The following is a 137,832-nucleotide window of genomic DNA, read 5'->3' on the forward strand; positions in this document are numbered from 1 at the left end:
GGGTAGTTTAGGCTGGGTAAGGAGTCAAATACGACCACAATGGGTCCGGAGTCTTGAGACTAGGAAGGTGAGGATGTGAGAGACAGATGGCTGTGGTCCAAAACGGCAGCAGTGAATCATGGAAGCTGACCCATTTTCAGCAATAAAAGCTACAAATATGCTCCCATGGGTGCTGCAGGAGACCAGGGAATGGTGGAGTCGAAGGACACAGTAATTGAGGAGGCTGGGGAATTGTGAGTGAGGTTAAATGCAACTAACACGTGTTAACATTAAAAGAAGCCTTAGCGGAGTGAAACAAACTATCAAGCTATGCCGCTTTGGGGGAAGTCACTGCCCATTTCTAGAGCTGAATGAGACTTCTCTGGACTCTAAACGGTACGGATTTTTAGGTTCATAGCAAGAGACTGGCAGAGAAGCAAGATACCTTCCGTTGGGCGGCCCTTCTCGGGAAAGGCCTCCGGAACCTTTCTGCTGTGCTTTTTGCCCGGACGTGCAGAAGCGGAGGCCGGAAGTCCTCTGCCCGGAGGTTCCGGGTTTCCTGGGCTACTACGATGGCGATGAGTTTCGAGTGGCCGTGGCAGTATCGCTTCCCGCCCTTCTTTACGTGAGGCTCAGACCCCGAGAAGCCCCGCTGTGCCTCCCTCCCCTGCCCCGGACCCCGGGCTCAGCCCTGATGCTTCAAATGGGGAGGGGGAGAAAGGACCCGGTCGCCACCACCCTTAGTCCCTCACTTTGTCCCCCAGACGCGCCTGCGTCTGTGCTGCCTCTCGCCCTCTCACGCCCTCTAATTCTGCGCCCCACCCCCTTCACCCGGCAGGTTGCAGCCGAATGTGGACACTCGGCAGAAGCAGCTGGCCGCCTGGTGCTCGCTGGTCCTGTCCTTCTGCCGCCTGCACAAACAGTCCAGCATGACGGTGATGGAAGCTCAGGAGAGCCCGCTCTTCAACAACGTGAAGCTACAGCGTATCCTCCCTCAGGCTCTTCCACAGCCCACACACACGCACTTCTGCACTTGCACACATGCCCAGACTTCACACCCCCTTCACCCCAGTAGGCAGGTTCCCACCCCGACTGGACTTGGGAAGGAGCCATATGTGTAGCTGACTTCCATTTTAGCCCCAACCCCCAATGCAAATGCAGCATCAGACCCTCCAGTCCTAGGTAGTGATGAATACCCAGGTGTCATTCCGGGCTTAGAATCTCTGACCCAAAGCCAAGTCCCCGGTTTTCCAACCTGAGCCCTTTTGACTCTGAATCTCCTGTCCTCTTCTGAGTGAAGCTCAAACTCTGGTACTACCTTAAGTAATTTTCTCCACCCACTCTCCTTCTCCCAGGAAGTAAGGGTCATTTGTTTTTGCTTCCTGATTCATAGCTAAAATATCTGTGGAGAAAGTCTGAAGGAAGAAGAGGAGACAGATGGTGACAAAAGGGAGTGCCTTTCATTTCTAAAGCTCTTCCTTTTTTTTTTTTTTAATGTTTATTTATTTTTGAGAGTGAGAGGGCACAAGTGGGATAGGGACAGAGAGAGAAAGAGAGACAGAATCCGAAGCAGGCTCCAGGCTCTGAGCTGTCAGCACAGAACCTAACTCGGGGCTTGAACTCAGGAACTGTGAGATCATGACCTGAGTTGAAGTCCCACCCTTAACCGACTGAGCCACCCAGGTGCCCCCATAAAGCTCTTCCTTTTAATTGAACTAGTATCTCTTTACCTTCCTCCCCCCTTCATCCAGGAAGTGCCAATTTATAGCCTTTTGGGGAATTGCACATATATGTGTGTGGGAGGGAGAGGAAGGGGACAGGTGGTTCTTCGCATGAGACTGGCCTCAAGAGTTTTTATCCCACCTAATTCATTCCATCAATGCTGTTCCCTTAACTTTAAACCAGGGAAGCTTCCTGTGGAATCAATCCAGGTTGTATTAGAGGAACTGAGGAAGAAAGGTGGGTTCAGGTCCTCAGATTTCCTTATTTTTCCTCCTAGTTGGGTTTTCCTGAGGGCAGCTTGGCACAAGTCTTTGCTTTTTTTTTTTTTAATTATTTTATTTCTTTTAACTTTTATTTATTAAGTAATCTCTGTACCCAACATGGGGCTCGAACTCACAACCCCTGAGATCAAGAGTCCCAAGCTCTACCAACTGAGCCAGCCACGTTTCTCTGAGATTTTAGTTTTAAGTAATCTCTCTCACCCAGCATGGGGCTCGAACCCACAACCTCAAGATCAAGAGTCACCCACTCCACTGACTGAGCCAGCCAGGTGCCCCATGAGTCTTTGCTTTTAACAACTTTCTTTTTCTCTCCCCTGGCTTGGAGCCCATAGTGTTCTATATAGAAGATAGTCCAATTCCCTGGGTCCTTTTCCCTATTGGTATTCATTACTGAAATCTCTCCATCTGTGTTCTGAGACCTGGAGAAAGGTGGAAGGAGAATTGGTGCCTTGCAGATAATAATAGTAAAACAATTCTTGGATTTCACTTCCTGAAAGCTGAATCTCTTCCACTCTTTATACATTGGTTTTGCCTTTTGTCCCTTCTTAGCGTAAGATACTTTCATAAGTATCTTTTTTGTAGGAAACCTGGAGTGGTTGGATAAGAACAAATCTAGCTTCCTGATCATGTGGCGAAGGCCAGAAGAATGGGGGAAACTCATCTATCAGTGGGTGAGACTGTTCTGCCACAGTGACCCATGGCAAAGGAGAATTATATCTGTGTTCAGCAGATACCTGGTGTTCCTAGGTCTGGACTGAGCAAAGTGGGAAGGGGAAGAAAGAGGAAGTATAGGTCTTCCAGGCAAACCTCTTTCAATGACTCAATTTCCTAGGCTGCATAGAACTTCCCTACCTTTGTAGGAGGCCAGAGGCTACGTGAGGCCATGTTTGGAGAATGCAGTGCTGGGAACCATGAGTACTATTGTTGGCTGGCGTCTCTGGCCACAGAAGATAAATGGGGAAAGGAAGGGCAAAAAAAAAAAAAACAAAAAAAAACAACCCTGGGGCCCCTCCCCCACTAGGCGCTTTGGGGCTGTCCACAATATGAATGAGACATTCTGAACCAGTATGGGTGTGGGGACAAACTGTCTTCCCCAAATTCCTAGCCACCACCAGCCCTAAACTTTCCCAAGGGAGAGAAGAGGGGAAGAAGCATCAACAACCTAAATATAACAAACACATGCCACCTATTCCTGAACAGGAAAACAAAATGAGCGGTCACTCCTCAGACATGTGAAGGCCTGTGGTTTAGTGGTTCCGTATATGTGTGTACACATATAAATATAGCACCTGTAGGGGTTGTGGTTTTTAGGCCACTCCTGCCGAGGTGACAGTGAGCCCTGGTTTGGGAACAGGTATCATTCGTGGGTCAGATAGGTGGAGTCAGTGAGCTCACCTTCCAGGAGATCCCTGGTCCTTATTCAGTCACTGTTTTCTGTGTCTATAGGTTTCCAGGAGTGGCCAGAACAACTCCGTGTTCACTCTCTATGAGCTGACCAATGGGGAAGACACAGAGGATGAGGGTAATGCTTCTCCCTTTCCCTCCAGTTTTGTCATCTGAATCCTCCAGTCCTTGTTCAGCTGACATTCAGACTTCCCATCCCTGCCTTTGAATTCCAAATACTACATGATAGAAGGGCTCTTAACCCATGTCCAAGGTTTCCCTAAGCCACCTGAATTTACATGCAAAATACCCCCAAATTTTGTCAGTGGGATGTGTGCATTTTTCTAGGGATAGAGTCCATATTAAAAGATTGTCAAGGGCATCTGTGATCCATGAAAAGTTAAGAATTCCTGGTGTAGATAATGAATGAGGAACCGGCGCAGAAGATTAAGCCTGAAATCTCATTCTTTGCTGACGCTGGCTTTCTTTCACCCTTTATACTTACAGAGGGCTCAAGATTTGTGGGTGTCAGCTGAAGGGATTGGGCCAACACCACCATCCCCACCCCTAGGCCTTTTAAATACTTTAGTTTCTAGCCAGGTCAGGATTTATATACTGTTTGATTTTTACATAGTGTAAATATACTCTTAGCTTTTTTATCTCTGACTTCATATTCTGATCCCAGGATCACCAAAAGTTCCAATCTCAGCTGGGGAGGAAAGGGCAGCTCCCCTTTCTGCCAGGCCCTGGCTGCCGTAACAGAGTTTACAGCTCTTGGCTGTTCCCCCCTGCCCTACAGGCCTCTGCTTGCTACTCCCACCATTGCCCCATGACTTCAGTGCCACAACCATGCCCAGCCCACCACTCATGCTGGGCAAAACTGGAGGCTTCCTCAGAAAGCAAGCTCCCTGACTCAAGCCGTAGGCCTCCGCAGGGAGTGAGGTGTGCGAGCCTGTTAGGGCTTGCCACCTGCTTCTCACATCTCCCTGCAATATCTTGCCATATCTCCAGATATTCAGCTGGCCCTTGGCTCCCAGCCTCATTCCTTTTAACTAGGAAAGGGCAGATATCTGTGCTGGCCCTTAACAGTCTCCTGGTCAGAGGTATGGCTATACTTTGTGTTAGGACAGGTGCTCCTAATGGGTACAGGTGTGCAAACTAGGGTCAGTGTCCAGTGTCAAGGACCTTGACGTTCCTAGGTTTAATTGTCCCCCACTTTGTGGCCCAAAAGTAGATGGTGTCACTCTCATACATCAGATACTAATGGCACATGGGTGGGGGATACACATGAGGGTTGAGTCCAACAGAAGAACCCAGAAGGGGAAAATAAGTGTGAACTCACATTTTGTGCAGACTCTGGCTTTCTCTCACCCCTTACTCTTAAGGCGTACCCAGGAAGGATTGGTGGCAGCGGCAGCAGTATAGGTGGTACATGTCTACCCTGGCCTCAAGGGGTCCCAGCTTCCAGCTAGACTTCTCCTCAGGGGCCTTGAGCCCCCAGAAGCCAAGTGTCCCTGACTACCCATCTCTCCCTTCCAGAGTTCCATGGGCTGGATGAAGCAACCCTACTCCGGGCTCTGCAGGCCCTACAGCAGGAGCACAAGGCTGAGATCATCACTGTCAGCGATGGCCGAGGCGTCAAGTTCTTCTAGCAGAGACCTGTCTCCTTTTACTTCTTACCTCCCACCCTTCCAGGGCTTTCAAAAGGAGACAGACCCAGTGACCCCACAGACTGGATCTGTGACTCCACCAGACTCAAAAGGGCTCCAGTCCAGGGATGGGTTTCCCACTTACCCCACGTTTCTGTCCCTGGGGAAGGGCAAGGCTGAGGCGCCTGGGAGAAAAGATGTGCTTCTCCTTGCCCTACCTCCTCTCCCATCCTAGACTGTCCCTGAGCCAGGGTCTGTAAACCTATAACTCCACATGTGTTCACACACGTAAGTACATACACACGCCTGCACAAGCTTCTGTCTCTTCCCCTTCCCACCCCCTTAGCTGCTATTGCCTCCCCTCTCAGGCTGGTGCTGGATCCTTCTTAGGGGATGGGAGAAGCCCTGGCTGCAGGCAGCCTTCCAGGCAACATGAAGATAGGAGGCCCAGGAAGGGGCCTGGCAGTGAGAGGCCAGGCCCGACACTGATTTTATGATATTAAAAAGCTCATCCCCACTGCCTCCTGTTGGAAGTTACTACTGGAATGGGCATAGGGAGGGCTGTGAAGTGTTGCCCCCTGAGTGAATCCCAGCCTAGGAGAGAGTAGAGGAGGCCTATGGCCTTTGTAAATGAAAAGGTGCCCCCGTGCTGGCAGGCTCCAGGGGGCCTGTGGTTTTACATCTGCTGGGTGGGCTGTGTGGGGGAGTGCTGATGGAACACAGCTCAGGGACAGACTGCTTTCTGAATTGGAGTAACTTCATGGCTTCCCCTTCTCCCCCATGAAAGTCCTGAACTGCTCTGAAGCCCCTCCCTCCATCCCACTGGTCCGGGGTGGGGTAGTTGAGGCCAAGGGGAGCTGAAGGGGTGTAAACCGGATATGGACTTTGGTTTATTGGGAACTTGGGCAAACAGAAGGAGGAGGAAGGAGAGCCCACAGAGCAAAAACAGCTACTGTGGCCAGGGCTAGGCTGCGGCCAAGGTAGGAAGGCGGAGGGGATGGGTGACCGGGTCCTTGGCTTGGGGGAGGGACTTGTCCTGGGGTGCACACACCCATCCCTGTGCAGCCCAGAGGGTCAGCGGCTTGGGAGAAAACCAGACCTTTCCATTGACCTCTGTATTGTCGGCCTGGGGCTACTCCGGACGAACAGGAGGGGGTGGCGCTACCTTATCTGGGGCTTGCAGGCGGGTGGTAACCTTCCCTTAACCACCCCTCTCTCCCCCCACGATTCTAGGGCCGGAGGGCCGCCGTCACGTTTCCTCTTCCAACCCCAGCATCGTGCCTCCCCCAGCTACCCCCGCCCCCCGACAGGTTTGCTCACTCTTAGTGCGGGAGGACACACGGCCGCCTCGCACCCGGTCGACTTCGGAATGAGCCTCCGGGCGGTGCACCGGGAGGCGAGGGAGAGGAGGGCCTGCGGCCGGGGGCGGGGCGGCCGAGGTGAGGGGCTGCGCACCCGATTCCGCGCGGCTGGCCGCTCCGAGGGGGCCGCCCTGGGGGGATGAGGGCGGGGCCGGGGGCGGGGCTGCAGGACGGTCGAGCCGGGACTGGGGCCCCTGTAGCTCAGCCCGAGCGCTGCGCACCCAGCCAGTCCGCCTGTCAGACCGCCTCCTCTCCAGCCGCCCGGCTTGCTGCCCTGCGGCGCCGGCCCTTCCTCATGCTGGCACCCCCGGCCTCCGAGACTGCGGTCCCCATGTCCCAGGCGGAGGCCGACCTGGCCCTGCGGCCCCCGCCGCCTCTCGCTGCCGCGGGGCCGCCCCGCCTCGGGCCCCCTCCTCGCCGGGCGCGCCGCTTCTCCGGGAAGGCTGAGACCCGGCCGCGCTCTTCCCGTCTCAGCCGCCGCAGCTCAGTCGACTTGGGGCTGCTGAGCTCTTGGTCCCAGCCAGCCTCACCCGCTCCGGAGCCCCCTGAGCCTCCGGACTCCGCTGAACCCGACCCCGCGAAAAGCCCACCGCCTAGCTGCCCAGAACCCCCCGAGGGCACGTGGACCGGGGGAGCACCCGCGAAGGCTGCAGACTCAGCGCGTCCAGAGCTAGCAGTCTCGGCAGGAGGCCCGGGGTCCCGGGAACCGCCGAGGGTCCCCGAAGCCGCGGCTCGGGAGCGGCAGAGGGAGCAGGAGGAAAAGGAAGACACGGAGACCCAGGCAGTGGCAACGTCCCCGGACGGCCGATACCTCAAGTTTGACATCGAGATCGGACGTGGCTCGTTCAAGACGGTGTATCGAGGGCTGGACACCGACACCACGGTGGAGGTGGCCTGGTGTGAGCTGCAGGTGCGGCTGGGCACCCCCTCTGTGGCACCTGGGATGGGACCCTTTGGAGGTCTGGGGATGAGAAACCTAAGGGACAGCAGCAAGGGAGAGATCTATTTTTCCAGTCAAATGTCTGGACACTCCTGCCCCACCTTGCTCTGATGATTAATGGATCTGACTGATTCTGGGCTGCAGAAGGAAAAACTGAGGCAGGGGGTACATGGAAGCTCCCCTATGGGTTGTGGACATTTTAATTTTGAAGTCTCTGTACTCAACCCTGAGAGGTGGAAGATAGGATGCTAAATCGGGGAGGGAGCCAGTTTGGATCTGAGGGGGACCAATTTCCCTCAGTAGTAACAATCTCTTCCTTTCCCGTTCCACTTAGTACTGAGACACTCAGTGTGACCCTGGTCCTCCTCCTTCACCCTGGATCTTTGCAGATTAGGAGGCTGGGATGATGGAAGCTAGAAGCTGGGGCAGGGTCCTCTCCATTTCCAAAAGATTTAGAGTGGTGGTAGCAGGATGGGCCCCCCCCCCCAGGCCCCTTCTGGAACAGTCAGACTTCTAGACTTCTCCACAACTGGGGGAGGGGGAGACAGAGAGCTCCAGCCCTGGCCTGAATCCAGTCCTTCTCCTCATCCCACTGTCTACCTGGGCTCTCCCTTCCCAGACCCAAAGGCACTGAACCCAATGGGCTTTAGGGGGATGTTGGTGTGAAGGATTTCTTCTCATGGAGGGAAGAACCCAGTTAAATCTGGGCCAGCAGCAGCTTTGGGCAGAGCCTGGGTAAGGGTCCTCCCCTCCAGCCCTGGCACTGGGCTCGCCCCTTGCGCCTGCCAGTGGCGCGCCCTAGGCTGTAGGCCAGGCAAGGAGAGGCAGCCAAACCAATGGGGTGGGGGGGCGGGTGGCGAGGGATATGAGAGGGGGGCGGGACGGCCAGGGGCAGGGGGCGGTCTCCTGGTCCTGGATCTTTCTCTCTCTCTCTGTAACTCCCTCTGCAGCCCTCCGGCCTCCTGTCTGGATCTAGCAGTTCCCAGTTTCTGGGGCCAACCCCGTTGAGGGCCCCAATTCTCTGCCCGCTTGTCAGCCTGCTGCCCGCCTGCTGCCTGCCCGCTGCCAGCCCCTGGGGCGTCCCCTCCCGCCCCACGGCTGGCCAGGGAGGCCACAAAGGCGCTATTGAGCTCAGGGCTCCTGGACGGGGCTGCATAAAGGCCCTTGTGTCCAGCGGGGGGTCCAGGGGCGGCCCCAGGCCCAGGATGGGCGTGTCCTTGCAGCAGCCGGAGGGGGCGGACCGAGAATTCGGGGTATACAGCTCCTTGGGCGAGCGATGACCTAGCCCCCTTCCTCGTTTCTGGGGGGGTCCTGGGCCTGATGTGATCTTGACTCCCACCCATCCCCTACCCCCACAGACTCGGAAACTCTCTCGAACGGAGCGGCAGCGATTCTCTGAGGAAGTGGAGATGCTCAAGGGGCTGCAACATCCCAACATCGTCCGCTTCTACGATTCGTGGAAGTCGGTGCTGAAGGGCCAGGTTTGCATCGTACTGGTCACCGAACTCATGACCTCCGGCACGCTCAAGACGTGAGCTCTGCGCCTGGTGATAGTGTTGGTTGGTGGGTGAACTGGTGGTGGGAGGTCCCCACTCCTTCTGGAACTTCTCCCAGGCTCCCCAAACTCCAGACTTAGGTCCAAAATCAGGCTCTCACCCACCCCTACTGCATCCCTGCCTTGGTGAGTGGCAGTGTCTACCCAGCACTCCAGCTGAAACTTGGGCATCTCCCCAGATGCCTCCTTTGTCTCCGCTCTGTACATCCACCTTCTCCACCAGTCTGTCTCCAAGGCCCTTCTTAAAATGCCCCACTCTGCTTTCCCTGTTCCATGCGCTGCCACCTCAGTGGTCTGGAGCCCTGCAGCAGCCCCCTAAAGGGCTGTCCCCCACTCTGCCCTCACCTTTCGGAGTAGTCCTGTCTTCCCGCAGTCTGGTCAGCCTCTCTCCATTCCTTAAAACCCCTTAAAGGTTTCCCACCACCCTCAGGAAAAAGTCCACACTCCCTAACCTACTCACAAAGTCCTTAGGATTTAGCCTTCTCTTGAGCCTAAATTCTACAAAAACTGAATTCCCAGCACCTCCTCCCACCCTGCCCTATCACCGCCTGCGTGCCTTGGAGCACAGTGTCCTCTCGGCCTGGAAAGTCTCCATCCCTTCCCCTTTTCACCCTTGAACCCCTACTCATCCTTCAAGATGCAACATAAAAGTTATTTCCTTTCCGAAGCCCTCCCCCACGCCCAAGGCAGTTAGTCATCCCTTCCGGCACCCCCACAGCCCCTTGGCGCAGCCTTATCTGTGAATTTATGCCTGACCCATTTTGTAATCTCGGGTCTACTACCACACCCCCGACTCAGTTTCTCTGTGGGGCGCACCGCGGACTGAGCTAGAATAATGCTGGGAGAAAATGTGTACCTGGCGGTGCCGGTGGAACTAGGGTAACTTCGCAGTGGGGGTCTCCTCCCCCCCCTCCCCCCGCCGTGTCTCCGCCCCGACCCTGGCTCTGCGCCCCTCCCCCAGATACCTGAGGCGGTTCCGTGAGATGAAGCCGAGAGTTCTTCAGCGCTGGAGCCGCCAGATCCTTCGGGGGCTTCATTTCCTACACACCCGGGTACCCCCCATTCTGCACCGGGATCTCAAGTGCGACAACGTCTTTATCACTGGCCCTTCAGGGTCGGTCAAGATCGGGGACCTGGGCCTGGCCACGCTCAAGCGCGCCTCCTTTGCCAAGAGCGTGATAGGTGCGTTCCTCCAGGAGGTCCTCGCTATTCCTACCTCCCCCGCGTTAGAAGAGACCCTGGGGGCCCACTCTCCCCAGCAGTGTCCTTGGAGTTGCACGGAGTTACAAGAGCATGGGGAAAGTGGGGAGACTTATGGCATCCTCTCTGCCCCGCACCCCTCCCACACACACGGTGGGGGTGGGGAAGGGTCCGTTACTAGCACTCCAGAACTGGTGAGGTTGCTTTCCCTCCCCGTCCTCCCCACTCCCTCCCACCTAGCCTGTGGTACGCCCAAGAGGAAAGAGGAAGCCAGAGGGAGGCTCTGCAGCCTAATGCCTGCTGTGGATCCTACAGGGACCCCGGAGTTCATGGCCCCGGAGATGTACGAGGAAAAGTACGATGAGGCGGTGGACGTGTACGCGTTTGGCATGTGCATGCTGGAGATGGCTACCTCAGAGTACCCTTACTCCGAGTGCCAGAATGCCGCACAAATCTACCGCAAAGTCACTTCGGTGAGAGGAGACGGGGAGGGGAGACAATTCCAGATCTCCTCCCATTTTCCGACCCTTACCAGCCAGCGTCAATGCCCTTTCCCTTAAAGAAAGCAGGCTAGACGCAAAGATGCTCTGGTAAACACTGAAGGATATTGGATGCACACACGCCCTATCCCCTTACTAGCTGTTTAGAATAATGATGTGTGTAGCACTCTCTAGAGTTTGCAAACGATTTCACATCTGATCTTTCACCCGCAGCGTGAGCAGGGCATCTCGTCCTGCCCTGCGCTTTACAAATGGGAAAACTGGCACACTGGGAGACTTGTTCAAGGTCATACTGTCAATACTTGGGCTGGGATTTGAAATCAAACCGTCCAGTAGCTGTCGCGGTGCCTTTGCGATTGCATGCTCTGCTGCCCCAGACGGGGTGAGGGGCAAGCAGAGAGCTGGGGCGCATGAGGCCTCCAGGCCTCATGCGCCCCCTTTTCTCTAGGGCACAAAGCCGAACAGCTTCTATAAGGTGAAGATGCCTGAGGTGAAGGAGATCATTGAAGGCTGCATCCGCACAGATAAGAACGAGAGGTGGGGTGGAGGGGGCAGGGTGGGGGTGGGTTCAGGGGCCGGGGCAGGGGTGGGGGGACGGCGGCAAGGCTCGGCTGGCTCACCGCAGCACTCCCCCCAGGTTCACCATCCAGGACCTCCTGGCTCACGCCTTCTTCCGCGAGGAGCGCGGCGTGCACGTGGAGCTGGCGGAGGAGGACGACGGCGAGAAGCCCGGACTCAAGCTCTGGCTGCGCATGGAGGACGCGCGGCGCGGGGGGCGCCCGCGGGACAACCAGGCCATAGAGTTCCTGTTCCAACTGGGCCGGGACGCGGCAGAGGAGGTGGCGCAGGAGATGGTGAGCAGAGGACAGACTGCCCTGCGGCTGGGCTTGTGCGCGGCCGGTCAGTGCCATGCGGGTGGGGCGCCAGGGTGGTGGGTGGGGCACCCAACCTGCCCCTCTCAGAGCGTCTGGTAAGTGTCCCCCTGGCCCGCGCGCCTAAACACACGCACGCCCCAAGTGCGGCTCACTGCACATTTCCTTTTCCAGAGCAAGCCCTGGGTCCTCCAGCCTGCCTTGCTCTGCTTCCTGCTGCTCTGATTTCCCTGGAATGCTCTTCTCTCCAATTTATTTATTTTTCTCTTTTCCACCCCCCGCCTTGGTCTTTTTTTTTCCTCCCCTCTTTCTTCCTCCGTGCTCAGAACCAGGAATTTCAGGAAACCTGTCCCCTCTAGGGTCAAAATTAAATGCTTCGTTCCAATTCAACAGGTCCTCCATTACAGGACCCACCACCATTGGTCCTGTTTTATACCAGGATACACTCCTGTCTCTCTCCTCCACTGGACTATAAATTCCTTGAGGGCAGAGACTGTGTTCTATTGATTTTTCTATCTCTGACAGTGCTCGGCACATGGTTGGAGCTCATTAATAATCCCACATTTGTACATGGCTTAGAGCACTTTCACATGCATTCGATTGTTGTTACCAACCCTGCCGGGAGTGATTTTATCCTGATGTATTGATGAGGAAATGGAAGGTTCAGAGAGGTTGAATATCTTGTCCAAGGTCCTGAGCAAGTAAGTGGCAGAGCTGGATTTAAACTCAGGCTGTTCAGATCTTAAGTCAGATCACCCTGCCCCACCTCCCTTACAAGTGCTGCAAAGTTTGAGATGAATAAGGAGTTGATGAACAGAAGCTGCCAGCGCAGGAGAGGCATGCATGGGAGAGAGAAGATGCAGGACTGTTTAGGAAGGCCTGAGAAGGGGAGAGAGTATGAGGTTCTTGATAGAAGAATGGCAGTTGAAAGTGTGGGGATCCTCTGTGGTAGGTCTGGATAGGGAACCTGAGAATGTGTTTTTAAATGTAGCAGAACAGGTGTCCTTAGCACAGCTCAAACCTGACCTAGGATCAAATCTTGATCCATTATGTACAGGGATTCTTTTCTTTTCTTTTTTTTTTTAATGTTTATTTATGTATTTATTTTTGAGAGAGAGAGGGAGAGAGAATGCATGTATGTTGGCACACAAGCTGGGGAGGGGCAGAGAGCGAGGGAGAGAGAGAATCCCAAGCAGGTTCCACACTGTCAGCGCAGAGCCTGACAAGGGGGCTTGAACTCATGAATCATGAGATCATTACCTGAGCTGAAATCAAGAGTCAGATGCTTAACTGACTGAGCCACCTAGGTGCCCCCCACTTTTTATTTGAGAGAGAGAGAGGGAACAGAAGGAAAGGGGCAAAGAGAGAGGAGGAGAGAGAGAATCTTCAGCACGTTAGGCTTGATCCCATGACCCTGAGATCATGACCTGAACTGAAATCAAGAGTCAGCTGCTCAACCAGCTGAGCCCACCCAGGTGCCCCAAACGGGGGATTCTTGATGATGACACACTATTGATACCTTTAGTTGGGAGACTGTCCTGCGTATTGTAGGATGTTGAGAAGAATTCCTGGCTTCCACTCACTAGATGCCAGTAACACTGAGGTGTGACAACTACAGGTGTCTCCAAATATTGCCAAACGTTCCCCCTTACCCCTGAGAGCAGTTGATCTACTAGATAACCATGAACTAGTCACGGCTTTACTTATTTCTTTTTTTTTTTTTTTAATTTTTTTTTCAACGTTTATTTATTTTTGGGACAGAGAGAGACATAGCATGAACGGGGGAGGGGCAGAGAGAGGGAGACACAGAATCGGAAACAGGCTCCAGGCTCTGAGCCATCAGCCCAGAGCCCGACGCGGGGCTTGAACTCACGGACCGCGAGATCGTGACCTGGCTGAAGTCGGACGCTTAACCGACTGCGCCACCCAGGCACCCCAGGCTTTACTTATTTCTAAAACAGGGCTAGGCCCACTTCAGAAGGTTGTTGGGAGGATTTAACGATGATAATGTAAAGAGTTGCCAGTTAATGGACACAGTGCATGATCAATAAATATTAGTGTCCTTTCTCCAGGAGAAATATCCCGAGGCCTCAAGAAGGTGTCCTGATGGGTCTTTGAGTGGAGTCCTCACCTCAAACCGTGCTCCTCGCCCTCTTAACTCCAGGTGGCCCTGGGTCTAGTCTGTGAAGCTGACTACCAGCCAGTGGCCCGCGCAGTACGTGAACGAGTTGCTGCCATCCAGCGGAAGCGTGAGAAGCTGCGCAAAGCTAGGGAGTTGGAAGCCCTCCCCCCTGCACCAGGACCCCCACCAGCAGCTGTCCCCAAGACTCCTGGTCCCCCCAGTGTCTTCCCCCCTGAGCCTGAGGAGCCAGAGGCAGACCAGCACCAGTCTTTCCTCTTCCGCCATGCCAGCTACTCATCTACCACCTGTAAGCCACCCCTGACCTTGGGATATGGGATGTGACCTAGGTCCCAGAACCCTTGGCCTCTGCCCCCGCCCCACCCAGAAGTCCAATCCAGCAGCACTGTCACTTACCCTGCCTTCCACAACTAGCCACGAAGCTCCTTCTGGGAAAGAACTCCCACAGCTCCAGGCCCCTTCTTGCTCAGGCAGCCCCCCCCCCCGCCACCCTTTATTTCCCCTTTTTTGATCCCCTCCCTCCCCCACCAGCGGATTGCGAGACTGATGGCTACCTCAGCTCCTCCGGCTTCCTGGATGCCTCAGACCCTGCCTTTCAGCCCCCTGGGGGGGTGCCATCCAGCCCCGCTGAGTCCCATCTCTGCCTGCCCTCGGTGAGAGGGGGTCACGTGGGGGGCTCCCAGACATTCCAAGCCTGTGACCTATCTTTCTCCTTGTAAAACCCAACCCCATGACCTAGCCCCATGTCCCTGGAAATCCACCACTCTGTCCTCATCTTCCTTAATTCCCTCTGCCTAGTACCCCCAGCATCCTTGACACCATCTCCCTGAACCCCTACAATTGTCTTCCTCTGACCTTGTGAACCTATTTCCCATTTCAGGCTTTTGCCCTGTCCATTCCACGTTCTGGCCCTGGCAGTGACTTTTCCCCAGGAGACAGGTAGGTTCTGGTAGGGGTTGGGGGGCAAGGGTGAGACATATGGCGGGTCCCAGTGTCCATTCTGACACTCCTACCTCCTTTTTCTTTTCTAGCTATGCCTCAGATGCAGCATCAGGTCTTAGTGATGTGGGTGAAGGGATGGGACGCATGAGGAGACCGCCAGGGAGAAATCTCCGGCGTAGACCCCGATCCCGGCTTCGGGTCACTAGTGTAAGGAAGGGGCATAGGAGATGGGGAGTAACCTACGGGACCGGGAGGGAACTGTCAGGGGCGGGTGAGGGAGGTCAGCCAAAAAAGGGGAGAACAGTGTGTGACCGGTACCATAGAGGCAGCCAGTCTGGTTTCTAATCTCAGACTTTGGGGGCAGAGTCTGCTTCTGTCCAGTTCCAATCTGGCCACTGTCACTTGGTTGGAGTGGGGTGGGGGCACGTGATGAGGACAGAGGGCTTGACCTCCTCTCCTCTGCTGACTTTGAATCTGAAGGTCTCAGACCAGAATGACAGAGTGGTTGAGTGCCAGCTACAGACGCACAACAGCAAGATGGTGACCTTCCGATTTGATCTGGATGGCGACAGCCCGGAAGAGATTGCGGCTGCCATGGTGAGGGGGGAGGGAGAGGAGGACAGAGTCTTTAGGTCTAGGATAAGAGTCTCCCTCCGGATGTCCCCTGGTACTGAACTATCCCTTCCTCCCACCCAACAGCAAGGGTTTTTAAAGCATGATGACACTGAAGACATCTGCTCTTGTTTTGAGGGCAATTTTTATTTATTCAGTGAGGTTTGGATCCTCAGCTAGAGCAATTTCAGACTAACATAGGGTACACACAGATGCTGTGGTGAGGTACACGCTAGACACATGATACTGTGGCCATGAGTAAAGGGTGGTCTGGGGGCAACAGGGAGAAGAAGTAGAACTTATTCAAAGTCGTGACAGATGGTTAAGAACAGCAGTGAAGACTGAAAAGGGCAGGTCTAGAGGAAGTACAGCATCAGGACAGGCATGGAAGCAGGGAGTGATTTGGAATATGGGGTGGGGGAGGGGCGCTTCATGAGGAGACCACTGTCACTAGAACTAAGAGTTCCTCTAGGAGACTTGTGGAAGCGAGGTTGGGCATGTGGAGTAGGCTCAGATTATAGACAGTCTTAAGAGTTAGATGGAGGGGCGCCTGGGTGGCGCAGTCGGTTAAGCGTCCGACTTCAGCCAGGTCACGATCTCGCGGTCCGTGAGTTCGAGCCCCGCGTCAGGCTCTGGGCTGATGGCTCGGAGCCTGGAGCCTGTTTCCGATTCTGTGTTTCCTTCTCTCTCTGCCCCTCCCCCGTTCATGCTCTGTCTCTCTCTGTCCCAAAAATAAATAAACGTTGAAAAAAAAAATTAAAAAAAAAAAAAAAAAAAGAGTTAGATGGAGTGTAACATGGTGAGAATAGGCTTTAAGAAGACCATTCTGCCATGGGAAGTGGGAGAGGGTCGGGGGTAGGGAATCCAGTTGGCAGATGGATACACGAAGCCACAAATGGTCCAAGGAGAAGATGGATTATGGGGGAAGAAAAGAAGAAAAGGGGAGCATCTGAGGGTTGTTTCAGGAAAATAAGTTACTCTGTAATCCAGTTTTTTATTCTATTTTTTTAAGTTTATTTATTTATTTTGAGAGAGAGAACGAGCATGAGTAGGGGAAGGGCAGCGAGAGAAGGAGAGAGAATCCCTTGAGGGCTCTGCACTGTCAGCACAGAACCCAATGCGGGGCTCGATCCCACGAACGTGAGATCATGACCTGAGCTGAGATCAAGAGTTGGACGCTTAACTGACTGAGCCACCCTGGCACCCTTCCAGACATTTATTGATGTAATACAATACAAATAATAGATGCTCAGGAAACATTTGCTGAGTTGAAATGATAGGGAGTTAGGGAGAGAGGATATCATGGGCAACTTGGAGCGTGGAGAAGCTAGTGGGAGTAGACCGTTAAAGGAGAGAGGAAGTTGGAAAATGAAAGTAGATGTTCTTAGGGGTCACGATGAGCTTGAATGACAGAGAGGCAGGCAAGATCCTCCCTGGGAGCACAACATGGTCAGGCAGGCCTGGAGGCAGAAGTGGATCGAGGAGTTGTCAGCATGGAAGGGAGAGTGAAGGGAGACGAGCTTGAGAAGCCAGAGGCAGAGAGGGTCTGAGAGTGGGTCTCGGTGGATACCCTGATTTCTGGGATGGGTGAAATAGGTCATCAAAGGACACAGAGATGGAGCCTGAGAGGTAGGAGGAGCCCCAGAAAATGTTAGGGAAAACTGAGGGAAAAGAGAGTTTCAAGGAGGTGATGTGGGGTAAAGCCTGAGGCGAGCCCACACTGACTTTTGTCAGGAGAAGGTCTTTGTGCGAAACCAGCTTCCCTGGAGTGGGGGAAATGGATGCCAGCCTCTGTGGTGAAGGAGTGAGGGGAATGCGAGAAGCATCGGGCTTCGGGAACTCTCTTTAAAGCTTCCCCTCCATCATGTCACTCACCTTGTATCCAGGACAAAGACAAAATATCACTCGGCACACCGGCTTATCATCTTCCATCAAGCCACTTGACCCTTCAAGAATCTTTCCTCCGGCCACACTGGTGTCTGAATGGTCCCCTGACGAGGCTGGCTGCCTTTCCGCTTCTGCCTCCATCTCCTCAGGGGTCTCTTGCCTTGAAAGGCTTCTCCACTAGGCTTTCAAGCACACTCAGATCCCACGCAGCCAAAGGGACCCCTCCCCCTGACCACAGGGGTCACCCTCCACGAGTCTACAGCAGACTTGGGTCTGCTCTTCCTGCTGTTTGTCCCTACATTTTTTTTTAAGCTTATTTATTTTGAGCAAGAGAGAGAGAGAGAGAGAGAGAGAAAATCCCAAGCAGGCTCCATGCTGCCAGCACAGAATCCAATGCAGGGCTTGAACTCATGAAACCCTGAGTTCATGACCTGAGTCAAAACCAAGAGTTGGATGCTTAACTGACTGAGCCACCCAGGTGCCCCCTTGCCCCTACATTGTTAATGGCTGCCTGTGGCTACAGAGTAAGGTCCCAATTCTGGAGCATGCCCTTTTTTTTTTTTTTTTTTAAGTTCTTTTCTTTTAATGTTTATTCTTGAGAGAGAGACAGAGACAGAGCATGAGTGGGGGAGGGGCAGAGCCAGAGAGGGACACAGAATCTGAAGCAGGCTCCAGGCTCTGATGTGTCAGCACAGAGCCTGACACAGGGCTTGAACTCACGAACTGGGAGATGATGACCTGAGCCGAAGTCGGATGCTTAACCGACTGAGCCACCCAGGCACCCCTGGAGCATGGCCTTTAAAACTCCCAGCACTCCCAGCTCTGCTCTGGTCTTGACTGTTTTGTGAATGTGCTATGTCCTCTCATACCTCACAGCTGTTAATTCATGCCATTCTCTCTGCCCTTCTCTTCCCGACGAACAGCATGGAACAGAGGAAAGGGTGGGCTTTCACTTAAGACCCGAGTTCAAATTTCAGCTCTGTGATTTACTGATTTGGTGAATTGGGGCAAATTTCTCAAGCTCTCTGAACCTCAGTTGCTCATCAGTAAAATGACAGTACTCATTTGGCAAAGGTGTTCTGATATGATATGTAATTTATGAGAAGTGAGATCACATATGAGATACGAAAGTATACGAGAAGTGTCCGTACATGGTAGGTCCTCGATGAAGGGTTGCTTCGAGGCTCAGCTCTGTGTGGCCATCCCAGCTTCCCTTATTCCCCCTGAGTGGCATGACCTGCTCTCTCTTTGGAATGGCATTTAAAAAAAATTGTGGCAGAAAACACATACCATAAAATTTACCATGTTAACCATTTTTAAGTATACAGTTCAGTGGGGTCAAGTATATTCACTTTGTCGTGAAACAGATCTCCAGAACTTCTTCATCTTGCAAATCTGAAACTGTACCCATTAGACACCTCTCCCTTTCTGCTGGTATTGCATTTGATCTGTACCTTGACCACAGTGCCTTTCCTACCACGGACTGACTTGCAGTAAATCGAGTTGTGTAGATATGTGTCTCTTCTACTAGATCTTGGACTTCTTCGGGACTAGGACTTTGTTACATGCTTTTCTGCATTCCTCACCTAGAACAATGTACCCGTACCCACAACAATGCCTGGCACATATATGTGCTCCAGTGTTTGTGAAATTGAATGTTAAATTTACCGTTTATTGCCTTATTTTCACTTAGTGTGTGTGTGTGTGTGTGTGTGTGTGTGTGTGTGAGTAAGCCTGCGTGGTTTATGAGCCCTATGAGAGCAGGAGTTATGTCCAAAAGCATATGATGCAACCATGGGAAGAACTCGGGCTCTGGCTTTAGACAAGTCTAGGGGCAAATCCTGTGATGTTAGGCAGACTGAACTTAACCTTTTTGAGCATTGGTTATCTTAACTCTAAAATGGGGTTGTTGGGGCACCTGGCTGGCTCAGTCAGTAGAGCATGTAACTCTTGATCTTGGGGTTGTGAGTTCGAGCCCCATGTTGGGTGTAGAGGTTACTTAAAATTAAATCTTTTTTAAAAAATCAATAAAATAAAATGGGGTTGTTAACACAGACCCGAGAGAGCTGTTGTTGGTGTTAGATGAGCTCAGACATGTAAAGCATCTGGGCCATGATGCATCCTAGGGATGTTAGCTCCTGTCCTCTAAGGTGTATTTCTCCTCGCACCACATGGTGCCTGGCATACAATAGATACTGAATACTTATTTTAGGTGGGTGGTTGGCAGAGCAGTGGGGTAAAGGGTTGGTTTTTAAAAACTTTTTTTTAATGTTTATTTATTTTTGAGACAGAGAAATACAGAGCCTGAACAGGGGAGGGTCAGAGAGAGGGAGACACAGAATCTGAAGCAGGCTCCAAGCTGTGAGCACAGAGCCAGATGCAGGGCTCGAACTCACAGACTGTGAGATCATGACCTGAGCTGAAGTCTGATGCTTAACTGACTGAGCCACCCAGGCGCCCCGAAGGGTTGGTTTTTAAAGATCAGTGCAGGGGAGAGAGATGAGTGAGATAACAGCCCTCTGTCCCCTTCCTGCTGACCCTTGCCAGGTGTATAATGAGTTCATTCTGCCCTCGGAGCGAGCCGGATTCCTAAGCCGCATTCGGGAGATCATCCAGCGAGTGGAGACCCTGTTGAAGAGAGATACTGGCCCTGTGGAGGCTGCTGAGGACCCCCTGGGCCCCCAGGTCAGACCTCTTAGATCATCTTTGGGGGGGGGGGACAGACTCTCTGCTCCAGACTTCATTACTCTCTGCCAACACCAGCCCCCGTGACTCTAACTCCTTCATCTGTGTGACCCTAACACAATGGTTCTTACCCCATTTGAGTATCTGATGAAAGCCATGGGCCCCTGTTCTAGAAAAATGTGTTCAATGCATACTTTTCTTTTTAACTCATTATTCTGGTAGAATTTCAGACTTACAGAGAGAAGTTGCAAGAATTGTACAAAGAACTCCTACTCTTTGCCCAGATTCGCCAACTATGACTGTTTTGTCATGTTAGCTTTATCATTCTCTTCTTCTCTCCCGTCTCTGTATGTATGTGCACATATTATTTTTTTCTGAACCATTTGGGAGTGAATTGCAGACATCATACCCCTCTACCTGTAAATATTTTAGCACATGCACTTTTGAGTCCCTTGAAACTCCTCTTTAGGCTCCTAGAAGTTCATGGGCCCTAGATTAAGCCCTGGCTGAACGGCCATCTAAGACTCAGCTCTTCCCCACTGTGACCATGGGCCCCTTCCTCTCCCTCAGGTGGAGCCAGCACCATTGCCTGCCCTCTCTGACCCCCTCCCAGACCCATCCCGTGGTATGTACTGCGTTCTGTCCCTACTCATCACAACCTTTGCAGCTGCTCCTGGGAAGGGCTTAGGGATTGGGGGACAGGGAACTCAGCACACCTTTCTCGCCAGCAGAGCTCCAGAGCAGCACCTCCCTGGAGCAGAGTTGCTGGGCAGCCTTCTCCACCTCGCCGTCTTCTCCTGGAACCCCCTTGTCTCCTGGAAACCTGTTTTCCCCCGGAACTCCTGTCTCCCCAAGTCCCATTTTCCCCATCACTTCTCCCCCATGTTGCCCCAGTCCTGTCCCATTCTCCCAAGTCTCTTCAAATCTCTCTCCACAGACCCTCAGCTCCCCACTGGCATTCTCCCCCAGTGCTGCCCAGCTCCCTGGCCCTCCCTCTCAGTCTCCGCCGAGTTGCCTTCTCCCTTCTCCACCTGCCTTCTCTCCCAGTTGTTCTCAGGTCACCATTACTCCTCCTTCCTTTCCCCACTGCCCCTCTGCTTCCTCCCTTCCCTCCACCACAGCAGCCCCTCTCCTCTCTCTGGCTAGTGCCTTCTCACTGGCTGTGATGACCGTGGCCCAGTCCCTGCTGTCTCCCTCACCTGGGCTCCTGTCCCAGTCTCCTCCAGCCCCTCCTGCTCCCCTCCCTAGCTTGCCCCTGCCCCCTCCGCCTGCTCCTTGTGGCCAGGATAGGCCTTCACCCCCAACAGCTGAGACCGAGAGTGAGGTGAGTAGGAAACCAAGAGGGATGGTTAGGGGAGCTCCACTCTGGATCATTTATTTCCCTTCTCATGGACCCACACTTTGCAGGTCCCACCGAATCCTGCTCGGCCACTCCTGGGCGAAGCCAGACTAGCGCCCATCTCTGAAGGTGAGGCCTCTGACCACTGACCTTCCCCTGCCACCTTCCACTTCATACCCTGCCAATTTCTCTCCCTTCTTTCATGACTCTTTCCTTCTCTCTCGACAGAGGGAAAGCCACAGCTTGTGGGGCGTTTCCAAGTGACTTCATCCAAGGAACCAGCTGAGCCTCTACCCCTGCAACCAACATTCCCAACTGTCTCCAGTTCCCTGAAGCCTCCAACCCCTCAGCTGACCTCGGAGAGCTCAGACACAGAGGATAGTGCTGGAGGCGGGCCAGAGGCCAGGGAGGCTCTAGCCGAAAGTGACCGTGCAGCTGAAGGCCTAGTGGCTGGAGCTGAGGAGGAAGGGGACGATGGGAAGGAAACCCGAGGTGGGGGCAGCCCCCCACCCCAGAGCCATCCCAGCCCAGTGTGGATGAACTACTCCTACAGCAGCCTGTGTCTGAGCAGTGAGGAGTCAGAGAGCAGCGGGGAGGATGAGGAATTCTGGGCTCAGCTTCAGAGTCTTCGGCAGAAGTGAGTCTGGGGAGAAAGGATAAGAGGTGGACTTGGGAGAGCAAAGCATGTGGCTAGCCCTCATGGTCCGGGTGCTTCCTCAGGCACTTGTCGGAGGTGGAGGCACTACAGACACTACAGAAAAAGGAAATTGAGGACTTGTACAGCCGGCTTGGGAAGCAGCCCCCGCCGGGTATCGTGGCCCCAGCTGCTATGCTGTCCAGCCGCCAGCGCCGCCTCTCCAAGGGCAGTTTCCCCACCTCCCGCCGCAACAGCCTGCAGCGCTCTGAGCCCCCGGGCCCTGGTGAGACCGCAGTAGCCAGGCTCCCTTCTTTCCCAGGTCCCCTTCCCTACTGATCTGGCTTTCTTCCAGGCCCTGGGGGTCTGCCCCTTGGTTTGGGGGCATTAGCCCCCCTCTCCCCGTGGCCCCTTCCTTCACTCAGTGCTCTCCCTCCCCATCCTGCACCCAGGCATCATGCGAAGGAACTCCCTGAGTGGCAGCAGCACCGGCTCCCAGGAGCAGCGGGCAAGCAAGGGGGTGACATTCGCCGGGGATGTTGGCAGGATGGTGAGGGCAGGCCCAAGGGAGGGCGAGCCCAGGGAATGGTAACTGGCTGCAGCTTCACCCTTCTCCCATCCTGAAGGTTTCGTCAGTGTTTTTTCTTTTCCCTCCAGTGAATTCAGAACAGAAGCCATGTGTCTCTCCCATACCAGGGCCCATGATGGAGTTCGTGCTCTCAGAATCTGCTGACCAACACAGCTCCGCAAGAAGACCCCAGTACTGAGGAAGTAGAAGGCCAAAGGGGCATGGAGAGTGCTGCTCCATTAGAGGGAAGAGCCAAACACAGGGAATGATTTACTGTGTAGAAGGTGTCAATTCTGCAGCCTACCATCCTCATTCCTCCACCTCCCCAGCCAAAGGTCAACCACTAAGCAATTCCACTCAAGCCCTAATGCTTCTAGAGAGCACACTCCCAGCTGAACAAGTGTAGGGCGTGTACTCACATAGAATTGGCAACAATTAAAATGGCGAAAACTAGGAATCTGTGATTCTGACTCTGTTGTGTCTTAAGAACTGGGAGTAAAGGCTTGTGGGGTAAGGCAGGGGAAAATTTAGAAGGGACTCTCCTCACAATGGGAGCAAGGCTAGAAGCTGCCCCGCTTTCTGGCTTCCTGCCAGCAGTTCATGAGGAAACTGCAAGATCAACCAATGATGCACTTGACCAAGCTAAGATCTCATCTAGACCCCACCTTAGGCCTACAAAGCAAGGTCCAAGTGGAAATTAAAAGAATTTTAATTCCCTCATCTTTCATCTACACCTCTCAGAATGGGTAAAGGCAGGAAAGTTGGGAGTAGGGGTGTATTGTTTTTAAGGGTAGAGGACAAAAGAGTGACCTTCCCTCCCTGGAGACATAGTTTGGTCTCACACAGCCCAGTGACCTACCATGATCTCTCCCTTAAATCAGATGGAAACATCTCATGGAAAAAAGTAATTCTAGTTAAACATTTACAGCTCCCTGGGGCAATGCCACTGCTGCAGCTACTGCTTGTGGAGCTTTCCAGCATGGTCATGCCATCCCTCAGCCTCAACACACTCATCTTGGCTCCAAGAGAGGTGACTCAGTTTATTATTCTCAACCTAACCCCATCTTTTCCACTTTAGGTTCCAACACCACACAGAGCTGCCACCCCACCCCTATAACAGCTAAGCCCCTGGGAGGTGGAGAAGGTAAACCACAAAGTTAGAAAGACCGAGAAAAGCCAAGGTCAAGGTTGTACAACTCTCAAATAAGGAAACATACTATAAGAAGGGCTCAGCGACTGGACACAGTGAGCATGAAGTAGCCAATATTCCCTTGACCAGGCCATACGCAATAAATCCCTGGCTTCTTGGGCTCATTCATCGTCCAAGGTTGAGGCCAGCAATGCTGTGTGCAGGCTTTGATTTCCACAGGGTCATGGGGCATCATCCACCATGTGAAGGGGCTCCAGCAGGTTGGAGATGCATAGTGCCCATCTGGTTCAGGGTCCCGATGCCCTCTCCATGGCTCGGGCTCGGGCAGCTTTGGCCTCGTCCTCCAGCTCATCTAGGAAACGCTCCTGGGACACGGAGTAGAAGGTGTAACCATCTGGGGAAGTGGGTTCAGGAAACCACTTGGAGTATGCACATTGCCTTTTCCTAGCCTTGTTCCACCACCCTTGTTATTCTCTCACCCTCCCAAATCAGTGTTTGGATCTTCTGCCCTCTGCTTTTCTGAGCCTTGATTATTCCGTTATTATTGACAAAGCATATTAAAAGAGCATCTTACAGTGACAAAGTAAGGTACATTAAACGCTTGGCTCAGCATCAGGAATGGCCAAGACTTTCACGGCTCTGGCTCTTTTTACCACCCCCACACTACCTAGTACTCGCCACTGTTCCCCTGTCTCTGCCCCCATATGCCGTCTCCTGAGCCTACAGTTTGAACGGATACAAATAGCTAACACCAGGGCCCCGATGCCCAGGCCGGTCACGATGTTCCGGGTCCGCCGCTGTGGTAGAGTCTTCTGCCACTGGGCGAGCTGCACCTGCCGCATGAACTGCAGCTGCGCGGGAGTCAGCTTCTCTCGAGTTGGGTCGATGCGCTGAGCCACGGGGGCCTTTCCACTCTTAGCATCGAGAGAATCACCAGCTCCTGGCGCCGCCATGTTGCCGCTCCGCCCTTCGTAGGCCCCAAGGCGCGGGGCTTGCTGGGAATAGCCGTCCTTGGCCGCAGCAGCGGACTCTGGGAATTGTAGTCCGCGTTTTCTTTCGCGAGGGGAGGGCGGCTCTTGGCCTTAGGGGAAGGGGGTGGGGGGGGGTGGCAAACCAGCCGAGCTTTCTGATTGGCTGAGGGGTCCGTGGCCGTTAGGGCGAGAAAGGGCTGTAGAAGGCTCGAGGCAGTGGGGGAAACTGGGTTTTCCTCAGACTTGAGGTGAAGACAAGCACACAGAAGGGGGCGAGGAGTCCCAGACAGAGTGTGGCGGAAGACTGGGGTGAAGCTAAGGGGGTCGGTTTATGGATCCCGTGAGCCGTCCGGGTGCCCACAAAGGCTTCTGAAAATGCAGGAACCTGTGAGGTCAAGATTGGCCTCCCTCAGTGACTTCCAATTTGGAGCTGTTGCCACAGAGACGATCGAAGACGCTCTGCTTCACCTGGCGCAGCAGAACGAGCGAGCCGTGCAGGGGGCTGCCGGCCGGATGGGCAGCTTCAGGGAGACCCGGATCGTGGGTGTGGACCCAGGGCCCGGGAGATGGTTTTGTGGGAGACTGGGGCACCTGTCTGGGAGGCACCCCAGCCTGGAGGTTCTGTTTGCCTTCTTCATTCAAATAAGTGTCGTTAGTAACCACTATATGCGAGGTACAGGGGATACAGTGATGAACAAGATAACACCAGCACCCTACCCTTGATTTCAACCCATGTAGAGTGCTTCTCCACACCGCTTGGCACAGAAGGACAAGATAGAGATTCAGCCCCTGCTTTCAAACCATGCCTAATCTTTAGAGGATATTAGAACAAATCTGTAAATGACCAGGTACAGGTACTGTTAGTTAAGTGACATAGCAGATAAAAGAAGCTTTCTGGGGATGGAAAGGAGCGATAGTGTGAGGTGAGGTTAGGAAGATTTAAGAGTGTTCTCCAGGCATGGTAGACCTCAAAGCAGGATGAGGTTTTGGTTGATGAAGGTGGAGGAGGGGGGCAGCATTTCTACCAAAAGGGGCTAACCTGAGTAAAGCCATGGAAACAGGGAAGCTTAGGGTGAGTGGGGGTACAGTGGTTAAGTCCAGGTTGTCCAGAGCAGATGGAAGAGGAGTTGAAATTAAGACCAGAAAAGTAGTTTGGAGACATTCCATATGGGACTTTGAATGCCAAGGGCCGGGGTGGGGGACTGTTTATACTTGGCTTAGTAGGAAAACAAGAAGGCATTGAAGGTTTTCAAATAGGGGAGTGATATGACTGTAACCTTCCCCCTAGAAAAAATTATTTTGGCTGCGATATATAGAATGGAGTGGAGTAGGGAGGGATAGGGGAGAGGTAGACCAGTAGGAATCTTCTGTCACTAGTTTAGGCAATAGGGCGGAGGGAATGACAGGGGAGGATGGATTAAAAACATTTCAGAGACAAAATCTTGGGTTCTGCCGTGGGTGAATTTAAGAGGTGGAGAAGGCAAAGAAGACCATGCCAAAGGGTTGAGTCTAAGAGAATGGGAATATAGTGGCGCCATTAAGAGAAATACATACATCTAGTAAAAAATAATAAAACAGGGCATGACTTTTGTTTGTGAAAGAGAACAGCTTTGGTTTCAGATCCACTGAGTTTCAGGTGCTTGTAGAACCTCTAAAGGAAGGTTTCTAGTAAGATATTTAAAAAAAAAGTCAGAAGAGAGGTCAGAACTAAAGATAACGGTTTTGGAGTTATCTCCATAGTGATACTGTTGAAACTGGTAGAGAATGAGTCTGAGAGGGAGAAAAGAGAAGCAGGTCAAAGACATTTCCTCCCTTGGGAAACATTTTGTGTTCAGGCAACTGGAGTAGGGAGAAGAGTCATGAAGGAAATTCTTAAAAATAGGGAGATAGGAACAGAACCAAGACACCTCTGGAAGCCAAGAGGAGAGTTTCAAGAAGGATGATGGTCAGCAATTTCAGCTGCCTCAGGGATATGAACGACGGGATTGAAAGTTGCAAAAAGGTGATGATGTTTAACAGTTTGGACCTGTTTTCTGGCCTTTGAGACCATCATTTCGGCAAGTTGATAAAAGTAGAAGCCAAACCACAGAATGTCCGGGAATTCACGAGGAAGTGGAAGCAGCAGGTTTGAGCAAAGGCTCTCAAGAAAGTTAACAGTGATGCAAAACTAGCTTAAGAGGATAGAAGGGGAGGGTCTTTCAGGTAAATGATGTATGTTTTTAAGTGCTGGAGGGAGAGCCAGCAGGAAGGGAAAGCGTAACCATCACCTATTGCATCTAACCCTAGCTCAGTTTGCTTGGCAAATTAAACTAGAAAATAGAAACAACTGCCCAGATAATTCAGTCCCAAACCAAACCCAAACAACTACACACACACACACACACACACACACACACCCCGAAGAAGTAAGGCCTAACCTCCAGCAAACAAAAGGACTAATAACACACAGTTACGTGTGCAAGGGTATTTTGCTTAATTGCTTAAACTAATTATCTTCTGCATTGAGCACTGCTAGCAGGGCTTTAGTTTCTATAACACCCAGGTTTTGTACATATGTGTAACATGTGTTGGGCAGACTGTTCAACTGTCTTGCGCCAGCTTAACTTTTATGTGCCTAAGAAAGGCAAATTTTCTCTGAAGACACATGGTCATTTGACTATGCATAATTCTTTGCTAACCAGCGCTAAAAGTCCCAAGTTCTGTGGGAGTTTTCTTTGTTGAGAACTAACATTTACCCTTGTTTCCACCCTCTAATGATAATGCAAACTAAATAGAATTCTATCTGGGGCTGTTCTTTCAAAGAGAAACAGAGGTGGCCTAAGATTTTGCCAAGGTATCTTGCCCTTCCCATCTTCCCAATGCCCTCGCCCCCCTCACAAAGTGGGCTGTGGTCCCTGACGTAGGGGATATTTCTTCAAAACAAGCCACTCCCCAGTAACAAACTTGCTCCTGCGGACAGGCTCAGCCACTGCAGATTTACCCAACAAACGGGTGGTGGAGAGATGGTGTCCAGCTGTAAGGTGAATCCTGTTTGTAAAGCAATGGGAGTTCTCCAGAGGGTGGTTACTAAACAAACACTGTTACGAAGAGTATTGAAGCTCCAGGAGGGACTTTTCTGTTCCTGTCAACATTCCACTGAAAACAGAATATAGGGGTTAGGGTTTTTATCCATCCAAGACTCTCTCTTGAAGCTGGAGGTTCCCAGCATGGTGTAGAGGCCAACTGGACCAGCTGGTATGTTTGTGTGTAGCTGGCCAAGCCTTTTATCAGCTGAGACCCACAGGAAGGCTCAAGGGTCACCAAGGGGGCTCTGTCCGCTTGGATCTGCCTGTTGGCAGGAAAGGGAACTAAGCTCAGCTTGTGTTGTTCCAGTCTCCCCCTTCTCAGCCCCTGACCCTCTTCCCTCGGCCCCCTCGTGGCTTTTACACACTACCAGGAGTTCACGGAGTGGTTTTGGTTGCACCTTGTGAATTAGGCTCTTCTTTTCTGTTTTGGCAGAGTTTGTTTTTCTCCTGTCTGAACAATGGTGTCTGGAGAAATCCGTGAGCTACCAGGCTGTAGAAATCCTAGAAAGGTAAAGCCCTGAGCATAGGTCTTTGTGAGTGGTACCTCTCAGAATAGCTAATGTCTCCAAGTCTTAAAAAAGTACAGTTGTCCCTTACCATGAGGCCTGGTTTTACACCCTCTGTTACTTACAAATGCACATGTCTCACCAAGGGACTGATATCGGAGAGGAGGAGATATAGCATAGTTCGATAGCACAAACTCCCTTTAGTTTGAGTGAGTGAGGATGGTTTACTCTCCCCTGCCCTTCCTTACAGGTTTATGGTTAAGCAGGCAGAGAATATCTGTAGGCAAGCCACGACCCAGCTGAGAGAGAAGACGGAGACTCAGAATTGGAAAGCTCTGAAAGAACAGCTTTTCAACAAGTTCATCCTGCGTCTTGTGTCATGTGTTCAACTGGCGAGCAAACTTTCCTTCCACTACAAAGTAAGGAACTGGGGTCTCTCATGGACACCTGAATGTTAGGAGAAACCAGCTCGTCCAAAGGTGACTGTGAGAAACCTGCTCCTAAGCTAGGTGTTACTACTCCTGTGGAAATTCCAGAGTGTGATTATGCTTCCTAGGCATACCTCCTACACATGCGCACACACACACACACACACACACACACACACAGTCACACAGAGGCAGTTATTAAATAGCCTGAAGTTCTGTTCCCAAAGTATAATTGCTGGACAGATGCCACCATTCATACAGGTCACCTTTCCTCCCCTTGGACTCAAGGACAGTTTACATAAGGTGCCTGAAATACCAACAGACCTATCAGTATTAAAGACAAATGGTCACATTTATAGGGGATAAAATGTTTCCATACCCCTACCCAATGCCTGTATAGTAAAATACCATTCACTCAACAAATGTTCACTGTCTTCTATGGTCAGATGCTGCACTAGGTGCCATGGGTACAACATTAAACATATTGCCTGTGATCTCAAAGAATTTATTATCCAATGAGAGAAGACATGCAGGCAAATAATGTGGGAGAGTGCTCTGATTAGTGTAAATACAGATGGCTATGAATGTACACCCACAGCCTTGGAGAGTCAAGGAAGTATATTTAGAGACCATGACTTTTTGAAGGGGGTATGGGCAGGAGATGGGAAGGTCCTTAAAAAAGATGGAGAGGAGTTAAGGAAAGTGGGGAGAGAGGAGGGGGGGGAAAGGGAGATCCAGACATAGGAAACAGCACGCATACAGGCCTGGAGAGCTGGACGGGCTCAGAAACTGCAAGTAATCCTATATGACGGCGTGGGGGCGTAAGGCGCAATTACTAAGAGAGAAGACGCGATGAAGGCATGGGCTGGATTGTGAAAAGCTTTGTATACTGTGCCAAGATGTATGACCTTTATTCTGACACCCTTCTCTCCCTCTCACTGTTTTGTTTTTGTTTGCTCAGATTATCAGCAACGTTACCGTCCTGAATTTCCTCCAGTCTCTGGGGTATGTGCACACTAAGGAGGAACTGCTGGAGTCAGAGCTTGATGTTTTGAAGTCCCTGAACTTCCAAATCAATCTGCCTACTCCCCTGGCATATGTAGAGATGCTTCTGGAGGTTTTAGGTACTTTATTACGTGTGTCAGAGAATATGGGTTGGAGTCGTCCATAGAAGGCAACAAGAATGTGCCCAGAGGTCTGGAAGCCGTGGAAAGAACCTGCCAATGAGAAACAGCAGGAAGTCGGGGGTGGGGGGGAGCAGGAAGACTGGGGACACAGTCAAGTGTCCCCTCTGGTACTTGTCAGGGAAGGAAACTCAGGTCTCAGCACCTGGCTTCTATTTGGACTCACTAGGCACTCTTGCTGTAGGATCAAAGAGGTGATTTTCTAGAGAGGTATGAGATAAGATGGGAACAAACAAATATACTCTTATCTGTATATATACTGTAGATGGAGATTTCTCTACCTCTCCCTTTATCCTTTTTTTCTTTAACGTTTATTTTTGAGAGAGAGAAAGAGAGAGAGTGGGGGGGGAGGGGCAAAGAGAGAGGGAGACACAGAATCTGAAGCAGGCTCCAGGCTCTGAGCTGTCAGCATAGAGCCTGACATGGGGCTCAAATGCGTGAACCGCAAGATCATGACCTGAACCAAAGTTGGATGCTTGATGGACTGAGTCACCAGGCACCCCTCCCTTTATCCTTTAAAATTGACCTCCTGGGGCACCTTGGTTTAGGCTCAGGTTATGATCTCATGGTTTGTGAGATCAAGCCCCATGTCAGGCTCTACACTGGCAGCACGGTGCCTTCTTGGGATTCTCTCTCTCTCTGCCCCTCCCCTGCTCGAACGCACACACTCTCTCTCAAAATAAACATTTTAAAATTGACCTCCAAAAAAATAAAAATAAAATAAAATTGACCTCCCAACTAAAGAGATTTCCTACAGAACTCATTATCATTAGCTCAAGAGCTTTATGTCACATGACAACGGTGATTACGGTCAGAGAAGATGCACTTAATGTTCTTTACCATGCCCACACTCCATCTAGGATACAATGGCTGTTTGGTCCCAGCCACACAGCTGCATGCAACCTGCCTGACCCTGCTCGACCTTGTCTATCTCCTGCACGAACCCGTATATGAGAGCCTGCTCAGGGCTTCAATTGAAAACTCCATACCCAGTCAGCTGCAAGGGTAAGGGAACTCCTTTAGGGTAGGCCTCTTCCAGAAATAGCGAGTTAGGAACATACCTCGAGAACATACCATGGGAATGGAATTTCCCCAGTAAGGCATCCAGGCCACAGATAACCTGCACAGGTTACCTGTTTTTAATTAACTTCCAGTATTGCTTGGATGCAGATGACTAAGCCCAATCAGCAAAACTCTGAAGTATTTCGTTTTAAATTTAAATGACTTCAGGTAATTAACATACTTTCTTTCTTAGTTCTTCCTTTATGGCTGCTTAAATTTGAGATTACTGGACGGCCCTTATAGTCACAGGGCTGCAACTTGGACAAAAGTGTTTGATTACTGTAAAGTCAGACTGGTAAAAAGACTCACAGTTACATTTGTTAGGAAGACCGATGGGACAACAAAAGGCCCATAAATGAGTCAGAAGGCTCAGGTTTTAATCCCAGTTGGGCTGGGGAGGGGGTCAATTAGCTATTATTTGGCCATTTCCTTCCATATCTCAAAAAGTCCAAGATGATCAACATAAACAACTCTTAGTTGAAGTTCCATGACCCTCGGGTTTGGAAGATCAAATTTCATTCTAGCTCCAAAATTAATATGGTTTTAATCACTCAGGGAAAAGTTTGCTTCAGTGAAGGAAGACTTCATGCTGTTGGGAGTAGGAATCATTGCGGCAAGTGCTTTCATCCAAAACCATGAGTGCTGGAGCCAGGTACGCACCACTGAGCAGGACCAGCACGGTCAGAATTCACTTAATAGAAAGCATTCTCCCATCAGTTAAAGGAAAAGAAAAGACAACTTCTAAATGATAAGTCAAGACCCAGGATTAGGATGAATAAGCAGGATTTGGGAGAGGAAATGCTAGAGTAGGTCTGAAAAGCGCTCTCCAGTTTTTCCCTTATGGAGCTGGAAATGGAGGTCCGTGTTCAGCTCGTTCATTTCCCTTTCTGACAATATCCACTATCATGTTCAAGTCCAATAAGTATATCGTCCCAAATAGAAGACAATGTCAAGGCCCAAGTGTCCCATTTATATTTCACAGACCTTATCTCCAGCACAATGAGATGTCTAGCAGAAACTTTCCAGGCTAACACTATCAGGGTAAAGGTATCCATCCTAATGTAATTTGGCCATTGGCAAACACTGGGATCTGGATTTAATCATCTCGGTAAACTCAGAGAAATGAAAAAATTTACATCTGGCTTGAGAGAACAGCATGAGCGATGTGTCTGTGCACTAAAACACGTGGAGATTATTTAGTAATAAAAAAAATCCGTCTATTTCTGAAGGTTGTGGAGCATTTGCAGAGCATCACTGGCATTGCCCTGGAAAGCATCGCTGAGTTCTCTTACGCAATCCTGACTCACAGCGTGGGCGCCAACACTCCAGGGCGACAGCCCGTCCCCCCCCACCTGGAGGCCAGAGCTCTGCGGGCCGCCACTTCCTCCAACACGTGAGGCGGGCTCCACCTGCCAAGTATTCAACAGCCTTCACCACTGCGCTTATCCCTCCTTTTGTTTACTCTTCAACTCAGGGTACAAAAGTTCCAAGTATCTTTTGGACTATGTTTTGTGTTCCAACTTCATGTGCACTTTTCTGCATCGGACAAAGAGTTAAAGTTGACAAGCATGTCCTTTTTGTTGTATCAGACTGAAAATGTCAAGGAGCTGGGAGGAGATAGAACATTAGTGAAGTTGGTTCGTTTTTGTTTAACAAGGTATTTATAGCTTTTCCTTAACTGTTCATTTCACTGAAAGAGAACATAGGATGTGGAAATTAGTGTTAACCAGGGGCTTGAAAACCGAGACTGTTTGGGTGACCTTGACTGAGCATCAAGGAGGCAGCCTTTATTTCCCCTTAAAGTTGTTTAACATCTCTGTTCTGTCATTGACATGTACACAAACAGGGCTTCCTCCACAGCTGTCTATTGCCATTAGTCTTTTTTAAAACTAACACCAATCCATCTCTAAACATGTTTCAACAGAGCTTTCACATACCTGCACTTGAACTCAATACTCCCAGGATACAAAGTGTCCTATTTTAGTCAACAAAAAAACCAGCAGTGCACTTCTGGGCAGTTATCAGACTGCAGTAAATCTTTTATTACAAATAATTAAATCTCTCCATAATGTCTCAAACAATATCAAACACCATTTCATATCTCTAACAGAGAGCAGAATAGGCATTCAGCACTGGAAGCAAGTGAGGACAAGTGTTAAATTTCAAGCTTCTGATCACATCATCTGGTGACCAAAGCTTATGTGTCGTTTTCTCACGTTATCCAGCTGTACGTCTCACACATCTCGTCGTCTCAGTGGAGACAAAAGTTTCTATTTCATATTGTAAGTGCAGGAAGTTGAGAGAGATAAAACCCAGTGAAAACACATTGATCTCAATTCAACTCAGTTAACAAAACAAAAACAAAAACAAAAACAATTTTAAATTAGTTGTTTTGAGGGGAGAGAGGGAAAGGAAGGTTTGGGGTTAAGAGTCAAACCTATGACAAAGGCTGATAGCTGTACATGACACATTGTAGCCCTGGAAACTATCTGTCACATGATATCCTGAAATAAAGTGGCTTTTGTAGATTTTTTCTGTTTTGGTATTGTAAACATGTGCTGTTAATAGTACCCGAATTTAATTTAAAACATTTTTTTTTTTTTTTGCAAACAAAACAAAATTTAAAGCCTTTAAGGCAAACATCTCCCTAAGAAAAAAAGTCATTTGTTATAAAACTGTGAGGATACCCAAGCAAGACCCCACTTAAGATTCGTCAGCATGAACTTGAGAGCTTTTGTCCACTGTTCCTCGGAGTTAAACTGGGTTTTGATGGAATAGGAGCCGCCACTGCCTCCTGTGTCTTCAATCTTGCCTTTCTCCACATCCATCCTGCAGATGCACACAGCAGAGCTCATTAGTAACTGAGATCCGAGTTAAGTCAGTTCAGGCAAACGGGCAGGGACTTGATCATGGGACCATTCACGTCATTTTATCTATTAAAGAACTCTTGGCGAGGAATGGTAGTGTATTTTGGATTTGCTTAAAAGCCAAACATCAAGAAGGCTGTCACAAGAGCCTCATTGTCATTGCAGAGTACAGGGACAGGACACACACCCAAACAAATGAGAAGCCTGGAGCAGAGGGTAAGTGAGGGTTACAGTACCCCTGACTGTTTTCCTAGGCATCCCTGAACTCATGGGGAGAGAAGGGAGGCAGGAGAAAAGAAATGCTTTGTTTTGGGGTGACAGAAGCAGCTCAGCCTTGTTCTCTTGAACTAAGGTCTGCATCTATCACCGGGCTCCTACAACATTTGACCAAAGGAAGCATTCCTATGTATTTCCAAGGGCTTAAGAGGAAAGCTTCCTGAAATTAGAGAGCCAGCTTGAGCTCTGTGCTAAGAAAATCCCCCAGAGCACCGAAGAGAATATGTGACCAGATGGTCATATTCTGTCCTGCTTATATATAGTGTTGAATCACTCTTTGCCCATCAGTGTCATGATTTTGCTTTCCTACCATTTAGACTATGTTTTGCCTCCATTCTTACTGTCCCTTTGGTTATGCTCTATTTGGTCCTACTCTAGGTTCATGGAGCATTAGGGAATACTGACCTGTAAGGAAGACAAAAACGTGTCTCGCCTTTCTCAACCTCTTCTTTGAACTGCTGCACACAGTCCAGGAAAGCCACCATGGCATGGTCAAACTTGTTGTCCCAGAAAAACCGCAACCCCCCGGAACAATATAATGGCAGCTCCTGCCCAAGAAGAGAGAACTGGCTGAGGGTGTGGCACCAAGACAGGCTACCAGAGAGTGTTCCCAAGACTCTCCATTTCTCAAGTCCTGTTTGTCTGTATTTCACTGGAAGCAGTAATCCTGGGCAAACGCAATGCCCAGGAACTGTTTTATCACCAGAGATGTATTAAATACCTCACAGTGACTCCCTTCCTAGCCTACCATACACATCCCCCTCTGATCTGCCCTTAGCCCTTTTCGACAGACTGTAAAAACCTACTTTTTGTCTGTAGGCCCCAAAGAGCTAATCCTGAACTAGACAAGGCATTGAACAAGACATAGGATCATGAGACACCTCCACCTAAGGAACAAACTAAGAAATGCTATTATCAAAAGCAAAGCATTTTGTCAGGAGGTACCAGGATTCTGAATCCCACTGAAGATGGGGCTTCCCAGAGTACCTTAGATTTGTCTGTCAGAGACTCCAGATATGAATGGTTTCCGTAGGGAACAAGTCGATACCTAAAATGGAGACGCATACAGAGGTGGATACAGGGCTCCTCCTGAAGTGATTATTGAAATGTTATGACCCAGTGATTTTCATGCTTCATCCTATCCAAGGACTACTTTTACTATTTCCACCTCTGTCTCTCATCTCCCCATAGACTCCCATGTTTAAAAGATTCTGTTTACTGAACTACATTTATTACATAATTGTCTGGGGGTCTTTCACAGGTAAATGTAGGTTTTGGTTTAGGCTGAAAAAAAAAAAACAAAAGCTAGAAACAGCCTGAGGAACCCCCAAGGTTCTGGAGACGATGGGTTGGGGACCACAGCTACGGTCATGCAGCTCAAGGACTGCTTGATGAGTGGAAAGCGACTTTTCTGGGAGTCTCTACCAGAAGCCGACCAGAAGCCGACGGGAGTCTCCACAGGCAGAAAACTCTCGGTGTGTTGTGAACAAGGGTTCTTGCCGCAGCAGAGGAGAGTACCAGGCTGGAAATACAAATTACATCAAAGACATGCCACACCCGGGGGGTGTCTGGGTGGCTCAGTCGGTTGGGCGTCCGACTTCGGCTCAGGTCATGATCTCGCGGACCATGAGTTCGAGCCCCATGTCAGGCTCTGTGCTGACAGCTCAGAGCCTGGAGCCTGCTTCAGATTCTGTGTCTCCCTCTCTCTCTCTGTCCCTCCCCCACTCATGCTCTATTTCTGTGTCTCAAAAATAAAAATAAACGTTTAAAAAAAAAAAACCAAAGACATGCCACACCCCAAGAAAGGGGTGTACTTCTTACCTCTGGAATTTCAGACCCATCTTATTGGCCAGGGCATGGAGTAGCAGCACTGTTTGGCCCCACGCAGCATTGATCTCATTCCATTCCACAGGAACACTGGGCAGGCGACCCAGTCGGAAGTTATTGATTGTGCCAAACTGTCCACTGTGCCTAAGGCAGGAGGGCAGGAGAAAATACAGGGAGAACTCAACACTCGGCAACTTTGAGACTTCCTGTTTGCACCTAAATGCTGGTATAGATCTCCCTCATCTCCAGATTCATGGTAAGCTTTATTTGGCACTTTATTTTTTCTTAGGTAAGCTCTACACCCAACGTGGGACTTGAACTCACAACCGTGAGATCAGGAGTCATATGCTCTACTGACTGAACCAGCCAGGCGCCCCTCTACTAGGCACTTTATTTATTTTAATTTTTTTTTTAACATTAATTTATTTTTGAGAGACAGAGAGAGACAGAGCATGAGCAGGGGAGGGGCAGAGAGAGGGAGACACAGAATCTGAAGCAGGCTCCAAGCTGTCAGCACAGAGCCTGATATGCGGGGCTCGAACTCACAAACCGCAAGTTCATGACCTGAGCCGGTCGGACACTTAACCGACTGCGCCACCCAGGCGCCCCTCTACTTGGCACTTTAAATACACATCTGGGGCGCATGAGTTGGCTCAGTCGGTTAAGCATCCAACTCTTCATTTTGGCTCAGGTCATGATCTCCCAGTTTGTGAGTTCAAGCCCTGCACTGTCAGTGCAGAGCCTGTGTGGGATTCTCTTTCTCTCTCTCTGCCCCTCCCCTACTCGCACTCTCTCTCCCAAAATAAATGAACTCAACATGTTAAACAAATACAAACATAGATAGGTAGGTAAGTAAATAAATAAATATATATCCAAATGTGAGCTGTCATCTTTACCCCTGGTGCTCAGATGCCAAAGTAGAAACAGGGGCATCACCCTTGAATGCTCTCTCCCTGCTCCCTCCCCTCAAAAACCACCAAGCTCTCGGGGTGCCTGGGTGGCTCAGTGGGTTGGGCGTCCAACTTCGGCTCAGGTCATGATCTCGCGGTCCGTAAGTTTGAGCCCTGTGTCGGGCTCTGTGCTGACAGCTCCGAGCCTGGAGCCTGTTTCAGATTCTGTGTCTCCCTCTCTCTCTGACCTTCCCCCATTCATGCTCTGTCTCTGTCTCAAAAATGAATAAACGTTAAAAAAAAATTAAAAAAAAAAAAACAACCCACCAAGCTCTCTTGATTGGACTTCCTAAATCTCTTCCATTTGTCCATTTTTTCCCAAACTCCAGGCCACTGCTCCATCTTTTCCTGCATAGAGTCCTACTGACAAGTCTCCTTACCAAAGGCACTGTCCTCTCCCCGCCCCGCCCCCATCATCTCCCACATTGCAGGTGAAACTATCATTTACAAATGCAAAAGTAATTATGTCACTTCCCTGCCTAAAATGCTTCAGTGGTTTCCAGTGCCTTTTGGATGAAGTCCAAATCCCTTAATGAGGCCTACAAGGTCCTTGGGGGAACTGGTCACTCTCCAGTTTCATATCCTGTCACTCTCCCCTTCACACTCCATCTCCAGTCACAATAAGCTCCTTTCAGTTCTTCGGATGCCCCACTCCCACGTTCCTCCGTGTCTTTGCACATGATGTTCCTCTGCCAGAAACAAGCCCCCTCCCTCTGCAAACTTCCACTTCGTGCCTCAGCTTAAGCATCAACCTCCCCTGGGGAAAACTCTGCATGCGGCCTTCCCAAATTGGGCAAAGTGTCTTTAGGTGGCCCCAGAGCACCCGAGGGTTACAGCTATCATACCGCATAACAACAGTCTGTCACGTATCCGTCTCTTCCACGAGGCTGTAGGCAACCAGAAGGCAGAACGCATGTTGTTTGCTGTTGCCCTTCTGGCACTTAGCATAGTGCCTACCACGTGGAGATACTCAACAGATACTAGTTAAATGGATGAAATGTCGAATAAATACATCAATGACCCTAGGGGTTAAGAAATCAGCACCAGGCAGATGACAAAGTTTTCACGGGGCTGGAGGGCTCAGATCTTTCCCTTTCCTTGGGAGACTGAATGTCACCAAGCTCTAGAATTCCAACCCCCTGAGATGTCTATCCCATCACAAGGAATGAAAGCAACCTGGATGGGGAGACGACGCACAGCCCTATTTCATGGAGGCGGGCACCCCGGCTTGGCGGTCACCAGCTAAGGCGCAGGCGTGCAGTGCTTTCCGGGCACTCCTCACCCTCCAACCCGCATTACCAGATATGGAAGGTTGCATTAAAGACGTTGGTTTTCTTCAGCTTGTCCAGCTGCATCTGGGCGTAACGCATCTGGTTTTCCACACTCTTCAGCTCATCGTCCAGCTCCAGCTGCTGTCGCTTAAATTCACTGTATTCCCTCTGATACCTGTGAGCAGCAAGGTGGCCATTGAAGGCTGTAGGTTCAGGGCTAGAATTTCTCTCTCACCACCCCCCAGAACGATGTATTCTAGTGGTTATGGTTAGACCTAGTTACAGCATCCTTTCCATTTGGCACAGATCCCATTCAAAGGAACATACAGATCCTAGCTGTTTTGCCTGCGAGGGACAGAAATGTCTCAAATTCCAGCTGCCCACGTGCAAAAGATAGAGGCAAACAGGACTCTTCCTAAACCAGGACCAAATGCCTCTTGTATTTCTAATTTTTTTCCAGAAGTGGGGTCAGGGCGTTAAGAGTGGCTTCTTCCAGGAACTGACCACAGGTGAACTTCCAAAACTTCACTTCTGTGCACTTACTGTCCTTCTGTATAATTGGCATACACCATTTCCGATGTAACTTGTTCACTCCTTTGAAAACATTAACTTTTTTCTCTGTCCATCACTCCCCCAACTTTAGTTAATGTGGATACTGTGTCTCCTCCACTACACAGGGGGTTCTCTCAGGTCAAGATCACCAGTGACATTTCTGGGCTGGGAAAGAACGAATGTAGGCCAACACGTCCATCTTTCCAGAGGAGGATGCCAGCTTCGGTGGCTGACTTACCCAAACGAGCTCAGCTCCCCCCAGGGCAGCAGTGCAACTTAGAACCCTTCTTTCTCTGCTCTCTATTCAACCAACATGCTTTTTTCACTTAATCATGCTGACCCTTCACACATAACCCTCCCAACAGACCTTGAGAAGCAGGGCCCGCAAACAGTATGTGGGATCTGGAGCAGACATGCTACCAAATGACAGGCGACTGCAGCTGACAAACTGCTCAGACACATTCAGTCAGAAGCCGCTGCTTCTCCTGGAGCCTCGTGGGAAGGGAGACAGAGGAACAGGGTGACCACTCACTGAGCTTCCTCCTGATCCAGTCTCTCAGCCTCAGCCTGGACCTTCTCGAGATTTTCTGCCACTATCTTGCGGTTCTTTTCCACGTCTTCCAGCTCCTGGATCAGCCTCTCCTCCTCTAACGCCAGCTCCTTCAGCTCCATCTGTAGCTGTCCACTGTCATCCTCGCTCATTTGCTCTAAGATCTCTAAACAGCGTCTGCCAAAGACACGGGCAGAATACACTCACCGCGGGGAACCTGTCATTCTGTTTACCTGAGCGGAGCATGGCGCCTGGGTAAGAGCCAAGCAGTCTCCGAGCAGTGACAGCTGCACGGTCCAGATCTCCGTTTGGGGGCACTGGCTCTAGAGGCACTCACTTGTAGTTCTGACACTCGTTTTCAGTGACGTTGAGCTGAGTGTCCAGCTGGTCTAAAAGGGTATCTGTGCATTCCTCACACAGTGGGTGATCCACATCTGTCTGGCCTGACATGATGTCAAAAAGGTCCCCAGTGACCTGGAAGCGTGGGGTGTGGGAGAGTCAGGGGAGGGCCTGCCCCAGGCTACCTGCCCGGCCACCCCCTCTCCCGGCCAGGCCCGCCGCCTGACGCTGCTACAGTGCTGACTTGCCTTCAGTCTTCGGCTGAGGTTCTCCATGGTGCCGCCATCAGATGCCTCCCCGATCAGAGTGAAGCTGTTGGCACTTTCTGTGGACATCATCCTGCAGACAGCCCCCCGCCCACGGGCCACATGAGGGAGCAGAGAGGCCTCCTCCACTCCACCTACTGCAGTGGCAGTGGCAGAGACTCTCAAGCACTGGCTGAGGGGCCTCAAGGCGCATACCCACTCCTAGCCCGACTGACCTCCCAAGGGTACCTCTCTCCCAAGGGAAGGCCATGCTGGTCTTCCACAGGGGCACTCAGCACGAAGGTTGGCCTGGATGGACTAAGGAGGGAGAGGGGGCATCAAAAACTGACATGTGTGTGTGTCTATAGTAGAAAAGGAAGGAGAATCAGGAAAGACCATTTTTAAATATCATACCCCTCACCAGCAGCCTTCACATGCATCAACGATTAAGAACTTGACCATCTAACAACATCTGCTATTTTAAAACTTTTCAAGAGCCCCTCTCTCTTATTAGTCATTCACTCCCTCAACTTTTCTCGATTCTTCGTCATGAGAGCTACCGTCCCTTCCCACTGTGTGAACGGCTACAGGAAAAAATCAATACTGGAAGGTGACGGGCCAGGTATAAGAGAATACGTCCTTTCTGGAAGAGCCAAAAGGCTAGATGAGGATTTATTTCCATCACCTGGCTCCAGGTCTCAATTCTGGGTTCCATTAAAATTCTACTGGCCTTTGGCAAGGAACAGGGGGCTGAGGAGTAGTAGGCACCTGGCTGGGGGGATGAATCTGCGAGAGACACCATCCTGGCGAGTTTCAATAAATGGCTCCTGGGAAGCAAATAAGAGGGCATTAGAATTCTGGCAGCTTACAGGGGGAGTCTATTTCCCAAAGAGCCTCAGAACCATTTGGCTTTACCTCTGATTGATAACCACAGGACCTGATAAACCAGAGATGTAAGAAATGGGTAGGATCTAGCCAATCCTTGGTATATGTGCACTAAGAAAGGACCCCTCATACAGACAAACCCCAAGTCCCATGTGATTTTTTGTGGCAAACCATGTGATATCTATGTGATAGTAGTTACTGTGTGGTTAAATCTGCATTTTCTCAACACTGACCAGTCAGGGGTAGGGGAGAGAAGGCCCTAAATCATGGCACAAGGAAAAAGGCAGATCAGACTGCAATGAAGTTTGCCATGGCATACGACAAGGTAGATGATTTATATGTTTTTGATACTTTGACATAATTGATATGTCATCAAACTCTTATGACATCTACCTTCAGCAAAGAAAATTATTACTAACGTTACCGCAGCTTAAAAATGACATGATTCTCTGATACTGACAATCCCTTCTGGCTAGCGTAATCATACTCTAGTCCAAACTGAGACACTTTTGAGAATGGGGAGCAGTAGATATTAATAATTAGCTAGGACAATAGACATAAACCAGGCATGCCCTAGGATGACCTGGACACATAGGTCATCTCACCTCCTACCTCTAATGGCTTGTAATTCTGCTTCAAATAAAAACCCCCTCCCCACATTTTTAAACTCATGCCTCAGTCAGTAATCCTGTAACCTCAGGTGTACTTCTGTACCTCCCCAACGACCCACAGTGGCCTGATCATGTAGAATGTCTCTTGTTAACCAGAGTTTCCAAAAGTCTGGGCACTCTAGAAGCACCAAGTACCCTGCAGAAACCCAGTTTGCATTCCAGTGTTTCATACTTCTCCTGAGTTAGCCTCTTCCTCTTGGGTCTCTCCTGGTTTCACCTGGGCTGTGGCAAGTAATGGAGCTGAGGACAAGGAAAATATTGAGTTAGAGTCTTAACAAAGCCAGACTGTGTATGAAAATACGGGAAATAATAAAAACAAATTCTCATCACCACTCCCACCTCCACCTTTTTAATTTTTAAAATTTATTTAAAAATATTTTTTAATGTTTATTATTTATTTTTGAGAGAGAGAGAGAGAGAGAGAGAGAGAGAGAAACAGAGACACAGCACAAGTGGGGGTGGAAGGGTTGGGGAGAGAGGGAGACACAGAATCCAAGTAGGCTCCAAGCTCTGAGCTGTCAGCAAAGAACCCGATGAGGGGCTCGAACCCAGGAACCGTGAGATCATGACTTGAGCTGAAGTAGGACGCTTAACTGACTGAGGCACCCATGCGCTGCCTTCCACCTTGTCCTTAACGTTTATTTTTGAGAGACAGACAGAGTGTGAGTGGGGGAGGGGCAGAGAGGGAGCACAGAATCTGAAGCAGGTTCCAGGCTCTGAGCTCAGCACAAACTGCGAGAGCACGATCTGAGACAAAGTCAGAAGCTTAACTGACTGAGCCACCCAGGCGCCCCACCACCCTTTTCTTAAAGTACCATTTGCACATAGATGAAATCTCTTATCTTCTTCCCCTTGCCCCCATTAAAATCAGACTAAGGAACTGTTAAATTTTGTCCACTATATGGTGTCATGATTGTGTTTTGAATTTTTTTTAATGTTTATTTATTTTTGAGAGAGAGAGACAGTGTGTGTGTGTGTGAGAGAGGGGAAGGGGCAGAGAGAGAGGGAGACATGGAATCCAAAGCAGGCTCCAAGCTCCGAGCTGTCAGCACAGAGCCCAATGAGGGGCTTGAACCCACAAACCGTGAGATCATGACCTGAGCCAAAGTCCTATGTTTAACCGACTGAGCCACCCAGGAGCCTCTAATGGCTGTGTTTTTAAAAAGACACCTTATTGAGGCGCCTGGGTGGCTCAGTCGGTTAAGCGTCCGACTTCAGCTCAGGTCATGATCTCATAGTTCGTGGGTTCGAGCCCCGCATCGGGCTCTGTGCTGACAGCTCAGAGCCTGGAGCCTGCTTCGACTTTTGTGTCTCCTTCTCTCTCCGCCCTTCCCCTGCTCACACTCTCTCTCTCTCAAAAATAAACAAACATTAAAAAAATTAAAAACAAAAAGACACCTTGTCTTTCAAAAATATTTACCAAAACATTTACAGTATTTTTATGTTTGGGATTTGTTCCACGGTGGGAGGGGAATAGATGGGGCTGTAGATGAAACATGATTAAATAGGCACTGATAATTGTGGAGGTGATGGGTATGTGAGGGCTCATTATATACTTTGAGGTTTTCCACAACAAATGTCAACATCCCCTTTCCTCCAGAATAACTAGGAAGGAAAGTGAGGGAACATGAGGAAACTTTCTACATCACCATGATCTGAGTTATACTGAGTTATTCATTTTGTCAAAAATGCACAGCTAAAGACGACTGGCTGGCTTGGTCAGGAGAGCATGCGACTTAATCTCAGGATTGTGAGTTTGTGCCCCATGTGGGGTGTCGAGATTAAATAAATAAACCTTAAAAAAATTTTTTAGGGGTGTCTGGGTGGCTCAGTCAGTTGAGCGTCCAAATTCAGCTCAGGTCATAATCTCATGGTCCATGAGTTCAAGCCCCGCATCAGGCTCTCTGCTGTCTGTGAAAAGCTTGCTTCAGATCCTCTGTACCTTCCTCTCTCTGCACTTCCCCCCCCTCTCAAAAATAAAGATTAAAAAAAATTGTTTTAAAGCACAGCTAACACTTGTGCATTTAAAGACATGCCAATGCACATGAAAAGACGCTCAACGTCGCTCCTCATCAGGGAAATACAAATCAAAACCACATTCATATACCACCTCACACCAGTCAGAGTGGCAAAAAGGAACAAATCAGGAGACTACAGATGCTGGAGAGGATGTGAAGAAACGGGAACCCTCCTGCACTGTTGGTGGGAATGCAAACTGGTGCAGCCTCTCTGGAAAACAGTGTGGAGGTTCCTCAAAAAACTAAAAATAGATCTACCCTGTGACCCAGCAATAGCACTGCTGGGAATTTACCCAAGGGATACAGGAGTGCTGATGCACAGGGGCACTTGTACCCCAATGTTTATAGCAGCACTTTCAACAATAGCCAAATTGTGGAAAGAGCCTAAATGTCCATCAACTGATGAAAGGATAAAGAAATTATGGTTTATATACACAATGGAATACTACGTGGCAATGAGAAAAAATGAAATATGGCCTTTTGCAGCAATGTGGGTGGAACTGGAGAGTGTTATGCTAAGTGAAATAAGCCATACAGAGAAAGACAGACACCGTATGTTTTCACTCTTATGTGGATCCTGAGAAACTTACCAGAAGACCATGGGGGAGGGGAAGGAAAAAAAAAAGAGGTTAGAGAGGGAGGGAGCCAAAACATAAGAGACTCTCAAAAACTGAGAACTGAAGGTTGATGGGGGGTGGGAGGGAGGGGAAGGTGGGTGATGGGCATCGAGGAGGGCACCTGTTGGGATGAGCACTGGGTGTTGTATGGAAACCAATTTGACGATAAATTTCATATTAAAAAATAAATAAATAAAAAAATAAAGACATGCCAATTTATTTTTTAAAAAGAATAAAAAGCAAAATAATTGAGCGGGGATGGGAGATGAGTGAAGATATAGAGAACACAAGAATGGCAGAATGTGGCTAATTGTTGAAGCTGGGTCACGGATACAAGGGAGTTCATTACGCTGTTCTCTTGACCATACGATGGAAATTTTCCATAATAAAAGGCTAAAAATGTATTAGAGTTAATTCTACTCAAAAAAGAGAAATTGGTAGTAATGATAATAGCTAACATTTATTGAGTACTATTTGCCCAGTATATTCCTAAGTACTTATGTTCATCATATTTGATCCTTACAACTATCCTGAGGTCATTTTACATTTTACAGATAAACCAAGAAACCAGGGCTTAGAAAGTACAGTAACTTGCAAAAAGTCAGTCAGCTAGTAATTGAGTTATGATTTAAATCCAAGCAGGCTGACTCTGGACCCTTGAGCCTATTTAAACTACCTATTCAGCCTTTTTGTTCCTTTTCTAACTTTATCTTACTGTGGGACTTTAAGACTCTGCTCCTCCATTTACCAGCTGTTGGCCACTGATAAGTCACTTAAGCTCTCTGAGCCTCAATTCCTCATGTGTAAAATGATGATTGTACTCTCCCGTAGGGGCTGTTGCACAGACGAAGTAATGCACGCACTGCACTTGGTATATGGTAAGCCCTCAACAAATGGTGCTTATTATTATACACACACATTCCTTTACTCTGAAACAGCAGGAGCAGAACACTAAGGACCTCTCCTTAGAATAGGAAGCTCTCAGAAGGATACAGTGTCAGAACTTCTTCACGTTCCCAAAGAGAAAATAGGGAGCCCGAGAGATGAAATGACTTTCCTAGGTTCATACAGCGAGAGTCTATGGCCGACTACAAAGATAGCTACCTTAAGACCTACATCTCTAAAGCTGCCCATTTTCCACGATCTTGACCACCCTCTTTTCAAGGGTCTCGCTGACCTGTGAGCTCCTGGATAGTGACACGGTCCAGGATCTTGAAGCTCGTGTCCAGTTTCAGGGGCTGGCTGCAACGCTGGCACACGAAGCTCACCTGCATGGTGCTGCTGGACGTTTTAGACCCCTCCATCCCTGCGGCGGTGGAGAGGAGGCGATGTTAGGGAGAATCAGCGCCCTCGAGCCCCTGGTCCGAGGCTACCACCTGCCTTGCTGGTGTAGTCAAGGGGGCAAATCCTCGCCCGCGCCGTTCCCTGTAGGAACGGTCTGATACCAGGCAGACCCGTTTCCGGGGCAGCGCTGGCAAAGGCAATTTACCAGCCCAGAGTCAGGGAGGGGCTGCAACAGGGGCCGTCAGGGTTCCCAGGCCCCCTTCTAAGGCCCCGGCTCAGCCCCCGACGCCCGTCACCTTGGAACCCGGTGCCCGCCACCGTGGTCCGGTCTACCGCGGGGGCACCGTGGCGTCGGGTCTGCCCCGGAGGGAGGCCTCCAGAACTGCCATCACCCAGTCTTCAGCTACTTCCCGGTCGGCCAGGGGAGGACTTCCGCCCGGACCGGACGTGACGCCACGACCGCCCGGCCGGCGCTCCAGAGGTCAGAACGGGTCCACTCGCCTACGGGCCCCGTCGCGCCCCCTAGAGGCTAAGCTGGGAAGCGCGGCAGGCGTCGGCGGGTGGGCAAAGGTAGCCAGGGGAGGTGAAGGACGAGTTGAGAATGAGGAGACTGCCGGTTTGTAATTCTGTGAGTTTTCTTTAGATTTGTCACTTCCGAGCGGAACCACTTTAATTCTTCTTGCAGTATCAGTTTTAAAAGTTTCTCCTTGGGAGAACCCGGCTTTCTTTTAAACACCCCTGAAAGTGGTAGACACACTTGGAGGGGAAGGTGAGAAGGTAAATTTTATTGTTTTATTTTATATTTTAAATTTTCAGTTATTAATCAGGAAAAACCGAGCCCTTCTGATACTAAATATTCAGATATTAAAATTATAAAACGAAAACCTTTTTGTCTTGGTGCAGGAATAGACCGATCAATGGAAATAATATAGTTCAAAAATAGACCAAGTGTACAGGGTATTTAGTAGGTGGCAAAGCTAGTATTCCATTTCAGTGGGGAAATGAACTACTTAATAAGTGATGAATGGAGCCAAAGAGCCTGAAGATAGTAGATAGTACGTAGTAGTGAGCTGAATCTCTGCCTCCCTGGTTACACCAAAGAAGCTCCAAGTTTGGTCACAAATTTAAGCATCAAAAATACAATGATTGGGACGCCTGGGTGGCTCAGTCCTTAAGCCTTTGACTTTGGCTCAGGTCGTGATCACATGATTCACGAGTTCCAGCGCCCCCATCCGGCTCTCTGCTGTCAGCACAGAGCTTGCTTTGGATCTTCTGTTCCCCTCTTTTTATCCTTCCCCTGCTTGCTCTCTCTCTCTCTCAAAAATAAATAAACATTAAAAATATTTTTAAAAAAATACAATAACTAAAGGCACTCGATGAAAGCATTTGGTGAATATTTTTTATAATCTTGGAGTAGAGAAGGTCTGTCTAAGCAGGACATGAAAATCAAAACCCGAAAAAAGGAAAATATTGAATTTTACTCGTTAGAAATTAAAACTTTCTGCACCATCAATGACACTGTAAAAAAATTTACAAAAGAAAAATGTAGAAAATGGTTGCAGCTCAAGATAGAAGGGAATTTCCTCAATATACAGAACTCTATTCAATGCATAAAAATACCAATGGGCCTGGAATGAAATGGGCAAAAAATATGAAAACGCAGCTCACAGAAAAACAAATGATTGATAAAGAAATAGATGTTTCATTTAATTTGTAACGAAGTCAATGGAAATTAAACTTAAGTGAGGCAGCATTTCTCACTTATGAGATTGATAAAAGCTGAACCGGTTGATAACATCCACTGTTAACATTCGCACAACTATAGAATACCATTGGCTGGGAGTGTACATTAGTTTAATCTTTTCAGAGGTCAAATTGGAAATGTCTATCAAAATTTTCAATGTTCATATTCTTTGACTTATAAAATCTCTAGGAATTTTCCTAGTAGATATTCAGGTGCACAAATGTATATGTACAAGAATGTTCACTGCTAAATGTCTTTCAGCAATAGGGGATTGTTTAAATAAATTATGGTGTTATTCATTCAGCCGAATACCATGCAATCGTTAAAAGAAAATAAAGTAAACTTGCTTTTTATTTGGTTCATTTGGCCACTTTGAGGATAGTCTGAAGCAGGGCAAGGGTGGAAGCAGGGAGACCAGCTAAGAGGTTTTCCATGAATTGAGGCAAGAGATGATTGTCAATTGAAATAAAAATTATAGGCAGTATACATGGTATGATTTTATTTGTACAAAAAAACCATGGTATATGATATGATGTTACATGTTACAGGAAGTGATGCACAACAAGCTGTGACTGTAACTGAACAATAGGACAGAGACTTTTTCTTCTACTTAATGCAAGTTTGTATTGCTGGGTTTTGTTTTGTTTTGTTTTCCACAATAAGCCTATAATTCATTTACAACAAAATTAAACCTTTGTAGAAAGAAAATATAACAAATACAAGAAGCTATTATTTTTATATTTTCCATTAAGGTGTGTTTTTCCTATGGATTTTAACACAGTTGTATTTGTACTTGTAACCTATCTGCAATTTTTGTATCCTGCTTTGAAAATTTAACATTACAGGGGCACCTGGGTGGCTCAGTCAGCTAAGTGTCTGACTCTTGATTTCAGCTCAGGTCATGATCTCAGGGTTCACGGGTTCGAGCCCTGCATTGGGCTCTGTGCTGACATTGCAGAACCTGCATGGGATTCTCTCTCTCCCTCTCTCTCTGCCCCTCCCCTGCTCTCTCTCTCTCTCTGTTCCTCTCTCTCTCAAAAAAAAAAAAACAAAAAAACAAACTTTAGGGGTACCTGGGTGGCTCAGTCAGCTAAGCGTCCAGCTTTGGCTCAGGTCATGATCTCACAGTTTGTGAGTTCGAGCCCCACATCGGGCTCTGTGCTGACAGCTCAGAGCCTGGAGCCTGCTTTGGATTCTGTATCTCCCTCACTTTATGCCCCTCCCCCACTCATACTCTGTCTCTCTCTCTCTCTCTGTGTCTCTCTCAAAAATAAATAAAAAAAAAATAAATAAATAAAAAAATTTTTAAACCTTAAAATTTAACATTATATATTATTTTTCATTTTGCTACATAATTTTCATAATTGTCATTCTCATGGCTGCATTACATCCAATGAGTGACCTTAATGTATTTTTTTTAATTTTAATGTTTATTTATTTTTGACAGAGAGAGAGAGAGAGAGAGAGAGACAGAGCATGAGCGGGTGAGGGGCAGAGAGAGAGGGAGACACATAATCTGAAACAGGCTCCAGGCTCCGAGCTGTCAGCACAGAGCCCGACACGGGGCTCGAACTCACAGACCCCGAGATCACGACCTGAGCTGAAGTCAGACGCTCAACCGACTGAGCCACCCAGGCACCCCAATGTGTTTCTTTTTTGCTGGAAATTTCCATCGCTTCCAGTTTTGGTGGTTACATTCATGCTGCCACGAAGAGCTGACTGATGCCTTGTGATAGGGTCTCACAATTGGGATTTCTGAATTAAAAGAGCATGGCTATTCCATGTCTACTGATTAACATTAGCAATTGCTTTCAAAAAAGGTTGCACATAATTACATTCTGCCTCCAGAATGAGAGAACCTGTTTCACGATGTGTTGGCCAGTATTAGGTATCATATATCTGAGGAACATGGGCTAAAAAATGGCACTTGCCTGTCATTTTAATTTGCATCATTTGTTACTTGTATATACTGGCTTGCTGTAGGAGTTCCTCTTTTGTGAATTTTCTGTTTCCATCCCTTGCTCATTTATCTGCTAGGCCCTTAATATTTTTCTCAATATTTTTCATCAATTTGTGTGAATGGTCTATTAAGGTGTTTTCCAGATGTGGAAAAGTTTTAAAGTTTTATGAAACCAAATCTTTCCTTTTTTTTTTCTTGGTGACTTATATTGCTTAGAAGGTTGTACTAAATAAATAAATAAATAAATAAATGTTAAAATTAAATTCTATTTAAAAAAAAAAAAGACAGTTGTTCCCACTTCCAGAAATAACTTTCCTATTTTTTAAGTGTATGTGACCTTTCTATAACTGGTATTAGATGCAGTGTGTGGGACTAGATTGCTCTTCTCCTGGTATTGCTAACTAATTAGAGATTACAACCTTTTTCCTCTTGGGTCTTTCAGCATGACACCCCCTCCCCTCCAACACATACACAACCTGGAGGAGGTGAATGGAATCATCCCCAAAGAATTCTCACCTTGGCCTGGTTTGGCCGGTTCATAGTTCTACATTTCTTCCTGCTTGGCTGCCACCAACACCATCTCAGAAAGGTCCAGAGATGTAATGAGCTTTTAAAGCAAGGAGTATAGGGACACCTGGGTGGCTCAGTCGGTTGGGCGTCCGACTCCAGCTCAGGTCATGATCTCCCAGTTAGTGGGTTCTGGCCCTACGTCGGGCTCTGTGCTGACAGCTCAGAGCCTGGAGCCTGCTTCCGGTTCTGTGTCTCCTCCTCTGTCCGCCCTTCCCATGCTCATGTCTTGCTCTGTCTCTCAATAATAAATATTTTTTTAAAAAACTAAAAAAAAACAAAGAGAAGAGCATATAGAGATTACAACTAGGGATTTAGAAGTCTAGACTGCCTGGGTTCAAAACCTATCTTTGTCATTCCCCAGCTCTGACCTTGAACAAGTTGTTCAACTGCTCTGGGCCTTGTTTTCTTATTTATAAAATGAGAATAATAGTATAGGTCACATAGAGTGATGTGATGATTAAATAAACTACTAATATTAAGCACAAAGAGCAATGCCTGGCACTTAGTAAAGTGCCTGTGCCCTGCTGCTTGGGGAATATGTGACAGTCAGCATGCATAATGCTTGAGGGATTGTCAATAATGGACAAAATACCCTAAGTCATTGGGGTGCCTGGGTGGCTCATGTGGTTGAACATCAGTCTTGATTTTGGCTCAGGTCATGATCTCACAGTTGTGAGATCAAGCTCCACGTTGGGCTCTGCACTGGGCCTGGGGCCTGATTAAGATGCTCTCTCCCTCTACCGCTTATGTACTGTCTCTCAAAAAACAGTACCCTAAGTCATCAATTCAATAAATATTTATTGAGGACCTACTATGTGCTAGTTACTCTTCTACCTCTGTAAGGATACACTAATGAACTGTTCTAGTAGTTTATATTCTGGAGGAGAGAATTTGACAATAAACTTATAAACAAATAAGATGATCGATAATGGTAGGTATTAAGGGTGGAATTGTGTCCCCACAAAATATGTTCAAGTCCTAACCCCCTAGTACCTGTGAATGTGGCCCGATTTGGAAATAGGGTCTTTGCTGATGATCAAGTCAATCAGGTCATTAGGTTGGGCCCTAATCCAATTTGACTGATGTCCTTTAAAAAGGGACAATCTGGATACAAAGATGGATGTGGGGGTGCCTGGGTGGCTCAGTCGGTTAAGCATCCATCTTCAGCTCGGGTCATGATCTCACGGTTCATGAGTTCAAGCCCCGCGTCAGGCTCCGTGCTGACAGCTTGGAGTCTGGAGCCTGCTTCGGATTCTGTGTCTCCCTCTCTGTCCCTCCCCTGCTCACACTCTGTCTCTGTCTCTCTCTCTCTCTCAAAATAAATAAACATTAAAAAAAAAAAAAAAGACGAGACTAGCCTACGGTCCTCCAACCCCACCACCATCTTCCTTGTCTTCTCCATCTGGCGTACTTAAAACAAACAAAACTGTGAAGTATAAAACACATATAGAAAAGGACAAAAATCCTAAATGTACAACTCAATGAATTTTCACAAATGAACACACCCATGTAACCGTCCCTCGACTCCCCTCCCCCATGTCCCCTTCCAGTTGCTACTCACCCCAAGGGTAAACAATACCCTCAGTTCTAAAACACCATAGATTAGTTCTGTTTTGAACGTCTTGTAAATGGAATCATACATTATGTACTCAGTGGAGATGGGGGAGGGAGGGGTGATAAATGATTAGGGAAATGACTTTGCAGTGTGGGAGAGTAAACTTGTCAAGAGCATGTAGTAGGCTCTCAGGCAGTGTTGTGCACCCATTTGAGATCTGTGAACACGAATTTAAAGTGAGACCAGTCATCGGTGATCACGTTTGATTCACAAGCACCAAGAATGAACAGAGTTTGTTAAATATAGTGGTGCCCTCGACAACTGTTCGCTGAATAAATAAATAAATAATGAGTGGAGTATTACATAAAACATTTGGATAGGAGAGGAAGGGAAATAAAGAAGGAATGTGTACCCTGTATCAGTCTTCTTACAACCTATCTGAAGACAAAATACAATTATTTGAGAACAGAGTCATATTTCGACAAGCACAAACATATTAAGTTTTCAACTTAAAGTTACTGATTCTGAAAGAAATGCAGGGTAATGGCATACTTAACATAGGATGAAGTTGATTTGGGAAAGGATTCCCGAGGTTCCAGATCAGAGTTCAAAAGTTACCAGGTGCAAAGTGTTAACAAAAAGCAGAGGTAAAAGAGAGAAAACTAGCAGACGTTAATAAGCAAGATCGGCAGTATGGGCTATGTTGTATGTAGTCTTGAAGAAATGGAAAAGGACTTTGAGTTTGGAAGCAGGGATGATAATAATTATATAGTTTAAGGGGTAACCTCTTCATGCTAAGCACTAGCAGGTAGCATATCTGACCGGTGGCTATTTATCTGCTGCCTGCCTTGTGTTCAGACACTGTGCTAGTTCTTTTACATATTCATAATTTCCAATATTCACAAACACAAGAGTTACATATTATTTATTTGTTACCAAAATTCCATTCTACGGATGGGGGATTTGAGACTCAGCGTTTCAGTCATCTTCCCCAAAATATCAGTTAGTAAGGAGTTGAGGTGGGATCTGCAGCTAGGTCTGATTCCGAAGCCCCAGTCAGTGGCACTTCATTTAACCGCGTATTCCCACCATCTCTCTTGTGCTTCCCACATTATTCCTGGCCTGCCCAGGAATAATGCTGAACGGCCAGAATGACCCCAAAATGTAAATCAGATGACCTGCCTTTGCACTTAATCCAAAGTGTTTTCCTAACAATCCTGCCACCCCACTCCCACCCACAGTTCACTAAGGAGTCTTTCAATTTCTTCAGCAGAACAACCTCTTCCCCTCCCCAGGGCATTTGCCTGTGCTGCATCTCTAAGTACCTTGTACCTTCGGAGCCTCTTCCCCTCACTCTTCCCCAGTTAGACCCTTTACATCCTCTAGATCCTCGCTTGTCACACCATCTGAGAGGCTGTCCTTGGCCATTCTACGTAAAATAGACCCCTGGTGTTCTCTATGTCAGTCACTTGTTTCCTAATATTTACCATATTTTGCAATTATGTTGTCAGGTTATTTTCTAATGTCTTTCCCCAGTATTAAGACCCAGGAGGCCAGAGAACTTGAGGCTTGTTTACCTTTGATGTCCCAGAGATGTGCTTTTCTTTTTTTTTTTTTTTTTAATTTTTTTTTCAACGTTTTTTATTTATTTTTGGGACAGAGAGAGACAGAGCATGAACGGGGGAGGGGCAGAGAGAGAGGGAGACACAGAATCGGAAACAGGCTCCAGGCTCTGAGCCATCAGCCCAGAGCCCGACGCGGGGCTCGAACTCACGGACCGCGAGATCGTGACCTGGCTGATGTCGGACGCTTAACCGACTGCGCCACCCAGGCGCCCCGAGATGTGCTTTTCAATACAGGAGTGTGGCACCTCTGAACTGAGATGTACAGTATGTATAAAACTCACACTGGATTTCGAAGACTTAGCATGAGAAAAGAGTGTACAAGATGTCATTCATATTTTTATATTGATGACATGTTAAAATGATAATGTTTGGATAAACTGGGTTGAAGCACTGATCAAAACTATTTTCACCTGTTTTACTTCTTAATGTGGCTACTATCTAATTTTAATTATTAAATAACATTATTTCTAGGCTCCGGGACAATGCTGTCCCACGGCCCAGTGCAGTGTCTTCTACTTTATTGAGTGAAAGCACCAATGTTAAGAGACAGACCGAATGAATGGATGAGTGAAGAGATACGGTCTCTGCCTTTTATTAGGAGAATGGATATGGCGTTTGTCGTGGAAGTCAGGAGATCTGGGTTCTGGTCCAGGATTTACTGGAAACACTGTGTAGCCTTGGACAAGCACTGCCCAACTCTGGGCGCCAACTTGCCCATCAGGCAGGCAGCTGTTCTCTGAGGTCTGGAAGTGTATGAGTAAGTGGCGGAGAAAGGCGGGGAAGCCTGGTACAACAGAACTTGTCTTCAGTTGGCTCTAGCCTAACACTAGAGCTTGGGCCGACGGGAGGAGGCAGCAAGAGTCACAGACTAGAACCCCCGAGCCCAGCGCCGGGACCGCCGGCTTCCTCGGTCCCACGTCACTGGGGCGCGACGGCGTTGTCCTCGAGGCGGCTGCGGTTCAGAAGGTCCCTTCGGTGAAGGCGAGTGCCGAGCCGACAGAGGGTCAAACAGTACTCGAGTCTCTCTAATGTTCAGTTTTCAGCAAACTACCTTCTGCCGCCCTCCCCACTTCTTCACCCTTACCCGCTCAGGAAGCCGGGAAATAAGACTCCAGCCCGCCGCGTCCAGAGCTAGACCTCAGCGCGGCTGCGCAGGGCACGTGCTCATCCTCGCCGGAGTCCCGGCGATTGGCTGTGACGTAACTTCCGGCGTGAGCGGCGAAAGCCGGGAGGGCGAGCGAGAGAGCGAGCAGGCAGCAGGCAGCAGGCGGGCGGGCGGACGGCACGGAGGGAGGGTGCAAGCGAGCAGTGAGTGAGCCAGCGAGGGCGGCCGAGTCCCTAGAACAGCCGAGATTCCTCCCGTCCCTCTGACCCCCTCCCCGGAGCCCACAGCGCCTCCGGTCTCCAGTGGAGCGGACACGGCCCGGCCCGGCCATGGCCTCGTTGCTGAAGGTGGATCAGGAAGTGAAGCTCAAGGTAGCGGCACCGGTCCGGGCCTCCTTACCCCTCGCTTCGATCTCCGAGCAGTCTGACCGGCTCCCCACTCCCCATGGCGTCTTTGTCTCCCTGGGGACACCAGCTCTGAGCTTCCGCTCGGCTCAGCCCAGCCCCCCACTCCCAGAGATGGCATCGGGGGAGAGGATATTATAGGGTGGCCTTCTAAACCGCGTCTGGTGGTGGAGAGCCCCTGGGAGACCTCCGCGGACACGTGGTGGACTCAGCACTGTAGGCCAGTGACAGCTGGAAGTCCCCCAGCCCAGAAACGTCCCCCCCCTCCGGATGCTACCGCTGCTCTCCCCCTACCCTTGGCGTCAGGCCTGCCTGGTATCAAAGGCTGGGTCTGGATGGGGGTTGGCACGTTTGTGAGCTCACACCTCCCCTCTCTACCTGTCTTTTGTTTGCTCTCAAATTCAGACAGCTTCAGACACTGGAGGGAGGGTGGGAGGGAAGACAGGTGGGTGCTGCTCTTAAGCCCCGCTTCCCTCTCCCGAGATGGAGAAATGGATCCTCAAAAAAATAAAGTATTTACAGTCTGGGGGCCTCTCGGCTTCTCATTACAATTACAAGGTGAGGGGAAGACAGCTGGATTTGGGTTTTCCCATCCTGCCCTTACCTCTATTGGCCAGGTACTGACTTGGCTGTTACTGAATTGCTCTCTTTGTTAATTTTAGGTTGATTCTTTCAGGGAGCGGATCACAAGTGAGGTGAGTACAATAAACAGAAACATAAGTGTTGGTTGGTAGTTGGGAGTTTCCAAAGAAGAGATCTGTAGAGAGAGACCATCCCACAATTATTAATTGAGCTGTATTTTCCTTCATCTGTAGGCAGAAGACTTGGTGGCAAATTTTTTCCCAAAGAAGTTGTTAGAACTTGATAGTTTTTTGAAGGTGAGAGACCCTTTTCTTTTCTTCTGATTCCCCAATTTTTTTGGCACTGGTCTTTCTGTCAAATGGGACAAATCATGTGTTGATTCTATTTTGTTTTGTACTGTAAAACACTCTCATTTCTTGCCCTTCAAATGAAATACTTCTTTGTTCATTTTGAAAAGACTAATGTTGTTTTGGGGGTGGGTGTCTCTCTTTCAGGAACCAATCCTAAACATCCATGACCTAACTCAGATCCACTCAGACATGAATCTCCCAGTCCCTGACCCCATTCTTCTCACCAATAGCCACGATGGACTGGACGGTGTGAGTGTCCTGTGTTTTTCTTTGTATTCTGAAGCAATAGGTTCTCTATTCTCTGTTCTCTATTTCCTGGTCAGTTTGAACATGTACGAGGAGACAGCGGGATTCAGATCTAGGAACAAGGGCTGTTACAGACATGATGATTCCAGTACACCCCTTTTCAACCCTAATTTTCATTTATAGCATGAAGTGTATAACCTAATGCTCCACTCTCCTGGAGTGAGTTCCAAATAGGACTAATAGCTACAGGTTCCCTCAAGTTATCTGGTCTGTCCCTCTGGCTCTAAGCAAGATTTTTCTTTACCCATCCGAATGTCTTGAGCATTGTTTACAGGATGAGTAGTTCTTGCTATAGAATTGTAGTCCCTGTCTTTGCCCCTGCATCTTTAGCACCTAGCGCTTGTCAAGTTGTTCGTTCACATTTTTAAATAACACTGATAACACTGTATTGTTGTTTGAATTACCGTCTCATCGATAGAGCTTGCAATTCTGGAAAGCAGAAACTGTCTTAATCATCTGTATCCCCAACACTTAGTACTGTACCTGCTACATGTATTAAGTGCTAAATACATGTTTGTTGATTGAATATTGTGCTTCTTTGTGGAACCAGAAGATTTGTACATATTCCCTTAATTATCCTCATCTTGCATTTAATGGTTCATTTTCCCTGTTGTGTATAGTATCCACCCCCTCCCCTAATTGCTTAATGTGTTATTTGAAAGGAAAAAGTGTAAGTTGTTTTGTGGCAAGAATGTTTTCTTAAAGCCTTGTGTGTGCTTAGTAAATTGTGCATAAATTAATGAAACAACTTATGGGGCCAAAGAAGGGATTGGACTTGCTTGAAGGGTGACTTGTGATGCGGGTATGTCAAGAGCAGGCTAATTGCTGTCTCTGTGTCCTTAGCCCACTTACAAGAAGCGAAGGCTGGATGAGTGTGAAGAGGCCTTCCAAGGTAAGAGCCTGCCCCACCTTACCCACTCCCTGGCTAGCAACCTGAGCAGGAGGATTGGGTCTGGTGGTCTCCTGGTCAGGAGATAGAATCAGATTTTATTTTTCAGAGTTAGCATTCTCAGATTCTCCAAACATAATCATTATTTAGCACCCAAAACCTAATTTCCCGATAAACAGAGAGGGTTTAACGTAGTGTGGACTGCCAAGGGAGAGAGATTAGAAGTGGCTACACATCTCAGATTTTTCACAGAAGTCCCAGTTTTGTGTTATTTTCTCTTCCTTAGTAATATTGGTACATTAAAACTTTAGAGCATATTTTAATTTCTTTATTCTCCAGACTTTGGTTATACTTTAGACACTCCTTTGCTAATACGTACATTTTCTCTTTTTGATTCTCTTGGTGGTGTCATGGTTTGCAGATAGGGTTGTAATAGATAAAAGGCAGAGGTCATAGCATCTCATGGGTTTGGGCAGAAGAGAGAAAGGTGGGGGGTGTTAATGTCCTCCCTACCCCAAGCATTTGACCTTCGTGTCCCTGCCAGGAACCAAGGTGTTTGTGATGCCCAATGGGATGCTAAAAAGCAACCAGCAGCTGGTGGACATTATTGAGAAAGTGAAACCTGAGATCCGGCTGCTGATTGAGAAATGCAACACGGTGAGGCGGGGGCTTGTGACCTATGGGCTGACCCCATAGCCCCAGACCCAGATAGCCTGGCTTGAACTGAAAAATGTTGGATGTGCATTGGGAGGCATGGACGTTATTAGGGGGGTTGGCACATTAAGTGTCTTGGCTCTTGTGCTTCTGGCATGTGACCCTAGCGGCATGGATTGTAGACTTTCATGGCTTCAGCAGAAAAGGCAAGGATCCTCATTTATATACTGTATTATTTATCACATGTATTCTGGTCCCCTCACCCTCCAGGTCAAAATGTGGGTACAGCTCCTGATTCCTAGGATAGAAGATGGGAACAACTTTGGGGTGTCCATTCAGGTAACGTGCTCGTATTACAAACTGGAGAGGAAGGTTTGGGAGGTTTACTTTCCTTTCCCCTGCTTTGCCTGTTTTCCCTTTCCCTTTGGTCTGCTCTCTGGGTGACTTGGAAGTGACTTGACCCACTTGGTTTTTTTTAGGAGGAGACAGTTGCAGAACTAAGAACTGTTGAGAGTGAAGCTGCATCTTATCTGGACCAGATTTCTAGGTAGGGCTGCTTGGGCCTGGCCCAGGAATCAGGGACTGGTGACGTGGCAAGCACTGTCCAGGGTCTCCTGCAGCTTCCTCCTCTTCTCTCTCCTTCCAGATATTATATTACAAGAGCCAAATTGGTTTCTAAAATAGCTAAATATCCCCATGTGGTAAGTAAGGGTTTGGGGGTCTGAGGGTGGAAGTGGAAGGAGAGGGAGACCGTTTCTGGGCAAGAGCTGCCTGTGCGCGGTCTGGCGTCGGGAACTAGCCTGTTCTCTGCCCTCCTTTCAGGAGGACTATCGCCGCACCGTGACAGAGATTGATGAGAAAGAATATATCAGCCTTCGACTCATCATATCAGAGTTAAGGAATCAATATGTAAGTAGCCTGACATATTATCTGACTGCCCACGGTCACCCTGGCTATTAGTTCTGGGGATCATTTTCTTGCTGTGCTCTGGGGGTCAAGACGGGATGGAGTACGATAAAACGAGTAGGATAAATTCTCATCAACTGAGTGTTGAGAACCATGAAATCTTTGGGAGCACGTAGCTGGGGACCCCCTTTCTCTTTGGACAGCAGGGAATGCAGTGCAGTGTAGGCATGAAGATACGGGCATTGGAGTCAGAAAGGCTTAGGTTCAGAACCAATTCTTCCTGTAATCTGTGGCCTTGGGCAGGTTGTTGAACCTAAAACTCCAGTCTCTTCATCTCTAAGATGAAACTTAGAGTATCTACAGCACCAAGGTGGTTTTTAAAAGTGAGTGAAACAGGGGCGCCTGGGTGGCTCATTCGGTTAAGTGTCTTGACTTTGGCTCAGGTTGTGATCTCGCAGTTCATTGGTTTGAGCCCTGCGTCGAGTTCTGTGCTGACAGCTCGGGGCCTGGAGCCTGCTTCGGATTCTGTGTCTCCCACTCTCTCTCTGCCCCTCCCCCTGCTCACACTATGTCTCTCACTCTCTCAAAAATAAACATTTTTTTAAAAATGAGTGAAATAACACATCAAAGACCCAGTATAATTGTTAGTACATTAGGTGCTCAGTAAATGTTAGTTGTTGCTAGACACTTGGGTCCTGGGAAGTACCCGGGAATCCCGTGTGTGGGTATTAGAGAGGGGAGGTGGCCACCCTGAATTTGCATTCCGGTGAGTGAGATTGGGATTATGCGTATGATTGCTTAGGGATTTGTGGTTGGTATCTTGTTTCCTTGGGAAGTTGGGGTGGAATAAATGTGTGATTTTCTGACCTTTTCTCCCAGGTCACTCTACATGACATGATCCTGAAAAATATCGAGAAGATCAAACGGCCCCGGAGCAGCAATGCAGAGACACTGTACTGAGGCCAGGGCCAGGGCCAGGGGACTCTGTGAGTCTGGCTCAAGACCGACATTGCCTTGGTTTGTTACATGACTATCGTGATGGGGAAACTGGCTGGAAATAGTAATCACACCTCTCTCTGTTTTTAGTTAGAGTCTAATGAAACTCTCATGTAGTTCTGTGACGTGTTTACCTCTTTTTTCAGGCCTCAGGAACTCTTCTATTTCCTTCCCTAATACCCTACACCCGACCTGTCCTAATTTCTGGAGAACTCCAGGTTTGTGTGTGCAGGATATCAGCACAAGAATATCTGTGTTTTCTCTCCCTGCCCTTTCCCTCCTATGTCTTGGGCTTTGTGTTTTTTTCCTTCTTTTGATTAGTTGATTAGAAGCTGAGGGAACTGGAAGGAAAGTGCTAGGTGTTTTTTAGGAACTGGAGTCGGGGGGGACCAGCTCCTCTCCTCTGACATAAGGTTAGTGTCTCTTGCCACTGTGTGGGACATTGGATCCTCCCTCCCACAGTTTCCCTGGTAATGACTTAGGGTTTCCCATTCACATACCTCCCACCTTGAACCTGATCATGACAAGAAACACCTTAGGCCTTCAGCCAAATCCCTAGCTCCTTGAGATGTTTTTGTAACTAGGATTTTCACATACACATATGTGTGTGGTATACACAGACAGACAGAGCATATGCCTTCCTACTCTGTTACCTGATTTCCCCATCCCTTCATCTGTGGTGTTGTCCCATACACCCCCCCCCCCCCCAAATCCCATGAACCCTGTCACACATCATTCAGAAAGTGATAGTTGTCTTAGTCCTCACCCCCCAGGGCCCTTTGTTTTGCTATTGTAGCCTCTTGGTGCCCAGAGGCTGGTAAGTTGGAGGAGAGCTAAGAGATGAGAAGCAGAGGATTTGGGGAAGGCCCCTTTCTCTGTGACTCGGGTCCTTTTGGGCGTTATTGCAAAGGATGGTCCTCTGACTCCTGGTTGCCTCTTCCCAGGCCAGTTGTAAATGGGGTGGGGCTGTCTGCAGCTGTGAGGGCCAGATGCTGCTGCTCCTGCTGGGCTTTCCTATGGGAAAAATATTTCTCTTATTTATAGTATTGTGCTTCCAAGGAAAGCAGCACCTGTGTGTGTGTGTGTATGTGTGTGTGCGTGCACACGTGCATGTGCGCATCGTGTGTATGTGAAAATCTGCTGGGCAAGTCAAAACTATAGAAGAGTTGCCTATCTCTCTAATCTTCCAGAGATATCACTTGATACAGCTTTTCTGTTAGCCGTCATCAAACCCCCACTTTTTCATTCTGCCACTACTGGAGAGTCTGTATCTGCAGTCAGCCTGCCAGTGACTCTCAGTATCTGTTTCTGACTTTTATTCTTCCCGTCTCCTTGCCTTCAACCCCAATCACATTTCCGCCCAGATGCATCATTTTTACTCCCAGTATGCTGTAGAGAAGGAGTCAGGATGCTGTCTTCCCATGAATAGTACTCAGTAACAAACCAATTGCATTTTAGTTGGGCAGTGCCCCTACCCACCCTCCAGATCCCTTCCAGCTGAAACCCTTCCCTACTGCCACCATGTGTTTCTCAGTTTCCCTTTTTGTTTGTTGGATTATTCTGCCCTTTCTTCTCACCTACCACCCTTGGATCGTAATGTAAAATTCTTTTACCATGTCAAGAAATTATTAAAAATGCAGGTACTTTGACCTCTTTCTAAAGCTGCAGATCCTGGTGCGATACTCTGGTGACTAGGGACATACCCGTACTCAAGTGCGTGCACATGGGCACACCCACCTCCACATACACCGCCAGCCACCCTGTTGGGGATTTTTATACCAATTGAGCTCTTTTCCCTAAAATAATGGGAAGACTGAGATTTCTGCCAACCCAGAGGCCGGGGTGGTCCTTCATTTGTGTTCAGTCTGAATTAACGTGAAAGTTTGCTCTTCCCGAACCTAAGCTGCTTGCCTCTCTCCTTTCAAGATCCCAGCTCCTTCCTCTCTTCCTTGGTGATACCCATGAACTGCCAGTAGAGGCCACTCTAGTTCCACGTGTGGGGAATCACCTGGCTCAAGGCACACCCTACCCTGTCATTTTCTATACCTTATACTAATTTTCCCCACTGAGTAGTGGCTTAAATTTCTTGAGGAGATACCAGGGACTCCTGGTTTTGGTTTTCCAATGACTTGGAGGGCTGTCTAGGACTCTAGCTGAAATAAAGTTTCCTTAACTTCTACCTTGCAAAGTAGCCTTCTGGTATCCAGCGATCCCCTCATTGTCTGCAGAAAGAGATTTGAGATCTTGAACAGCGGAGGGACATTTGCTGTATTTGGTTTCAGAGCTTGGTACCAGTAGCTAACAATTTTTGAATGCCTCCCCTGTGTTGGGCTCTGTTAAGCAGGTTATGTGCATGGCCGTGTTTAATTTTCATGAATCTTAGGTAGTTTACCCCTTCTTGTAGGTGAGGACACTGAAACTCATGATAAGTGACTCCTCTGAGGTCCCACAGCTTAGGGACGGGGTGGGTGGCGGTTGGTGTACAAATCCGACTGCTGAGCCCAGGTGCTCACTGCTTCTGTCCCACTAATTAGGTGAGAGGCCTGATATTACAAAGCAGGGGCTTGGCCTTTGGCAGCTGGCCAAGTGCTTCTTGCTGAACTGGGTCCTGGGACTATCGGGGGTAGTGCCCGCTAGGAGGTAGGAAAATGGATAGTTCTGTGCCTGCGTGTAGCACACAGCACTTCACTGGGCATCTGAGATCTGCATTCTGCCTCAGACCCATTCTGAGTGAAAGGTAGAGCTTACAGTTAATCCCTTGAGTCTAGTCTAAGTGATAGTGATCAGAACTCTTACCAGTGCTGCCACCAGGAGTTCAGGGGCAGGGGACAGGCTGTGCACGTGGATGTAGTGCCTTGAGCCAAACCACGGAACAGAAAATTGGAACAGAATTATATAAATTAAAGTCAGAAATTTCCTGTCCAGCCCACAGGGTGGAGTTTTCTCCATTCCTATCCATCCTACTGAATATAAACCCTGATTTGATGTCAGTAGGGGGAAGGAGCAGCTGGTAGGACTCACATTTCAGCTTTCTGAGTTCACCATGAATCTCAAGGTAGTCCTTGTGTTCCTGGCACTGTCCCTCATTACCATCTTTGCCCTGGCCTATATTTTGCTGACCAGCCAAGGTGGCTCCAGCCAGCCTCCCCGCTGCCCCTCTGTATCCCCCAGTGCCCAGCCCCGGACACCCCCCAGCCAGAGCCAGCTGTTTGCAGACCTGAGCCCAGAGGAGCTGACGGCTGTGATGAGCTTCCTGACCCAGCAGCTGGGGCCAGGCCTGGTGGACGCAGCCCAGGCCCGCCCCTCGGACAACTGCGTCTTCTCGGTGGAGCTGCAGCTGCCCCCCAAGGCTGCTGCCCTGGCCCACCTGGACAGGGGGAGTCCCCCGCCCGCCCGGGAGGCACTGGCCATCGTCTTCTTTGGCGGACAACCCCAGCCCAACGTGAGTGAGCTGGTGGTGGGGCCGCTGCCGCACCCCTCCTACCTGCGGGATGTGACGGTGGAGCGTCACGGGGGCCCCCTGCCCTATCACCGACGCCCCATGCTGGGAGCAGAGTTTGCCCAGATGTGGAAACATTTGAAGGAGGTGGAGCTACCCAAGGCACCAGTCTTTCTGGCTTCTGTCTTCAACTACAATGGCTCCACTCTGGCACCTCTGCATGCCACCCCCAGTGGCTTGCGCTCAGGGGACCGTGCTACCTGGATAGCCCTCTACCATAACATCTCAGGTGTTGGGATTTTCCTTCACCCAGTGGGGCTGGAGCTACTGCTGGACCACAGGGCCCTGGACCCTGCCCGCTGGGCTGTCCAGCGGGTCTTCTACCTTGGGCGCTACTATGCAGACTTGGGCCAGCTGGAGTGGGAGTTTAAGGCTGGCCGGCTGGAAGTTGCTAGAATTCCTCTACCCCTGCCGGATGGGGCTTCATCCCTGAAGTCCCGAGCCCCCCCAGGTCCTCTCCCCCCTCTTCAGTTCTCACCTCAGGGCTCCCGATACAGTGTGCAAGGGAACCTGGTGGCGTCCTCCCTCTGGACATTTACGTTTGGTCACGGGGTGTTCAGCGGCATGAGGATTTTTGATATTCGGTTCAAAGGCGAGCGAGTGGCCTACGAAGTCAGTGTCCAGGAGTGTGTGTCTGTCTATGGTGCCGATTCACCCAAGACAATGATGACCCGATACTTGGATAGCAGCTATGGACTTGGCCGTCACAGCCGGGGCTTGGTTCGGGGAGTGGACTGCCCCTATCAATCTACGATGGTGGACATCCACATATTAGTGGGCACTGGGGCAGTCCAGCTGCTCCCAGGTGCTGTATGCGTGTTTGAGGAGGCCCAAGGACTACCCCTTCGGAGGCACCACAATCACCTTGAGAGTTATTTCTATGGTGGTTTGGCTGGCTCGGCCCTTGTAGTCAGGTCTGTGTCATCCGTAGGCAACTATGACTACATTTGGGACTTTGTATTGCACCCAAATGGGGCTCTGGAAGGGCGGGTCCATGCCACAGGCTATATCAACACGGCTTTCCTGAGTGGGGGTGAGGAGAGCCTCCTCTTTGGGAACCGCGTGGGGGAACGAGTGCTGGGGGCGGTGCACACGCATGCCTTCCACTTCAAGCTGGACCTGGACGTGGCAGGTGAGTGCTTGGGTGAGGATTGAGAGTTGGGGTGGAGGAGAGGGAAGGGAGACCCCCAAATCAAGCCACAAGCAGAGAGTGGCATGCTAGCACCACGATATATTGTGGCAACAGAGAGGGACTGGTGTGTATTCAACTGCAGTCAGCCCGAAACACCGGGCTGACCTGGCACAAGAGGAGGGATGCCCTCACCCGGCTCCCCTGACTTGCTGTGAAACTAGCGATTGTGAAACTAGTTTAAATGCAATGGCTGTGCCTGGCTGCCTTAGTGTCGAGTGACTCTGCGGGTAGTGAATTTGCCCCGTCATTTGGGGCTGGAGTTGGGGCTCTGAGATTTTCCTAACGGATTCTGAGGGTCAGTGGTTATGGGGAAAGCAGGAAAAGGAAGCAGTCTAACAAGGTTTTCAGAGTAGAGGTGGTCCTGGGGCATAAGAAGGGTGGGGACACTAGTTGGGGGTTGCCTCACAGGATTTCGTAAAACTAGACAGAGTACAGTGGCCCCACCATCCTCCTGGGGAGGGTCATTTCATCTCTGCCAGCACATGTCATAACCAGCCCTCCAGTGACACAGCAGGCATGTAAGTCGTGCTGCAAGTGTAGAAAGGGATTTCTCAAGTGGGGCTCAAAGCACAGAGAGGACTTACTGTTCCTGGCAGATTTTTATCAAGAACAAAATAACTAACTTAATAAAGACTAGGAGACCCAGAAAGGAAAATAGAAGTCTCCGGCCCTTTGGCCTAAGGAGGGTGGGGGGAGATAGGACAAGAAGGGACTGGCCAAGTATAATGCTCTGTAACTACACATCTTGTGACACATTTTCTTATCCTCTTGATTATAAAGACATGATTTGGGGTGGGAGGAAAACTAAGAACATTCCATGTTTGAAATGAGCATATTAATTAACTATTCTTTGACGTATTTGGAACAGGACTTTCCTGATGTGAAGTTTCTCTTGAGCGTTTCTGGTATTAAAGAGCCTGTCTAGGGGTCCCTATAGTGCGCAGCCCAGGCGCCTGCGTACGGACAGCCTGCAGAGACACTGGGCTCGGTGCAGCGCTCTGTGCACCATGCCAGGTGCCTTCACAATAGGTCCTGTTTAAAGGAACGGACAGCCTGAGCTTGCAGAAAGAGTATACGCATGTGCCAAGTGGGAAGAGGAGTGTACATTATGAGTGCAATCGAATCCCGGGGAGGTTTCAGCCAATATAAAATCTAAATCTACTCACTTCTGAAAAAGAAAAACCAAAGTGGTCCCCACCTTGTGAAGAAAGGAAGCAAAATATCAGAGCTGGGAGAAATATGCAGAGCACCCTGGGAAGGGGATTGGGTGGTTCCAGCCAGCTTCTCCAAGACAAATCTCTCTTTCATAGTTAACAAGAATGTAACTAGCCACCTGCATATTCTTTCCCACTTACAGAGCTCAGCTACAGAACAGCTCTTACTATGCCCGCTGTAGAGATTCAGAAAGAATCAGAAGAGCCAAGAATTGGTCCAAGATCTACTAGGTAGACCAGTTGCTAATAGAACTTTCTGCAGTGATGGATATTCTCCATCTATGTTGTCAGATACGTTAGCCACTAATCACGTGGCAACTGAGCACTCAAAATGTGGCTAGTGTGACTGAGGAACTGCATTTTTAACTGAAATGGGTCTAGCCATTTCTGATCTTAACCATACTGAACAGGGCAGGTTCAAAGAAGATGGGCCAGCACTCGAATCCCAGACCTGGGTCCCAGCACGGAGTGCTCTCTGATGAGCTCTGCTGCCCCTTGTCAGGCCAGTGCAGTGGGCATCGTGGGGGAACCAAGGGACCGTCTCACCTGGTGTGGACCTCCTTTCCCCCCTCCTCCCCCTGGCAGGGCTGAAAAACTGGGTGGTAGCTGAAGACGTGGTGTTTAAACCTGTGGCAGCCCCTTGGAGTCCAGAGCACCAACTGCAGCGCCCACAGCTGACTCGGCAGGTCCTGGGAAGGGAGGACCTGACAGCTTTTTCCTTGGGAAACCCCCTTCCCCGCTACCTTTATCTGGCTAGCGACCAGACTAATGTCTGGGGTCACCAGCGCGGGTACCGAATCCAGATCCACAGCCCCCTCGGCATTCACATGCCCCTGGAGAGCGACATGGAGAGGGCCCTCAGCTGGGGGAGGTGAGGAGGGCTCTGGGCACTGGGTGGTAGGGAAGGACTGGTCCGCTTCCCCATCCCAGCTCTTGGAGACCCCAACTCACTACCCTTAGCTTACCATTCACCCCCCTACCTCTAAGATCCAAGTAGATATGGAATGGGGAGTGGTCTCACACAGAATCTGATCCAAAAGACTTCTAGGCCAGTAACGGACCCTGACATTTTCTGACACCACCTTCCTTCAACATTCCTGGTCAGATACCAGCTCGTGGTGACCCGGAGGAAGGAGGAGGAATCACAGAGCAGCAGCATCTATTACCAGAATGACATCTGGACACCCACCATGGCCTTTGCTGACTTCATCAACAATGAGACCCTCTTAGGAGAGGTTGGTAGCCCCAGAGGCAGAGGAGAGGGTCAATTTATGCTCAATGTCTTGGCTGCCCAGTCCCTGACCGTAGGTTGGAGGGCATGGTAGGTTTCCAGTTCTCAGATTCAGGGGCCAACAAGGGTCATTCCTCTTGGGGTGAGATTAGCTCTGAGACCCTGACCACTCCGACGCTTCTCACAGGATCGCCCCGCCTACAGTGTGGGTCCAGGGCTGGGCGGAGGTGGAAGCAAGGCTGAGGCTAGGGGCTGGGCATCGTGGCTGAGGGGGGTGGTTCTCTGGGTCTTGCCTCCAAAGTCTTTCAGCCTCTTCCTCTTCCTGCAGGACCTGGTGGCTTGGGTTACAGCCAGCTTCCTGCATATCCCCCATGCTGAGGATGTCCCCAACACTGTGACTCTGGGGAACAGAGTTGGCTTCTTGCTCCGACCCTATAACTTCTTTGATGAGGATCCTTCCATCTTCTCCCCTGGCAGCGTCTACTTTGAGAAGGACCAGGATGCTGGGCTCTGCAGTGTCAACCCTGTGGCCTGTGTCCCCCACCTGGCGGCCTGTGTCCCAGACTTGCCCCCTTTCTTTTACCAGGACTTTTAGCCCCAAGGGTGTGGTGGGACATGGAGGGAGGTTGCTGAGATGTTTGTACCTTTCTCTCTGTTCTCTCTTCCTGCTCCCTTGACTCTTACCTATTAATGTTCCTTAGGAAACAGCCTCCCATACTATACCCTTATATATCCCCTCCATTAATTCCTATTTTCAGTTCATTTTAAATGATGAATTTAGACAAATGATATTATTAAAATATTCAAGCAAAAACATCACAATTCTACCACTCAGAAATAGCTAGTGTTCACATTTGGTGAATGTTATGCCAGACATTTCTTTATGCATATGCATTGAAATGGAAGAATAGATGGAATTTTGTAAAAATAGATGGTGTGTGTGATTTATAATAAAAGGTATTACAAGATTTTTATTGCTTGAATTTCTTCTATTTGACTTTTGAAGTATCTAGAATCTGGCTTCCCCCCTCTCCCCCCCCCAGCCCCCGTGCCCCCTCCAACCCTCCCCCCCCCCCGGGAATATTAAGGACTCTGGCTAAGGAAATTAGCAATGGAAGAAGAGAGGGCAAGGGGGATAGACCTGGCCAAGGAATGCTGCTTGGGAAGCTGCAGGGCTGGTGGTGGGGGTTTCCTTGGAAGGAGAACAATAGCTCCAAGTTACAGGAAAGGGAACATCTGGCCCTGGGAAGGTGGGGGTTTGGGGAAGAAGCCAGGCTGAAGGGGACGGGGGTCTGCTCTGTGCAGACCCACCCAGCTCCTTACTGGTGGTGCTTTTCCAGGTTCTGGCTGATCAGTTGCATTATTTTGAAATCCCACTCTCCTCTGCCTACCCCAGCTCTCCCCAGTTCCAACCCTGACCCAGAAAGCAGAGTCTGATTTGGAGCCTGGAAGACAAAGCCATGTAAGGTCTGTGGAAATCTCTGCCGCCCTGCTTCTGGCCCGCCCCCCAACCCCAGCCTGCCCCGCCCCCTCCCCAGCCTTCCCATGTCCTTCCCACCCTCCCCACCCTCAGTATCCTGAACCGCTGAATAGCCGGAACCTTAGCCAGAGTCCAGGAGACCCCTGTATAGAAGCTAAGAGAACTTCCTCTGCTGATCTGAGAATACACGTCTCCACTCCAGCTCAATTCTCTGTCCTGCTGTCACTGACAATGAACCAGAAGACCACTCTGGTGCTCCTCGCTCTGGCTGTCATCACAATTTTTGCCTTGGTGTGTGTCCTGCTAGCTGGCAGGGGAGGAGATGGGGGTGAACCCGGCCAGCCTCCCCGCTGCCCCTCTGTCTCCCCCAGTGCCCAGCCCCGGACACCCCCCAGCCAGAGCCAGCTGTTTGCAGACCTGAGCCCAGAGGAGCTGACGGCTGTGATGAGCTTCCTGACCCAGCAGCTGGGGCCAGGCCTGGTGGACGCAGCCCAGGCCCGCCCCTCGGACAACTGCGTCTTCTCGGTGGAGCTGCAGCTGCCCCCCAAGGCTGCTGCCCTGGCCCACCTGGACAGGGGGAGTCCCCCGCCCGCCCGGGAGGCACTGGCCATCGTCTTCTTTGGCGGACAACCCCGGCCCAACGTGAGTGAGCTGGTGGTGGGGCCGCTGCCGCACCCCTCCTACCTGCGGGATGTGACGGTGGAGCGTCACGGGGGCCCCCTGCCCTATCACCGACGCCCCATACTGATGCGAGAGTACCGGGACATACACCAGCTGATCTTCGACAGAGAGCTGCCCCAGGCTGCTGGTCTCCTCCACCACTGCTGTTTCTATAAACGCCAAGGACGGAACCTGGTGGCGATGAACGCGGCCCCCCAAGGTTTGCAGTCAGGGGACCGGGCCACCTGGTTTGGCCTCTACTACAACATCTCAGGGGCTGGGTTTTTCCTGCACCCCGTGGGGTTGGAGCTGCTGGTAGACCACAAGGCTCTGGAGCCTGCCCACTGGACCATCCAGAAGGTGTTCTTTCAAGGCCGCTACTATGAGAGTTTGGCCCAGCTGGAAGACCAGTTTGAGGCCGGCCTGGTGAATGTGGTGCTGATCCCAGACAACGGCACAGGTGGGTCCTGGTCCTTGAAGTCCCAGGTGCCTCGGGGTCCGAGTCCTCCTCTGCAGTTCCACCCCCAGGGCCCCCGCTTCAGTGTCCAGGGGAGTCAAGTGGCCTCCTCATTGTGGACTTTCTCCTTTGGCCTTGGAGCTTTCAGTGGCCCAAGGATCTTTGACATCCGCTTCCGGGGAGAACGGCTAGCTTATGAGATCAGTCTCCAGGAGGCCTTGGCCATCTATGGTGGAAATTCCCCCGCAGCATTGCTCACCCGCTATATCGATGGCAACTTTGGCATGGGCAAGTACTCCACTCCCCTGACCCGGGGGGTGGACTGCCCCTACCTGGCCACCTACGTGGACTGGCACTTCCTTCTGGAGTCCCAAGCCCCTAAGACAATGCGTGATGCCATTTGTGTGTTTGAACAGAACCAGGGCCTCCCCCTGAGACGACACCACTCAAATTTCTACTCCCGCTATTTTGGGGGCCTTGCAGAGACAGTGCTGGTCCTCAGATCTGTGTCGACCTTGCTCAATTATGACTATCTGTGGGATATGGTCTTCCATTCCAGCGGGGCCATAGAGGTCCGATTCCATGCCACCGGCTACATCAGCTCAGCATTTCTCTTTGGTGCTGCCCGAAGGTACGGGAACCAGGTTGGGGAGCACACGCTGGGCACCGTCCACACCCACAGCGCCCATTTCAAGGTGGATTTGGATGTAGCAGGTAAGATATTCCAGCAGAAACAAGGATTCCAGAAGAGGGGACTGAAAGTTGTCTGTTTGCTTTGGGTTTTCTGGAAGTTATCAGGAAAGGCAGATCTGAGCATGAGTTGTGGTTTCATACTTCCACTTTTGTTGGACGGGAGAAAGTTGGCTGCTGAATTTTATTTGGATCTTAGCTCATTGGCTGAGAGCAATGTCACCCTCCCTCCACATGACCTCATCTGAAAATCTTGAGAAATGGCAAAGCTCAGGGAGGAGGCAGCCTCTGGGCTCACAAGGTCCCCTTTGCCCTCCTCCCTCCCTCCCTCCCTCCCTCTTATACAGGCCCCACTTCAGGGAGGCAGCCCTTCATTTTTCAGTTCATTTCTCTGTGTCTGGCCTGTGGTGCTGAGGTTTTGGAGGCTCTGTTTGCACTGTGCCAAGTCCCTGGCACATGCAGGCCCGTCATGGAATACCCCAGGTTGTACATTTCCTTGGGAGATGAAGCCCCCCTCCTCCCTGAAATTCCATCTCTCTCTGGGCACAATACACTTTATAGCATAGGTGCTGTGGAGTGTTCAGATAGATCCTGGGGTTAGTGGTCACCGAGAGCGCCAAAGATACGTGAGGTCTTGGAGTCTGTCTTTCCACTTTTCTTCCCCACATTAAGTCAATCACCCATTTTTTTTCTGGTCTGCCTCCAAAATGTGTCAAAGCCTTGCTGGGCCAGCCTTCTCTCTGCTGTTGCCACTCTTCTTCCTCTCAGGTCCAGGGGCCACCTACCAGCCTGTGCCTGCATGCTCCCCTGGGTAGCTCCAAGTTTCCCCATCACCTGTAAGATCCGCACTCAGAGGGTGCAAGGCCCTTCCCCTCAAGAGTGCGGCTCCAGCCCGCCTTTCAGGCTCCTCCCCCGGCTGTCTTAGCCACGCCCACCCCCTCCGAGGCCCGGGACACACGAGTCACCCCAGTCACACACGAGTCAGGCTTCTATGCTTTTGCTCATGTTTCGTCCCTGCCTAGAACGCCCTGCTGTGCTGGTCATATGTCCTGATACAAGGCTGAAAGGCACCCAGGAAGGCCCCCTTTTCCGGCCTGCGCCTGTATTCTGTGACCTTGGACCGTGAATGTGCTCCTCACGCACAGCAAGCCAGCCAGGGCTTTGCCTGCTGCAGCCTCCGTGAGAGCAGGAGGGAAAGCACAGGATTTCATTCCTCCGTGTGTCCCAGGGCTGAGCACAGTCTCTCCATTAATAAGTGTGAAGGAGTAACGAGTGAAATCCTTGAGGAAACACTTTACAGGTCAACAGCTTTGGCTGAAAGATCAGGGATATCTTGGGGAGAGGGAAGGGGAGCAGGGGGCACACCCAGTTCTGGGTTTCTCTTTGGCCCCACTCTGAAGCAGTGAGTGGAGGGGAGGGGACAGAATCCAGAGGGGACAGGGCAGCTGCGTGACCAGCCCTCCTTCCCGCCCACCTCCACCCCACCCCGGCAGGACTGGAGAACTGGGTCTGGGCTGAGGACACGTCCTATGTCCCCATGGCGGTACCCTGGAGCCCCGAACACCAGATGCAGAGGCTGCAGGTGACCCGGAAGCTGCTGGAGACTGAGGAGCAGGCCGCCTTCCCCCTGGGAGGCACCCCACCCCGCTACGTGTACCTGGCCAGCAACCACAGCAACAAGTGGGGTCACCCGCGGGGCTACCGCATCCAGATGCTCAGCTTTGCTGGGGAGCCGCTGCCCCAGAACAGCTCCATGGAGAGAGCCTTCAGCTGGGGAAGGTGAGCGGCAGGGTGTCAGAGAGGGGCTGGGGGAGGAGTGAGAAGGAGTGGGAACCCAGCTGAAACTGTATTCGAGGGAGAGGTGGGAGCTCCGTTAGGATTTCCCAGTTGCCAAAATGCATGCACCGGGCATATGTTCCCTGCGGAAGGCTAAGGCCCAGGCGGGAGACCCCTTCCTCATTTTGGATGGGGGGAGACGCCATGCTGTGAAATGGCAGGGGGATGATCAGAAAGCAGGATGTGGAAAGAAAGAGGTTGGCTGACCCACTGAGGTAGCACCAGAGTCACGGTACGAGTGAGATGGGAAGCCGGAGGTCTGTGCACTCAGCCCCCCTTCCATCATAATCAGGCAGCAGGACAGGGTTAGTGACCATGGAGGCCTGACCAGTGCCTCCCTAGGTACCAGCTGGTAGTGACTCGGCGGAAGGAGGAGGAACCCAGCAGCACCAGCGTCTACAATCAGAACGACCCTTGGGCCCCCACTGTGGATTTCACCGACTTCATCAACAATGAGACCATTGCCGGAGAGGTCAGTTGACTGTGGGAGGGTGAGGGGAGGGAGACAGGGGCACAAAGAGGAGCCCCACCTTTTCTTTAGTTCCCTGAAACCCATCTGGTCCCCCAGGGGCGGAGCCGACTCCTGCCTTCCGTGCTTTTGCGGATCCACCATTACCTCATGGGAGTTCATTTGCAGACACTGGCCGAGGCCCCAACCCATCCTGGAGACCCTGTGGCTTTCTGAGTCTTAGCTTCATGGACTTTGTCCTTTGGGGGCCTCAGGATTCAAGGAGGGCTGGAAGACCACACTTCTTGTGTGTAAAGCTTCTCTCATTTCTGGCTTGACCTCTGAAAGATTAATTTCTGAATGTCAGACACTTTTGCCTCCTAAGCCCTGGTCTCCCCACTCCATCCTCCTCTCAATCATAGTTGGGGACACGTGGAGAGCGAGAGAGAGGCTAGCTAAAGTAGCCTGTGGGCGTCATTCCTCTGGGGGTGGATAGGCTGATGGTGGCATGATGAAACATGTCCGAAATGGAGAGCACAGGCTGGGACAGGGAGGCAGGGGCTGCTCCCAGTATGAAGCTGACTATGCTCGGACTCCTGGGCCAGTGGGAAAACTGTTTAAAGACTTAAGATCCTTTCAAGGAAAGGTGGGCTGGCAAGGTGGATCTGTACACACAGGGCTACTGGAGGAGGCAGGCATGTCCTTCGCAAAGCCAGGCCTCAGGATCATCTTTCTTCTCCCCTGCCAGGACTTGGTGGCCTGGGTGACAGCTGGCTTCCTGCACATCCCACATGCAGAAGACATTCCCAACACGGTGACTGTGGGGAACGGTGTGGGCTTCTTCCTCCGACCCTACAACTTCTTTGACCAGGACCCTTCCTTCGATTCTCCTGATTCCGTCTATTTCCGGGGGGACCAGGATGCTGGGGCCTGCGAGGTCAATCCCATGGCCTGCCTCCCCCAGGCTGCTGCCTGTGCCCCAGACCTCCCTGCCTTCTCCCACGGGGGCTTCTCTCACAGCTAGGGGGGTCCCTGGGATGGGGGATGTGGCCAGGGGCTCCAGGGCCAGGGTGTGTGGGGAGGGGAACAGTGGGCACTGGGCCAGGCAGCCTGGTACCCTCTTTTCTCCCAAGGCCCCTCTGTATGGCCCTCCCTGACACCCCCTCCCTGCTGGGAGCATCCTGAGCCTGTGATGCCTGACCCTGGGGGAGGGGCAGAGACACGACTCAGCTTTGTTGGCCCCAGACCTGCTGGGTTCCTGTCCCAGAGAGAGTGGCCAGCCGAAGCCTGGACTGATGGCCAAGCTTTTTCCAGAAGACTCCTGTTTTTTGTGGGTTTGTTTTTGTTTTTGTTTTTTATTTCTGGCTTTCCCAAATCTTTTTCATCCATCTCCAGGTTCCTCCTGAGCCTCCTCAGTCCCTCACTTGGGAGGTGAGGGTGGCGTTTCTGCACTGGGGATAGTCCCCTAGAAGCCCCAGGGCAGGGTTCCTGCCAGGCCTACATATCCACGGATGAGCTAGAAGGGGTTCCTTAGCCCATGTTCCTCTTATACGAGGCCTCCTTCTCTCCCTCCTCCTCCCTTTTGCCTACTGTTTCTTCTTCATTTCCCACCTGTTCTTATATCCTGAGATTTCCCTCCCAGCCCTGAGAAGATGTTCCTCTGTCCCGATGCTCCCCTATCCTTGATTTCTCAACTTAGGTCTCCTCCCCTGACTCTATGCCTGTGGAAGTCTCAAAATGCAAGGGACATCTAGTTTGAGAGGACAATCCCTGTCTGTCCCCTGTGTCTGTCACAAACCGGACTAGGAGTTGTCCCCACCCCTGTCCTGGGGCAGGCTGTAATTCCCCGAGAAAGTTCCCTCCGCGCCTTTGTATTCACCTGCCTCGAAGTCTCCGGCAGAGGATGGTCACACAGACAGCAGCCGCTCAAGTTCGCATTTGAGGTGGATTTGTGGGTGCAGTGGTAATGAGGAGCGGTCATTTTTGCCAGCGGTGTATGTGACCAGTGACCTCTACCCCGCAGCAACAGACATGGAAGGCTGGTGGGCACCAATGGTGAGAAGCAGTGAGACCCAAGAATTCCAGCAACCTAGAGGTGTCCAACACAGGTGGCCATGCAAATGAGCTGGGCGGGGCGGGGGGTGGCTCCCACCACGCTGTCCTTCAAGGGGGTCTGGGCGAGGGATGAGTATACCAATAGTGAGAGATTGGAAACAACAGAAACATCCTTTCCTAGAGGATTGGTTAACTAAATTCTTGTACCGCCTTACTATGCAGCTATAAAAAGAATTCTCTCTCTTTGTATACTAATATGGAATGATCTTCCAATGCGAACAGCAAGGTGTATGTAGTGCCCCTCCCCTCTGGGTTGTAGAAGGGAGGAAACTATAAGTACATATTCACGTGGGGGTGGCTCAGTTGGTTAAGCATCCCACTCTTGATTTCAGCTCAGGTCATGATCTCACAGTTTGTGAGCTCAAGTCCCACATTGGGACTGTCAGTGCAGAGCTTCCTTGGACTCTCTCTCTCCCTCCCTCTCTCTCTCTCTGCCCTTCCCCCATTCTCTCTCTCTCCCTGTCTCTCAAAATAAATAAACTTTAAAAAAATAAATAAATACATATTCACTTGTATATGCATATTCACAAGAGACTAGTGATACTTTTGGGGAGGGGAACCGGGAGGTGGGGACGGGGCAGGGAGGAGACTTAGCACACTATATACCCTTTTGTATATTTTGAATTTTGAGCCATGTGACTGTATTACCTATTCAAAATTAATAAAAAATGGACCCAACCAGGACCTGACTTTTTTTTTTTTAATTGACAAGTCTTTTAGGAAGGGTTGAGGGTAGGTGGAGGGTTAAGTAAGTGAAGGTATGGACCCAGGGACTCAATTTGGTAAAGTTTCTGAGACCCGGAGAATGGATGTGGCTTCTGGTAACTCCTTTGCACTTTCTTGTCTGTCTATCCCCGATAACAATGCAAAACTTCAGCCACCCTCTCTCACTCCCTCTCTGTCTCTCTCTCTTTTTTCCTCCTCTCTGTCTCTCTTCAAAGAGGGGACAATGAGAAACAATGGAGAGAAGTGACCTCTGCCTGCTGGAAGCCCAGGCCAGGCCAGGAGGTGAAGTTCAGGAAACCAGTTTGGGCTTCCGCTCAGCCTCTGACCAGAGGGAGACCCTGTCTAGGGAACTCAGGCAGCACAGAAGCTTCTGCTACCTTCTGTGCTGCCCCAAGCCCAAGTCTACTTCTAGGTCAATGAGACAGTGGGTGGGGATACATCAGTAAGCTGGAGAGAAACTAGGTTCCAAAGAACAGGGAGGAAGACCTCAGCGAGGACAGCGGGCCAGTGACAGCTGCGTTACTTTGTGGCACTGCCTGCCTGGGGTGAAAGGAGTGACAACACAGAAGGAGACTGAGGACAAGGAGTGACTGAAGACTGAGACACAGGAGAAAAAGGATGTCATGACCAGCTGTGGGCTCTGACACTGACTTTCTACTTCTCTTTCTCCGACCTAAGTAATTTAACTTCTCCGCTACAGGCTGACTCTTCTTATGGTCTGCCGCACAGTGGTCACTGCTGGGGGAAATGGAATAAAGGGATGCTGGCGTCCACCCCTCCCCCCTCCCCATCACACTGACATGAAGCTTATGACCTCGAAACCCATGTCCACACCAAAGAGCGTGAGCGCTTGTGTGCCGTCATATGTGTGAGTGGGTGCAAATGCTCGCCAGCATTTGTCTGAAAATGTAACTGTGTGTGGTTGTGTCTCTGCATGTCACCGTAGGGCTGACACCACCTGCCCCAGCCTCAAATAAGAGGAGGTAAGATGGACCTGTGGATCATTAGAATGTCCACCCAGCTGGGGTCAGGAGGGCTACAAGGTGGACCTCCAGCCCCCTACCCCAATCCAATCTCTTCCTTAGACCACTGAGGCCAGCTTAGTGTGTTGGAGTCACATTTGTGATCAAGCGATAGGAGTGAATACTTATCAAGGATGTTAAATTCTGAAGGGACGGGTGCCCCAGTGCTAAAATCTTTAGGACATGGACTCATCGCCCTAAGAGGAGCTGGACAAGGGGAGCCCTGAGGCTTGGGTCAGAGGGCATAACTGGGACTTCTCTGGGAATGTAGACACTAGAACGCCCTGGAAGGAGCACATGTACTCACCTGCCTCTGCTCTCCTGTGGCCCCCAGGAAGGGCCCCAGCTCCAAGTACAAGAAGATTCCTTCATGCTTCCAACGAAGATTTACAGCGTGCCTTCTAAGGGCCAGGCACATGCAAGGCACTAGGATACACCAGTGAATAGGACACACATTTTTTGTCCTCGGGCAAGTGAGGCCAGTAAAGGACCGTTAAAAGGGAGGTGGGAGGGCGACAATAGCAGGGGCTCCTGACTTGAGTTTGGGAAGGGCTCCTGTGAGACATGATGTCCAAACTGGGGATAAGGAGGACAGTGGAGAGAATTTTCCAGGCTGAGGAAACAGCATGATCAAAGACCAGGAGGTGACAAGGTGGCACCATCCAAGTACCCAAGTTCAATGAGAGGCATGTGGGCTATAGGGAGAGCCCGGAGGGGCAAGCAGGGAACAGATGAGGGAGGGAGTTCTTGCAAGCCATGGTTACTCTAAGAGAAACGGGGAGCCATGGAAAGACTTGGGGCAAGAGAGTGACAAGTGTCAGATTTGCCTTTTAGAACATTCCCTCTGGCCCAGATACAAAGCACAGAGTTGACAGAAGACCTGGCCATGGGCAGTGGGTCGGAAGTCAGAAATGATGGTGGCCTGAACTCCTGGCAGGGACTGGGGGAGGACCCCTGTGGGGAGTCTGGCCCGATGAGGTGAGGCCGTTTCTGAGCTGCTCCAATCAGAACCCCACATCTGCATGCCTCCCTCCTCCCTTCTCCCTCCCACACTTTCTGCTGAGGTTGCTGGGAAAATGAGGAGGGCTCTCTGGCCACTAACTGGTCTTTTTCCTCCAGAACGGAAGAGCATTTTATTTAACGAGCACTTAACAGATCACTTGGGAAGGTCAGATGCTGATTGAAGAAAAATCCCAACAGTGCGGCTCTTCTATAGTTGGTGCAGTCATGTGATAATTGGTTAACTCATCCTTGTAGACTTCATACAATGCAAAGGGGGTTTGAGAAAACTTAAACCCCCTATAAAAGAAAAGGAACTTGGTGCCCCCGTGACAGCTTCTTTGACTGTTCTGTGATGAGGATGGGCTCATTAATTCCACAGCCTTTTTACCTGCTTAAGGGGGACCCCACCCTTCGGGCTCCCCCCAGAAGGTTCTCCTTCAGTTATCCACTCCTCCGTCTGTATCTTTTTATCTCTCCCTCTTTGTTGGCTTTTCTTCTCCACTCTCATCTTGCTAAGCCTTCCTGGGGACCCTGCATCTCCCTGACAGGGTCTTCTCTCTCTCTCTCTCAGTCTGTGCCTTTTCAAAAACCCCTTCTTCCGAGGCATGTTCTATCCTTCCTGGGTCTGCTTCCTCTGCCTCCCCAGTCACTCTCGACCCATTGCCCTCCCTCTGCCGGCCCACAGCCACAGACATTGCTCTGACAAAGGTCACCAGTCACTTCTAAATGCAGAATCAACGGGCTTTTCCAGGCGCCTACTTTCTGGACCTTTTGGTGGCATTTGACAACACCACCTACTCCTGCCTTGACTTCCCCACATTCTGACCCCTCCCTGTCCATGCTGCTTCTCGGTCTCATATGCTGGCTCCTTTACCTCTGCTCCCCCACCAGCCCACATAGGCCCAGACCTTGGCATTTTCCAGGATGCCATCTTGGGCCTCCTCTCTTCTCTTTCCAGAAGTCCTCCCTGGGGTGATCTCAGGCTCTCTTTAACTGCTAATACTGTTGTTGGCTGAAATGTCTATGTCTAGCCTAGAACGTCTCTCCTGTGCTCCAGACCCATAGAGCCAATTGCCCTATTTCTAAGCCTCTGTGCTGGGACTTCCCATGAGCACCTCAAACTCAACCTCGTTGGTTCCCCCTTAAACTTGCTGCTCTTCGGGGCGCCTGGGTGGCTCGGTCGGTTGAGCGTCCGACTTCGGCTCAGGTCACGACCTCACGGTTCGTGAGTTTGAGCCCCACGTCGGGCTCTGTGCTGATGGCTCAGAGCCTGGAGCCTGCTTCGGATTCTGTGTGTCCCTCTCTCTCTGCCCCTCCGCTGTTCACGCTCTGTCTCTCTCTGTCTCAAAATAAATAAAAACATTAAAAAAAAAAAACAACTTGCTGCTCTTCATGTATGTCCTTTCTGGTGAAAAGTCCCATCACCCATCCAGTCACAGGAAACCTTTGTGTCACCTAAAACACTGTGTTCTTCTTCGCCTACCCACACCCAATTGGGCACCCAGTCCTGTCACCTCTGCTCTTCAACATCTTAGACTTATTCCTTTTTCTCTGTCCTTGAGGTCACCGACCTCATCAAGTCCACCCCACACCCCAGCGCTGCTCCACACCTCCACACTGTTGCCACAGCTGTCGCCCTACACTGCAGACCTGCGTGGAGCATGACCTGTGTGCACAGGGTTGACCCCCCTGGGCTTCGGTAGCAACAACCCCGCTGAGACACAGCGTGTTCTGTTCTGGGGCCCAGTCTTCAGCCCGCAGGCAGGGGGTGGCCTCTGGCTCCAGGGAATAAACTCCTCCTATTCACAGAGGCCAGGGGTCAAGTTTATTCAAAGGGAAATAAGACCTAATGAGAGGCACGTGGTCCTGTCTCCGGAGTAATGCTTCAAAAGGGACACCTTTTGTGACAATTGCAAAGAGGTATCAGAGGGAACAGTGTGACAGCAAGACACCTAGGGAAGATGGTTGAGGTGGCATCTTTTATATACCTGCTTCCCCACCAGCCAAGGCAAAGGGCTCTCCCCCAGTCATGACCCACCTCCCCACATGAGAGCCCCGTGATACCTTACTGGAGCCAACATTCTTTTATTTATTTTTTTAATGTTTATTTATTTTTGAGAGAGGGAGAGACAGAACATGAGCGGGGGAGGGGCAGAGAGAGAGGGAGACACAGAATCCAAAGCAGGTTCCAGGCTCCGAGCTGTCAGCGCAGAGCCTCGTGCGGGACTTGAACCCACAAACTGTGGGATTATGACCTGAGCCGAAGTCGGACCCTTAACAGACTGACTATCCAGGCATCCCTAGAGCGAACATTCTTGACTTCTGCTTGGTAGGTCAAGACAAAGAAACATGAGCCATCATAATGATGTGCTCTTAGCTGGGAGCTGGGACGATAACTTACCAAAGAGCCCGGACCCGAGTTCCCAGGGTTACGCGCTGCCTGTGGCCAGGGCTTAGGCCTTGACATTAGGTTCTGTTTCCTCTTATCCCACACAGGCCCATTCCCAGTGACCCCTTCTGCCTTCGTGGTGGTAATCCTGTTGTCTCTGTCTTGACCACGAGTTCTCCAGTCCCTTCTCTATGTTACTGCTCAGTTGATGGGAGCACTGGGTGTGGATTCTACTCCCAAGCACTCAGGGGTAGGTATGAAATGTCATGTTTCTTTATGCTTCTATATCAGATAACAAGCTCGGTGCCCTTGTACCTGGTTGGCAGGAAATTCATTCACGGGCATGCTTGTGGGGGTTCTCATCTTCAGGGTTAGGGAAGACCCTGTAGTCTGAGATTTGGGTGGGGGTTGGGGGGAATGGTCAACTAGTTTTCAGGTGACAGTGGTCACTGCTCTTATGTTCACTTTCTGCGGCCCTGAGGCCAGCCTTGCTGGGGCAGAGTTGGGAGGCGGCCCTGCCTTGGGATTGATGGCACACCCACTCTCCTGTGCAAAAGCCCTATTCTCTCCTTTTTCTCTCACCGACAATAGCCCTGACAAGAGCCCTGACAATAGCCCAGATGACTCAAGAGGTACTGGTTAAAGCTCTTGTTTTGGGAAGGGGACTGTGGAGGGGACCTGAAGGATGAAAAGGAAGTGGATTTGTCACAGTACATTCCTTTATGCTTTCTACATGTATTTACCAACTGTTGTGTGTGTGTTCATCAAAATGTTTTCAAAACATTTTTTAAATCAAAAATTTTTTAAATACTTTCTTCCACAAAGAGCTTCTGCAGAGTATGAAAACCAGATCAGCGAAAGAAAAACCCAGTTCTGGGGCGCCTGGGTGGCTCAGTCGGTTGAGTGTCCGACTTCAGCTCAGGTCATGATCTCGCAGTTTGTGGGTTTGAACCCCGCATCGGGCTCTGCACTGAGAGTTCGGAGCCTGGAGCCTGCTTCGGATTCTGTGTCTCCCTCTCTCTCTGTTCCTTCCGTGCTCAAGCTCTGTCTCTCCCTGTCTCTCAAAAAATAAAATAAAACGTTTAAAAAAAAAGTTACAAAAGAAAGAAGAAAAACCAGTTCCATTTTCCTTGAGGACCCAACCCCAAGGGCTTGCTTCCCTGGGGATGGAGGGCCCCAACTTTTTGGGATGGAGGACCCCAACTTTCTCACCATTTTAGAGAGAGCACCTCTACTCCTACCTCTTTGAAGAACAAGGGAAAGGAAAACCCTTTGAGTTTCCATATCAAAATACAACTGGACGAGGGGCCCCTGTGTGGCTCAGTTGTGGAACGTGCGTCTCTTGATCTCGGGGTTGTGAGTTCAAGCCCCACACTGGGTGTGGAGATTACTTAAAAATAAAATCTTTAAAAACCAAAACCAAAACCAAACTACAGCTGGATGTATAAATATTTCTGGATAAGCTGACCTTTTTGTTATCAATTTACCTGGTTTAACTCTCCCAGGCTCCCAGATACCTCACCGTCTACCCGCAATTACCGCCTTGCTTAAAACATGTACCACACAAAGTGGGTGATGGGCATTGAGGAGGGCACCTGTTGGGATGAGCACTGGATGCTGTATCGAAACCAATTTGACAATAAATTTCACATTAAAAAAAAAAAACATGTGCCACACAAAACTTCCCTATCTTACCTCTTCTGCCCCCATTTTGTCCCCACCTCATACCAAACTCACCGACCTTTTGGTCATTCCCTGCCCATGCTGAGCTGTTTCAAGTTTCTCTACCTTTGTACCTTCTGTTTCCTTTGACTGACATGTTTTTCCCCTTCTCTGCCCGGAGAACGTATTCTTCCCGCAAGGTCAGTCTCATGTCTGTTTCTGGGGAAATCTTCCTGGGCAGGTCCATGTTGGGAAGGATTCTCCTCCAGGTTCATGAGGCAAGCATCTCCCCTCCCTGGAACCTTCGGTCTCTCCTTGTTCCTCTCAGGACCTGGCTGCCCAGGTGACGGTGGCCTCTTGCACATCACCTGGCAGAGAATGGAGGTAGCTTTGCTCTCTGCCTCTGCAACATTTTGGAGGAAGGTTTCCTGGAATTGAGGGCTATGGGTTGCCAAGGTAACTCCACAGCCAGTGTTCCAAGTCCCCTGACCTCTGACCTGGCCCGTCAGTCCTGCTCAAAGGGGAGACAGGGGGATCTCTGTTATACTGTGCACCTGCTCCCTGCCCCCACTTCTGACTGGTTGCACACCCTGTGTACCCCACCTCCAGTGATTTAGGGTGCTTGGAGCCTCCACAGTGTTGATCTGGTTCAGCCCTTCACCACCCCCAGCTCCTCCCAGGTGTTTTATGTTCTCAGCATTACTCCCATGCCTGCCCATAGGGTTCTGGTTGATAGCTGGTGGGGAGCAGGAGAGAGTGATGAGAAGCAGAGCCTGGAGGGAAGAGGGGAATCTGGCTGGAGCGGTCTGGGCAGGTGAATTTCCATTGCAGCCTTATAGCCAGGAGAAGGGTTCCATCTGGAGGGTGGAGGGAGAGCCCAAGGACAGTCCCTTTCTGTCCCCTTTACTTCCTCTTGCTTCTACCTGTGTTATCTCCAAAACCTACCCTTCCCCCCACTTGGTTCTCCAGCCTTGACCCTAAGTGTTTGATTTGGAACAAGGGGACAGAGGCTTACATGGGCCACTTAAAGTCCAGGTTCCTACCTCAGCCCCACCTCCCAAGCTTGGCCTGACCTCTGGCCCCCTCCAGCTTCACCCCCACCCCCACCCACCCATCTGCCCTTGGCTGCTTATCTTCAATGTGTCCATCATGCCTCTTGCCCAACAGCTCTGCTCAGAGACCAGGAACTTCCAGAGACTCAAAGAGGCATCCTGCTCCCAAGTCCTGTCTGTCTTTTATCTTTCTATTTCCCATTTTGCATTCTGATTCAGGAGCCTAAGGACAGTCCAGGAGATTTACCTATGGCTATCTTCATTATTTTGTCCCTGTGTAGTGTTCTGGTGACTGGCATGGGTAATGGCGGGAGTGAAAAGGGATTGGAGAGGGAATATGAACCCGGCCAGCCTCCCCGCTGCCCCTCTGTCTCCCCCAGTGCCCAGCCCCGGACACCCCCCAGCCAGAGCCAGCTGTTTGCAGACCTGAGCCCAGAGGAGCTGACGGCTGTGATGAGCTTCCTGACCCAGCAGCTGGGGCCAGGCCTGGTGGACGCAGCCCAGGCCCGCCCCTCGGACAACTGCGTCTTCTCGGTGGAGCTGCAGCTGCCCCCCAAGGCTGCTGCCCTGGCCCACCTGGACAGGGGGAGTCCCCCGCCCGCCCGGGAGGCACTGGCCATCGTCTTCTTTGGCGGACAACCCCGGCCCAACGTGAGTGAGCTGGTGGTGGGGCCGCTGCCGCACCCCTCCTACCTGCGGGATGTGACGGTGGAGCGTCACGGGGGCCCCCTGCCCTATCACCGACGCCCCGTGCTGATGCGAGAGTACCGGGACATAGACCAGCTGATCTTCGACAGAGAGCTGCCCCAGGCTGCTGGTCTCCTCCACCACTGCTGTTTCTATAAACGCCAAGGACGGAACCTGGTGGCGATGAACACGGCCCCCCGTGGTATGCAGTCAGGGGACCGGGCCACCTGGTTTGGCCTCTACTACAACATCTCAGGGGCTGGGTTTTTCCTGCACCCCGTGGGGTTGGAGCTGCTGGTAGACCACAAGGCTCTGGAGCCTGCCCACTGGACCATCCAGAAGGTGTTCTTTCAAGGCCGCTACTATGAGAGTTTGGCCCAGCTGGAAGACCAGTTTGAGGCCGGCCTGGTGAATGTGGTGCTGATCCCAGACAACGGCACAGGTGGGTCCTGGTCCTTGAAGTCCCAGGTGCCTCGGGGTCCGAGCCCTCCTCTGCAGTTCCACCCCCAGGGCCCCCGCTTCAGTGTCCAGGGGAGTCAAGTGGCCTCCTCATTGTGGACTTTCTCCTTTGGCCTTGGAGCTTTCAGTGGCCCAAGGATCTTTGACATCCGCTTCCGGGGAGAACGGCTAGCTTATGAGATCAGTCTCCAGGAGGCCTTGGCCATCTATGGTGGAAATTCTCCCTCTGCTCTTCGAAGCCGGTACACAGATGGTGGATTTGGCTTGGGTCACTTCTCTTCAACCCTGACCCGGGGGGTGGACTGCCCCTACCTGGCCACCTACGTGGACTGGCACTTCCTTCTGGAGTCCCAAGCCCCTAAGACAATACGTGATGCCATTTGTGTGTTTGAACAGAACCAGGGCCTCCCCTTGAGGCGCCACCACTCAGATATCTACTCCCAGTATTTTGGGGGCCTTGCAGAGACAGTGCTGGTCCTCAGATCTGTCTCGACCATGCTCAACTATGACTATGTGTGGGATATGGTCTTCCACGCCAATGGGGCCATAGAGGTCCGACTCCATGCCACCGGCTACATCAGCTCAGCATTTCTCTTTGGTGCTGCCCGAAGTTACGGGAACCGGGTTGGGGAGCACACGCTGGGCACCGTCCACACCCACAGCGCCCACTTCAAGGTGGATCTGGATGTAGCAGGTAAGATATTCCAGCAGAAACAAGGATTCCAGAAGAGGGGGCTGAGGTCTCCATGCCTAGCTTTAAAAATTGTCACTGAAACATGAAAAATATAAAAGTGTCTGAAATAAACGTGAAAGTCATTGGATTCCTGAGAGATTTTCACCCTTAGCAGATCATTCTTCCATACTTAAAAAAAAAATTGGGGCTCCTGGGTGGCTCAGTCGGTTAAGCGTCCGACTTCAGCTCAGGTCACGATCTCGCGGTCTGTGAGTTCGAGCCTCGCGTCGGGCTCTGGGCTGATGGCTCGGAGCCTGGAGCCTGCTTCCGATTCTGTGTCTCCCTCTCTCTCTGCCCCTCCCCCGTTCATGCTCTGTCTCTCTCTGTCTCAAAAATAAATAAGCGTTAAAAAAATTAAAAAAAAAATTCTTCCATATTTTAAAATGTCGCATCTGCAATATTTAATAAATTATAACATTTATGATATTGTATACTATCTACAAATAGGATATATTGATATAAATATTTAAGGTTTTTATTACCAAATTTGGGTCATAATGTACATATATTTTGCCACATCTGTTTTTTCACATAACAGCGTATCACTCATGTAAGCAACAAATATTTACTGAATGCATATTTGTGCCAAGCACGGCATTAATGCAATTTAACAAAAGAAACAACATCCTTGCTCTTAAGAGGCTTGCATTCTAATGGGGGAGTGGAGAGCGTGTGCAGCACCTTGAAAAATATGTGTGATAGAAACATTTTTATGCTTAACTGCTCTATACATCGGTTTACACAAGTGTAAAAATGGTATAACAGTCCATTCTTAGTATTGAGGATTAATGATGAGTACTTTAAAACACTGTCTCTTAAAAAAAAACTTATCCAGGGGCGCCTGGGTGGCGCAGTCGGTTAAGCGTCCGACTTCAGCCAGGTCACGATCTCGCGGTCCGTGAGTTCGAGCCCCGCGTCAGGCTCTGGGCTGATGGCTCGGAGCCTGGAGCCTGTTTCCGATTCTGTGTCTCCCTCTCTCTCTGCCCCTCCCCCGTTCATGCTCTGTCTCTCTCTGTCCCAAAAATAAATAAAAAACGTTGAAAAAAAATTAAAAAAAAAAAAAACTTATCCATGCATTCATTCATTTAAGTAATCCTTATACCCAACATGGGACTCGAACTCACAACCCTGAGATCGAGAGTCACATGCTCTTCTGACAGACCCAGCAAGGCGCCTCCAAAACACTTTATCTTTTGAAATAATTTTAGACTTAAGAAAAGTTGCAAACTTCATCCAGTTCCCATATACCCTTCACCCAGCTCCTTACATGTTAACATCTTACATAACCACAGTATGGCCATCAAACCAGGAAATTAACATTATTACAATACTATTAACTAAACTACAGACCTTATTAGGGTTTCATTTGTTCTTCCACTAATTTTCTTTTTCTGTTCCAGGATCTAATGCAGGATGCTGCACTGCATTTACATGACTTATCTCCTTAGTTTCCTCCAACCCGTGACAGTCTCTTAGGCTTTTCTTGTCTTTCATGACCTTCACACTAGGGAAGATATTGGTCATTATTTTGCACGATATCTCTCAAAGTGGGGTTCTCTGTTATTTTCTCATGGTTAGATTGAGACTGTACTTTTTTTTTTTCCAAGAAAACAAGAGAAATGACATTATGCCCGTCTCAGTCCATCATATCAAGAGATATAGTGATGTTGGCCTCAAGCACTTAGTTAAGATGGTGTCTTCTAGCTTTCTCCATTGTAAAAGTTAATATTTTTCCATTTCCTGTTAATAAATATCTTGGGGCAATTACTTTGATGCCATGTGAATATCCTATTTTTTTTCTTCTCAAATTCTTGCCCACTAATTTTTAGCATCTATTGGTGGACTTTTTTTTATGCCACAATTATTACTGCAGTGTTACCCTACTGGTCATTTCAAATTTTTTTCCTTATTCTTTATTCATTTATTAATTAGAATTCTTCATAAGGAAGGGCTATCCTCCTTTTACATTTATTTATATGTGTAATTATTCACAACTGCATGGATTCATGGATATTTATTTTAGTCTAAGGGTTATAACCCAGTACTATCGTTTATTTTGTTCCTTGAACTGTTCCAGTTTTGGCCATTGGGAGATGCTTCAGGTTGGTTCCTGTGTTCTTTTGATGTGCCTCCAACCTTTTTTGAGTACTTCTTTACTTTCTGGCACAAGATGTTCGAATTTTTTTTAATGCTTATTTTTTTTTATTTTGAGAGAGAGAGATAAAAAGTGAGCAGAAGAGGGACAGAGAGAGAAGGAGAGAATCCCAAGCAGGCTCCGCACTGTGTGGAGCCTGACGCGGGGCTCGAACTCATGAACCGTGAGATCGTGACCTGAGCCGAAAATCAAGAGTCAGATGCTTAACTGACTAAGCCACCCAGGTGCCCCACAAGATGTTTGAATTTGATCTTGTATTTTCCCTGATCCAGCCCTGGAATCAACCACTTCTCCAAGGTGTTCTGGTTCCTTCTAATTGGAAGATACTATTTAGAAACCAAGACCTGGGTACCCAGAGTGCTCATTGTCACTGGGATGTCATTGCTTTTAGGATCGCTCGTTGGACTTAGCTAGAAAATATAGGTATGTATTCTGCCCGACACACACACCTCTCTTTAGCTCTGCTCCTAAGCAATATCTCTTCAAGCACTTTGAACGGTGCCTGACGCATAGTGAGGAGTATTAGCCATTGTTGCTGCTGTTGTCCTCCACATGAGCCCGTGTGGATGTACCAGAAAGAACTCTTGGCCTTTTTATTTATTTTTATTTTTTTTAATGTTTATTTATTATTGAGAGACAGAGAGAGACAGAGCATGAGCATGGGAGGGGCAGAGAGAGGGGGAGACATGGTATCTGAAGCAGGCTCCAGGCTCTGTGCACAGAGCCTGATGCGGGGCTCGAACTCACAAATCATGAGATCATGACCTGAGCTGAAGTCAGATGCTTAACCAACTGAGCCACCCAGGCGCCCTTCTTGGCCTTTAATTATCACCTCTGGGTAGAAACCCTGCGGTGTGGACTAGGGGCAGTGACTCCACAAAAGGAAACCGAGAGTGTGCTTCATCAGTCTCTGCTGTCCTCTGGTCCTTGGAAGGTATGGAGGGAGTTTCGGCATGTTTTGGTTTACTGCTCTTTGGTCCCAGATCACTTAAGTTGATTCCTAATATGGGACCTAGTTAGATTCTAATAAAATCATTCAAAATTCCCAGAGTTCAGGGAACAGACTGTGCACTTGGCCCTGCTCTTAATTCCTTGCCAAGCCTCAAATGATAAGAAATACCCCCCAAGCTCCAGCAGCATTGGGCCCGGGGTCTGATTTTCCTTCCCTCTGGCCAGCATTTCTGCCGTCCGTATGTGGTGGGGCCATTCTATGTTGCTTTCCTCTGTGTGCTGCTGTGTGGACGAAACAGAGCCAGAGTAAGACAGGGGTCCCCGCACTACCATGATACTAACCACATGCCCTTGATGACAAACTAGAGCACGTTCTTTAAATCTCTAAGCCTCAGTTGTCCCATCTATACAATGGGGACAATTGTCGTTCCTCCTTCATAAGGTTGTAGTTCAAGTAAAGCACCAGTGCCCTGCCTGTGCAGAGCTCCTCGAGGAGGAGGTACAACTATTTTTATGTTAATGGCAAGGTAGTTCCGGTGGTGCTATAGGGCTTTAGACATGAGGCGTAGACCCTTTCCTTGGGTCAGGAAGAATCTGACTCCTGCACATTGCCAGCCAGGCTGCTCCAACCTCAGGGAAACTATCCTCCCTGGCAGGTCCCCAGCAGGAGAAGGTCAGTGGAGATCCAGTCACAAGGCATCTGGGATTATTACCAGAGACGACATCAGTCAGGACCTTCTCCAAATCTCTGGATAGATATCTTGGGGAGAGGGAAGGGGAGCAGGGGGCACACCCAGTTCTGGGTTTCTCTTTGGCCCCACTCTGAAGCAGTGAGTGGAGGGGAGGGGACAGAGTCCAGAGGGGACAGGGCAGCTGCGTGACCAGCCCTCCTTCCCGCCCACCTCCACCCCACCCCGGCAGGACTGGAGAACTGGGTCTGGGCTGAGGACACGTCCTATGTCCCCACGGCGGTACCCTGGAGCCCCGAGCACCAGATGCAGAGGCTGCAGGTGACCCGGAAGCTGCTGGAGACTGAGGAGCAGGCCGCCTTCCCCCTGGGAGGCACCCCACCCCGCTACGTGTACCTGGCCAGCAACCACAGCAACAAGTGGGGTCACCCGCGGGGCTACCGCATCCAGATGCTCAGCTTTGCTGGGGAGCCGCTGCCCCAGAACAGCTCCATGGAGAGAGCCTTCAGCTGGGGAAGGTGAGCGGCAGGGTGTTGGCGGCTGGAGGAGGTGGACTATAAGAAGGGCCCCAAGTTGCTCAGAAGCCACTTGCCCCCACCTCCCACAGGTGTGCATGCACATACACAATCATGCACACACACACATTCCCGCAGCCACAATCTTAGTGGTATTCAAGTGCTGGACGGAGGGATCAATGGAGAGTTAGGTGCCAACTCGAGTATAATAAAATGTTGAAGGTGGGTTCTAGGTCATGGGTATATGGGTGTTCACTAGGCCATTCTTTCAACTTTTCTGTATGTTAAAAATGTTCACAATAAAAATTGGAGGAAAAAACAGTACGAGAAGAGCACAGATCTGAGGGAATATGCCCTAAAACCCAGGCAGGTGACACGCTGAAACCGACTTAAGATCAGAATCAGGCCATGTCTGCACACATGCATCCAGGGCGCAGGCTCAGATCTGGACGGATGCACGAGGATGACATTCCTATCTGAGATCTGAACAACGGGTCAGTTGATGTTTGAAATATGAGACACTGGACACACTCAGGAAGTCTCGGGACAGAAAGAAAGAGAACAAGCGGAGACAGAATAATAAAGAGGCTCGACGTCGTGAGACCTTTGTGCTCACTTCCTCTTTGTGCTCCCTCTCCAGTGTCGTTTCGGGCAGTAGGACAGGCTGATGACCTTGTGCGTCTAATCCAAATCTCCTGTAGGTACCAGCTGGCCGTGACCCGGCGGAAGGAAGAGGAGCCCAGCAGCACCAGCATCTACAATCTGAATGACCCTTGGACTCCCACTGTGGACTTCACTGACTTCATCAACAACGAGACCATTGCAGGGCAGGTCAGCTGAGAGGATGGAGGGGGAAGCTCGATGGGGAGGTGAGGGAAGCAGGGATGAGCTACTTCATCCTCTCCCAAGCCAGATTCCTTGGGGGTCTTTAGAACCCACTAAAGAAAACAGCTTTGTGATTTCACGTTTTTCCTGGGCTAGTGAGCTGAATCCGTACACACAGGGCTACTGGAGGAGGCAGGCATGTCCCTCGCAAAGCCAGGCCTCAGGATCATCTTTCTTCTCCCCTGCCAGGACTTGGTGGCCTGGGTGACAGCTGGCTTCCTGCACATCCCACATGCAGAAGACATTCCCAACACGGTGACTGTGGGGAACGGTGTGGGCTTCTTCCTCCGACCCTACAACTTCTTTGACCAGGACCCTTCCTTCGATTCTCCTGATTCCGTCTATTTCCGGGGGGACCAGGATGCTGGGGCCTGCGAGGTCAATCCCATGGCCTGCCTCCCCCAGGCTGCTGCCTGTGCCCCAGACCTCCCTGCCTTCTCCCACGGGGGCTTCTCTCACAGCTAGGGGGGTCCCTGGGATGGGGGATGTGGCCAGGGGCTCCAGGGCCAGGGTGTGTGGGGAGGGGAACAGTGGGCACTGGGCCAGGCAGCCTGGTACCCTCTTTTCTCCCAAGGCCCCTCTGTATGGCCCTCCCTGACACCCCCTCCCTGCTGGGAGCATCCTGAGCCTGTGATGCCCGACCCTGGGGGAGGGGCAGAGACACGACTCAGCTTTGTTGGCCCCAGACCTGCTGGGTTCCTGTCCCAGAGAGAGTGGCCAGCCGAAGCCTGGACTGATGGCCAAGCTTTTCCCAGAAGATTTGTGTTTCTTCTAACAATTTTTTAATCTTTGTTTTGTTTTGTTTTTTAAGTAGGCTCCACGCCCAATGGGGGGCTCGAACTCACAACCCTAAGATCAAGTCGCATGCTCTACCAACTGAGCCAGCCAGGTGCCCTTCATCTTATTTTTTGTAACAAGATTTTTTTTTTTTAACGATTCACATGTCATTAAATCCGCCCTGTCAATATGTAAGATTGAGTGGGTTTTGGTATATTTACAAAGTGTGCAACCGTCACCCCTATCCAATTCCAGAGCATTTTCATCATCCGAAAAAGAAACCTCAGGCCCGTTAGCAGTCGCTCCCTGTTTCCCTCCAACCCCTTCCCGGCTCTAGGCAACCACTAGTGTTTCTGTCACTATAGATTTGTTTATAACCTGGACATTTCATATACAAACAGGTTCACCTTGCTTCTGAGTTACGTCCATTTTGTAGCTTGTGTCATGGCTACATGACACATGGTGTCCATGCGATTCCACTACATGGACAGACCACATTTTGTTCATCCACTCTTCCACTGATGGACATTTGGGTTGCTTCCACTTTATGGGTAAAGCTGCAGTGGGGGCGCCTTGGTGGCTCAGTCGGTTAAGCCTCCGACTTCGGCTCAGGTCATGATCTCGGTGAGTTCGAGCCCCGCGTCGGGCTCTGTGCGGACAGCTCAGAGCCTGAAGCCTGCTTCGGATTCTGTGTCTCCCTCTCTCTCTCTATCCCTCCCCTGTTCGCGTTCTGTCTCTCTCTCTCTCTCAAAAATAAACATTAAAATAAACAAATAAATAAAATATTATTTTAAAAAGCTGCTGTGAACGTTCACGTACAAGCTCTTATGAGGACATGTGTTTTCATTTCTCTTCAGTACATACATACCTGGGCGTGGAATTGCTGGGTCGTATAGCAACCCTGTCCCTAACCTTTTGAGGAACCGCAGGCTGGTTTCCAAAGTGGCTGTATCATTACTTTTCCTTTCCTTTTCTTCTTCTTCTTCTTCTTCTTCTTCTTCTTCTTCTTCTTTTTTTCTATTGTGCTAAAACATACATTGCCTCAAGTTTACAAATTGCCCAAATTTAAACATAAAGTTCAGGGGGCGCCTGGGTGGCTCAGTCGGCTAAGCGTCCAACTTCAGCTCAGGTCATGATCTCGCGGTCTATGAGTTCGAGCCCCGCGTCAGGCTCTGTGCTGACAGCTCAGAGCCTGGAGCCTGTTTCAGATTCTGTGTCTCCCTCTCTCTCTGCCCCTCCCCCGTTCATGCTCTGTCTCTCTCTGTCTCAAAAATAAATAAACGTTAAAAAAAAAATTAAAAAAAAATAAACATACAGTTCGGTGTCACTAAGTACATTCAGAAGCTTGCTGGGGCCTCCCCAGCTCCTCCTCTGCCCTTGGGTCTTGAATTTGAAGATGAGGCCTCTATGGACCACCTGTTCTTTCAAGTACCAGGGCAGGGTCCTCACTAGGCCTGTGTCCTAGAAGCCAGGAAGGCGCTTTTCCGTCGTCATGTTCCCTTGTTCTTGCACATTCCTTCTCCTCCCTTTGTTCCCCCTCTTCCTCCTTCCCCTCCTCTTGCTACTTCAGCTTCTACTCCCTGCTATTTCCCTCTTCTCACTATCAGAACAAAAATGCTCCTCCTGTCATCTGTCTACACTGCCAAATGTTCTTCTGAGTTCTTGCCATGTACGTAACCATGTGGAGTGTGCTTTTGAGAGGGGGCAGGATGGTCAGGTGACAGCAGCAGTTCAGGAGGTTTTGTGGGTGGAATGGTGAAAGGCCATCTGTTCCCAGGGCCTATGAGTGACAGTGGCCTCTAATACTGTGCAGCAGCCAACATGAATGACCAAAATGTCACCAAAGGTAGGAACCAAAAAGCATCAGGAGCTTGGCCCCCAGGCCAGGAGCTGTCTGGTCAGGGGAGGGCATGCCAATGAGCCAGGGGTGTCCCAGTGAGGACTGGCCCGGCCTGGTCTGGCAGTAGCCTCCAGAACCTCCCATCCCCACTGGCCTTCCTGACATGTGGACTATGGATGAGCATAAATAAGAACTGGAACATTTTCCAGAAAAGAGTATGGGGGCAGGAGTAAGGTGGGGAAGAGGTAGGGCTCAAAGACCAAGCTTTCTCAGGTGCTCCCAGACCAGAGAAACCATGTGTTATGTGGTGTCTACACCTCTGCTTCTACAGCATGCCTACTTCTCTCAGTCTCTTTTCTGGAAAAGGGGGTTGTCGAGTCAGGAGGAGAGGGGGTTCCTTCCCCAGGAGGAAGCCCAAACCACTGACCCAGCCCTCAGGGAGGGCAGGCTGGGGCAAGAGGGCAACTGAGGGCACAGAAATTTGGGTCCAGCTCAGCTTGTGACCAGAGAGAAATGGCAAACCCAGAGCTCAGACACCATGGAAATCTTGTGGTTCCCTCAACAGCTGCCTACACTCTCAGGCTCGATCAGGTGAGCTGGAAAGGAACTAAGTTCTGGAAGAGGGGCCTCCATACAAAGACTAAAAGCCATGGGAGCCAATGAGGGGAACAACAGCAAGAGAAATGTAACATGAATTAAATCTGTCTCTCAGCCCACTGGTAGACACCTGAAACACGCAGAGCGTGACCTTGCTCAGGGAACTCATGGCTGCCTTACTGCCTTAATGTTTTGGTTCTACTAAAGACTAAAAGTAACCTTATCTTAGCAGTAGCTAGCCCCTCAAGGTCCTGAAAGCCTTACTTTCAAATTCGTTAGAGACTTACGCTACCCCTAACCCCCACTAACTTAAAAGTATATAATCAGTCACTCCTCACAAGCCCCATGCAGCTTTTTCTGCCCCAAGGTCCTGTCTCCATGCTTCAATAAAATCCCCTTTTTGTACCAAAGATGTCTCCAGAATTTTCGTAGCCTCTTGCTCAAGAACCCCATTAAGAGCCACACTCTCAGTTCGAGAACAGCAACAGGGTATCGTGAAAGGTGCTCAGATGGGGAAGGGGTTAAAGCAGAGCTGGTTAAGGTAGTTGCCGATGCTTCTTTCCATGTGTTTCTAGGCTCAGTGATTTAGTGTCTCTTTATTCTTTCAGCCCAGATAATATCCTGTTTCGACTTTCTTGTGTTTTCTTATGTGAAGAAATTTGGACCAAGATGGGTATAGATGCTCTCATCTTCCCTTCCCTCGTGGCCAAGCAAATGTGGTGGAGGGAGCCAGGGATGTTTCTCTTGGCTGTTCCACCTCTGTTTCTTCACATGCAGGGATGGGGGAGGGGACATGTGTCCCCCAGGCTGAAGTCTGTGTGAAGGGCCCTGCTACTGTGGCTCACCTGCTAACCGGTGAGTGTGTGATGGGGCTCCCCACTGGGGTCAGAGGGGACAATTGGAGCCACTACAAAAGAGTGTGTGCACAGGGAACTCTCAGGAAAAGCCTCGAGGCAGCCCCGTTGCATAGCCCTACTGGGAACACACCCTTCCAGCCACAAGAAAATAAAACAACCAGACACTGAGGAATGTAGCCCACAGAGATCTAAAGGGTGAGAGTAGCAAAGTTATAGGAGGAACCGAGTGAGGGGGAGAGAACTTCGGGAATGTGGGCCCTCTGGTGACCCTCGGGCCTACAGACCCCACTAAAAGGACCTCGACCACTGTCACACACACAAATACGAGTTATCCATGTGAGCTGACCTCTTAGTGGCACCTGCTTCATGTCCCCACTCCAACACTTGACCTGTGGCCAATGGCTGGCCATGTGTGCTCCACTCAGGCTCTGCGGGTGGGTATCTGCAGGTTCAGTAGAATTCTTCCTCCCCACATCTAAATCGATTATGAGGCTTATATTCTAGACACCTGTCCTTGGCATGTTTCTCGTACTCTGCAACCTTATGTCTGTGGGCCAGAATATGATGGGGAAACTCCCCCTTTCTTAAGGACCCTCAAGGAAAGTGATATCTCAGTCTTTCCTGCTTCTCCCATTGAAATGAAGCCAGTATGGTGGAGACTACCACGGGTGAGCTGATTTCCATCTGTTGCCTCATAACAACCTTGAGAAGCAGATATTATTATTCCCATTTTACAGATGAGAAAACTAATATTCAAAGAGATTAGGTAACTTGCCCCCAAGTCATCTGGCTAGTAAGCTGTGGGGCTGGGATTGAACCCAGGTCTTCATGGAATTATACCCGGCTGTTTTCTCCTGTATCGCTGCTCTTCACTGGCAGGCAGGTGATGCTTGAGAATCATTGTTGAATTTGGCACCTGATGCATGGTAAATGACCCTCTAAGAGCAAAATCAACACTCAATGGACCAGAGCAGAAATATGCACAGTTGCCTTAAAAAGCAAAGTTTCTCGACCTTAACTGTGTACTAAATCATTGGCGGAACTTGTAAAACTCCACATACCCAGGCTGTACCTCAAACTAATAAAATCAGAATTTCTGAGAATGAGGCTCAGCTATTAGCAGCTTTTACATCCCCCCTGGTGATTCTAACATATATCCAAAGTTGAGAAAACCCTGAGACAGTAGTTCAGTTCCAAGTCTGCCAGAGGAGCCTTGATATATAAAAATATAGAAAGAATGTATCTAAGATATATAAATAACGTGTTCATTGGAAGGCACAGAAGGCACAGAGTCTGTCCTGGCAGGACAATCCGGCCATGTCTAGAACAGAGGACCCAGCCCGAGGCCAGTCCAACCCTGGAGGCACAGTAGCCACTTGGATGGAGGCACAAGTCCCTGCAAACCCATCTCATGACCAACTGCTGATTCTGATTCACAGCTCCTCGGGCTAGCTTCCCACCACACCTTGGTCATGGGAAGAAAACAGGCAAGTCAATTATACCTCTTGTGTAAATGAACTAATTGGTATTCTGATAAAAATTGCTTTTGCCTTGACAGTTACTATAAATGAAGATTAGCCTGTAGGTGTTACTTTGGTAAAGTTAGATCTTCCCGGAAAGATGAACCGCACCCCTCTTGGTGATCTGGTGAATCCGGTTTCTGATTTAGTTTCCTCCCTTGAAGTGTGGTGAATTCACCAAAGAACCAGGGTGTCCTGGAGACATCAGCCAGACTCTCTCAATACAACCCACCCAGCCTTGCCTGGACTTCACTTCTAACTTCCAGAGCAGAAATTCACTGTAAGCAAATCCCCACCTTCCTTCCCTTCTCCTCCTATAGTTTTCCTTCAGCCAACTGATGCTTATAAATCTTTGGAGCTCCTCACTCTCTGCCAGGTATATCAGTTTCAGCACCTCTTGCCATCATGGTGTCCTGCACTCCAGATGGCCCAACCGTGTGTGCTTCCCCAGTCCATTCCCATCCATTCACACCTCTGCCCATGCACTCCCTCCTGCCTTCCTCTGGTTCCTCCCTCTTCTGCCTTCCTCCCTTCTTCCTCTGGTGATGCTTATTCATTCTCTAAAACCCAACTCAAATACCACCCCCTGAGCAAACCTAGTTGGTTTGTTGTCCCTGGTGTCTCAGTACTTTGGATAGAACCCTATAGAAGAGGTTCATGCACTGGATTCTAGTTCATTATCTACACATATCTTCCCTTCACTCCCCATCCAAGAGACTGAGCTCTCTGGGGCAAGAACCATGTCTTGTTGGCCTCGTTGGCCTGGTGCTCAGCATGGCGTCATGCCCATTATGGGTGCTTAAATACATCTTTGTTGCAATCTGAGCAAACAATAACTGTTGGTATATTCAAGTAATTCTTGGTCTTATAAAAAGCCATTTCGTATCCAATTTTTCCTCTGACTAACTCAGAAAGAAAGGTCTAAGGAAACCCAAAGATTCTGAGTCTTTGGAGAAAATCACCCTGGCCGTACAGGTTAAGCCAGGACATGGGGCCAAAGGGCGACACTGACACGCTGAGCCTGAGCATTCCCTCTCCAGATGAGACCTTCACCACAGGAATCAACAACCCAACAAAGGTCGCAGGAACAGAGGAGATGGGACAGAAGGGTTTCTGCGTAGGTGTACATTGGCAGGTCTGGAAATCAATTCCCCATCCTGGGATTTCCCTGAAACAGACAGGAGAGGCTCAGAGCCTGGAATAGACCCAAAGGAGCATGGGGTGAGAGGGTTAGAGGCAGACACTGAGCACTGGACCCCAAAACGCCATAGAATTTGGCATGCATGTGGGGAAGGGTGTTTCTGAGGCAGCAACTCCATGAGTTCATGTTTTCCTCATTCTGCAACACGGTATAATGGTTTTATAGTGTGGCTTCTGGCGCCAGATTGCTGGGGTTTAGATCTGGTAATTTTGACACCTTGGGCAACTTATTTGACATCTCTGTACCTCACTTTCCTCACCTGTAAGATGGGGACAGTAATAAAATCTACCTCAGAATTTTTATGAGGAGTAAATGAATTAATCCATGTAATTTTCCAAAACTAGTTCTTGACGTATGGTAAATGCTCAATGAATACTAGCTAGTATTTAATAGTTTATTAACGAGCACCTGCTGGGTGTTTCTGTTACTGCATAACAAACCACCCTGAAACTTAATGGCTTAAAACAACAAACCATTTTATTTGCTCAGTTTTCCATAGGTCAGCCATCAGGGCTGGGCTCATTTGGGAAGTTCTTTTGCTGGAGTCACCTGGGATCACTCACAGGGCTGCAGATATCCAGCAGATGGACTGGTGCTGGATGGTCTAAGACGGCCTCACTCACATGTCTGATGGCTGGGGCTGGCTTTCAGGTCACTCACAGCAATGAGTCTCCACAGACCAGCCTTGACTTCTCCCCTCTGTGGTCCAGGGTTCCAACTGCAACCCAAAAAGGACAAATCCTAGTGAACGAATACTTTTCAAGCCTCTGCTTGCATTACATTTGCTAAGGTCCCATTGGCCAAGGCACAAGATCAAGCTCAGATTCAAAGGTTGGAGATAAAAAGTTCACATCTTGATAGGAAGAGAGGCAAAGTCACAACACAAAAAGGCATATGTCAATGATGGGAAAAACCATCACAGCCACCTACACAGGCTACCATACTGATATCAGATCTACAAGTAGAGCTCAGTTCTGAAGGCTGGAAGAGATGTTTTCTTGGTCCTCAGGGCTCAAGATAGCAGGAAAAATGTTGAGACATATGCGAAACAACTGTAATGCAAGGTTTGAACAAGATTAGTGCCCCAAGATAGAACAGTAAAGTGCTAAGGGAGTTCAGTCAGTGTGATCCTTTATATCTGAGGAAGGGTGCACATCAGTGGGTTGAGAAGGGCTTATTAGCTTGGCCTTGAACGTGGTTAGAATCTGGACACCTGGAGATGGGGAAAATTGTACTCCAGGTAGAGGGAAGTGCAAATTTAGGAAACCCAAGGTTCCTCTGGGGAATCCAAACCATTTGATATATAACTGGAACAAGGGATCCATGAAGGAGAGATTGGAGATATAAGGCTAGAAAGATAACCTGGGTCTGATTGTGAGTCAGCTTGAATTTGAACTTCACTCTGGAGGCAATGGGGAGCCACTGGAGATTTTTTCAGGTGACAGGTGAGAAGAATTGTGTTGTAAGAAAGCTCTTTCACCAGTAGTGTATCAGATGGCTTGGGCTGGGAGTGGGAAAGGGAGTAGGAGATCATTAGGTAAGGGAGGGGCTAACAGGTCTAGGCAGGGAGATTGACAAGGAGCAGCAAGAGTGGAAAATATATGGTCAGAACCCGATGAGGCAGCATCAAGGATGACCCAAAGGTCGCCAGGCTCAGTGGCTGGAGGATGGCAGGAGAAGAGGAGGTACACAAGCAAAGCAAGAAAGTCTGGAGGAGGAACAGGTCTGGAAGGAACCCGTGGATTTGGGGAATGTATGGGACATCCAGGTGGTGTCCAAGAGGGGCCCAACATCATGCTATGGCAGGAGGAAGAGGAGAAAGGAAAGAAGAGCTTGCTGGAGTCGCACTGAACACAGAGCAGGTGAATGTTTCAAGGTGGCCGTCACAAGTGTCAGTGAGACGGTCATGGTGACTTCCCAGTAGAGCAGAGGAGACTGACATTGCACGGGGTTGAGGAGTGAGCAACAGGCTTCCTGCTCTCCGGAATTCAAGGTTGGAGAGATCCCCTGGACTTACGTGACCCCAGTGCCACCCTCCTTCAAACCTTCTAAAGTGAAGGAAATCTTTAAAATCCTAAAAATAAAACAAACAGTGTCTTTCCCTTTCATCCTAGAGGAGGGAGGCACGCAAGAGTCTCCCTGCCTTTCTCCCTGTCTCCTGCCTGCTGGCCAGAGATCGGGTGCTGTCAGGACTCGTGTCCAGGGAGACAGGCGTTGGCGGGACAGACGGCTGTTTATTTCCTAGCAGAGCCCTGCTGTGTTTTCATAGCTCAGAATAGTTCCTTGGCCCTCTCCAGGCCTGGGGGGTGGGGAAACCTCACTGTTTATTTTCAGGACAATTCTGGGCCTCATCTCTTCCTCTTTCTCTGCACTGTGGTCCTCATTTGGGAATTCTCAGAGGGGGGTAAGGTGTGGGTTAAGAAGGTCCAAGACTACTGATTTCCTAATTATCTCCCCCCGGCTAGGCTCCGGAAGAGGGAAGGCCTAATAACTGACTTACAACATGGTGTTTTTGTTGGGATAAAAATTCTGCAGCCATTAAGAAAGAGTTGATTAGAGGACTACTGGGTGGAGCTGGGGGAGAAAAAGAAAGGGGGGGAGGGAACAGGGGGAGGGGATGGCCCCCTCCTCCAACCTACATCTGGGCTGGATGCCAGCATCCGTGCAGGGAGCTCGCTGCCACTGGAGATCCCCTGGGGTTTCTCAGTGCTCATCAAGTCTCGGCTGGGCTTCGGCAGCCCTGGTGTCTGGAAGGTGCCCAGAGGTGGGTGGAAGAACTGCCTTCACTGAATATTCCTTCAAACTCTGAAATTCTAAAAACTATGTGACTACATTACTTTTTTTTTTTTTTAAGTCATCTCTACACCCAGTGTGGGACTTGAACTCACTACCCGGAGATCAAGAGTCACACGCTCCACCGACCAAGCGTGCCAGGCGCCCCGTGACTACATTACTTTTGAAAATATTTTAATTAAAAAGATATGAATACATTTATCTTTTCCTTCTGACACTAATGAATCATTTACTTCTGTTAGATTATTAAAAGTCAGGCACCGCCTCACTGGAGTCCCTTTCGAAGGAGCACCTAAGACTCAGAATGTTAACGCTGAGTGTTATTACTTAATTGTTGACAAAAGTAAAACCCAGGCAACTCTAGTGACTCAGTCAAGGTCACACAGCCCTTTAATCTTCCTTTGTAATCTTTTCTTTTCCTTTTAAATCTTAGTGGTAGCGGTGGGGGGGGGGGGGAGGGACAGTCTCCTGGGCTGCCTGCTGGAGGCCTGAGGGTGTTTCTGAAAATCTTCTAAGGAAGACCAAGACCCTCCTTCTGCCCTGCACCCCCTCACCTCACTCCACTTCCCACCAGGCTGAGAGCCCTGGCTGCGACCTGACTTGGTTTCCCTCCCCTCCTTCTTTCCTTGGTCCCCTGGATTCTTTGAAAGAATCCAGTGAGTGGAAGCAAGGAGGGACAGCTGTTTGAGGCTGGATTCTCAGCTTGAGTCACATTTCCCGTCTCTCCTCAGACAGCCCCTCTTTGCTTCTGAGCTACGGACCAGAACAAAGGGGAAGATGAGCTTTTTGCAAAAAGTTCTGACCAGTGTTTTGGAGGCTTACTTCCCTTGCCTCTGGTGTGCACCATCAACAAAGTTTAACCCCTGGTGGGGGAGGATTGCATTTGACAGCAGGAACTGTCCTGAACGGTCACGTGATCTGGCAGGGCCAAAGGGTTGAAGAAGAGTGGGAGAAATGTCTACCACCCGGCGGTGAGGGGGCTGGTTGACCATTCGTGGAAACAGGATATTCTCTGGAAGAAGCAACAGCTCCTTTGGGGAGGACGGTTGAGCAAGATGGGGGCAGGCAAAAGATAGGAATCTGTGATTCCTGCAAAAGTTCTGATGATTCATCATATGTTAGTAGAAGACAGACCTTAGGGTGGCAGGAGAAAGGTAGTGAGAGGGGAGTTCTTAACTGTTTACAAAGAAGCAAATGCCCTCCAGTGTTTTTCTGTGGACAAAATGTCCAGCCCATCCTGAGACATGAACCATGCTCCCCCAGCCTGGTCAATCGATGCACAGTTCAAGGTCCTGAAGCTGAACTTTCTCACCAAGCCAGAGATAAGTCAGCCATTTTCACTGGTTGACAATGATTAATCCATATCTCCCTTTACCTGTTTTTCCCAACATGTTTTTGTAAAAAATGAACTGGGTCACTCGCTTAAAAGGTGACAGCAGTCAATCCAGCCAGTGTCTACTGTCTACCCATAAACACCTACCCCCAGTGATCACTTGGTAGGGGGGGGGGGAAACCCACCCAAAAAACAAATAAAGAAATTAGAAAAAAATAATAAAGCTATATCTTGTACAGTTTGGGCCATTACCCTTCAGAGAAGTCTACCCCGCTCAAAGCTCCAGATCAAAGCTGGGTTTTGCATCCCTGCTACAGTGTGTAGACAAGACCCTCGCTAGTGATACGAGGTAAAGGCATCTCCTTCCTCAACAGAGCCTGGAGCCCCGACCAGAATACAGGACTTGGCTGGAAGTGAAGTCAGAATTTCTTCTTGGTAAGAAATGCAGTTTTTGGATGAGGTGTGTGGTGAATTCTGGCTCCTTTTCCTCTTTACTTTCCTGTCGGCTAATAAACTTGTTTGAGTGAATGAGTCAACCTTGTTCTTGGAGAAGAAGGTGCCAGGACACTGGAAGCAGCTGTGCTTTTTTAGTAGCAGACCAGACTGTACTTTCTGGCCCCTTTCCTTCATGTTCTTCCCAAACCAAGATCTCCAAGCCTCTGAGTTTCTGTTTGTGGAGAAAGTGCCTGAGGAGTGCCCGGCTAGTATACCTGTCAAAAAAGGGCCTCTATAATTTTCCATTTTCATTGCTTCCCAGACTCAGCTGGTCATTTCCCCAGAAGGCTTAGTAAGTCTTGAGTCATCTCCACTGAGGACAAAATAATAAGGACTCTGAATCCACTGAGGACTCAGCTTTGGTTTAAGGATCCCCCAACTGACATAGCTGTTGAATACCTGACCTCTCTGCCCCACTACATTGTCAAGGTCTCCCGAGAACACAGGGGATTTGACTCTGGATCCTCAGAGAGCCAGGCAAGTTGCTTTACTCAGGAAACGTTTGTTTAGTTAAACTGGGAAGCTTCTTGAAGAAGCTGACAGGAGGTAGGGGAAATGATGGAACCCTGCCTCTGAGAGACAGGTCTTCAAATGAGTGGATCCTCACCCAAATCTCTAGCAACTCAAATGCTTTCTCCACAGTATTCACCTCAAATATCCACAAGTCCTTTGAGGATCTGAGAACTCTACAATGTCTCTCTTCAGTCAGCTTTCTAGCTGACAGATTTCTAGCTCAGGTCTTTTGGGGCCTCATTTTTTCCTGCACATGATACAAATTTGCCAGAGGCAGCAGGAAGGAGCTGGAGGGTGGAAAGATAAACACTAGCAAACGGTCTTATGATGTACACAATTGCTCTGACCAAGAGGGTCCCCCTCCCTGGCAGGCAGCCTGCCAGAAGGCTGCCCCGTGTACCCAGAAGGGGGTATCAGCTCCATCTTGACTCTTTATCAGCACGAACATTCTCTCTGTGGTTCCTCCAGAAGGTAAGGCTGTCCACTGGCTCCCCATCTGCTGAACACATGATGGAATTCCACTCAACTCAGAGTCTCTGGCTCCTAGCAACCCTGTGTAGACCCAGACAGTGGCCTTTGAGTGTTTGGTCAGAGGAGCTGCCCTATTCACCCTCGAATCACCTCAGATCATAAAAACTCCAGGGATCACCACAATAGTTACTCAATACTTTTGAGGAAGGCTTATCTGAGTAGAAAGAAGGGGCCATCTCTTCTGATGGGGCCTACTGTGTGTGGCCTCACAGTCCTGACAACGCAGAATGCTCTCCTCCACAATACTTCCAAGTACATGCCCAACTGCATTGCCCCCACAGTCACCACGACCACCATTACCAGCTCTCTAGGCTGGAGGTGGCAGGGTAGGGTTGCTTGGACCAGCAAAGACAATGTGGTCAAGGGCAGTTGGAGTTGGCTTGAGCTGGGTGGGAGACCAGGGGAGGTGGGGATGAAACTCCAGATCATACCTCCTGGATGATGTTTTAATCATTTCCAGCATGGAATGTTGTCAACCTTTGCTACAGACTCATTGGATCTGAGTTTCTTTTCCTTGTCCCCGACCTACCCTTTACAAGGCAATATGTACTTGCTGAAGGGAAATCCAAGCAAGTTTGGAAAAGCTTTATTCCCAGTAGCTCTAATCCTTGAAAATGTCAGTCTGTCACCTGATTCAGCCTCTGCTCCATTCAGAGTTTTAGGTGACCCAAGTGTGTGAGGTTTTGATCTGTGCATTGCTACATAATGATTTCTGCTCGTGCAGGTGAGCAGGTAGCATTGTTTCTCATAACTTGGTACTTGTTACTTTTATTTATTCTTTGTTTATATCCAGGACTATAACAAAATTGTATTGACTTCCTGGTGACTATTTTATACATATATAATATAAATAAAATAAATATATAATATATATAATATATAGATATTTATAATCTCCAACTACAAATGAAAGAAAGCTCAAAATACAGAATCCCCTAAAGAAGATGCAGATTAAAACCATAATAAAATATCACTTTACAGGGGGGCCTGGCTGGCTCAGTCAGAGGAGCATCTGACTCTTGATTATTGGGGTTGTGAGTTCAAGCCCCACACTCGGTGTAGAGATGACTTAATAAGTAAATACTTTAAAAAAGATATCAGTGTGGCCAACTAATCTTTGACAAAGCAGGAAAGAATATCCAATGGATTAAAGACAGTCTCTTCAGCAAATGGCGTTGGGAAAACTGGACAGCAACAGGCAGAAGAATGAACCTGGACCTCTTTCTTACAGATACATAAAAATAAACTCAAAATGGATGAAAGATCTAAATGTAAGCCATCAAAATCCTAGAGGGGAAAGCAGACAAAAACCTCTTTGACCTCGCCCGCAGCAACTTATTACTAAACTCGTCTCCAGAGGTAAGGGAAACAAAAGCAAAAATGAACTCGTCAAGGTAAAAACTTCTGCACAGCGAAGGAAACAATCAGCAAAACTAAAAGGCAACCGACAGGATGGGAGAAGATATTTGCAAACGACGTATCAGATAAAGGGCTAGTATCCAAAATCTATAAAGAACTTATCAAACTCAACACCCAAAAAACAAATAATCCGGTGCAGAAATGGGCAAAAGACATGAATAGACACTTCTCCAAAGAAGACATCCAGATGGCCAACTGACACATGAGAAAATGCTCAACATCACTCATCATCAGAGAAATACAAATCAAAACCACAATGAGATCCCACTTCACATCAGTCAGAATGGCTGAAATTTACAATTCAGGCAATGACAGATGCTGGTGAGGACGTGGAAAAAGAGGAACCCTTTTGCACTGCTGGTGGGAATGCAAGCTGGTGCAGCCACTCTGGAAAACAGTATGGAGGTTCCTCAAAAAAATTAAAAGTAGAACTACCCTCCGATCCAGCAATTGCACTACTAGATATTTATCCAAAGGATACACATGTGCTGTTTCAAAGGGGCAAATATCATATGACTTCACTCCTATGTGGAATTTAAGATACAAAACAAATGAACAGAAGGGAAAGGAGGCAAAAATAATATAAAAACAGGGAGGGGTACAAAACGTAAGAGACTCTTAAATATAGAGAAAAAACTGAGGGTTGCTGGAGGGGTTGTGGCTGGGGGATGGGCTAAATGGGCAAGGGGTATTAAGGAGGATACTTGTTGGGATGAGCACTGGGTGTTATATGTAGGGGATGAATCACTGGATTCTACTCCTGAAATCATTATTGCACTATATGCTAATTTGGGCGTAAATTTAAAAATATAATAATTAATTAATTAATTAATTAATTAAAAAAATCACCTTGCACCTGTCAGAATGGCTAAAACAACAACAACAACAACAACAACAACAACAACAACAAGAAATAACAAGTTTTGGCAAGGATGTGATGAAGAAGGAATTCTCATGCACTGTCGATGAGAATAAATGCAGCCACTGTGGAAAACAGTATGGAGGTTCCTCAAAAAATTAAAAATAGAAATACCATATGACCCAATAATTCCACTACTGAGCATTTACCCAAAGAAAGCAAAAACACTAGTTCAAAAAAGACATACACATCCCTATGCTTATTGCAGCATTATTTACAATAGCCAAGATATGGAAGCAAACCAACTATCTATCAATAGATAAATGGATAAAGAAGACACACATACACACACACACACACACACACACACACACACACACAGAGAAATATTACTCAGCCATAAAAAAGGATGAGATCTTGTCGATGACAATGCAGATGGACCTAGAGGGTGTTAGGCTAAGTGAAATAAGTCAGACTGTGAAAGACAAATCTCATATGATTTCACTCATACATGGTGGAATCTAAAACACAAAACAAATGAATAAACGGACACAGAAAGCAGAATCAGGCAGAAAAATACAGACAACAAATTGATGGTTGCCAGAGGGGACAGTAGGGAGGGACATGGGTAAACTGATTGAAGAGGAATAGGAGATACAGACTTCCAGTTATGGAATGAATAAGTTACAGGGATGAAAGGTGCAACATAAGGAATATAGTCATTGACATTGTAATAGCATTGCGTGGAGACAGATAACAGCCACACTTGTGAGCACAGTGTAACGTCTAGAGATGTTGAATCACCACATCGTACACCTGAAACTAATGTAACATTGCATGTCAACTATATCCGAATACATTTTTTCAAAAAATAAGCCCTTTCCCTAGTCCCCATTGACCAATTTGCTGGTGGTTTTATTTAGAACCATACATTCATCACATTGTTTTTGCAGAAGCACACATTCATTCTACTGTTTAAATTTATGTGTTAAAACCCCAAAGGTCCTAACTTGAAGGACATTAAATGAATTAATCAGTGCATTTGAAGATGATTCTTTTCCTGCCCTAAGAGATACAGAGCCAATGCTGGGAAGAGGGTTTGATCTCCCAAATCAGAGGCACTTCATAGACTCTATGCCGTTAAGAAAGGCCCAGCAAGGTGAGGGCTCCCAGTACAATAGAATTTACTGTATTTTAAAAGTGATACTCTTAAAACATGATAGCTAGAGTACCAAGACTTTTCTTTGTCCTCAGATAAGTGCACTTGCAGACAGGGAATCAGGATCTTTGCAAGAACCATGGCAGATTTAGACTCTGTCCTGTGTCTCTGGCTGGGTTTCGGAGCCAGGAAGGCAGCCCCTGAACTATGAAGCAGCATGCCAAAGTTAATCATTGGCCCTGCCGAGTACATGGCAGATCAGGCTGTTTTTGTGTGCCCGTTTTTCTATTTTACGTAAATCACCCCGAACATGTTTGCATCAACCTACTGGTGATGCACCTTTGATCAATAGATTTTAGACAAAAGTGGTTTTTGAGTCCAAAGAGCAGGGCTGGGTTGACCTGCAGACTGGATACAGGGTGTATAAAAACAGGGGCAAGGCACAGGCTGATAGCAGAGCAATCACCACCAAGACTGTAATAACTGCAAGGGCTCAGCTGAAAGGTGCCCGAGGGGCCACGGAGTGAGGATGGAGAAAGGAATGAATGTTCTTCATGACTTTGGGATCCAGTCAACGCACTACCTCCAGGTGAATTACCAGGACTCCCAGGATTGGTTCATCTTGGTGTCCGTGATTGCAGACCTCAGGAATGCCTTCTATGTCCTCTTCCCCATCTGGTTCCATCTTCGCGAAGCTGTGGGCATTAAACTCCTCTGGGTAGCTGTGATTGGAGACTGGCTCAACCTCGTCTTTAAGTGGTGAGTAAGAGCCAGACAGAGAGGAGATCGGCAAGGGAAGAGGCTGGCATTCTCTCTGGAAATGTCTGTCCATCGGAAGTTGCCTTCTCCATGCTATTCGGGGAGCTACAGGTTACTCCCCTCTTGACTTTGGATCATCTACATAAAGAGGGAAGACAGAGAAAACCCTGTCAATGAGTTGAAGATACAGGCAAGGCTATTTCATATGGATGGAAGGCCAGCTGGACTTAGTGAAAAGTCTGAAATTCTAGCTTATAAGCAAAGAAGTACAGTTTTATTACTTTGAAGCAGAATAGGTAATGTAAAGATAGATGCAGGAAAGAAGAAAGATGATGTAGGAAATCAGGAAGCATGTAGATAATTTAAAAACCTATTGCATGGACAAATGAGAAGTAACCCAGAGAACTGGGCTCCAACCCTTGTTCAGCCACCTACCAACTCTATGTCCTGGGCAAGTCAAAGCAACTCTCTGAGTTTCTGTTTTATAATCTGTAAACTTAGGTTATCTCTGGGACCTTAATAATAATTCTAGTTAACATTTATTCAACATTTAGTAGGTACTAGGTCATGTGCCAAGTGCTTTTCTATGGGATGGTTACTACTATATTACAGATGAAGAGACAGAGGCACTGAGTTAAGTGACCACAACTAGATCAACATAGACAGTCAATGTCAGAGGCAGCATTTAAGCCCAGACAAGCTGGTTTCAGAGGACAGCCTCTTAAGAACTACGTTATGTTCAGTGCTGATGAATTGACTCTCTCAGGGAGCAGGAGGAAGCCCTAATTTTAGTGTTTGTCAATTTCTGCTGTATGTATATGTGTGTGTGTGTGTATTGTGTGTGTGTGTGTATACACACACACAATACACACACACACACACATACACACACACACACACACACACATATATATATATATATATATATATATTCCCATTGGGGCCACTTTCAATCTACTCATCAGTCAAGCTTGCAAAAATCCTAAATATTTCTCAATTGTTAGCCAGTACCATCGGACTCTAGAACATCACTGGTTTGGCTTCTATTTCCTCATCTAGACAATAAAGAGATTGGGCCATCTAAGACCTTTAACATCCTTAAAACTGTCTATGTCTACTGTCAGGTAATTCTGAGACCTTTTTAGCTCTAATATTCTTTAGTCATAAACAATAAAAGTCCTTTAAAAGTAGGGTAAAAAGTTGTCATGGGGCTCAGAGGCCCAAGGCATATTGATGTGGTTCTGAAACTTCTGTTGAAAAATCGACTAAGTTTTGTCTGTAATGTCCCCTTATTCAATAGCATGATCCTAAAAAGTAAACAGCTAAAGAGTTACTTCAAATATCTGATCTCGGTTGAAGAACCATAGATTTTCTCTGAGGTCAGAGTTAGTGACTGTCTTTGATTTCGGTGAAAAATCACTATTCCACCTCTGGAGTGGCTGACCTTTGACACCTGTTTCCACAAAGAAAAACGTGTCTAGTACTTTTAAAGGCAAAGTGGTTTGTGTGAGATGCCCTGTTCCAAAGCAGAGAGGATACAAAGCAAGCACTTGAAGCTATATATGTCTTTACAGACAACAATTCTTATAACAAGGAGGCCAAGTCTCCTGAGAGTGCTTCTCCCTAGAATGCTAGGGCACATTCTCTGATGTTAGAGGAAATCTAAGACTCCTGGAGGCCTGACGAAAGAGAATAGGGATCTAGAAAGATATGCAAGTCCAAGCTGCAAACTGTAATGTATGCATCCTTCCAGACAGATTCTTGCTGGGGTTTTTAAAAAGTCACATAGCTGGGGCACCTGGGTGGCTCAGTCGGTTGGGCGTCTGGCTTCGGCTCAGGTCATGATCTCACAAGTCTGTGAGTTCGAGCCCCACGTCAGGCTCTGTGCTGACAGCTCAGAGCCTGGAGCCTGCTTCAGATTCTGTGTCTCCCTCTCTCTCTGCTCCTCCCCTGCTCAGGCTCTGTCTCTCTGTCTCAAAAATAAATAAAAACATTAAAAAAATTTTTTTTAAGTCACATAGCTTCCATTACTATGGATTTTTCGGATCTTGGGTTTATTTATTTCTGTTTGAATAAATAATACATTCAAATATTCAAAATTCAAAAGTTATATAAAGAATGTACCAGAAAAAGTCTCCCTCCACTACCGCTCTCCAGCCACTCGGTTCTCCTTCTTGGAGGCAACCAAAGCTAACAGGGTTTTGTTTAGGATCGCATGAATCTTCTCCCCAAGCTACTCTCTCTTCTCAAAGGTGTGGGCTTTGAGCAAAAAAAGCGTTCTTTCAGTCACTCCAGACGCCGGGTCTGCTTTTTTACAGGATTCTCTTTGGACAGCGTCCATACTGGTGGGTCATGGACACCGACTACTACGGCAACACCTCCGTGCCACTGATAAAGCAGTTCCCAGTCACCTGCGAGACTGGACCAGGTGAGAGTCCCAGCCCCTGTAGAGACAGAAGCTGGGTGCATCTTGCTCACTGTGGACACCTATCAGTATTCATTGTAGATGAAGCTGTCTTTGAGGGGACATGAGGAGAGCCACTCCTTGAAGCTTTTGTCACGGTCTTCAATTGGGTACAACTCCATTCTAATTCAATTCAAGAAGGCCTTCTGAATAACATATTGCTGCTACACTAGAAAACGCCTAAGAGGGGCGCCTGGGTGGCTCAGTCAGTTAAGTGGCTGACTTTGGCTCCAGTCATGATCTCATGGTTCATGGGTTCAAGCCCTGTGTCGGGCTCCGTGCTGACAGCTCAGAGCCTGGAGCCTGCTTCAGATTCTCTGTCTTTCTCTCTCTGCCCCTCCCCCGCTCGTGCTCTGTCTCTGTCTCCCAAAAATAAATAAACGTTAAAAAATTTTTAAAAAAAAAGAAAAGAAATCACCTAATATTTCCAGAATATAAATTGTTAGTCCGGAGAGGCAAGGGCACTCTCCAAGCACTCTCATGAGAGTAACTGCATTATGGTCCTTGGTCCAGGGAAGGGAAAGCAGTAGAAGCCTGTGCCCCTGGCTATCCTTCCCCAAGGCCTGGTCAAGTAGATCTATCTTCCTGAGCTGACTGTACAACCCCCCACTGTGCTTGTACTTTACTAGTGACAACCAGACAGTTACCGTAAAATCGAATGATAGATTTCCTTTTTCAGTAGGTGGTGGAATATCCAACCCCTTTGCTCACCCTTAAGTCTTGGCTCTAGCCTCCCTTCCTCAGGGACCCTATCCCTGACTCCCAAACTAGGGCATGGACCTTAGTTATTTGTTCTCATAAGCCCTTTTTTCACTTCAGAGCATATTCATTCATTCAGATGTTATTCATTGAGCACCTCCTCTGTGCCAGACACTGTTCCAGAAAGTTGGAGTACCTCAGTGAATACAGCAGACAAAGATTCCTGCCCTGGTGTAACTAAAATTCGAGTGGTGTGCCATGGGTGTAGGCAGGCAAGTACAATATACAAAATCATAATACATAAGTAAAATATATAGGATGTTAGAAGATGATAATGAAGAAGAAGGAGAAGGAGGAGAAGGGTGGGTGGATGGATAGACGACATCCCCTAGCAGTCTCCCAGATGGAGACTTTTCACCTTTAGTTCATCCATTCATCTCTTCCCTATCCTTTAGGAAGTCCCTCTGGTCATGCCATGGGTACAGCAGGTGTATACTATGTGATGGTCACATCCACCCTCTCTATGTTTCGGGGAAAGAAAAAGCCAACCTACAGATTTCGGTAAGAACCCCCAGCACTGGGGTGTGGGTGGTGGAGGGCAGGAGGTGACTCTGTAACTGACACACCCCTTACTCTTCCTCACATTCCCCACCCCTAGCCCACCCTGTCTTGGGTTGGTCCTGAGCAGAGTTGTGGTATTTCTGCGGAGAGCAAACATTAGAGTCACAGAATGTCAGGGTTGGAAGGGACCGATAAGGAAACAAAGCCTAATATGGTAAAGGAGCTTCTCAGGGTCAGGTAGTGCAGTAGTGGCAGGTTTAAAACAAAAAAAAACAAAAACAAAAACAAAAACAAACAAACAAACAAAAAAACCATTTCTGTACGAACCAAAGAGTCACCTTGTTCAGGTTAAAATAGAAAGAGAAACATAAGACATTCCTGTTACAGGGGATTCCGAGAATACAGCACTGTGCAAACGCTTAATTATCAAACATAAAATATTTAACATTCACACATGTAAGAGCTCACCACGTGACACCAGTATCTCTGAGCTTTTGAGTACGGGCTTCAACTTACAAAAATTCCACTGACTGTACCTAAGTCTGCCAAGCGTCAGCATTCCTGCCAGAGCTGTTCTTTTTGCTGAAGGATCTGTATCTGGGCTCTGTTATGACTGCCTCTTCCGTTGCAGGTGCTTGAACGTCATTTTGTGGTTGGGATTCTGGGCAGTGCAGCTGAACGTCTGTTTGTCCCGAATCTACCTTGCTGCTCATTTTCCCCATCAGGTTGTCGCTGGAGTTCTATCAGGTATCGGCTGCTCTGGCTGTCTCCCTTCCTCCCCTCCTGTACCATGTCTCCCAAACCAGGACAAAATCCCAGCTTTCCAGCCATGTTCTGGGCATAACCAATGCTGTTAGCATTTCAGTGGGTTGAAAGTCAAGGGTGAGCAACTTGAAACTATTCATTTCTATAGAAGTGCCCAGATCTACATAATTAAATATGCTTCAGAAACGCTGCAATACATCAAGTTAACTTACCCACTTGAATTAACATGAAATTTTCTTACTTTAAAAAAAAAAAAGGTTTTCATGTGTATTTATTCCTGAGAGAGAGAGGAACAGAGAGGGGCAGAGAAAGGGGCAGACACATAATCCGAAGCAGGCTCCAGGCTCTGAGCTGTCAGCACAGAGCCCCATATGGGGCTCGAACACACAAACCATGAGATCATGTCTTGAGCTGAAGTTGGACGCTTAATCTACTGAGCCACCCAGGTGCGCCTAAATTTCCTTACTTTGTATATTCTTTATTTCTTACTGGTCTTTGAATGGAAATGGCCCCTAGTTTAGTTTTAAGGGAGTCTACCAAATTAGCAGTGTCCTAGAAAAGCTCTTTATTTGGGTAAATTAATTTGCAAACCCACTGTTGGGTTTTCTTATAAGGTCAGAGTTCTTAATACAGTTGATACTTGAATGATGCAGGCATTAGGGGCATTCACTCACACACACACACACACACACACACACACCGAAAATCCACATATAACTTTGATTCCCCCAAATTTAACTACTAATAGCTTATTGTTGACTGAAAGCCCTACCGATAACATAAATGGTCAACTAACACATATTTTGTATGTTATATGTATTATATCCACATTCTTACAATAAAGTAAGCTAGAGAAAAGAAAATGTTACTAAGAAAATCAGCAGGAAAAGAAAATACATTTATATTACTATACTGTATTTATTTTTAAAAATCTGCATATGGGGGTGCCTGGGTGGCTCAGTCGGTTAAGCATCCGACTTAGCTCAAGTCATGATCTCATGGTTTATGGGTTCGAGCCCTGTGTCAGGCTCTGTGCTGACAGCTCAGAGCCTGCTTCAGATTCTGTGTCTCCCTCTCTCTCTCTCTCCTCCTCCGCTCACGCTCTGTCTCTCTCTCTCTCAAAAATAAATATTCTTTTGAATCTGCATGTAAGTGGACCCACCTAGATCAAACCCAAGGTCAACTATACTTCTGTTTTCTTAGATCCCATTAATAAGGGGCAGAAAAGACTTAGGTTAAGTGTAAGAAAGAATTTCTTTACTTTGTGGGAGGTACTGGAATATAAGACCTTAGGGAAATTGTAGAATGTCCCCCCTGGAGATGGGTAAGAGCAGAATACAGTAACATTACAAGAAGAGTGTTGAGTACAAGGGAGATAACAATTTCATGACAGCCATAATTGTAATGTAGCATTGAGTACTGGGTGCCATATTTGAGGAAGAGCCCAGAAGCCATGTTATATGAAAGACCTGAGAATGTTTAGGTTAGAGAGGAGAAGAACTGTCTTCACATGTGTTAACAAGGCTCTAGATTTACTTAACTCCTATGGAAAGAACTGAGATCAACAGATGGCATTAGAGGGGCCACATTTCAGTTTAGCACAAGGAAGAACTTTTAAAATAATCAAATCCATTCAGGGTTACCTGGGTGGCTCAGTTGGTTGAGCTCTGGCTTTTGACTTCAGCTCAGGTCATGACCTCATGGTTCCTGGGATCGAGCCCCAAGTCAGGCTCTGCATTGTTAATGCAGAACCTGCTTTGGATTCTCTCCCTCCTCTCTCTATGCTCCTCCTCCACTCATGCTGTCTCTCTCTCTCTCTCTGACTGTCTCAAGATAAACATTTTTTAAAAATTGAATCCATTCAAAGATGAAATGGGCTGCCCAAATGGGAGTGAGCTCTCCATACCTGTGGACATTCAAGTAGAAATATGAGAACTCCCAACAGGAAATATGCATGAAGTAGGAGAATGTATGTGACATGACTCTTCCATTTGAAAGAGTCTATGGCTGAGGACAGACTGGAGTTACATACGGGAATAAACCAGGTGACCCTCTGTTCTAGCGTCTGTGATTTAATGCCACAATGGCAGGATGGATGATATGTCACCCATTGCTCCAAACCCACCCATAGCTGAAGGTTCAGAGTCTTCCCCAATTTTTCACTGTCTTTCTTTCTTCCACTCAGGCATTGCTGTTGCTGAAACTTTCCGCCACATCCAGAGCATCTACAATGCCAGCCTCAAGAAATATTTTCTCATTACCTTCTTCCTGCTCAGCTTTGCCATTGGATTTTACCTGCTGCTAAAGGGGTTGGGTGTAGACCTCCTGTGGACACTAGAAAAAGCCAGGAGATGGTGTGAGCGGCCAGAATGGGTCCACATTGACACCACACCCTTTGCCAGCCTCCTCAAGAATGTGGGCACCCTCTTCGGCTTGGGGCTGGCTCTCAACTCCAGCATGTATCGGGAGAGCTGCAAGGGCACACTTAGCAAGTGGTTCCCATTCCGCCTCAGCTGTATTGTGGTCTCTCTCATCCTCCTGCACCTCTTTGACTCTTTGAAACCCCCATCCCAAATTGAGCTGATCTTCTACGTCCTGTCCTTCTGCAAGAGTGCAGCGGTGCCCCTGGCATCTGTCAGCCTCATACCCTACTGCCTTGCCCGGGTCCTGGGCCAGCCAGACAAGAAGTCTTTGTAAAGGATGTGGAGTCTTCAGTATTCAAAGTCAATGACTGTGCCAACGATTGAGGATGGCTAGGATCTTCTGCCAGCCTGTTTTGTGGCCAGAGGTGCTAGAGTCAGCTGAGAAAGCCTTGTCTGTTAAAAGTTCGGTCATTCTGGATTTTTCCCTGAAGACTTGCTTGTTCTTTTAGACATACAAAAGCAAGACTTCCAGGAAGGGTCAGCTCATCATCCCAGGTGGGAGATCCCCACTGAAAATTTTCTACCTGTCCCCATCCTTACCCAGACAAGGGAAAGGAGCAGTGAATTTGATAGGGAAAGCAGGACCATTAAGGAAGACTTTTTAGGATCTTGCGTATCATGCAATTTATGTTAAACAATACCTAAATGGCTTTGTTCATATTTGAATCTTTAGGTAGGGACTCTCAATAGTGGGGGACCAACTTAAAGTCTAATTATAGGTAGTTAGTGGGGTAATTCTGCTTCTTGTATTTTTCTATTATATATCTGTGGTCATTGTATTTACGAGGCTTTCTGAATGGCCACAGAGACCTAGATTTGTACTAGGTCGGAGCATTCAGGCACAGTCAGCTTCTCTTCTATCACACTAGATCTTCCTCCTTGTTAGCTCGGCTCTGCTTTCCCTAGAATTTTCCACCAGCCCCACATCCTGTCGGATGCTCAGATGCCTAAAGGCAACTCTGGGTAGTGCTTTGTATGGTTTAGTTAAGTTCTGAAATCTTGGGCAAAAAGGCGAGGAGAGGGCAGGGAGAGACAAGGATTCCTCTCTCCAAAAGGTCACTCCAATGTTACTTTTGATTCCTAGAGGGTAAATATGACTCCTTTCTCTATCCCAAGCCAACCAAGAGCACATTCTTGGAGGAAAAGTCAGCTCTTCCTTGTCTGTTCTTCAGTCTCAGTTGATTTGTAGAATATGCCTTAAAAAAATGTTAAAGTCTATTTATTTGAGAGTCCTTGTTTTTGCTACTAATTATAGAGTTCGCCATATATTACCATTCACACCAATCATCCTGGTCATAGCATCTTTGAAAAGAAAAATATATATGTGCAGTATTTTATTAAAACAACATTTTATTTAAGAATGAAGTCTTACTGATTACTATATTTTAGATGCCATGTGATCTGAAGGTTCTAATTCTGGCTCAGCTAAATTTCTAGCTCTTTCTCTATTTCCCTAAACAAATAATTTAGTTTCTGTGTACCTATGTTTTCCCTTTGGAGAAAGAAAATCTTGGGCTGGCCAGGAGTCCCAGTAGAGCTGGGGGACATACAAGGTGTCCACGGGGGCACAGATAGGGTTGAGTATATCAACATAGGCACAATATCATTGGCCAAGATTGAGCATTAGTTGCCAGACCACAGGTCAGCATGAGCTGTTCTAAGGGATCAAATTGCAACTTAAAGGCAAACAGACAGGATCATTACCAAGCGAAGCAATCAGGGAATGTAAGTCATAGCAACAGAAAAAGACTGGGTAGACTCTGGAATCCAGTAACCCAGCATCAGCAAGCAGCAAGGTTGGGGGTTATAGTTAAAGAAAGTCTAAACAGAGCAAGTCAAAGCAGCAGAGAATGCTCACGGGAGCTACTTCAGTTTCCCCTCCTATTCCCTACGATCCCCTATGATCAATTTCATCCTAGGTCCATGGTGCCTCTTCCAAAGGCCTGGACTCATCAGCATAACCCTGGATCTACTGGGGATGAAATGCTCACTCACTTCGGAACTTTGGAACGTGTATGTTTAGGAAAGTTTAGTCTTCCTACTGGATTTGGTTTCTTCAAGGGCACGAGGCCCCTCAGAGACTCTGTCTTACCAAGGGAGACTCTGTCTTACCGAATGGTGTTGTTCTCTCTAAATTGAACCCCAGTGCTCAGGCATGACCCCGATCCTTGATGATTTATTCATTCCCAGGGACCAAGTCCAGATCCCTTGTAATAGGATTCTGGCAGAGAGTAAATAATGTCCCTACCCCTGACGGTTGGTGAGGTTGATAAGGACACATAACCGATAAAATTTATTTTATCTATTTACTTACTATTTGCCAGGCTCTGTTCTATGCATTTTATTTATTTCTACAATTAATTCACTTAATTCTCCCAACATCTCTGTGAGGTGGGTGCTATAATTTACCCCCACATTAGGTGTGAATAGCGCAGAGATGGTAGGTATCTTGCCCAGAATAATGAAGCAAACCAAGTCGTCTCAGGACACCTGGGTGGTTCAGTTGGTTAAGCATCTGACTTCGGCTCAGGTCATGATCTTGTGGTTCACAAGTTGGAGCCCTGCACTGGGCTCTGTGCTGACAACTCAGAGCCTGGAGCCTGCTTCGGATTCTGTGTCTCCCTCTCTCTCTCTCTGCCCCTTCCCCACTTGCACCCTGTCTCTCTCTCACTCAAAAATAAACAACAAAAATATTAAAAGAAAAAAGAACCAAGGACCAAGCCGTCTCACTACAGAGTCCACGCTCCATCCTGTAGCCCCCTCACACTCGTGGATGCCAGTAAGCCTGGCAGCTGTTTCAAGCCATCCTTCGGATGCCAGATACAACTTTTAATTCAGACCAAGGAATATTTGTTTTCTTATGGTCAAAGGAATTCCAAAACTTAGAGTGATCCTCCCAGTGAGTTAGAAGTAGTTTTCAATGCCAATTTCAAAGCAATTGAATTGGCAAAGCAATGCCAATTTCAATGCAATTTCAATTGCCAATGTCAAAGGCAATTTCATAAAATAACTATTGAAATAGGCATAACCATATTAGTTTAACTAGCTCTTTCTTTCAAAAAAAAAAAAAAGACTTGGGGCGCCTGGTGGCTCAGTCGGTTAAGTGGCCGACTTCGGCTCAGGTCATGATCTCGGAGTTTGTGGACTTAAGCCCCACATCGGGCTCTGTGCTGACAGCTCAGAGCCTGGAACCTGCTTCGGATTCTGTGTCTCTCCCTCGCTCCCTGCCCCTCCCCCACTCCTGCTCCGACTCTTTCTTTCAAAAGTAAATAAACATTTTAAAAAATAACAATAATAAAAGAGTTTAAAAGTCACGCTCAGACTATCTGGGTCAGACAGTAAGTGACTTACTATTTCTACAACTGAGATAGAACAAGAAGACAATTACCACAAAGAACTTTCGGTATAGAGCCCTGTACAAGGGTAGAAAACAAAGAGATGTTGTGAGGACCATTTAGGTCAGAGAATCCCCAGATATGTGATTGCTACCTTTCTTTGGGAAGGGCAGTCTGAATTTGTGATGCGTGAGCAGAAAGATTGTCCATGATCAATTCATAACAGCCAATAGCCAATGTGTTAGCACATTCTGATCACGGACCGTCTGCCCAAGTTACAGAGGTATGTTTGCTTTAGAAATGACTTTGTGAAGGGATGCCTGGGTGGCTCAGTTAAGCGTCTGACTTCAGCTCAGATCACTATCTCATGGTTCATGAGTTCGAGCCCCGCATCAGGCTCTGTGCTGACAGCTCAGAGCCTGGAGCCTGCTTCAGCTTCTGTGTCTCCCTCTTTCTCTGCCCTTCTCCCACTCCCACTCTGTCTCTATCTCAAAAAATAAATAAACATTAAAAAAATAAGAAAGAAAGAAATGACTTGTGAGTGCTCAGGATGGAAGTCAATGCAAGTGATCAATGACAGATTTGAACCAAGATCTATGTCATGTTATAGCATAATTTGATAGATTGTTCTAGCAGTCTATCAGTTTTGAAGAGGTACATTTAAGGATCACACACACACACACACACACACACACACTATACGATTGTATTATTGGCCTAGGAAAATAGACCCATTAAGAAAGTGCAGCTTCTGCTGCTGTGGTCAGTGCTGCTGCACCACAGAGAGATTACAGGCTGAGGGCTTTGGTTTTTAATAAAATTTATAGTAGTTTTTTTAAAATTTATAACATCTTTATTGAGATATAATTCACATATCATACAACCCCCCCCCTTTTTTAGAGATAGTGCCTGAGAGAGCAAAGGAGGGGCAGAGAGAGAGGGAGAGAAAGAATCCCAAACAATCTTCATGCTGTTATCGCAGAGCTCGATGTGGGGCCCCATCCCATGAACTGTGAGATCATAACCTAAGCTGAAGTCAAGAGTCAGACCCCACCACCCAGCCCCCCTAATTCACCCATCTGAAGCATACAATTCAATGGGTTTTAGCATCTTCAGAGAATCGTACAACCCTCACCACAAATCAATTTTAGAACATTCTTGGTCACTCTGTAGAGAAACCTCGTACCCATTAGGAGTCACTTCCATTTACCCCCACTCACCCAGCCCTACGCTACCGCTGATCGACTTCCTGTTTCACAGATTTGCCTGTTGCAGACGTTCGATATCAAAGGAATCATACAATATGTGACCTTTGTGTCTGACTTCTTTCACTGAACATGATGTTTTCAGGCTTCATCGGTGTTATAACACGTATTAGTACTACATTGTACGGATATACTAAATTTTGTTGATATGTTCATTAGTTGATGATATTTGGGTGGCTTCCACTTTGAGGCTATTATGCATGATACTGCTGTGAGCATTTGGGCACAAATTTTCGTGTGGATGCATGACTTCTTTTCTCTCGGGTACATACCCAGGCGTGGAATTGCTGGATCATACGGTAACTCTGTTTAACCTTTCAAGGAACTGTCAGACTGTTTTCTCAAAAGGCTTAGCAAAGGAAAGTTTTACAGTGTTTTTGTTTCTGCCATCTCTTTGGATTTATGACTCTGAGAAGCATACCTTGTGTGATAGCTTTGTCTAATTCTTTGCTCTAGAAGAGTTTCACAGAAGGATTGATGAGGGGCTCAGATTTTACATGATGAAATGTCCGTGGGCTCTTGCTGTTTTTGTTGGCAATGGCTTTATTGTGCCAGCGTGCATTCCAGGATCGTTTCTTTCGAAGGCATGTCTGGATATTTGAAGTTCCAATCAACTGGCTGGTTGGTTGTAACTGGTTGTTTGTCAAAGTTTGCCGACTTGTTTCCTGAACACCGTGACTTTAGCTGCTGAATTATTAATATCTATTGATTGCGTTCTATAGTAATCACTGAACTAGGACAGATGACTTTAAGGCCTCTATGTAAATAAAACAGGACAACATCATGTGTAACCAAGGGTTTTTCAAGAGCCTCTTAAGAATGGAAAGCACTCTGGCCAAATAGCCTTCAGATAATGTTGTTAAGGAAAGAATTGACTAGAAATGGTAAGAAGGAGCAGCCGACAGAAGTCACTTCCATTAGCGAACCAAGAACCTAATTAATCTGGAAGAGAAACTAGCAATTGCCTAGTCCGGTGATGGGCAGCCCAAAACCCAAAATCTAACTTCAGAGTGAAAGATTAAAAAGCTGCCTCTGGAGCAAACAGAAAAAGCAGAAACCCATAAATACAGAGAACAAGCTGGTGGTTGGCAGAGGGGAGGCCGTGGAGGGGTGGGTAAAATGGGTGAAGGGGAGGTGGGAGGTACACTCTTCCAGTTATAGACCAAATAAGTCAGGGGATGAAAGGTATAGCATAAGAAATATCGTCAGTGTTATTATAACAGTGTTCGATGGTGGGGCGCCTGGGTGGCTCAGTCAGTTAAGCAGCCGACTGTTGATTTCAGCTCAGGTCATGACCTCACAGTCATGGGATCGAGCCCAGGGTGGGGCTGGGCTCTGTGCTGACAGTGCAGAGCCTGTTTGAGATTCTCCCTCTCCCTCTGCCCTTCCGCCCCCTCAAAATAAATAAATAAACTTAAAAAAAATAGTGTTATATGTTGACAGATGGCAGCTACACTTGTGGTGAGCATAGCGTAACATAGAGACTTGTGGACTCACTCTGCTGTGTCAACTATACCTCAATAAAAAATCGAGGTGCCTGGGTGGCTCAGTGGGTTAAACATCCAACTTCCGTTCAGGTCATGATCTCGTGGTTGGTGAGTTCGAGCCCCATGTCGGGCTCTGTGCTGACAGCTCAGAGCCTGGAGCCTGCTTCAGATTCTGTCTCTCTCTCTCTCTCTCTCTCTGCCCCTCCCCCAAACTGTCTCTCTCTCTCTCTAAAAAACAAATGTTAAAATAATAATAATATAGATTTTAAAAATAAAAGAAAGAAAGAAAAAGAAAAGAAAAAGCTGCCTCTGGGCTGCTGCTTCTTCATAAAAAAGAAAAATGTCTAGGGGCACCTGGGTGGCTCGGTCAGTTAAGTGTCCGACTTCAGTTCAGGTCATGATCTCACTGTTCATGCGTTCAAGTCCCACATCTGGCTGCCCTACTGTCAGCGCAGAGCCTGCCTTGGATCCTCTGTCCCCCCCTCTCTCTGCCCCATCCCCATTCTTTCTTTTTACCTCTCTCTCTCAAAAATAAACATTAAAAATTAAAAACAAAAAAAAAAAAGAAAATAGTCTATAAATATTTTTATTTTTCCTGAATGGGGCCTTTTTTTTTTTAATTGCTCGCTATTAATCCTTTTCAAAAATTTTTTTCATTTCCTAGATCCAGAAATGAAGGCCTAGAGAGGCAAAATAGCTCCTCTAAGTTATATAAGTAACCTGTCCTCAGGTCTCCTGATTCTTAGCAGACAGCAGTCTCCCCTTCGCCTGCCTCCTGCCTTTCCTTGGGCTGCTGTGTCAAATGCAGCTGTTGAAACAGAAGTGAACAGCATAAATAAACAGCAGAGCCAGCTCACTGGAACCTGAACCAGGGTTGTCAAGCAAATGAAAGCCACAGCTACAATAACTGTGCTCAACGTGGCCTGTTCTTAATTACGTTATGCACGCCTCTCTGCCTTTGCTCTCAAACATCTTTCCAGGGCAGAAGTGTAACTACGGCAAGAACTATGAAGATTTAGGTTTTTGTTTTGTTTTGTCTCGTCTTGTTTTTTTGTTTGTTTGTTGTTTTTTGTTTTTTTTTTTTTGTAGCACATTTTTGATATTTTTCTTTCTTCTCGCCTCCATCTTTTGCTTTCCGCATCGCACGGTCATTGCCTTCAGACCAGCTGGTAGGACTCCTCTGGTTTCGGCTCCAACACAGGACTGGGAATTCAAATCCTTTGTTAGCTGCGTTACTTTCTACCCAGAAGCAAAAAGAAGAAAATCTAACTCCTTCCCCTCCATGCTGCACTGCTTGGACTCCTTGACTGGGGCATGCTGTCAGAATTCCATCTTCCCCACACTAACCTCCTCTTTAACCTCAGCCTATTGGCAATGCTGTCACTGACCCCTGCCTGATCACTCTTGTGACAAACGCAAATGAGCCTTTTGAGAGAGGTAATTTGGCCTAATTGATTTAATAGCCCAAGTAGCATAAATCAATTTTATTTATTTTGGTTATGTCTTTAGACTGCCAGGGCTCCCCTTACCCATCCACATCCCCCTCCCCCCCAATACAATGACTGCGAGGGAACGACAATGGCATCATCACTCCCTAAAAACTGCACCGAAACCACCATGGACACCAAACCTCCAAAGGGTTTCCTTGTCTTGGGAGCTTTGGGTGAGGCTCCCTCTCTCCTGACAGGTATCAGCGTTGATTCAGAAAAAGCTGACGAGAGCGGCCCATCTTTGATCTCGGTCTCCAAGCTTTGCCAACGGACCCACTCTGTACAGTGGCCGCCAAACTATTTTCTCCAGAACTATGCTCTCTCTCCTTTTCTACCTACAGTGCCCTGCACAGGCACAAAATATGCTTCCAAGAACTTCCAAAGGGTAAATGACCCCAAACATTATGATTGTCAGACTGGTGAGTTAATTCCTCAAGGTGGGGGATGGCTGAACTTAACCCATTTTAAGAAAAATGAAAGACCTTGGGGCACCTGGGTGGCTCAGTTGGTTGAGCATCCAACTTCAGCTCAGGGCATGATCTCACAGTTTGTGGGTTCGAGCCCCGCGTGGGCTCTGTGCTGACAGCTCGGAGCCTGGAGCCTGCTTCGGATTATGTGTCTCCTCTCTCTCTGCCCCATCCCCCCTCATGCTCTGTCTCTCTCTGTCTTAGAAATAAATAAAACATTTAAAATTTTTTTTAAAAAAAGAAAGAAGGTGCTGGAGAAGAGTTCAACGAGGGGAAGAGCCTCCCTCAAATTTTACTTGGGGCTAAGCCTCCTGGGAAATGACGGGCAGAGAACATGAAGCTGGAATATTCCATTGCTTCATAAATAGTTGATAATCCTGTGCTATTGCCCCAATACCATTATTTCCACACAAAATATCTCATAAACCAAAACCGATGGTTCTCAACGAGGAGGGATTTTGCCTCCCAGATGATATTTGCCATATCTGGAGACATTTTTTGGTCGTCATAATTGGAAGAATTGCTAGTGATATCTAACAGGCAGAGCCCAGGCAGGATGCTAATCATCCTACAAGACACAGCCCCCCACAACAAAGAATTATTCTCCCCCAAACGTTCACAGTGCCAGCACTGAGAATCCCTATAACAGACCAAAGAGAGGAGGAGAATCAATCACGGTTTACTTGAAAGAATTTTCTCCAGCGAACGGTTTTCAACTCAGCACCAGAGTACTGCTTTGCGAAGGGGCTGTTGGGCCAAGCAGCCCCTCCTCCAGTCCTGTCTCAAGTGGGAGATTTCTCGTGCTCAATTCTTTTTTTTTTTTTTAACATTTATTTATTTTTGAAAGAGGGAGAGAGAGAAGACAGAGTGCAAGCAGGGGAGGGTCAGAGAGAGAGGGAGAGACAGAATCCGAAGCAGGCTCCAGGCTCGGAGCTGTCAGCACAGAGCCTGATGTGGGGGCCGACGTGGGGCTCAAACTCACATGACATGAGACCGTGACCTGAGCTGAAGTCGGACGCTTAACCCAGTGAGCCACCCAGGCGCCCCTATCGTACTCAATTCTAACATCTTTCCCTCCGACAAGGTCAACTTGTTAAAGTAACTAGAGTCGTTGTATCTGGGTGCCTGGAAGTAAAACCGTTCTTGACTCCAGGCTTTTTGCAGAGACCCTGAAGCTGAACGTGTTCTACGTATCCACAAACGTGGCCATCATTAAATACAGGATTAAGGTATAGATGGGTTGGGAGTTTTAGCCAAAAAGGGTGAGATGAGTGAGGTCTGACAGGGAGCCACCTAATATAAGACTTTAGTAGACAAACCGCACTCACCCGAAAAGGCTCTGGATGTATTTAACATTGTTGTCAAATCACCAGGGAGAGGAATGAGTAAAACAAAACACATTCTTAGATGGGCAAACAAAGAATGTAGTTAAGACAAACTGCATAATTCTGGTGCTTAATTCCTCAGAGTTAGGGCTTGATTTATTTAAAGAAGGCAGAAGAGATGCTTCTTTGATGTCTCATTGCTACAAAACTCAGTGTCCGTTACTATTGCTACAACCTCCTGTTGTGTTTTTTTTTAATTTAAAAAAATTGTTTAATGTTTATTTAGTTTTGAGAGAGAGAGAGAGACAGAGCGCGAGCAGCGGAGGGGCAGAGAGAGAGGGAGACGCAGAATCCAAAGCAGGCTGCAGGCTCCGAGCTGTCAGCACAGAGCCTGATGCGGAACTCGAACTCACAGACTGTGAGATCATGACCTGAGCCGAAGTCGGATGTTTCACCCAGGCGCCCCTTAAATTTTGTTAATTGCTGATGAAAACAATCCTAATTGGATTGTGTCTCGCTGCACAAATTCAGATTGAGAAAGGAAAAAATTCAATCCCAGGCCAAATAGCCTTCTGAGGATGATGTTAAGAATCCACTAGAAAAACTGATTTTAAATGATATGTAAACTTTAAGAATAGTCCATTCCAGTGAATATGCTTCCTTGCTTTCTAGCAGTTAAATATTAACTCATATTCAAGATAAATTACTTGAAAAAAAAAAACACATTGAACCTGCCACAAATACTTATTCATCTCCTTCCTGTTTTGTACAGATCCTTGATTTCATGTCCTCTTAGCTTCTTGATGTGATTGTCCAATTTCCTACTCTGAATTCTCTGCATTCCCAGGTTTTTTTTAAAGAGAAGTGTCAGAGACACCAGGTGGCTCAGTCGGTTAAGCGTCTGACTTCAGTTCAGGTCATGACCTCACTGTTCACGAGTTTGAACCCCCGATGTGGGCTCTCTGCTGTGTGAGCACAGCCTGCTTCAGACCCTCTGTCTCCCTCTCTCTCCTCCCCTCCCCCTCACACTCTCTCTCTCAAAATGAATAAACATTAAAAAAAAAAAGTGCTAGTCTGCTGTAGACCTGACACTGTAATAGGAACTAAAGAATCAGTGTTATTTTTTTGTAAGTGTTCCTTTGGCCTCTCTGATTTATTCTGGCTTCTGAAATCGAATTTCTTCCTCTCTCCCCACGAAAAAATCGGTCCTTGCCACTGGCTGCTTACTGGTGAGCCCTCGGCATGATCTGAGGACTGATCTACCAGGGGACAGTGGACAGATTCCAAACAGGATTTTATACCCAGCATGTCTTTTTCATACACACAGCTCTCCAGTCCTTCTTAGGTGTCTCTAGATTGTAGAGCAAAGAGCCGTGATGCCAGAGCGTGGCATGCCTTTGCACATAACGATGCAGACTTTTTGCTACCAGACAAAACCTATTGCCTGATTTAGATTATAACCGTCTACTCTACATGCTCACATAACTGTTGAAGGCTCAAAACGGTCAGCCCCCAGCATGTCCCGCAATAGATATTGCGATTCACACGCAACTTTACAGAAGAGGTATCCAACTCACCTCTAAACTACATTCTTCCTTCCTCAAAACTCACGTCCGGATTTTTTTGGCACAACACTCGTTTTACATAGTTATAAACTTTCCATTTGGTGTTCTTTGTCACTGAAAATAATTAAATCTACACATTCCCTAGAGCCAGCAGAGACCGCATTCCTGTCATTTAAAATCATTCACTGGCGTCCCCTTATGTCACTATACCATACTTTGCTCAGCCATTTCCTTATTTGGCATTTGGGTTATTTGGATTATAAATAGCACAGGAACATCTTTGCACAAATTACATTTTTTCCCTTTTGGGTTATTTCCTTGGGGTATATTCCCAAAACTGGTATTACTGGGTCAAAGGTTTGAAAAGTTTCGTAGCTCTTGTTACCCACTGCCAGAATATTCTCTAGACAGATTGTGGTATATTGGAGCACTTCAACTGTTTCACCGGGTTTCCCACGATATACGATAAGAGTAACTCGCATTGAACTTCTCATAATCTTCAGTGAAGGAGAGAGTTCTAAATTCCAAAACTAAACAGCCAAGACAGCAGCACTCTTTCTGTAGCCAGAGATGAGCTCTTTTAGGCTACCTTGGTAAAATGCACGCCACGAGGGCTGGGCGACATATCTGTATTCCAGGCAGAATAAAAAAGGAGCCCCAGGTTCTTCTGTGAAGTCCCGTCAGCTCCTATCTGAAACTGAGTAGTTTTCTAGAGAATTTAAAGCCGGCATGTGACAGGTGATGAAGAAGATTTGGTGAGGAGGGTGGGGAGAGAGGTAGAAAATAAAAAGAAGGGACGTGCTCTCCTGTCATCGTTGCCTTTGTGGTGATGGCACCAGCACTGAGAGAAATAAGCTGGTTCTGAGACTTGGAAACTCAGATTATTTACCCACTGAAAGTGACTTCTAAGAATTGTGATGCTTCGGGACCGTGGTAGCCTCCATTTTAGAATCAAAACCAAACAAACAAAAAATAACCCACTGAGTCATTCTTGCCATCTGGTTCCTTGAGCTAATAATAGCGACGATAATGATGGTGACCATGCACCAAGTACTTACTACGTGCCTATCACTTTTCTAAAGGCTTTGCATATATCACCCATTTCATCCCCCCAACTGCCACTACTATTCCCACTTTACAGATGAGAAAACGGAATCAGAAAGCTAAGAAACTTCCCCGAAGTCACAGAGCTAGTGAATGTCTGAGCCAGACTCAAACCCTGACAATTGACCACCATACCTTGTGCTCTGACCACTGCACCGCACTGCCTCCGGTGTGGCAATAGAAAGATGGCTCAGAGATGATTAAATGATGCACTAGGAGGGGGCGCCTGGGTGGCTCAGTCAGTTGGGCATCCAACTCTAGGTTTCGGCTCAGGTCATGATCTGGCGGGTTTGTGAGTTCGAGCCCCGCATCAGGCTCATGCTGCCGGTGCAGCGTCTGCTTGGGATTCTCTCTCTCTCCCTCCCCTTCAAAATAAATAAATAAACTTAAAAAAAATTTTAGAGGAGCCTGAGTGGCTCAGTCGGTTAAGCATCCGACTTTGGCTCAGGTCATGATCTCTCGGTTTGTGGGTTCGAGCCTCTTGTCAGGCCCCGTGCTGAGAGCTCAGAACCTGGAGCCTGCTCCAGATTCTGTGTCTCCCTCTCTCTCTCTCTCTTTCTCTCTCTCTCTCTCTCAACCCCTCCCCAGCTCACGCTGTCTCTCTCTCTCAAAAATAAGAAAACATTAATAAAAAAAATTTTTTTAATCTAATGATGAACTAGGATATTCAATTTTATGTTCTTTTAAAAACCTCTGAATATGTAGGGGCACCTGGCTAGCTCAGTCAGTAGAACATGTGACTCTTAATTTCAGGGTTGTGAGTTCAAGCCCCATGTTGGGCTTCGAGTCTGCTTTAAAAAAATAAAGTAATAATTAAAAAACACTTCTGAATATTTAAAATTATTTCTGCTTCCTGTCTACTCATCTAAATTGAAACAATTCAAACATGTCTTCTTTCAATTTAAACTATATGTGTCTATAATGATCAAATATGATTTTTAAATGCCTAAGAAAGACTGAATGGACATGTACCAAAATGTCTACAGTGACTATCTTTAGGTGGTGGAATCCTGGGTATTTTTTTCTTCTTTCCACATTTCTATTTTTTCTTAATTCTTCTATAATAAGCATGGGGTATCTTTTTTCTTATTCTGTATTTTTTTAAAAAATCCAAATCAAAATGAAGTGCAATGAACCTCTATATACTTCATCTGAATCATCAACTATTCACATTTTGCCATATTTGCCTTATCACTCTCTCTCACTGCATATATGTACATATTCTTATTTTTTGATAAGTCATTTAAAGATAATTTGCAAACATTGTGACTCCTTTACTGCTTCATGTATATCCCAAGAACAAGGCCCTTCTCTTACATAACAGAACACGTGTTGTTTTTTTAATCCAAAAAAACCCTCAGTTTAAGAAAAACAAATAATTAACAGTAAATTAAGGCAAACTAAATATTTTCTGTTTCATTACCATGCACTGCAGATTAAATGGCCTTTACTTGCTCACTGAAGCTCCCTTGCCCTGTCTAATCCTTGTCCACATGCCCAGCTATACCCAATCTCTGCTAGGGAACTTTCCAGAACACTCTTGACTCCTTGACATTGTTGAGCCTCAGTTTCCTGTCACTGTTATGAGTGTCATACTATCAATGTATGTACTTCCTTCCTTCTCTGAAAGCCAACAAGTTGTTTATCATAACACTTCGATTAGTTTCAAGTTAATACATTTATTACTATAATGGAAATTTTTTTAAGTTTATTTATTTTGAGATGATGAGGGACAGAGGGAGAGAGAGAGAAAGTCCCAAGCAGTCTCTCTTCTGTCCGCACGGAGCCCGACACAGAGCGCATCCCATGACCATAAGATCATGACCTGAGCCGAAATCAAGAGCCAGGTGCTCAACTGACCGAGCCACTCAGACGCCCCACTGTAATGGAAATTTTAGAACCCTAAAGGTTTTTAATTATTTTTTTAATAAAATCTCTTATAATTACCACTTAGGTAAGGAGGGTCCCTCTTTCAATTTAATAATTTCTCAACTAAAATAATGTATTCATTTAACTAGTACTTATTGAGGATCTACTATATCCTAGGCATTGATGGAATTAAAGTAGCTAGCACTTTTGAGCAATTAATATGTCCCAAGGACTTCACCTGGATACCTGAGTTAATCCTCACCACTAACTCCATTCCCATTTTCCAGATGGGCAAACTGAGAAGTTAAGTAATTTGCCCAAGGTTGCGCAGCTAGCCAGAATTCCGACCCAAGCAATCTGCCTCTGTCCAGAACCCATGCTCACAGGCGCCAGGTAATACTGCTGGGGGTGTCTTAGGGGAGGCTCATTTGTGGGGTCAACAAGAACACCGGCACTTGTAAGATAGCAGGGATGCCTTAGATGGGATTGGTTGTGGTCGAGGGAGAAACCCAAAAGGCAGTTCCATTTTCCCTGCTTCTGGTCTCGAGCAGTCAAAATAGAGAACAGCAAGGAAAGTTGCCTCTGTGTGGGTAGTTATTTCCATAAAAACTGACAATGGAGCCTTGGCCTCATTTAACTTGGCTTCCAGGATATTCTTGGTGTTTCTACTCCTAGCCACTCCTCCCGTCTCCTTTGCCGGCTTGTTCATCCTCCTTCACCTTGGCTTTCAACAACGTCTCAAGGACTCAGGCTCTGTGTCAAGTCTCTTTTCCCTCACGTCCCATCCAAGCTTTAAACTACTGTCTGCTCTGCGTATTTCTGTTTGCCCTTTTGCCTCCTGCTCTGGGCTCTGAAGGCAGCCCTGGATGGACTGCATCAGGCTCCCCTTCCCTAGGCTTCCGTTTGGGTTTCGTATGAGAGATACAAACAAGGGACCAGATGGAGAGTGAGGCCAGGGTGTTGATTCCTGAGGGGTCACTGAGCTATGACGGCGTCCCTTATGGAAGTCCACAGCTACTGTCAGGGCACCATGTAGCTCTCATTCTGGTTTCCAGTAAAACCTCAGGCCTGGGGAGTAGTGGGAATGCCCCCCCCACCCCGTCTGCTGGCCCCAGGATGCTGCACCCTTTTTAATCGATCTCCTTCCACCTTACCCACACTTTTATTAACAACACCCTTCTTACACTCTCCTCAAAGTATCCAGCCAGAGGATGGCCTCTGTTTCCTGCAGGGGCCTCTGCCTAACCCCCAGTCACTGCCAAACTAATATCCCCGATCCAGACCAATGTCCACTGTTTTCCAGAGCTGTGGATTCAACTACTCATTCGACCCCTCTACTTGGGTTTCTCACAGGTGCCTCAAACTCAAAACATACAACCCTGGTGTGGCATAATGAGAAATACATATGGTCTTTGTCCCCCATTTGTGGCACCAAGCTCCTCAAACCCTTGGAATTTCTAAGTAATAAGAGTGATAAAGGTGTCTCATTCGTAACAAATCCCTTTGAACCACACCTGAGTTCAGGTTAATGAGGTGACTTTTGGAAAGCACCTAAGGATAGGTTGCCTGGGGAACGAACCACGTGATCAGTGGGTTGGAACCTGCCACTACCCCTGTGGCCTCCGGGAAGGGAAGAGGAACTGGAGGTTGAATCACCTGCCTGTGGCCAATGATTTAATAAATCGTGCCCGCGTCATGAATTCTCCATAAAACCTCAAAAGGACGGGGTTTGGGAGCTTCTGGGCTGGTGAACCCGTGGAGGTGTGGGGAGAGTGGCACCCAGAGGAGGCAGGAAGCTCCCCACCCTTCCCCCATACCATGCCCCCTGTGTCTCTTCCATCCGGCTGCTCCTGAATTATATCTGTTTTATAATCAACCAGTAATTTAGTAAGTGAAATATTTCTCTGAGCTCTGTGAGCCGCTCTAGCAGATTAGTCCAACCCAAGGAGGGAGCCGTTGGGACCTCTGACCTATAGAACCATAGCCAGTCTCTCAGAAGCACAAGTGACAAGGACACCTGGGTGGCTCAGTCGGCTGAGCGTCCAGCTCTCCATTTTGGCTCAGGCGGTGATCCCAGGGCCGTGGGATGAACTCCATCACAGAGCCTGCTTGGGATTCTCTCTTTCTCCTTCTGCCCCCTGCTTGCACTCTCTTTCTCACACTCTCTCTCTCCCTCTAAAAATTAAAAAAGAAAAAAAAAAGAAAGAGAGAAAGAAAGAAAGGAACACAGGTGACAATCTGGGCTTGCAAATGGCATCTGAAGGGATGAGGTGGGGGTGGGTCTTGTATGACTGAACCCTCACTCTGTGGGCTCTGACACCACCTCCAGGTAGACAGTGTCAGAATTGAATTGAGTTGTAGGACACCCAGCCTGTGTTAGGGAATTGCTTGCAGGATGTGTGGACCCTCTCTCCACACACTGGAACTATGTCCGCAACCCAAATAGCGAGGAGTAGGGACAACTACTAAAGGGTGTGCGAATTCTATGAGGGGGTGCGATAAAAATGTTCTAAAATTGATCATAGTGATTATTCAACTCTGTGGATATACTAAAAAATCAACGAATAGTACCCTTTATTTATTTTTGTAATGTTTATTTATCTTGTGAGAGAGAGTGAGAGCAGGGGAGGAGCAGCGAGGGAGGGAGAGAGAGAATCCCACAAGCAGGCTCCGGTCAGCACAGAGCCTGACGTCGGGCTCAAACTCACAAACCCTGAGATCCTAACCTGAGCCAAAATCAAGAGTCAGATGCTTAACCGACTGAGCCACCCAGGCACTCCCAAATAGTACACATTTTTTAATATAAGTTTTTATTTCTTTATTTTGAGAGAGACAGAGAGAGACTGTGAGCTGGGGAGGGGCAGAGAGAGTGGGAGAGAGAGAATCCCAAACAGGCTCCATGCTGTCAGTGCAGAACCCAATGCGGGGATCGAACTCACAAACCTTGAGATCACGACCTAAGCTGAAGTCAGATGCCCAACTGACTGAGCCACCCAGGCACCCCCAAATAGTATACTTTAAATGGATGAATTTTGGGGCACCTGGGTGGCTCTGTCAGTTAAACATCCAGCTTCGACTCAGTTCATGATCTCACGGTTCATGAGTTCTAGCCCCACGTTGGGCTCTGTGCTGACAGCTCGGAGCCTGGGCCCTGCTTTGGATTCTGTGTCTCCCTCACTCTCTGCCCCTGCCCCACTCATGTGTTGTCTGTCTGTCTGTCTCTCTCTCAAAAAATAAACAAACATTTGGGGCGCCTGGGTGGCGCAGTCGGTTAAGCGGCCGACTTCAGCCAGGTCACGATCTCGCGGTCCGTGAGTTCGAGCCCCGCGTCGGGCTCTGGGCTGATGGCTCAGAGCCTGGAGCCTGTTTCCGATTCTGTGTCTCCCTCTCTCTCTGCCCCTCGCCCGTTCATGCTCTGTCTCTCTCTGTCCCAAAAATAAATAAACGTTGAAAAAAAAAAAATTTAAAAAAAAAAAAAATAAACAAACATTAAAAAATTTAATGGATGAATTTTATGGCGTGTGAATTATATCTCGATAAAGCTCTAACAAAAAAAATAAATAAATAACAAAAATCTTTGTATGACCTCCATGAGCCGGCTTGATCTGCCACCTCACCTGTCTCCTTGTACGACAGCCTAGCTTCTCCATGTGCCACCTTGGCCTCCTCTGGACTTGTGCTCAGACCTCTTCTCAGAACTCTCTCCCCACGTCACTTGGTAGATCCCTCGGCACTCCATATCACTTTCTCGAGGAAGCCTCCTTGCCCGCCCACCCCCGGCCCAGATCGAGAGTCCTTGCTGGGTCCAATGACGGCTCCCCCTTCACCTTGCTCTCCAGCAAGTGTCAGTTAGTGATTATCTGAGCCATGTCTGTCTTCCCCACTAGACTCTAAGCCCCACGAAGGCAGCTCCGCACCTGCTTTGATCACCGCTGTGCGTGACCTCAGGGTCTAAGGCAGAAGGAGACCTCAGTAAGTCTTTGCTGAATAACATTGAACAATATACAGCTATTTGCTGAAGAGTTGGAAAACCAGCTAACAAATTATAGATGCAAGTAGCTTAGTGTTCCACAAATGACTCAATAAAAAGATTCTCAGGCACTCCCAACGCAAAATTAGAAAGAGGTTGAAAACCCAAAGGACAAGGCAGACTTATGCAGAATAGAAACACTGGCCTCTTCCCAGAAGTTGACTCCCGTAGGCAGGGAATAAACTCTCTCAGCCACTGATTCTAGGAAGATGTGACTAAGTCTTGGTTCTGTTTTGCAAGATAGAGACTGACCCTCCAAGGTTCTAGAATAAGAGAGATAGTGGGAACTGAATCTTACTTCAACCCCACGGGCTTTCAACGTAAGATATGTGCTTTTAGTCGGTGGTCACAGACCTCGTGGTGGCTCGACCAGCTATTATCACATTGCCTCAGCCCCCATGACTCCAGTTCCCTGTCACCTCTACAATGCTCTGGACATCATGAAAGCAGAGAAAACACACACAAAACACCGCAGTGATAACAGAACTCATTATCATACAAGTAAATATTAATACCATGATGTCAACTTTCATATGCACTATCGCTAAATATACTTTTCTTACTTTCCTGAATTCCCTTTCCAGGGTTGTTTGACACTCTCCCAGGTAAGAGCGATTTTTTATTCTTATATCTCTGCAGAGTTACAGTAATCTTCAGAACCAAGAGAAAAAATAATAATGTCTCTGAGAAGCCAAGGTTCAGTTTCTGCATTGTAAACCACTTGATTTTGGACCAGTGTATGGACATAGTCATACTTTCCAAACCGAGCTCCTGTTTTCCATTTAAGATTGACTAGATGCATCAATAAGATTTTAAAAATTCATTCCTTGGGGGGGGCGCCTGGGTGGCTCAATGGGTTGAGTGTCTGTCTGACTCTTGATTTTGGCTCAGGTCATGATCTCATGGTTTGTGAGTTCTAGCCCTGAGTCAGACTCTGCACTGAGAGCACAGAGCCTGCTTGGGATCCTCTCTCTCCCTCTCTTTTTCTCTCTCTCTCAAAATAAATAAATAAAGTTAAAAAAATTTTTTTAACTTAAAAATTCATCCCTTGGAGTTGGTATCGCTCACCAAAATAGTGCTTTCTACTAATCTTGTTTGCTTAGCCAAATCCCACTGTCTTATCATTCAGATACGTAATATTGACTGGGTCTGCAACAATTATTAAAAGTAGACCTTATCAGGGGTGCTTGGGTGGCTCAGTCAGTTAAGCGTCGGACTTCGGCTCAGGTCATGATCTCATAGTTCGTGAGCTCGAGCCCCGTGTTGGGCTCTGTGCTGACAGCTCAGAGCCTGGAGCCTGCTTCGGATTCTGTGTCTCTCTCTTTCTCTGCTCTTCCCCCACTCGCACTCTGTCGCTCTCTCTCTCAAAAATAAATAAACATGAAAAAAAATTTTTAATGGACCTTATCATATATCATTATGATAAACAGTGAGCGCCGGGGATTTTATCATTTCTCTTTAGAATATTTGGGTAATTCTTCATCTTGGAAAAATTTGGGGTTGATCGGCTGTGAGGTGCCTCCCCACATATTTTCTGTTTATTGTGTGTGACCACCAGTCTTGATCAATCTTTGCGGTTTTTGTACAATTTCTACCTTTTTCTAGAACTGGTTGTCTCACAATAATTTGTTTTACACTTTCCTAATTGCACAGTAAAAAACATATAAACTCCTTATATTTTTGAATCCATATTTATTGACCCTCCTTTATTGATGAAAATTAACATATCTTGGTATATTTACTCTTTTCATAAATCATATATCAACTTTTTTGCTTTGAAGTCTTTCACACACTTATTTTAGTTAATTTAGTAATTTCATAATTACTTTTCCAGTTTTTTAAGTTTATTTATTTTGAGAGAGAGTGTAGGGGAGGGGGGAGAGGGACCAAGAGAGAGGGAGAGAGAGAATCCCAAGCAGGCTCCACACTGTCAGCACGGAGCCCAACTCAGGGCTTGAACTCACGAACAATGAGATCATTACCTGAGTGGAAATCAAGAGTCAGATGCTCAATCGACTGAGCCACCCAGGCACTCCAATCCCTTTTCCCTTTTTAGCGACAAAATTGTGGCAGTTTGGTCAGTGGCTTCCATACACTTCCACCATGACTGGTCTGCAATCCTTGTTTCACAGTCCCATTCTCAAGTCTCCTTGCTCCAGGAGCAGAATCATCCTCTGATGAGTCAATTCCTTGTAGTGAGAGTCAGGAGTTAGCACAAGTGCCGCTGTTGATGGGCTACAGTCAGGGACAGAACCAGAAAAACAAAAACAAAACGAATGAAACAAACCAACAAAAAGAGCCAGAAAAACACATTTTTGTTAAAGGTCATGAGGTCACAGTGGTGTCTCCCATCAAATGTACCTTTTTTTCCCCAGTATAAAATCTTAACTTATCGTCTCCACAATACTTCTGCTTCACGTTTTAGTCCTTCACCAATAATGCCATCACATTGCCTTCTCTTGTATTACTCACATGCCCTGCCAGCCGCCATTATTGAGCCGCCTTTGTTGACTATATCTGTTGATTTGGTCTCCTTGTTGCTGTGGACCAACTTGTCCTCGCTCCATAAACATCAAAAAACACAAACTTCCAAGTGCGCACACACACATGCTGACCAGAGCCAGAATTCCTATGTATATTGTTCCAGGCAGCCTTCTGACAGCTAGATACCCTTTAAGACAATGACTCTGGAGTCAAATCATAACTGAGAGAGTTTCAGGGAACGTTCAGTTTTTGTTGTTACTGTTTGGCTAAGCTGTCCCTTGGGAAGCTGGCATTTATTCTCACCAGATATTTCAATTTGATTTTTTAACATTCTTGTTTTTTCTTTTCTTTATTTCTTTTTTATTTGTTTAATGTTTATTTCTGAGAGAGACACACAGAGTGTGAGTGGGGGAGGGGCCGAGAGAGAGGGAGACACAGAATCCGAAGCAGGCTCCAGGCTCCGAGCTGTCAGCGGGGAGCCCGACGTGGGGCTCAAACTCACGTACAGTGAGCTCATGACCTGAGCCAAAGTCAGAAGCTTCACCAACGAGCCACCCAGGGGCCCCCTAACTTTCTTGCTTTTTCTGATTTGAAAAGGATCACACAAAGGCATGATAAAGAAGACTGTTTCCTTTCAGAAGTGCTGGGAATCGCTGAAACGTACAAAGATGAAAATGACAATCACTCCACTCACTACCCAGAAATAACTCCTGCTAACACGCTGAAATAGGAAGTGTTGACTGTAACGAAAGGAACCCACATGTACCTGAAAGAGCTGTAGAACCTCAGGCAAATATTTCATCCGAGATTTCTTACGGCTTCTCTAAAAGGTTCAAAAAAGGGAAGAAATATTAAGAGATATAGTTGGGCCACCCTGCTCTTTTTTTTTTATCCCCGACCTTAAGAGTCGTAATGAAAAGTCTTCAATGATGGTATAATTCTGACTTAAAAGTATGTATTTATGGGGCGCCTGTCTGGCTCAGCTGGCATAGCCGGAGACTCTTGATCTCTGGGTTGTGAGTTCCAGCAATATGTTGGGTGCAGAGATTACTTAAAAATAAAATCTTCGGGGTGCCTGGGTGGCTCAGTTGGTTAAGGGTCCGACTCTTGGTTTTGGCCCGGGTCACAATCTCATGAGTTGTGGGATAGAGCTCCGCGATGGGCCTCACAATGGTCTCCTCGCCTGACAACTGGGAACGTACTTGGGGTTCTCTCTCTCTCTCTCAAAATAAAGAAATAAACATTTAAAAATAATAAATAAACAGACAGATAGATAAATAAATAAATAAATAAGAGTTGTAATGAAAAGTCATCAATGATAGTATAATTCTAAATTTTTTAATTTTATTTTTTTAGTTTACACCCAAATTAGCTAGCATATAGTGCAACAATTCTAAATTTTTTTTAATGTTTATTCTAGAGAGAGAGAGAGAGAGAGACAGAGTGTGAGTGGAGGAAAGGCAGAGAGAGGGAGACACAGAATCCAAATCAGGCTCCAGGCTCCAAGCTATCAGCACACAGGCCAACGTGGGGCTCAAACCCATGAACTTCGAGATCATGACCTGGGCCGAAGTCAGACGCTTAACCAGCTGAGCCACCCAGGCACACCATACATACTTTTATTTATTTAAAAAATTTTTTTTACATTTATTTATTTTTTGAGAGACATAGAGAGACAGAACACAAGCAGGGGAGGAGCAGAGAGACAGGGGGAGACACAGAATCGGATGCAGACTCCAGGCTCCGAGCTGTCACCACAGAGCCTGAGGTGGGGCTCAAACCCACAAACCGTGAGATCCTGACCTGAGCCAAAGTCGGACGCTTAACCGACTGAACCACCCAGGTGCCCCATACTTTTAAATCAGAATTATACCATCATTGCGGCACCTGGGTGGTTCAGTCAGGTAAGCGTCCGACTTCAGTTCAGGTCACGATCTCGCAGTTCATGGGTTCGAGCCCCACGTCGGGCTCTGTGCTGACAGCTCAGAACATGGAGCCCACTTCGGATTCTGTGTCTCCCTCTCTCTGCCCCTAACCCACTTGCATTCTGTCTCTGTCTCTCTCAAAAATAAATAAACATTTTTTTAAAAATTATGTGTTTATGAGAAAATGTCATCCTTTACAGTCAAAATGGTAGGATAAAAGCTGTGGGGTCCAAAGGTCTCAGGCTTTCCCTAATTTTTTTCTCTTTTGTTTACCGTACTTTGGGTTTTTATTAACACAATTAACTAATGAGAAACATTTCTTTCAAGGTAAATTTAGTCAACTGTCCCATAAAAATCAGAAGACTTCTCTGATCTCTAACTGGATAATCAAAACCTATTTTTTAATTAAAAAAAAAAAAGTTTAAGATCCACACCTACTTTTAGGTTCGTTTGCTGAGAGAAAAGACTAGAGGAACGCAGGGCTGTCAGCAGGTAAACCGGGCAGAATAGACAGGGGGCTGTGCAGAGCTCCCCAGGCACCCACTCAGCTACCGTTGCCTCCCCCCGCCACCCCCCCCCACCCCCAGACCGCCCCCCGGCAGCGCCATAGCTGTAGCCGCCAGTGGGCACCACCCTCCAGCCCTGGTCTCTCTCTCCCTCACCCCCACATCCAGTGGGTCAGGAAATCCCTATGGCTCCACCTTCAAGTTTATCCGGAACCCATTTGTATTCTAGCCTTAGCCTCCTTCCAGACTCCCCTGCTTCCCACCAGGCCTCCTACAGTCTTCTCTCAACACAACAGTCCCAGTGTCCCAGTTTCTTTTAAAAAAGAAAGTCAGACCCCCGCCATTGTGCTTTAAACACTACGGGGGGTGGGGTGTCTCTCAGAGTAGGAGCTGCACTCCTCTCAGGAGACACACAGGCCGCTATCTCTCTGAGCTCCTCTCCTTCCACTCCGGCCCCTCCTCCGGCCATCCCAGCTCCTGCTCCCTGGAGCAGGCCACACACGCAGCAGACTCAGGGCTAGGCACCAGGGGTTCCCCCTGCCCACCCCTCGAGCTAGGCCCTCCAATACCTGCTTACCAGACGCCCTCCCCTCTGTCAAGTCTTTGCCTGACTCTCATCTTCTCAACGAGGCCCTCATGACCACCCTATTTAAAACATCCTCTCCCCCTATGACCCTCTGCATTCCCAGTCCTCCTTCTCTCCTACTTTCTCTTTTGCTTTCCCGTGTTGATCAGATTTATGGTTTGTTGTGTGTCTGCATCACTAAAATATAAGCTGTACCAGGGCAGGAATTGTTCTGTTCACTGATGTGTTCCAGGCGCCTAGAATTGTGCCTGGCCCATGGTAGGCACTTGGTAAAAATTCGTTGAAATTGATCAGTTCTCATGCCATAGCAATGGGTAAATGATTTGAATTCGTCAGCTAAAAATACCCTACAGGGGCGCCCGGGTGGCTCAGTCGGTTGAGCATCTGACTCTCCATTTCGGCTCAGGTCATGACCCCATGGTTTGGGATTTCAAGCCCCATATCCTCTGCACTGACAGTGCAGAACCTTCTTGCGATTCTCTCTCTCCCTCTCTCTCTCCCCTCCCCTGCTTGTGCTCTTTCTCTCTCAAAATAAATAAATAAACTTAAAAAAATTGTTTTTTCATGTTTATTTATTTTTGAGAGAGACAGAGCGCAAGCGGGGGAGGGGCAGAGAGAGAGAGGGAGACACAGAATCCAAAACAGGCTCCAGGCTCTAAGCTGTCAGCACAGAGCCTACCGCAGGGCTTGAACCCACAAACCGTGAGATTATGACCTGAGCTAAAGTCGGTGGCTTAACCGACTGAGCCACCCAGACGCCCCAGAAACTTTAAAAAAAAAACACCCTATAAAACTATCTTTTACAAGGCAGCCAAAAAAAATAACAAAGCACATCATGGGGAATCGATTATGGCTGGCAACTATTATAAATCCGAAATGACTGTACGCATAATTAGAGTACCGGTCATCCCTCTGCCCTGCCACCCACGCCCTGAATTACCTGACCAAAGGCGGCCTGGCCTTGTCCGCATGAAAAACGCTGCTCCTTCCGCTTTGTCAGGTCTCAAGTTCATTTTGGAGTTAACAGCCTGCTTTATTTCAGATAGTGGCTTTCTTGAACAGTGCGTCTTTTTATTTTTTGCAAGTTTCTAATCAGCTCTTGGAGGATTTCAATGTTCGTTGTCTTGTGACCCAGCTGTTACTCGAAATTTCTGTACCTGAAGTTCTTAGTCAGTTTCAGCTTCTCACACCCTCGGTCTTCCTCTCTCTTGAATTCTTCTGCTTTGCTGGAGTTTCTCCAACATGTCAAAGCAACTCAAATGTTATTTGTTTGTTCCAGAAAGGGAGCACAGGCAGTAACCTTTCTGCGTCCTTCTCTGTCTGCCCGTGTCCCTCTTTGGTTCATGTCTAGAGTGTTGTCAAGTTTACATTCCAGGTGACTGCTGATGCCACAGAGGCCAGTCTTGGCCGCCACAACTTCCTTCATCGCTTGCTCAAGCTCCCTGTGCATCCCCCTCTCCCTGGCCCTCCCAGTGGCTGTGAAACTGGATAGAAACAGCTAAAGCCAGCTTTCTGAGATAGACGTTCTCTATGCTTGGAGGAAGTAGTGAGCAAATTCAGTGTGTGTCCATCCGATTATATTATGAACTCATCGGGATGTCTTGCCATCAAAGCCTACTGTGAAGAATTTTATAAAAACAAATCACCTACTGACTTGTCACTGGAGAACATCTAGGTTCTTATAAAGCAAGTTTGCCTAGAGCAAAAGATAAGTGAAATAGCCAGAAATATGGAGCATTGCTGCTTTCTATCAACGATCCAGAGGTAAAGGGGCTGTAGGAAGTCAAGAAGCAGGAAAAACTGATGCAGAGTTTCAGGAAAAGGGAGAAAAATTGAGAGACAACCTGGAGGTACCATTCAAGCCTCAGCTTAAAAGGAAATGAAAAAAGAGGGGCGCGTGGGTGGCTCAGTCTGCTAAGCGTCCAACTCTGGATTTCAGCTCAGGTCATGATCTCATGGTTCATGGGTTCAAGCCGCGCCCCCCTGCCCCGTCGAACTCCATGCTGATGGTGTGGAGCCTGCTTGGGATTCTCTTTGTCCCCCTCCCCCTTTCCCTGCCCCTCCCATGTGCTCACTTGCTCTCTCAGTCTCAAAAATAAAATAAAATAATCTTTCATTTAAAAAAATGAAATGAAAAAAGAAAAGAAAAAGTCGTCTGTTGTCTTGTAGCCGTTGATAGAATCGATACAAGGAATTCCGTGGGAGTCTTGGAAAATGGAAATAATGAATACCGTTTTCTGAATTAAGTTAGGACTCAGCACTATTCAAAATCTCTGGTCTTGGGGACGTACATGCATAAAATACCAAGCATTTATTTAATCAGGGAAGGGTTAAAACTCTCAAAAACACAAACAACAAATCATTTCCGGAAGGTCACACCTCATCTCTTGATTCCTTGTTTGCATTTGGGGAAACGTCCGATAACCCCACATTCCATGGACAAGGTCTTCAGAGCAACAGGGGAACA

The 137,832-nt window shown here is 48.2% G+C and overlaps 10 protein-coding genes across 17 annotated transcripts; 8 read left to right on the top strand and 2 right to left on the bottom strand.

Moving 5' to 3' along the window:
* The first annotated feature begins 519 nt into the window (after nt 1-519).
* Nucleotides 520-5,535, top strand: VPS25 (vacuolar protein sorting 25 homolog). Its single transcript, XM_047093269.1, has 6 exons — nt 520-604; nt 818-963; nt 1,885-1,938; nt 2,565-2,653; nt 3,429-3,504; nt 4,905-5,535. Exons 1-6 carry the CDS (start codon nt 552-554, stop codon nt 5,015-5,017), a joined length of 531 nt encoding a protein of 176 aa, XP_046949225.1. The 5' UTR covers nt 520-551; the 3' UTR covers nt 5,018-5,535.
* A 95-nt stretch (nt 5,536-5,630) lies between these two features.
* WNK4 (WNK lysine deficient protein kinase 4) lies at nt 5,631-22,706 on the top strand. 5 transcript variants are annotated; one of them, XM_047093266.1, is made up of 19 exons: nt 5,631-7,285; nt 8,674-8,846; nt 9,832-10,052; nt 10,386-10,543; nt 11,019-11,107; nt 11,208-11,424; nt 13,607-13,871; nt 14,114-14,235; nt 14,463-14,521; nt 14,614-14,731; nt 15,005-15,121; nt 19,571-19,708; nt 20,279-20,333; nt 20,437-21,032; nt 21,116-21,176; nt 21,276-21,684; nt 21,768-21,967; nt 22,134-22,231; nt 22,339-22,706. In XM_047093266.1, exons 1-19 carry the CDS (start codon nt 6,515-6,517, stop codon nt 22,339-22,341), a joined length of 3,870 nt encoding a protein of 1,289 aa, XP_046949222.1. In that variant the 5' UTR covers nt 5,631-6,514; the 3' UTR covers nt 22,342-22,706. The 5 variants fall into 5 exon arrangements, with proteins under 5 accessions (XP_046949222.1, XP_046949220.1, XP_046949224.1 ...); XM_047093264.1 differs by having other exon boundaries at nt 22,378-22,706; XM_047093268.1 differs by having other exon boundaries at nt 22,134-22,189.
* Nucleotides 22,707-23,269: 563 nt separating this feature from the next.
* On the bottom strand, nt 23,270-24,365 carry LOC124522079 (cytochrome c oxidase assembly factor 3 homolog, mitochondrial). The gene is made up of 2 exons (XM_047093270.1): nt 24,139-24,365; nt 23,270-23,793 (listed from the first exon to the last, which is right to left on the bottom strand). The coding sequence occupies exons 1-2, from the start codon at nt 24,350-24,352 to the stop codon at nt 23,687-23,689; spliced, it is 321 nt and encodes a 106-aa protein (XP_046949226.1). The 5' UTR covers nt 24,353-24,365; the 3' UTR covers nt 23,270-23,686.
* A 380-nt stretch (nt 24,366-24,745) lies between these two features.
* Nucleotides 24,746-32,012, top strand: CNTD1 (cyclin N-terminal domain containing 1). The gene is made up of 7 exons (XM_047093381.1): nt 24,746-24,914; nt 27,869-27,944; nt 28,192-28,360; nt 29,331-29,493; nt 30,414-30,558; nt 31,171-31,267; nt 31,845-32,012. The coding sequence occupies exons 1-7, from the start codon at nt 24,746-24,748 to the stop codon at nt 32,010-32,012; spliced, it is 987 nt and encodes a 328-aa protein (XP_046949337.1).
* A 621-nt stretch (nt 32,013-32,633) lies between these two features.
* On the bottom strand, nt 32,634-45,385 carry BECN1 (beclin 1). 2 transcript variants are annotated; one of them, XM_047093379.1, is made up of 13 exons: nt 45,264-45,385; nt 44,861-44,989; nt 41,221-41,288; nt 40,261-40,319; nt 39,742-39,810; nt 39,496-39,586; nt 39,246-39,382; nt 38,891-39,085; nt 37,835-37,981; nt 35,580-35,729; nt 34,746-34,806; nt 34,164-34,306; nt 32,634-33,444 (listed from the first exon to the last, which is right to left on the bottom strand). In XM_047093379.1, the coding sequence occupies exons 2-13, from the start codon at nt 44,985-44,987 to the stop codon at nt 33,276-33,278; spliced, it is 1,416 nt and encodes a 471-aa protein (XP_046949335.1). In that variant the 5' UTR covers nt 44,988-44,989; nt 45,264-45,385; the 3' UTR covers nt 32,634-33,275. The 2 variants fall into 2 exon arrangements, with proteins under 2 accessions (XP_046949335.1, XP_046949336.1); XM_047093380.1 differs by lacking the exon at nt 39,742-39,810.
* An 8,259-nt stretch (nt 45,386-53,644) lies between these two features.
* PSME3 (proteasome activator subunit 3) lies at nt 53,645-60,280 on the top strand. The gene is made up of 11 exons (XM_047093388.1): nt 53,645-53,897; nt 54,593-54,625; nt 54,746-54,808; nt 55,007-55,111; nt 56,012-56,060; nt 56,602-56,714; nt 56,982-57,050; nt 57,191-57,258; nt 57,358-57,412; nt 57,534-57,620; nt 58,497-60,280. The coding sequence occupies exons 1-11, from the start codon at nt 53,856-53,858 to the stop codon at nt 58,575-58,577; spliced, it is 765 nt and encodes a 254-aa protein (XP_046949344.1). The 5' UTR covers nt 53,645-53,855; the 3' UTR covers nt 58,578-60,280.
* A 97-nt stretch (nt 60,281-60,377) lies between these two features.
* AOC2 (amine oxidase copper containing 2) lies at nt 60,378-66,710 on the top strand. The gene is made up of 4 exons (XM_047093387.1): nt 60,378-63,244; nt 65,104-65,389; nt 65,624-65,753; nt 66,078-66,710. The coding sequence occupies exons 1-4, from the start codon at nt 61,657-61,659 to the stop codon at nt 66,342-66,344; spliced, it is 2,271 nt and encodes a 756-aa protein (XP_046949343.1). The 5' UTR covers nt 60,378-61,656; the 3' UTR covers nt 66,345-66,710.
* A 750-nt stretch (nt 66,711-67,460) lies between these two features.
* Nucleotides 67,461-72,344, top strand: AOC3 (amine oxidase copper containing 3). 2 transcript variants are annotated; one of them, XM_047093558.1, is made up of 4 exons: nt 67,461-69,060; nt 70,530-70,815; nt 71,215-71,344; nt 72,069-72,344. In XM_047093558.1, exons 1-4 carry the CDS (start codon nt 67,461-67,463, stop codon nt 72,342-72,344), a joined length of 2,292 nt encoding a protein of 763 aa, XP_046949514.1. The 2 variants fall into 2 exon arrangements, with proteins under 2 accessions (XP_046949514.1, XP_046949515.1); XM_047093559.1 differs by having other exon boundaries at nt 70,530-70,733; nt 71,214-71,344.
* A 9,193-nt stretch (nt 72,345-81,537) lies between these two features.
* Nucleotides 81,538-88,827, top strand: LOC124522237 (membrane primary amine oxidase-like). The gene is made up of 4 exons (XM_047093566.1): nt 81,538-83,128; nt 87,195-87,480; nt 88,179-88,308; nt 88,552-88,827. Exons 1-4 carry the CDS (start codon nt 81,538-81,540, stop codon nt 88,825-88,827), a joined length of 2,283 nt encoding a protein of 760 aa, XP_046949522.1.
* A 15,887-nt stretch (nt 88,828-104,714) lies between these two features.
* Nucleotides 104,715-113,288, top strand: G6PC1 (glucose-6-phosphatase catalytic subunit 1). Of its 2 annotated transcripts, none has more exons than XM_047093589.1 (5): nt 104,715-105,015; nt 107,334-107,443; nt 108,634-108,739; nt 109,371-109,486; nt 111,690-113,288. In XM_047093589.1, the coding sequence occupies exons 1-5, from the start codon at nt 104,786-104,788 to the stop codon at nt 112,199-112,201; spliced, it is 1,074 nt and encodes a 357-aa protein (XP_046949545.1). In that variant the 5' UTR covers nt 104,715-104,785; the 3' UTR covers nt 112,202-113,288. The 2 variants fall into 2 exon arrangements, with proteins under 2 accessions (XP_046949545.1, XP_046949546.1); XM_047093590.1 differs by having other exon boundaries at nt 104,786-105,015; nt 107,334-107,449; nt 108,717-108,739; nt 111,690-111,705.
* The last annotated feature ends 24,544 nt before the right edge of the window (nt 113,289-137,832 follow it).

This window comes from Lynx rufus, unplaced genomic scaffold, assembly GCF_022079265.1.
Source record: "Lynx rufus isolate CCGP_SWC_20201006 ecotype Redwood Valley unplaced genomic scaffold, mLynRuf1.p SCAF_34, whole genome shotgun sequence".
Lineage (NCBI taxonomy): Eukaryota > Metazoa > Chordata > Mammalia > Carnivora > Felidae > Lynx > Lynx rufus.

Bases quoted from the DNA above. Each gene is read 5' to 3' on its own strand.
- VPS25 (XM_047093269.1), top strand. From the start codon at position 552: ATGGCGATGAGTTTCGAGTGGCCGTGGCAGTATCGCTTCCCGCCCTTC. The intron at 964-1,884 runs GTATCCTCCCTC...ACTTTAAACCAG, and splicing joins CAACAACGTGAAGCTACAGC to GGAAGCTTCCTGTGGAATCA. The intron at 2,654-3,428 runs GTGAGACTGTTC...CTGTGTCTATAG, and splicing joins GGAAACTCATCTATCAGTGG to GTTTCCAGGAGTGGCCAGAA.
- WNK4 (XM_047093264.1), top strand. From the start codon at position 6,515: ATGAGGGCGGGGCCGGGGGCGGGGCTGCAGGACGGTCGAGCCGGGACT. The intron at 21,177-21,275 runs GTGAGGCCTCTG...CTCTCTCGACAG, and splicing joins ACTAGCGCCCATCTCTGAAG to AGGGAAAGCCACAGCTTGTG. The intron at 21,968-22,133 runs GTGAGACCGCAG...TCCTGCACCCAG, and splicing joins CTCTGAGCCCCCGGGCCCTG to GCATCATGCGAAGGAACTCC.
- LOC124522079 (XM_047093270.1), bottom strand. From the start codon at position 24,352: ATGGCGGCGCCAGGAGCTGGTGATTCTCTCGATGCTAAGAGTGGAAAG. The intron at 23,794-24,138 runs GTATCCGTTCAA...CCACTTCCCCAG, and splicing joins GGCCCTGGTGTTAGCTATTT to ATGGTTACACCTTCTACTCC.
- CNTD1 (XM_047093381.1), top strand. From the start codon at position 24,746: ATGCAGGAACCTGTGAGGTCAAGATTGGCCTCCCTCAGTGACTTCCAA. The intron at 27,945-28,191 runs GTAAAGCCCTGA...CCTTCCTTACAG, and splicing joins GCTGTAGAAATCCTAGAAAG to GTTTATGGTTAAGCAGGCAG. The intron at 30,559-31,170 runs GTAAGGGAACTC...TTAATCACTCAG, and splicing joins ATACCCAGTCAGCTGCAAGG to GGAAAAGTTTGCTTCAGTGA.
- BECN1 (XM_047093379.1), bottom strand. From the start codon at position 44,987: ATGGAGGGGTCTAAAACGTCCAGCAGCACCATGCAGGTGAGCTTCGTG. The intron at 39,383-39,495 runs GCAAGTCAGCAC...CCACGCTTCCAG, and splicing joins ACCTCAGCCGAAGACTGAAG to GTCACTGGGGACCTTTTTGA. The intron at 34,807-35,579 runs GTAAGAAGTACA...TCTCCATTTTAG, and splicing joins ATGGGTCTGAAATTCCAGAG to GTATCGACTTGTTCCCTACG.
- PSME3 (XM_047093388.1), top strand. From the start codon at position 53,856: ATGGCCTCGTTGCTGAAGGTGGATCAGGAAGTGAAGCTCAAG. The intron at 55,112-56,011 runs GTGAGTGTCCTG...CTGTGTCCTTAG, and splicing joins GCCACGATGGACTGGACGGT to CCCACTTACAAGAAGCGAAG. The intron at 57,413-57,533 runs GTAAGTAAGGGT...CCCTCCTTTCAG, and splicing joins TAGCTAAATATCCCCATGTG to GAGGACTATCGCCGCACCGT.
- AOC2 (XM_047093387.1), top strand. From the start codon at position 61,657: ATGAATCTCAAGGTAGTCCTTGTGTTCCTGGCACTGTCCCTCATTACC. The intron at 63,245-65,103 runs GTGAGTGCTTGG...TCCCCCTGGCAG, and splicing joins GCTGGACCTGGACGTGGCAG to GGCTGAAAAACTGGGTGGTA. The intron at 65,390-65,623 runs GTGAGGAGGGCT...ATTCCTGGTCAG, and splicing joins AGGGCCCTCAGCTGGGGGAG to ATACCAGCTCGTGGTGACCC.
- AOC3 (XM_047093558.1), top strand. From the start codon at position 67,461: ATGAACCAGAAGACCACTCTGGTGCTCCTCGCTCTGGCTGTCATCACA. The intron at 70,816-71,214 runs GTGAGCGGCAGG...GTGCCTCCCTAG, and splicing joins AGAGCCTTCAGCTGGGGAAG to GTACCAGCTGGTAGTGACTC. The intron at 71,345-72,068 runs GTCAGTTGACTG...CTCCCCTGCCAG, and splicing joins ATGAGACCATTGCCGGAGAG to GACTTGGTGGCCTGGGTGAC.
- LOC124522237 (XM_047093566.1), top strand. From the start codon at position 81,538: ATGGCTATCTTCATTATTTTGTCCCTGTGTAGTGTTCTGGTGACTGGC. The intron at 87,481-88,178 runs GTGAGCGGCAGG...AATCTCCTGTAG, and splicing joins AGAGCCTTCAGCTGGGGAAG to GTACCAGCTGGCCGTGACCC. The intron at 88,309-88,551 runs GTCAGCTGAGAG...CTCCCCTGCCAG, and splicing joins ACGAGACCATTGCAGGGCAG to GACTTGGTGGCCTGGGTGAC.
- G6PC1 (XM_047093589.1), top strand. From the start codon at position 104,786: ATGGAGAAAGGAATGAATGTTCTTCATGACTTTGGGATCCAGTCAACG. The intron at 107,444-108,633 runs GTGAGAGTCCCA...CCTATCCTTTAG, and splicing joins CACCTGCGAGACTGGACCAG to GAAGTCCCTCTGGTCATGCC. The intron at 108,740-109,370 runs GTAAGAACCCCC...CTTCCGTTGCAG, and splicing joins AAGCCAACCTACAGATTTCG to GTGCTTGAACGTCATTTTGT.